The sequence below is a fragment of the Pelecanus crispus genome, chromosome 5 (genome assembly GCF_030463565.1).
Source record: "Pelecanus crispus isolate bPelCri1 chromosome 5, bPelCri1.pri, whole genome shotgun sequence".
NCBI classification, from domain to species: domain Eukaryota; kingdom Metazoa; phylum Chordata; class Aves; order Pelecaniformes; family Pelecanidae; genus Pelecanus; species Pelecanus crispus.
In genome coordinates, this window is record NC_134647.1 from 76,999,878 (window position 1) to 77,127,181 (window position 127,304).

Consider the following 127,304-nt stretch of genomic DNA (forward strand, 5'->3'; position numbering starts at 1 on the left):
ACGCATGTTTTCCCTATACACTGCTCTTGAATGCAGTGCTGCAGGCGCAGGCGTTTCACATTAAGTCAGTCTTTCCACCAAAGACAAACCTCTCGACCAAGACAATGAGAACAAGAGCCTCCCGCACACACAAAACCAAAACCACAGATCCAGATACTGGCATGAACTGCTCTTACAACCTGCACATTTTAATAATGAGAGAGGCAGACCGGAAAACAGGCAATTATACAAAAGAATTTATTCCAAAAGTTGTGATAAAAATATTTCACATCCAAAAAAAGGCATGTTATAAACATTTGGTAAGATAATACATTCATTTAAAGTCTCAGGTTGATAGGTTCCACTGCACAGGTAGGCTTCCATGCAGGCCGGGGGGCACGCAGCACGCCTCGCGTGTTCGGATTTAAGATCTGCAAGGCTGTCTTCACCCGGAGCCGATGCTCTTTTTCAGTTGAGGCCAAGCTTGCTCACTCTCCTCCATTTACAAGAATCCAAGAAGGGACCCAAACCTAAGCACAGCTCTGTAAGAGGTTACAGCGGGCATTTAGACAAATCAATTTTTAGACATCCCGAGTATGTGCAACTACAGTTCAAGTTAATGGAAGAGAGGGATTTAAAGCTACCCTTAATTTCACGTTAGAGAGCAAAATTTTGCTTGCATATTTAGGCACTTAACTTCCAGAGTGCCTTCTGCACCAAGCAGTTTTGTTGAAAAGCATTTTCACCGTCCTGACAGTCTATGACCTTAGATGTATACAAGTGGAACGAGGATTTTTTACAAACACTAAACAGAAGCCCACATCTTTATCGAACGTAAGCTATTCAAATACTAAGTACGGAGTGTAGTTGAACATTGCCGTTCATTTTAACCTACTTCCAAAACCAGAGTAAACTTGAAAAAAAGAAATTTAGAGACTACAGAGACTATGTTGAGGTCCTACAGATGGCCTGTCTCCAGTTTAGGAATATTACCTGGGTTGGAATTTGAATGGAATTACATGGCTATAGCGCTGTATGAGAGCCCAAATAATTTAAAGCCTTAAATACAAACCCACCCTTTGATACACGGAAAACATCCCATCATTTTAAAGTGTAGTACTGCAGAACACAACTGTACACGTCTCCAAGTAAGAGTTTGCCTTTGCCTAGTCATTTGAAAGTGATTATAGGCCAACTTCATAAAAAGTAGATTACAACTCAAGAGTAGAGTATGAGAGCAATACAGCATGTTACACTGTGTCAAGAAATGAGAACCTTCCCATGTTGAAATAGTTTTAAATGCATTTGACTCCAAACAATTTGAAATGTAAACCTGTCTATCTGCTTTGAAGAGTAGGTATCTGAAGTGCAACATTTCCAAGAGTCCTTCAGTTATGGATACTTTCTTGCTACAGGACTCCTCCTCTATTTACCTACCGGGACAAAACACAAGCTTCGCTCCTTAATAGCATTACACAGTACCACTTTCTTACAGCCCACATGATGCTGTTACAGCAGTTTACATTCCTTTTCCAGTACTAATGAGAATTTATATTTAAAGTGCATCTCAAATCAGAAGACTCTAACTACTATACAAGAATAATATGCTAAGACTTGTGGAAATATATGTGCTAACTCAAATCACTGCGATACCCAGCGCCTTCAGATTTACTGGTAGGACAGAGAACAAAGTTCAGACAATTAAGACAACTTCTTGCAAATAAGTATAGCTACAGATTTGGCCACATTGGGGTTTTTTTGCATTTGTTTTTGGTTTTTTTTGCAAATGGACCTGCACACACATACACAGAAGGCAGAATTTATCCTACAGAGAAACATTTCATTTGGTAAATGAGTTCAAGCTTTTTGGTAAGTGAGCTTAAGCTTTTAGTTCAGAAAGTTATTTTTCAATACCCCGTACTTTTCCTAGTCATCTTTCCCAATTCACCCATCACAGAAACTTGAAGAAAAACAGATTTGTTAGTTTCTGTAGAAGAAAAAAAAAATTTTTCTATTACTGCAGCTAAAATACCTGCAACTAAATGTGAAATCTTAAATACATTGGTTTAAAAAACAAACCTTTGCTGGTGTAATACCATGATCTTTTGAAAAAAGCTCCCTAAAGAACATAAAATCAAGCAGCTTCAGTCACCCAATTAAAAAAAAAATTACTCCTTAAAACCAGTAAATAGCATAGATTGATTCCTCTGATTTTGCTAGTTAGCAGTTTGAAAACTTTTTTTTAACTTTTGTAAGATATCGCACAGTTTCAGTACCATTTGGATGAACAGACAAAAGTCACTATGTTCACTGGGGTTGAAGAGAACGTGATCTTAAAGGCAAAAAGCAATTGTCACTTGAACTAGTACATGGTTCTTGCTGCTCTGACTGGAGCTCTGGGGGGAGAGGGGGTGCACCGGGGTCTCCGGGCCCTGGAAGGGTGGCTGAGAAAACAGCACTCTCGGCATTTCCCATCTCCGCAATTGGTAAATTCATGGAATGAAGAGAGACAGCAGACACAAATGCAGCGGTGCTATAATCTTCTTCTGGATGATGTATCTGGGTAGATTCTTTGTCTTTTGTTTTATCAAAAAAATTAGATTCATCAGAATATGATCTAGAAAGATTATTTGTTCCTCCATACAGTGAGGTCATACAGGTGCTGCAGCTTAGACCTAAGACAAAGAACAGAGACTGGATTTAATTACAATATGGTGCACTCCTAAGACTGTGCTCTGGTTTAGTATCAGTAAGACTGTCAAAGATCAATTGTCTGTATTTTTAACAGACTAACCTCTTCATCTCACCCGTGACATCCCAAGATTCATGACAAATTAAAAAATACATGCAGGTTTTCTAGGCTGATGTGAATGATTTCTCTATATCCCTGTATCAGCTACTATTTGACAAAGATGCACTGTAATTTTAAAGCTTCATTTTAGGAAGTCGCTTTAGCCCTTTGACCTATCTTTTGATAGATCTTTCTCACTTTGTTCTTCAAACTTTCAAAAGCTTCAGCTACGTGGTTCTACGCTAAAGTGGACTGCATTTGAAGGCTGAAGCCAGAGAAAACTTGAGGCCTTTCACCTCTACGGTTAAAATGTACTTCTTCCTCCTTTATTTCTCTTTTGATGGGTGTGGAAGGGGAAGTAAGGTTTTTGGTTTAGGTGGCTTGTAATTTCTTTATCTGCCATAAAATATGACTACATATAGTCACTTCAAGCTTTGTGTGTGTCAACAAAAACCTATCTGTTTGATGCAACACATGCATACATTTACAGCGCCTAATTTTAAGTTTTGGCATTGAAGGCATACAGGAGAATTCCCCTCAAGTTGCATTTGCTGGCTTATCTTCTGCTGAGGTGCAAAGTTTAACAAAACCAGAGCATCCTGCCACTGCAGTAAATAGCTTCAAGAGAAATGCAAGATGGAAGATAACCACCTATTTTGAGTTGTGAATTAGAACCTCAGAGAAAGCAAAACCGAAATGTGAAGACAGACTTACCCATCGTAGCAACATATGACACGGGTTTTTTGCAATTTATTATATATGATGTGTTCAGATAGCAAAAAGGCAAAGCCAGGATACATGCAGTAGGATCTTAAACCCAAACCGGTGCTATTTCCAAGAATGATGGCCCAAACACTAGAGGAAGGAAAAAAACCCAAACCCAAAAAACCCCCCAAACTGAGAAGAAACATGATTTAAAGAATTGTTGGAGTTTAATTTCACAGACCCTCAAAATAAAACTTATGTCTTACAAAATATTATTATAAATGTCTCACCTTTGAGAGCTTCAAGTTTTTCATTTTTTACTTTCAACACTACGTCAGTTATCTTTTGTAACAGGAAGTTTTGTGTTCTTTCTCGTCTGATAGATTCAATTAAAGCATCTAGTCCTTTTGGGTTTTCTGCTAAGTAGTCCAGTAACTTCCCAGTTTTTTTCCTACTGGAAGATCGAGAAGAAATTTCTTCTGTGTCCTCTCTAGTGAGTATTTTCTTTGAACGCAGGTAATCAAAGTGTCTCTCAGCTATGATTTTATCACACAGGTAAGGACGCATCCTTTCTAAAGCCTGAAAAACAAAACAAACTAGTATTAGCCAACCTTTTAATTTATTTAGAAGCCTGTATTTGAAACCTATTTGATTTCAATACAGGTTAATGAAACAATTTTTAAAGCTGCCACTGTGCTACCTAGCAGAGATTTTTTTAAAACAAACCCAACCTTACACTGAGAAAAAACGTGATCTAATTTACTTACCCCTTTCATTAGTTTTCTTTGAGTGGACTCAGGAGTTTTAATGCATACTAAGTAATAAGGTGAATACTTACTGAAAATGTTAGTTACATCAAGTCTGTGGTTATCGCATTTCAGAAAATTCACCAAGTAAAAATGAAATTATACCAACACAACAGCACCTACTCACTTTGTCTACAGACACACTCATTCCCACTGACTACCTGATTGCCACATTTCCATACTTTTTGTATCCACGAGGCACAACTCCAAAATATTGCAATTACTGATGTTTTCTGTACATTGAGTAAAAGCAGTCTCAGAGTAACAGCGTGAATATACTCGCTGTTTAAAAGGTTTGTTAAACACCACTATTTACAAGTTCAACAGATTACCAGCATCCAAAATACATGCACTTTCATCCACAGATGTACCTACTCTCACAAACTTTACTGGCTGCTTTTTGTCTTCATCAAGCTGCCTTCTTTCAGTTTAAGATTTTATATTAAACACCTGAAGCAACTTGCAGACCTCTAACATGCCGCACAGACCACTGAGAGTTAGCGCAATTCTGCTGACTCTGGCAAAAGCAAAGTGACTCTACCCTCTGCAGCATCGCTTCAGCTTACAGGAGTTAACTGGTTGCTTAAATCCTCTCCATAACCAACAAAAAGAAAAGGGTGGAACAATCTGCTCATGGGAGAGGATTCCATCCATGGCCTAAAGACTCTAACATGCAGTCGATTAACATTGGGTACGATGAAGCAGAAACATCCGTCTTGAGCACTTCAGCAGCAGTGCCACTTTGCATCTTCAGGAACCGTAACACCTAGTATCAGATCACATTCCCCCAGAGACCTTCCTCCGGAGGAAACACACTGTCTTTTGTAACCATACTCAATTCTAACCTGACTGCCAGTTTATTTTGGAGGTAATTTTATAGCAGCAATGTCAGAACTAAAGACTGCCATGTCACCACTTTGATTTCCTCCTTGGAAGATTAAGCGTCCTCTCCTATAGCGACCGGTTTATTTTTACAGTTATCAAAACAAAAAACCCCAATCTTCCTCCACCTTGTTCAGAGAGTACATACAAGCACCGCCGAAACGTAAATGATATTCATTTTATTTCAATCCGTACATTAACTAGCCTGCTTGATATCAAAACAGAATTAATGCATGTGTTCACAATTTTCTGGTTTCAGTATCTACTACTCTATGAAGATGAGAGTCACAAATGACATCTCTGTGCTTGAAAATAATACTACAAAATTGGCAGTTTCTCCCGCCAACATTTTTCACTGGGCAGAATTACACGAGAAGTCAGATACCCACTAGCTGAATATTACTGATGTGAAAAAATTAACGCCCCCCCCCCGCCAAGTCTCATTTGATTCAAAAAAAGAAAAAAAAAAAAGACTGAGAGCCAGAAGGAAAGCACCTAGACATACAAGACATGTGAAGAGATGGAAAGAAAAAAAACCTCTTTCCTGAAGAATATTTTCAAATATCCTTCTGCTTTTTGAGATTAGATTCCAAACCAGCAGCATTTAAAAATTAAAATTTGAAAATTACTGTTTGCCTTATAGCCACTTACTAGCTCAGTAAACAGAAATGGAGGAAAAGCTAGATATAAAGACGCACTTTAAGACAGATTATTTCAAACAGCAAAATACTGTCTGGCATACTGGTGCTAGGGAAAGCACCCATAACTTAAAGACAAAAATTCCTAGACTGCTCCGCTAAGTATAACAGAGGATAAATGTGTTCTTCTAGTTGCTCTTTAGGATCCAAAAAATACTAAGCTAGCAATAAACAGCCTGTGTTTACCCAGTTGTTAAAGAAAACATCAGATGAGCATGCATGGAAGATAAAGGAAGGCTTTTGGCAGTAGCCTATCACCACTAGATTGAATACAACGTAAAATCAAAAACATAAGGGTGCAGTTCTGTGCTGGCCAATTTAAGTGCAAGGAACACTCCCTGCTGCGTGGCAGCTGCATGTTCCTACCTTTTCCCTTGTACTGGTGGATGAGAAGATTCAGTCAAGAAACTGTATTGGTGCTTTTTTTTCCCCCTCTCACAACCAGATTAATTACCGGACCCAGTTTAATGTGCAGTCACATTGGCACTAGTGGTGGCATAACAATTATGGTAAGAACAGAAAAGTGCAACAGTACAGCTTATATCAATTTAGGTAGCTCTGGAATACACCTCCAGTGTCCAACTGCAACAAGCCCATGCCTGAATGGTTACGAATGTAGTAGGCAATACAGATTTCTTCAGTTCTCACGGAAATCTCTTCCCACCACCAGAAGGATCGATCAACAAACTCTGAAACATAAGTCAGTCAACGTTTCAACATTAAAAGAATAGAGTTGTTATTGAATAGAAAGACTACTGCATTTTGACTAACATCTTCCTGTAATGAGTCTTTCACTGTACGAAGTGTATCAGCTCTGAATTCCCCTCCACACTGTCCCTGTAGGTTAACAGCTTATGATGGACAGAAAGAGCAAACATATTAGAACAGAAGCTTTAAATATACTTTGCTCTATACCTATTATTTTGTATGGCTCACTGCCTCCTTTCCAGCTCTCAAATGTAAGACTCCAACTTTTATAATTCCTCTTCAACACCAAGTTACCCTTGCAAGTTAGCTTTCTGAAGTACACCATCACATAACATACACAGAACTTCTGGTAATGCAGCACTTCTATTTGAAGTGATCTTATCAAAGTGACTTGAACAGCTTTGAAATAGCTAAGTGAGTTTACACGGAACCAGCACTTTGTATCGTGAAGCTGCAACACTTAAAATCTGAGAGAAGCAGCTCTAAAGTCAGATTTATTGGATTGTATCTTGATGATAAAACTCATGTTATTTCTTCCTACATATTAGGTTTCCATCAAGTCCTCCAATTACTGCGGGAGACCCTATAAGATTAAGGGTTAAAGCAACATACATGCATTTCTGTGAGATGCAGCTGTGAATTCAGTCACTGACAGAGATTAACATACATATCATGTTATATATATAGTCTAAGTCTTATCTTTTTTTGGTATAACTACCGGATGCAGTATTACTTCTGTGGAACCACAGAAGCAAGTAATAACTTGAAAAATATGCCTCACAAAACTATGACAAAGCATTTAAAGAAACTTATGTACGCCTAAAGCTAGTAAGAAGCCAAAACCGAACTCCAAACATTCTTCACATAAAAAACCCCAAATAAGTCAAACATAAGACACTGTAAATTACAAACAGAAGCACGGATGGTCAATAAATAATTGATACACTGTGATGTTTTTTAGTTTTTTTTTTTAAATTAACCAATCGCTTGCTGAGGTTGATTAGCACATTGCTTGCTTCCCAGTCTAGCAAAGGGATAAGCAAAGCCAGACTGAATCAGGATGAAGTCTTCCCTCAGATTCCAGACATCAGTGAATGAATATGGGGGGGGATCAGGAAAAGATAGAACAAAAAGCCTCAAAAAAATTATCGGTATTTAATCCAAATATTCATGTTCTCTAAGAAAGAATCTTATTAACGGCAAGAGAAGCACATACACTTGCAGCTAACCTTTGGATGCCGTATTAGTTACTCATCATTCTACTCTGTCTCCGTTGCCCCATGGTACACAGGCACCATGAAAGCAAACCCTTGCTGCTCTGCCCCTAAAGCGCGGCAAAGGAGCAGACCGCTGAGAGGAAAACAAAACAAAATTGAACCTTCAGGAGAATGCCTGGCCCCAGTATTAATTTTCTGCGAGCCGCTACCCGCCTTTCAGCGGGAAGCCCCCGGGGGCCCGGGCCCAGGGCCGCGCCCGCCGCCCCCGCCCTGCCGCGCCGCACATGACCTGCCCGCCTCCGCCGCCGCCCTCCGGGAAGGCTGTGGGGAATTCCGGGCGGCGCGGCAGGGGCCCGGCCCGGCCCAGCCCGCCTCGGCGCCGGCCTCCCCCCTCAGACGCCCGCTCTGACAGAGCCTGGGCTTCCGCTTCCCCCGCCCGGGCCCTGGCCCCACCCCGCCGCTCCCGCGCCCCGGCGCTCCGGCCTCTCGGCCCAGCCTCACCACTTACATCCTTCTTCACCTCGGCCATCTCGTCCTCCGTTAGCAGCCGCCCCGCAGGCCCCGAGCCCGACTCCGGGCCCGGGCCCTCCATAGCGGAAACCCCTCCGCCGCCACCACCGCCGCCGCCGCTGGGGAAACCCGCTCAGGGCAGCGCTTCCGGCCCGGGCCCCGCCCACGCACGCCCGGCCCCGCCCCTCTTCCCGCCTACCCACCAATGGGCTTTCAGGGAACGCAGTCCGCCCCGCCCACACGGCGGCGCCTGGCCCCGCCCGGCGGCGCATGCGCGGAGCGGCCTCACCCCAGCCCCCCCCCCCCCCCTCACCCGCCCCCCCCCCCGCCTCCCGCCGGGAGGCGGGAGGCGGGGGGGGGGGAGGGGGGAGGGGGAGGGGGGAGCCCCCCTGGGCTGGGCAGAGCTTAGAGTCATAGACTCACAGACTCGTTTAGGCTGGAAAAGAGCTGTAACATCATCAAGCCCAACCATTAACCTAACACTACCAAGTCCACCACTAAACCCATTAAGGGGAGAGCAGCAATTTCGTGTTTCCTGGCTGGGTGGCTGGAACGTTTATAATGAAATTAAAAACTAGGAATCATGAAGGTTGGAAAGGATCTCTAAGATCATCGGTCCAACCATGAACCTTGCCTGCTAAACCATGTCCCAAAGTGCCACATCTACCCATTTTTTTAAACACCTCCAGGGATGGTGACTCCACCACCTCTCTGGGCAGCCTGATCCAATGCTTGACCACTCTTTCTGTGAAGAAATTTTTCCTAATATCCAATCTAAACCTCCTCTGATGGAGCTTGAGGCCATTTCCTCTCATCCTATCGCTAACTACATGGGAGAAGAGACCAACCCCCACCTCACTACACCCTCCTTTCAGGTAGTTGTAGAGAGCCATCATGTCTCCCCTCAGCTTCCTCTTCTCCAGACTAAACAACCCCAGTTCCCTCAGCCGCTCCCCATCAGCCCTGTGCTCCAGACCCTTCACCAGCTTCGTTGCCCTTCTCTGGACACGCTCCAGCACCTCAATGTCCTTCTTGTAGTGAGGGGCCCAAAACTGGACACAGTATTCCAGGTGCGGCCTCACCAGCGCCGAGTACAGCGGGCCGATCACTTCCCTGCTCCTGCTGGCCACGCTATTCCCGATACCAGCTCCCTTCCCTCCTTCCCACCGGGCGGGAAGGGGCTGTCTCCGGGGCTGTCTCCGGACGGTGGCGGGCGGCTGTGTCGGCAGCCAGCATCGGCCTCCCCAGGACATTTTAACACCCCCTGCGTTAAAATGGGCGTTTGGAAATGAGGAGCCTTAAAGAAAAGGACAGAAGGCAAAACTTAATTAATCGGCATTTTTTCAGCTGTCAAAGGTAAAACTCAGGCTACCGCTGCAGTCCTGAAAACTTCGTTTCCAGCAGTTAAGCGTGGAAGCGTATAAAAGTGTATATACTCCTGAGGAATAAAATGGGAGCTACGGACTGCTGCTCTTGGCCTTCCTAGCGTTCAGCGAGGCTGTGTTGAAAGGCTGCGGTTTGGCTGGGTGATGCCATACTCATCACAGCGTTTTTTAAGTTAATAAATACGGAGGACATGGGGATTTACAATGGATGTTAGGGACTGAGAGTTTCCAAAACCCCACAGCTGCAAAGGGCTATCTCCCGAGGCTGCTGCAGGTCTGGGGACAAGGCCAGCTGTACGCAGTGCAGTGCAGCAGTCCGTAGCTCCCATTTTACTCCTCGGGAGGCCGGAGAGCCCCATGCTCTCAGGTTTGGTACCGGAGGGTGCCACGGCCCCACGGGACACGCTGCCGGTGCCGCCGGTGCCACTGGTGCCGACGCAGCTCCTCCCAGCCCTGCCCTGCACAGCAGCAAACTCTTAAAGAAAAGGACAGAAGGCAAAACTTAATTAATTCATATTCTTTCAGCTGTCCAAGGTAAAACTCAGGCTACTGCTCCAGTCTTGAAAGCTTTGTTTCCAGCAGTTAAGCGTGAAAGTGTACAGAAGTAGAAGCAATCAGTACTGGGTTTTGCTGTCAGTAAGGCAAAACTACCAGTTTTACAATATTTTGCAAAGTCCTTTTGCTTGATATGCCTCGTTAATGCAATTGTATTTCAAATATTAACTGCAAGGATATCTATTTTACAGTGCTAGCATTCGCAGCTTTTCAATAAACACACTGGATAGCAAAGGTCCTGCCCAGAACGTGTGAAAAATAAAGGCCTAGTCACTGCTCTTACCTGGTGTCGGGGCTGATTTCTGTAAAGCTGGGTGTTAAAATCACAGCCAGTCCCCAGACTAGTTGCCAGAAAACACCCAACCAGCTCTGCTCCCTGCCACCGCTGTGAAGGACGCTGCTGCCCCGTGAGACTCGCCCTCACCATCCAGCCCTGCAGACCTGATCGCTGGCAATTTGGCAGCACACCTCTGCTCACAACCCAAATCCTTCTGCTGTGTTATTCCCACCCCGAGAAGCCTTTGCTCGCTGTAGTGCATCTGAATTTCTCAAGCTGCGTGTGTCTATCTCTGGATTAAACATCTGAAATACAAAGGAAGTAACTATTTATCTCCTGTTTTCCTGCTCGGAGGGCTGCAGGGCAGGCCATTTTTTTGCAGTCCAAGTGCCTACGTTGATCCTCCCTAATCCATGCTAGGCACCCAAATACGTGGAAAGGTTTCGGATTCTCTGATGCCTCCCGCGAGCTGATTGTGGCACTTCTGAGACAGAGCCAGGCGTCTTCCCAGCCCCTGACTCCCATCCTTGTTCATTAAACCAAATGCCTCCCAGCTCCTCCTCTTCAAGGTGAATTATGTTGTAGACTTTGCTGGCTCTGTACAATACTGCTGATAAAAATAGCTATCGTGCATTCTGGATTTAGAGTATTTGTTAATAACCTTGCTCAGCGAGAGGCGCAGTTCAAAGCCATGCGATGTCTGGAGGGTTAAGCTTCTGGATTCCTGAGCCGTGTATGAGACAAACTGAAATGAATTAACTTCAGCAATCAGGAAAAGAGCATGTGGTTAGCGAATACAAGAATAGAATATATTTTAGCAGACTTAATGCCGATAAACCCTAACAGGATTTAACGGTCTGGGCAGCTGGAAGAAGACTACTCTCAGCATGAAACTCGTTTCAGGAGGTTAACATCAGTTCAGTGTTACAAAGTGAGCCTCAATGAAGAGCGAGCTAGAGATAATTTTGGACACTGCATTGGTTTTATGAGTATGTACATAGGTAATGTCCATCTGAAATGAATTTCTAGAGTAAATTTCCAAGTAAGTTTTGGAAACTGCTTACAACCCAGAGCTGTTCGAATCTTTCACAATATTGGTCCTAGAAAATGTTGTAACACTGTCACAGTTTGTGAGAAGAGGTCGGTAGGCTTTTCAGATCAGCCCCTCTCTGGGGAGCCTGTCCTTACCGCAGAGCCGGGGCCTCTCCCTGGGAGCTTCACGTGCTCCCGTCCCGTTCTCCCTCCTGGTCCTTACTCAAGGGTCTGGGTCCTGCCTCAGGACAACCCCTTTTTGGAGCTGGCAGGACCCCGCCAGCCCCTGTGAGAGCGGCGGGGCTATGCCTGCAATTCCCTAGGGAGGAAGAGGAAAGCTGCCAGGCAGAGAGAAAGGAAAGAGAGCTTGGTTCAGTTACAGATCCAGGTCGAGATCGAGGGCCTTGCCCAAGCTGAATGGGTATCTGCACCTACCAACAGCAAGTTTTCAACTACAAACCCACAGCAATCAACCTACAGCTCGTGAATTTTGGGGGGTGAGGTTGTTGAGAGCATCAGAATGTCTGGACTTTATGATGCAGGAGACCGTGACCGATGCTTTTTCGGCAGGATGTACTTACAGTGGAGGGTGAATTCGTTCAGCCAAGTGCAGAAGTCTCTACTTGCTGAAGTAATATTCTACAACTAACTTTTGCAAAGGATGCTCCTTTGTAAATGACTATTACACTTTTGCTTTTGCAGGTTTTGATATTCTATGAGGAACACAATGTGGCAAGTGGGAGCAGCTTGTATAGCTTTCGTTACTTTTAATTATTGCCATTTGGAAACAAATTCAAGTAAATTGGTACCAACTCTCTCCTGTAGATACGGGTACACAAAGATGTGTGTAAATGCAGTAGTTTACTATATTAATTGCGCCAGGATAAATGTATCCACATTAGATGTAGCACTGATTTAAATATATTAGTATAAAAATGATACTTTTAACCAGCGTAGTTAAATTAGTACAAAGGCTGTATTTAGATCAGCCCTTATGAAAACTTTCCTCGTCCCCGCTTCTCCAGCAAGAAGAGTATTAGGTTATGGTTTGTTTAAAGTCCTATTACTAGCAAAGCTGTACAGTTTGGAAGGGATGCAATTCTTTTGCTACAGTCCTGTTAATTTTTGTTGGGTTTCTTAAAAGTTGAACGCTCTCGAGGCCTTGAACAATTGACTTTTGGGTTGCCACAAGGTGGCACTGAAGGCCCACGAGCACTTACACACATGGCCATGAAGCTTGGAGCAACTGCAGTCTCCCGAGATCGTTAACCTTAATATCATAACCTAATGATATTAGAGCACAAGGGTACAAGCAGACATTAGCCCCACATGCGCTATTTGTAGCACACAGCAAGTAATATTTGATATAAAACATGAGACCCATCTGTCATGTTACCACAAAGCAATGGCTGAACTGTAGTCACCTCTCTTAACATCCCCGGGGGAGAAAAGACACAAGAGCTACGTGAATAATTTAACCATAGCGGTTGTGCCACAAAACCTTTGTAGTTTCACCTTTTGTAACTTACAGCAAATACAGGAACTATGGAGAAAATACGATACTACAGTAACATCTGTTTAGTTATCTTGGACATAATAAAGTTTAGTCACAACCATTGTATCTAGAACACACAGGCAATATCCCCTCTCCACACATTACTCTTAAATGTAGACTCTCAAATCATCATTTGTTTTTAAAGAGTCAAGACTTCTTCTAACAGGTTTAAAGGTTTTAGCACTAGTGTCTGTAAGTGGCTTTATTTCTAGGCATGTAACAAGCTTCCAAATAAAAAGATGGCATGAAACGGTATTAAATGAAATGCGTATGCTTTCAGTTTCAAAACAAGAGGCAAAAACTACACAGTGCACGGTACAACTGACACTTTATTCCTTCATGATGGGCATATATAGTATTGAAACTGCAAGAGTCACCAAAAAAAAAAAAAAAAAAAAAAAATCAAAGTGCAAACCTCTATTAGAACAGATTATGGAATGTATCGATGTTTTTGGCACAAAAAGTGGGAAACTATATACTGCAACAAGATTTTAAGTTTAATGAAATGTAACACTTCTGTGTTCAGTAGTCATATTTGTGCACTGCAGAACAATACAATGTAAAACAGTGACTAACACGATTCACATGCAACTCTATACAAGTTACATCATACGTCCAGTTAAAACTTTTCTGAAAACACATGTGAGGTCCAACGATACTTTGTTCACAATCACTTAACAAATACCATTCTTTAAGCAGTCTTATCTTTTCAGCTTCCTTACTGATAAAAGCAAAAATAGAGAATCTTAAACAGTAAATTATTTTCCCCAAATGGTTCCATGTGCATGTTGATGTTTTCTATCAAAGTAATTTGGCTCTGACTTCATTGATATAATGTATAAGAAGCTGAATGAAATCAAAAGCTCTTTTTTTTCCCATATTTCACCCCCAATTTGCTGTGAACAAACAGCACTCTGTGCACTGACTTTTTGTTTTTAAAACTGGACAATGTTGCCTATGAGCTCTGTACCTATCACATGGAAAGCACCAAAAAAATCAGAGCATAGCTTCATACAGTGGCATCTATTGAAGACCGAAAAGCAGGATACTAGCATGGAAAAGACAAAAAATGCAGAAATGGAAGAATTCAAGTTTATCTTATAAGGTACAGTATGCATTCACATTTTCAATGCAGAGACAGACACTGTATTCACATTCTGGTGAAGAAAGAAACCCACATATCACAGCTCTCCCTAAACTCTTACCAAAGATAACATTCGTGAAAGATCTGTAATGCACATTGTAGCTCTTTCATTTGAACTGAGCTAAACTGATTGCCCAAAGGAAAAAAAAAAAAAAACAACTTTGATGAGTAATTCAAGCCCCATTGCTGAGCTATTAACCACAAGAACTTCTGCACTGGCCTGCGATGTCATATAGCCTGACAGTTGTTACCAAGTGTTTTATGTGGGCAGTTATCAGTGTGCAGTGTCTCATCTCCTTTTTTGGTTTGGGATTTTACTTTATTATTTATATTAATCAACGATGATGATTTATGTCAGGCATCTGAGAAATGTTCTGGTAACAAGATGTACAGGATGCCCATTAGATGCATATGTATCACAGCAGAAATGTCCTCACAACTGAATTCTTCATTTGGGCAACAGAAAAGAATAGCAAACGGCAAGAACAAGCAGCATTTGCCATGGTTTTAGTTCTTCGTACCATATTGTAAATGCACAAACTGAAGTGCTCCTAATGTTTTTGCTTTATAATGCCACAATAAAGAATAACGCTAAAAGCGGAGAGGTGAGGGCAATCCCACTAACCAGCTTAGGTAACTTTTGGCATCAGGCTAAGATGTAATTTAGAGCGACTACATAAGGAGGCTATGATACCTACCAAGACCAACAGAGAGAAAGCAGGTGTGATTTAGAGCACCTAAATTCTGTGCCTGAAGTTAGACAGTTTGAATACAACTTGAAATCTTCACCTGAGGAAACTCAGGTCCCTCAGCCACTCACTTGCTCTTTCTGTAGACCAAAATGCAGCCTTGAAGGCAAGGAAATCTAAACAGCAATAGGTGAAAGACCAACCTCTCTGTCAACGCAGATGTCTCTCAGCTCTGAGATCCCAACTCCCCCTCTCCCTCCCTCGGGGAGCCAGTGGAATTCATTGTCACCTATTTACTGCTTTCAGGGACACCAGATACTAAAGTGACCACCACAAATGTTGCTCTTTTCTGGAGTAATCCTAAAGAAGAGGAGTCACCCCTGGCACTCTCCAGATCTATAGCTCCTGTTGACAGTCATCCTTCCAGCTCAAAAGAAGTTGCTCAGAGCCAAAGTAGACCCCTCCGTTTCTCCTCCCTCCTGGCACCTACTCAAGGAGGGAGTGAGTTTAGGATAGTCCACCGTGGGTTGGGATACTTTGGGGTGAACTGCAAAGAGGGAGGAGTACAGAAAAAGAAGACTCAAGTAGGAGAACTGAGGCAAAGAAGGCAAAACCACTTGGGGTTAAAAGAGAAAAGTGCTCATCATGCCATAAACTAGAAATGAGAGTCTGAGGAAGAGAGAGACAGGTGAAAGGTGAGAGAGGGTGGAAGGAGAAAAAAAACCCAAACGAACCCCACAACAGAAAGCTTGAGAGAGAAATTGAATAGAAATCCCACAGCCTAACGCTGTCCAGTGCAGCTGGATGCTCTGGCTCCCTAGCCAGAGGAGGGACGAGGGACTGAAGGACATGGATGGGGGCCAGGCCCCAGGAGGTGCAGGGACAGGTCGGGGGGATTCTGTTCCAGCTTTGTACGACAGCTCCCATGGCTGCACAGGTTTTTAACAGAGTACAGCTTGCCTCTAGAGGGTCACAGTTAAATACTGCAGGGTCACTTTGGCACAAAATCTTTGTTTGATGTCATTTTCAAATACAAGATGCTTTATCAGATGTTTAAAAAGCACCAGGGGAAGGTAGAAAAAGAGATTCCCCACTACAATGTTTACATCCTTAGAGCCTGATCACCTGGGTCAGGCTTAAATGATGGCGCATGGGAATGGAGGAGGCAAAGGGGAAACATTAGGAGAACCCTTCGGGACAGCACACAGCCATAAAAACAGCACTTGCTGTTTGGCTGGCTAAAGGCTTCCTTTGGGACATGCTCTCTTTTCACATACGTTATATTTGCTCATCACTGCTCTCTCCCTCGTGATACCCCATGTCATCACAACATACAGCGTACCCACAAAGCATGAGATGCATTCTGGTAGCTGCCAGGAGGTTTCCTCCTCATTAGCCATTGAGATGAAGCAAGAGATATGCTGAGGGGAGTACCTACGGATATGAGTACTTGTGTTTCCTCCGTTATGACTGCAGAAAAAAGCACGCAGGTTTCCAAAGGATATCCAAGTGTGCGTTCGGTTAATACTGTTTGCTTTCCTGCAGACCACATTGCCTGAGCACCCCCTGCTCGCTTCCTACTGTACCTTAACAACACACAACAAGTGGTTCAGGAAAGGTGGAGGAGATGTCTAGGAAGTTGATAACATGTTCAGACTATTTGTCAGTCTCTGGAGAGTTCCCACTGCTGCCTCTGTTTGGAAATTTCTCCATCCTTAGTTTACAAATGATTTAACAAGAAGCATGTGAATACAATGGGGTATGCTTCACTTTACTGTGGTGAAAAAAAGTATGACTCAGTAGGTAAACACGTTGTGGAATTTGCTACAAAAATTGTACTTGTTTTAACTGAATACCACAGTAAATATTCATGCAATTAAAAAATTTAAGATTGTTATTGTTCCAAGGAAAACTGTCCCAAGGGCAGATAAAGTACAAATGCCAATCCTTCAGGAAAAAATAGCTTCCCTTATTCATGAGCATAATCCAGGAATAGCTGTCCTTCAACTCCTTCTATCACCCTTTTCTTTTGAATTTTGCTAGTAAGTGGCCTCCAAAAGAGGAGAAAAACAGAAAGGACAGAAATTAAAAAAAAGGTAAAGAAAGAGAATTAAAACCCCCCATATTTTAGATTACTTTTGTAGGTTTAACTTTTCCAAAAGCATCTCAGTCTTTCATTTTTGTGGTCCGCATGCTCCCTGGGATCTGGCCTTTTTTAAATACTCCTCTTCCATTCTCACCAAATTGAAAGTCACGGCATTAGCAGCAAACCGGGACCTGAACTTGCAGGATGTATCTTGTGTGGCTGCACTACTCTCTCCTTCTCTGTCATTCAAGTTTCCCAGGCAGACATTGCCCTTGAATGCTCCCGTCGGAGGAAGCTTTTTCTGAAGTTGCTACCTGGCGTCTAAAACCAATTCCAGCCGCAACTCTGCCCAGCAGCAGCAACGTGATGTGGCCGAGACTGTGAGCACAGTCCATTGCCCACTGTTCCAACTAGTGTACGGAAAGCTTCCCTACCACACAAGATACCAAGTTCACGAGCCCACTGAGTTTTCTTCAGTCCCCCCGATACCGTGCATCACTGAAAGTAAAGAGGACCGAGGAAGGAAACAAAGATGCAGAGCAAGAAAGCAAGAGAAGAAAGACAGGAGAAAGGAACAGTGTAAAGACAACAGAGGTGCTTGAAATGTTGAGAATTAGTTGGTTTTCATAAAATTTTCACACAGATATGTTAAATCACTAAAGCTAGGGGTTAGCCATTATAATTGTCTTCTACTAGCCCATGGGACTAGCATACTTCAGAGTTATGTGCCCCCCTACAAACCGTACATCCACCTTAAATACCATCTGCAAGGACATAATAAAAATACACAAAGCAAAAAATTTGTAAACAAGGGTTAGTAGCACAGTGGTACAGTAGATTGTCAATAAAAACAATAAAAGTGTGGATACAGATTCGTCTACCTTGTGTGTAACATTATTGCCAGTTACAAGGGAGGGACTCTGTAAACTCATAATTCTGAAGTTTTGTTAATAAGCACAGAGCAACAGGTGAGTGCCCCGTCTACTTTCTCCAGTTCTGTGTTGGCTATTGGGATCAGCATGTGGTCCTTCAGTTTTTCAAATACCTGTTTAGGAAAGAAAATGGAACAGAAATCATTACACTTTACGCCTCTCTATGTTCCCTTTTCTCTAAGCGTTTACAGAATGAACAGGCATGGATTTATCAGCGGGTGCTAAGCTGTCTCATCATTTGTAATCAACACTAACATTTACAGCGTTCGTGGCGTTCTGGCTGTGGGATTCACGCACATCAATACTGCAGCGAGGGGAACTGTTGCTACGTCCGGTTATGCAGAAGAAGCACCAGGGGCACAAGAGACGAAGTAATTAAATCAGTAGCGCAGATGAGAACAGAGCCCAGGCCTCCCGCCTTTTGCCATCTGGTATTTCCACGACAGGATACAACAGCCCATTCTGGAAAGCACCCGATTTCAATTCCCACTGACTTCCCGGCGAGGCCAGGATGCTGGGGGTCTCCCAGGCAATCCTCAGCACAGCTCTCACCTTTGCGCTCTCTGGGTACTCCTCGGGGGCTCGGTGCAGCAGGACGTGGCCTTTGCTGGGAATGTTTAAGTAGATGCAGTTTGCCGCGGCATCGTCGGGCACCGTCAGCTTGTCGTAGCGGTGGTCGCTCATCTGTTGCATGGTCTGCCGGGAGACACAAAGCGCAGCTACTTAGACCAAACACATTCGCAGCCCCAAACAGATCGGGGAACAGAGCCTTCAAAAAGTAGCTAATTGCGACTGCCAAGTCAGCCCACAGCCGTTTTGCTATGCAGCAAGTAAGGAGATCTCTTTTCATCTCTGCCCTTCGAGGAAGAATCTGCTAACCCTAACTGAAATGAGCAGTAGAAAACCTTTGTGAAATGGTTCCTGCACGCTGCAGGATTAAGCAGGGCACTCAATAAGTATCGTCCGTGAGGTCTTTTCCTTAAGGAATGCGCATTGAGTATGCAAAACTCCTGCTTGCACTGATGGAAACTACAGGTGCTCAGCACCTTCAAAAAAAGCAGCCATCATTCAATATTTATAAAATGAGCGTGAATCAACACAAACAGCACAGGAACAGTTCCCTGCTTGGATCTTAATTCTTTTCAAGGACCTCCTTTCTGCTTACCAAGCAGTTACTCTTTCACTAAGCACCTGTGCTGGGGAGTGAGGAGGCACGTCTGCGCTAATCCTGGTTCCCAAGGGGACAACACAATAACCTCCTCAGAACACTTGAGCTGGTGGGTTTCAGAGGTTTGGTTTATAAATATAGGGCTCATACACAAATTTGGATCCTGGCTGGAATTTCAGAGGCAGAGACTCTCAGCACACGAGAAGCCTGAGATCCCATGTTTTGGATCAGGCTCAACTTTTTAATAAAGATGGGAAAAGCCTGGAGACAAGAGGCCTGACTCCCCATTGTACGGTTCCAGCTTTACCTCAGCTTCACCCTGACAGAGACCTAGAATAATGCAGAACTGAACAAAGCTCAAAGTAAAAAACTTTGGTCCTACTGAAAGCCTAAGCAAATTCAAGTGTTCCCATTTCTCTCCCAGGCCCCCCCTGTTCCCATGTACATTGCATAGATGCAAACAGAAAAAAAATGCTTTTTTTTCAGCTTAAAAATACTTACACTAATATTAAATAAACTGGTATTTTGATAACAAAATTTTTCAACTAAATTCCGTTCTCAGGGAAACCTCACAGATTTACATCACATAGCAGAGAGCAGACTTTGATTTTAGGCACAGTTAAATTCATCTTTAAATTATTTGCAAGCTCATTTGTACTACTTCACATTCATTAAAAAATATTATACGGAACTGAATTATAACGAGGATCCACAACATACTGGGAAGCAACAAAGCAACTCACGCTTGTGCACACCTAGAGTAAGTAATTCCTTTATAGGTCTGGATAGATTTTTAATGTTGCAGCCTGAGTCATCCATATCCTGCAGACTACATGAAACTCACAACAACAAATGCCGTGCATTCCTGAGGAAGCGCTATCAGATTCTCATTTCTTGTTTCTTCTGAAGTTAGGAACCTTTCCCGAGTTCCCAAGGTCACATCTACATCCATAAAAGGTTAATGCGTTTTTCTGAGGAAAAATCCTTGCACCTTTACTTCACCGGATGTATTTTTATTACTGTGCTTATCATGGTTGACTTTCCTGCTTATCATTTTGTTTCTGTTATGCTGCCGAGATGTGTTTTATTACGCTTTCCTTGATGCTGCAGACGCCTAGCAGCAGCTGACATGCTTGCACCCAGTGCAACTCTTCTCCCTAGTAACCAGAGCCAGCAGACTCGTCCTCTACCTGCAGCTTCTCTTTTCTTCCCTACGTAATCTTTTTAAGTGTGGATTAAGGAAACATATTTATTAAATCTGCGCTGAAATACACGCATCAGTAGAGGAAAATCCACCCCGCCTGGATTTCGCTCCGCTCCCAAACAGTTGTGCTTTCTCCAGTCCTTATTGGCAACAGAATGCCGGTGTTGTAGGTTTTCTGTAGGAACAGCTCATCCATCAGAAATACATTGTGAATCACTGTGTAATGTTTCCATATGAAAAATCACGAATGAATTCTTAGCAGAAGGCTACGGACACATCTCCCATTCATTCGCTTCTGCAAAATGCTGAAGTGAGAACACTAGCAGCAGGCAGAAATGAAGAACAAGTGGCAGGGCTCTAGCTGTGCCAGCACGAGGTACGAACCAGCTTCGGGAAGCCTGGGACATGACGGGAGGGCACGTTAGGAGGACTGGTTTTGAGATTAAAAAGCACGGAAGTGGTGGCCGAATTAATTCAGAAACAAATGAGGCGAAAAAATGAGTGGCAAAGTGAGATCAAGCAGCCTGGGAGTTTGAGTACACAGCTGCGACAGTGGGACTGGGATCTCAGCTAGCTCAAACTCTGCTGCAAGAAAGCATTTATTAGTAACTGGAGGTTACTGGAGGTCTGGCAATACAGGATTACGCTCTTCCGCAGCTTTTAAGGTAAGAAGGAAATTGTATTTGCAACCTTTCATCCCTGTTATAACTATGCTTGCACGTTGAAGCAAAATCTCAAAACCCACTTTCTTGAGAAAGCACCCCAGCAATAACACCCCAAAGCTGCCCGACAGGGGGGCTCTGGATGCAGCAGAAATGCACTGATAGGCTGCCATCAGGCTAAAGACCCGTGGGGTTTTCCATATTTCTATTATGTAAAGTCATCGAGCACATGTGCCTGGCCAGATAGGACTCCAGCACAGAGGAGGAGATAAAAGCAAGGTCCTTTGATTGTACTTTCTATCAGATACACCCCAAAACCATGGATTTTTTGGAAATGAAAAGTTTACAAAGACCATAGCGCTTGCACAATGCATTTGCGGAGGGCTGGCTTTCTGCCCACAAACATTGTACGACCAGCTACGTTAAGAGCCAGGCATTTCCCGCATGCCTAGTTTTTCTGGGAATTTTCTTTAGCCTGAAGAGGGTGATTTTCATTGCACATTCTCGCAGCCCTTAGTCATGCTTTCCTTATGTTGAAGTCATTCGCATAGCCTAAAATGCCTCTTCTATAGTTTTTTACAGTGTGTCCTCCGACAACTGAGGTAATGGATAAGCTAAATAATCCTAAATATGAAGCAGCATTATGCATGAAGGAAAAATGCGTATATATTTAGGGCCTATTATCACTGACAGAGTTAAGATGACCACACGCACTTTTAAACCAGGCCAAACCCAGTGACAAATTTTTCCCCTCCATGAGGACAGCACTAGTCTGAGCCCTGCTGCTGCCATCCGGGAGCTACTCACATCCAGATTGCTGCGGGACAGACAGCGACCAAACCCACCACCCTGCAAGCAAAACCAAACATAGAGCGAGTGTTCCTCTTGCTAACGTGGCAATGAACACTGCACTTAAAAATGCCTGTGTCATGTTGAGGAAGCAGCAGAAGTGCAGATTTTCAGGGTCTGATTTTTTGTTTTGGTGAGCTCCTGCTCCCCTAGCCCCCAACATTTAGAAGAAAAAACAAACCTAAGCCCAAGTCAAATGCACGTAACCCTACGCCCACAGGATCATTCCCTCACCAGATTTCAGCTACCTTGTCCTACATCCTTCAAGTCACAGTATTCTTAACAGAAAACTATTCACTTCAAACTATTGCAGATATTTTTTCCATCCCATCTCTTCCTTCTTTCCAAGCACATTAAAGTTTGGCCTGGTTTATGCTGATGCTTAAGCAACATTTGGCCTGGGGTACAATGCAAGTTGGAAGATTTTAATCCAAGAGATTGAAAGTTGTGAGAAAAGATTAAGCTACATCAAGACTTTGCCTGCAATGATGAAAATTAAGTCTTTTGTAGTGCAGGGCAACTAACGCTGATGAGAAGAATAACTCAGCAATATGCAAGTCACATCCCCATAGGTTGGCTGGGAGTTTGGAGGACAGCATGCTTCTCTTGGAGGAAAGACCACTTGTCTGGGAATGACAGCAGACTTATGCCCTTCCACACTTAATGCAAAAGATGAGGACGGGCATTTGGCCAGCACATTGCCGTCTGGAGGGAGGACTGAGAAAGGTAAATTATTGATCACTACCTGGAAAATACCTCTGATTATCTAACCTGCCATTTTTTAAGGCTCGTAGAACCTGGAAGTGCTTTTTTAGTGCTGCATGATGTGTGTCTCCAGCCCCACGTCAGAGGTGATGATATCCCATTTCTGGATCCTAAGACAGGAATCAGAAGAAACATTTCTTTTCTTTTTTGAACTTGCCCTTTGCCATCAGCGCTCCCCTGGTTCTTGCACTGGGAGAGACAGCGAACAATTGATCCCCAGTCACCTTTTCCACATCAGTCCTGATTTCATAAGCATCTATCATCACCTCTTAGTTGTCTCTTTTTTAGATTATAGTCATAGCTTGCTTAGTTTGTCTCCTCAGGCAAGCTGTTCCAGCTATCTGTCCAACCTTATTACACTTTTCTGAATCTTTCCAGTTCTACTCTGTCTTTTTTGGAATGCAGGGTTCATGCATGCCAAGTGCACACAACAGCCAACATGCAGACGCACCACAGCTTTAATCAGTGGTGTAATGATGTTCTTCATCAGGCTTTCAGCTGAGCTGGCAATTTCAACAAGCCCAGGATCTTATTTCTGTGGTAATGATCAGTCAGCGCACATTATTTCATATGTGATGTTCACATCATCATTCTCCCTGTCCCTTGCTGCACATCGCTTTACACTTATCTACACTGAATTTCCTTCATTGTTTTGTTGCCCTGTCTCTGTCTATTAAGTTCCTTCCTCACTTTTTCATATTTGGAGAAACAATTAGCACTGGAGAGGGAAAGCAGCAGCCTTAGGGCTCAACACAAGAAAATGCAGGACAGAGTGGGGCTGGAGAGCTATGCCACGGTGCTACGCACCTGGGCGCAGGGACTCAGCCTGCCATACAAACCACGCTACTCAACAGCTTCTCAGAGTTTCCTTGAAATGCAGCAGTGACAACAATGACCGTAAACAGTTGGCCGGGCTGACCAGAGGGGACAGAAAAGCAGAGCTGGAAAAGCCAGCGACCTTCTTGAATGTCAAGATCTATGAGAAGTGTCACCCCTGAAATGCAGACAGGCGGGAGAGACAACAGCCTAGTAGACTCAGCAGGAAGGGGGCAAGGCAGCCACTTCGAGCAGCATGCATCACAGTAGAATGATCTAAGGCTTCTTGTCAGATATTGAAAAGATTGCTAGAGATGTAGGATAGAATAGGATACGCCCTATGGATGCAAACTGCATTCTAGATCTATTTGAAACCAGCAATACCCCAGTCTGCCACGGTCAATACACCAAATTTCTTAGCCCATACAGAGCCAGAGTGTTACTTTAATTTCCACCCACCACCCACGCTCTCAGCAGCTGGGCCTTCTGCTTTTCCTCCCTGCTGCACCCTCTCAGTCATGTTTTCCAGAAGGCAGAGTTTTTTAAGCAACCTCTCCCACCCTGCTCCTCAGCTTTTCCTGGTGCAGGACACCTTTGCATCACCGCAGACGAGACGGGGACCACGTGCCGTTCACAGGCACCTGTGCTGCTCTGCCCCTCCGAGCCACCTTGCGCCACGGCCACGCTGTCACCTGCCTGCCAGCTCTGCCCAAGGACTGCAAGGGGAAACCACGACCTGAGGAGGGGAAAAGGAAGCGGCTTACGTGTGTTGCTTTCAGTCAAGAAGGCGAGAAGACGAACATCCTGTCTTTTGGAACAGGAACCCAGGGAGAGAATAGTCGAAGAAAAAACAAAGCAGCAAAGGAATGGAAACATGAGCCCCCATTTACGCAAGTCGAATGACATCTTCTCAGTCAGCCTCTGACCCAGCTCCTGTGGCTGACAGCCTTACTGGTGACGACAAATATATATTGAATGGGACACTCTCCTCGCCCTTTAAAAAAAAAAATTAAAAAATAGACTAGTACAACAGTCTCTATTCTATAAATACATACTTTTGAGTCTGTATCTTCCAAAAGACTAGCTGCTTCTGTGTATATGCAAACTGAACAGCACTGACACTCAGTTAAGTCCAGTATGTTTATTACAAGATCTAACTTTTAATTAAAAGAAAACCACAACTAGCTGCATTTTGAAGTAGCAGGTCATCTGGTACTCAGTGAAGCCCCACGTCCTCCGAGATGCCGTACACCCCTAATCCATAAAGTAGTGGAAAATCAGAAGGAGCTAAGAGAAAGTGCACAGAATTTTATAAATTAACTGATTTTCCCATCTATGAGGCTGAGAGCAAAGTCTCATTTTTCAATTTTTATTTTTAGGGGCAAGTTGTCAATTGTTCTCTGGATTTCACTAACCTTTCTTTGTTGCTGCATTACAGAAAATTCAGCATTCATCTGCACTTTCTGCTAATTCCCTAACTGATGTCATCCTCTTTGGGTTATTAATATTAGTAATCATTTCCACAGCAACCCATTGTGATATCGTAAATAGAGGATTATGACTTCATGTGGGGAATAAGCAGAGGTACAAATGATGAATTCTTAAGGAAGAAGAGATAATGTTTTCACGCAAACTTGTGCATTACTAGAAAAGACAGACGCTACGCAGACAATAGGAAGAGCAGATTTAGCTGAGCCTTTTCACGCTGCCCAGGGGTACGGGCCGCTTTCTAAGAACACCGGATAGATGAGTTTTTCCCTTAGGTGCCCATTCTGGAGGCGCTTCTGTGGCAGAGCTGGGAACCCCTTAGCTTTTATGCAGGCACTATAACCCCGCTCTCACGCAGGGAAACAGTACCCAGCTTTTTAAAGCTGGCACACTGCAGAGACTTTGGTTATACAAGACAGAATAAGAACAAAAGGCATTTAATTACAGGAACGGGGGCAACTGCCAATGCTAGAACAAGTCCTTGAGCCCAAGTCTTTAAAAGCACTGCTCTGATCATAGCTTTGGATACAGACCAAGGGCCTGGTTGCCCAGAAGACACTCCTTGCTATTTTATCCTTAAGATGTGGTTTTGATAAGCCTCCCTTGACCTCTGTCAAAACAGCATATAGGGCTGCATTTGCAATAGCGTCCTTCAGGGAATAATTTTGGGGATGAATGAGCAGCTCCACTCCCAATAGAAGATATTGAATGGGAGAGTCAAGAACAAGGCAGAGCAATCATGTCCAACCTTTTATCCAAAGCGGGGATTAAAAAAAAAAAGGCATTTGCTGAAGTCATGGTATTGCACTACTGTACATAGTCTGATACATTCCTGATTATAATGAAATCCCATCGACTAACGAGGTTGGAGCCCAGGATACCGAGGACGAGCTCAGAAGTGCAGATGTCACCACTGCTCCAGGTCCTGCTGGGGCAGATCTGTCCGGAGGACACGAGGGGTTACAACTCAGCTGCGTTACCTGCTCTGCCTCGCACCCCTCCCGGCAACGCCACTCAGCCCTGACATCTGCCACGGCCACCCTGCCTCTGCAGCTAGCACCCCTTTCTCTGAAACGACCAGGTAAAATCCCAGGTGCTTCCCACGGAACTGGGCAGTACTCCATTTTCCCAGATCTTGGAGGGGATACCCCAGATACAGCAGCCACGGGGATTAAGCTCATAAGAAAGGCTGAGAGAGCTGGGCTTGCTCAGCCTGGAGAAGGCGGCTCCAGGGAGAGCTTATTGCAGCCTTTCAATACTTATAGGGGGCTTATAAGAAAGATGGGGACAAATTTTTTAGTAGGGCCTGTTGCGGTAGGACAAGGGGTAATCGTTTTAAACTAAAAGAGGGTAGATTTAGACTAGATGTAAGGAAGAAATTTTTTACGATGACGGTGGTGAAACACTGGAACAGGTTGCTGTTACAAATGAACGGAATGCACCTCACTGAAAAGAGAGCAGCAGCAATATGTTTTATTGAGATAATAATTTGATGGAGTTAAATGAATTTGATGGAATTTAACAGTTTAACAGGGGTTTGCCAAGGTTCAGTAAGTTTGATGGCAAGGATCACCTTACTAATTACTGCATGGAGGAAACATACAAAGGCAAACTGAGTTAGAATTGAGTTAGAATGATTCATACAGAGACCAGAGACGCAAAGGGTAAGGAAGACCCTCCCATTGGGTCATGAGGTTCAGAATGGACCCCCTTGCTTTCTGAACTCCTGCAGGAGCTTAGGTGCGGCTAGGTCCAATCTTAGTCTCAGACTCGGACAACGGTTTATGTCTAATGGAACTATCTATACAAAATTGATAGTAATTAATATTTAATAGCTACATGGATTAGTAATGTTTCATTAATATTAATTCAGCATGCTATCAGTCACTTACCAAGGATCTGTCACGAGTAAGGGATCTCTCCGCCTTGGGCAAGGATCTCAGTCTCAGGTAAGGAATCTCAAGCCTTGAGAGGCCTCCCTGCTCAAGGGAAGAGTCAGCCGGAGAGCTCTCTAGCTGCAATTCAGGAAGAGCTCAAACTGGACTTATCCAAAGATTTGCCATTGGTAAAAGGTCTCTCTGCCCTAAGGAGTAACCTTGAGAGGCATCCCAGCTCAAGGGGAGATCACTGCCATGCAGCCACACTGCCTAGCAGGGAGAGCTCAAAGAAGGCTCACTGAGGCTGTCATATTTATGGAATAAAGTGGTTGGCTCGTAGTCGAATCACATGCGATGGAACGGTAGGCATGAGACTCCTTGTACCCACAACTTAACTTTGTCCTTGATAAATGAGTCTTGGAAAAGCCACCTGCTATTCATGTGTTAATCGCACGATCGGTGTTCCAAGCTCATACGCATCGATGCTCACTGTGTCACTCTGCTCCTTTGTGGGTTTTCAGAGAACAGATTGGAACTAGAGGAGTTCTTGGCCTGGCTATGGCTCAGGCCTTTGCTTCCTTTGGACCCTGTACCAAACTACTGCTAGTTTGGTTAAGGGGTTGAGTGCACCCATCACAGTTGCCCAGAGAGACAATAGATGCCCATCCCTGGAAACATTCAAGGTCAGGTTGGACAGGGCTCTGAGCAACCTGATCTAGTTGAAGATGTCCCTGCTCACTGCAGGGGGTTTAGACTAGATGACCTTTAAAGGTCCCTTCCAACCCAAACTATTCTATGATTCTATAATGGTCGGATGAATGCTCTCTATGTTGCAGCCCTCACCCCTAGGCACTATGATGGGTTTCCCACCTTCCAAGTGCTCTGCTCCCTTCTGAGATCCATCAGCAACCACCATGCACCTGGCATTAGCCTCCAGCTGATCCTGCTGCTCCGGGGTTTCTCTGCCAGTCTCGTGGGGAGACCCTGGGGTTAGTCCTTTGGAGAGTGCCCAACATCAGAGCCTACCCAAAGGGCAACCCTCATTTCCCAAAGGGCGAGAGAACAACTTCATTAGCAAGCACTTGCTACAAATACAACATGTGCTGCTTGCAAGGGAATAGCTGAGCTTGCCAAAGCTGGGAAAAGCACGTGTAATCCTCAGATCCTTTGGGATTGCTACCGAGTTATCCAAAGGGTAACAGAGAATGGTTTGACTATAGACAAAGCTGCTTAAACCAAGGACTCTGTCCACCATCATCTGCTGCTGTTCAAGTCTTCACTCATCACTGAAAGTGGAGGGGATTTGTGCTCTGTACCAACCAACACGAACAGCCAACGGACAGAAACATGGCCTTTCAGGATTTAGTATAGAGCAAGAGAGTACAGAAAGGATTGTGTAACAGATGCTGTGTCATGGTTCCCATTGCCATCTTGCCTAGCATTTGCCTTTGCTGCTGGAACCTGAACTGGATTACGTCCCAGTTCCTGCTCATCTGCTGTCCCAGCAAGACCCCAGGGCTGCGTCCCTTGTTGCGGAAAAAGCAGTGCAGAGCGTTCGCCCACAGTGCTACCATGTCACCTCCCTACGCTGGGGTCGGCACCATCACAGCCTGAATTTGTCCTCATTCATGCTCACGGTAAAGGTCTGCAACTCCAACAGTGCAGGATCAGAGTCCAAAGGTGACATGTTTGGAGGAAATCCTGGCTTCATTCAGGAAACAGAAAAATAGTGCCAGGCTTTACTGGCTCAACAGCCATGGCCAATATTCAACTATGGAGTTATGTGTATGGAATTATGAACAGGTTTAACTACAAGGAGGAATTAAATGCATGCTGAAAACAGCAGAGGGAAGTTAAAGTTTCAGATGTGATAGCCACTACAGGCCCCGGTAGCTTCTGCAGTTAATTTGTCTCTCTCTTTCACCCAGTTTCCTTGAGTGCCACTTTTCAGCTGCAGCCCAAATACTCTATACTTGCCAGAGCCTGAAGAGGATTTCATGGTTAAAATGTCACTTCTGATTTATTAGCTGCTTCTAGCATGTACTCTATAAACTCTGTGCACTCATTTCCTAGCTCACTCGCAGCGCTTTACATTGCACACAGAGCACTAAACTCATGATCAATGGCACTCTGCTGTATGCGAGCACCAGATGCAATTTCTTTTTCTATTTTTAAAGCATTGTAAGGATACACGAGTCGCACCAGTAAGAACAATCAAGAAAAATTTCTCTTTCAAGCAAGACTGTTAGTAGGAAGGTAAATCCTATTTTAAATATAGAATGTTAGCATAGCGTGACATAGCAGTTCACTTGTTGCCTAACAAGACACGCTACAGAACGAAAACAACTCAACCACCAGAGACAGTTAAAGACAGCTTAATCATCTTGCTTGTATGATTGCATTTCCAGAGCAGACATGAAAAATGGCCACAACAAAGGAGAGGTTTAAAATAACAAGCCATCACAATAAAGGAGTAGCATGCTGGGCTGTGCCAGGCAAATGACTCAGTAGAAGCTCAGAGGACCGTGCTGTCACACAGACTGCAATGGGGAACGAGAGGAGCGGCTCACAGCACTGCTCGGTCATTCTGCTGAAATCCAGGGAGCAGCTTTTAATTCCGAGTATCAGTGCCTCACAGAGATCCTATTGCAATTGCATTTCCACAAGACTGCAAGAAGCTGATTACCAACTGATTTTTTTTTTTTTTTTTCTTTCTTCTTTGGAGGCAAATGAACAAATACCAAGAAATCACTGAGGTCAAAAAGCAAGAATTCAAATGCTAGAGGAAGCTAGTGACAAGTAACACTGCCAACTCTGTCATTTCCAAGACAGATGCTTTACCTATTTGTTTTCCAATAATTTCTCTGAAGAGATTTGGACTCCTGGAGGAACAGCTGGAAGTTCCCCAGGATGAGAGTGGAGTTGGATCCAGTACCGCTGAGCCAGAAACACACTCCAGGTAACTTCATATGTTGCTCTCACTGCGACATGGTTGCCTGATGTCACCTGTCAGTGAGAGGGCACGTGCCACAGCACAACCCCCCTGCTCCGGGCCAGAGTCCCTAACCTCAGCTGGCAGGGTGTGAGCAAACACGACTGTCACACACATGTAAACATGCTGCTAAATCTCCAGTGCAGAGAAACACGCTCAAAACTGACATAGTTGATTTATTGTTTTTAAAAGATATCCACCAACAATCAAAGACTGCTGGATTATTTTGTTAATTACCATTTTCTCTTGAACATGTACCTGCTTTTTACTGTACCTTGATTAATGCTGGTATTTACCTGACAGCTAGTTACCAGCAACATTTAATCAGCTTATCCAAAAAATTTTTTTGGCTACAATAGCTAAATTGATGCACTGCAACGTGATTAGCCGAGCTGTGCAAAAGGCTTTAATCAAACTGATGAGTTCTCAGATTAGCCCTGGCTCAAGTTCAAATTGCAGCTCTGAGCAACCAGTATTGCACTTGAATTTTGCTCATGTTTATAAACACTCTATACAAGTGTAGGGCTGTCTGGATATCTGCAAACTTCATCAGGCTGCTGCTCACGATACATTTCGAGTTTGAGCCTGAATATTTGGGACAGTGCATATTTCACAGGGAAAGATGCAGGGCACTTTCCATCCCAGACTAAATCAATCTCACAGCATCAGGAACATCAGACCTTTACAACCAAAACCCTTTGTCATAAGTTTCTCAGGGAAGAAGACACGGGTGATAAGCTGGGAATGTGCTCCCAGAGCTTCACGTAGTGATTTCTAATGAGAGATTAACTTCAACAGCTTGTTCAAATGAATGAGCAAACTTAAAGCCACTCCAAACTATATGGGAAGCCACGGGACCATCCTCTTGTTTAAGAGCTCCCCTAAGCTCATGTGGAGCAGTCAGGCTGCTCTCCTATTCCCTTAATTGCTGCAGGTCTAAGCCAGCCAGGACTGCACTTTCCTGGCTTCCATAATTCAACCCATGTCCAGCAGGGAAGATTCTGAGATTTGAAACGTTGGTTTTATCTTAGCTAGGGACTGAGACATTTTAAATCTTGAACTGTCACAAGATAAAAAAGAAAAAAGAAAAAAAAAAAACCAAACCAAAAAAACACCAAATCTCTGCCAAGCTCTGATAGTAAAAATGATGCTGCTGGGAAATGAAGAGTCCTAGGATTATGCCCACGAGGAAAATGTGTGAGATCTGAAAAGCAAATGTGCAATGAAATATCGCAGCATGGCAGTAAGGACAAGAAGTCTCTCAGGCCTCCATCTCGCAAATACTTAAGGATGTTTTAAAGTAATAAATATCACTAGCTTACTGAAGCCGAGGAGGCGTACGAGACGTGCAGGATGGGCTCCTAAGCTCTTTGTGGGGCAGAGATGTTGATTTCAGAGTTACATACTATTTCTGTTGTAAATGTTCTGCCTGGCACAGATTCAGATCAGTAGCCTTGGGCACCGCTAGCAGGGCTGTTCTTTAAAATCATTCATGCTTTAGAATCAGGGCAAGATACAAGTCGGGTTGCATAAGTTGCATTTAAACTGAGCGGATTTCAGAGAGCTTTCTCACTAGTTAAGCAGAGCTATCTCCACCCCTTCTCATTTAATGTAAGGGACACACAGCTGGCTTCCTCCATGCGTCAGTGACCATGTTGCATCAAGGAGGCTTCTGCAAAGCCAAAGAGCAAAGCCTGAACTTAGGTTCTTATTTACTGAAATAAGAATCAGTACAGTCATAAGCTGAAAATTTGGGACTTGCTGCCATCACTGAAAAGTAGATTTTGGTTTAACCTTTGAAGGCAAGTCCTGATAAAAACACATAATACGCTTCGCTGTAATGCTTTCAGACATGCTCTGGCTTACCTGCGTCTCAAACCAAACCATGAAGGATGGGAGGTCCTAATTTATCAAGAGGAACAAACTCCCTCAAGCTTCACTTCAGGTAAAGTCTCAGTTGCACTTTGCTGTTTTGGTGCCTCAGTCAAAGTTTCTGCTGCAAAGCATCAGTGCCCAGTGCCCGCAGCTGTGCTACCGTGCAGGAGCAGAGATGCTCGTGTCTCAGGTGAGCTCCCTGGTTGCCTATGTGTGTAATGAGATCATGGCCTCACGTGTCTCTGGGCCCACATCTCCAAAAAAGCTTAATTTGGTAGATTTGCTCTGAACACACCCAGTGGGCAGGAAAGCCACTGAGCCCAGTGCAAGCCACAGGAGCAACAAACGTTTCCCACTGAGGATGATGGTGGTAGCACAGCGCTGACCTGCTACACAACAGATTACTGGTTTGCAAGTCTGACAGCGAAGAGAGACCCAGACTCATGAGGGTTCAAACCCACACCTCCCACTGTAAAGGAAAATGTTCAGAGACTCAAATTATCGGCAAGGCTGGGGGGAGACTACTCTCCCTCCTTTCTGCTGAAGCCACGCTGTTATGAGACCCTCATGGGACCAGAGAGGAGAAAGCGTGACCAGGAAGGAGCTTGACTTTGCAGCCAGGTGATGGAGGAAGGAGGGATGGGGAGTCCTGGGCTCTGGTCCCCGAGGATGGAGTTACTTACCAATCTCACCCAGAAAGTCTACACTACAAAATGTGCATACAGGTCGTCTCTGCGACAGGGATCAGACCCTTCTCCCTCCTCCTTCATGCCAGAACTTTTACTTCCCCTCCGGCGATTTTAAAAGATGGCAACATCTGAAGCAAACATCTCCTACTGCTCTGATGGTATCTCCTTCCTCCCTCCTATCACCAAGTTATCACCTTTTTAGTCAACAAAGCTGTAAGTAACAACCTGCATAATCCATTTTAATCTGTATAATCCATTTATTTCCTGAAGACAGCAAAAGCTAAATGAACATCACTGTTCTCTTGCCTGATATAAACATTCTTTATGATTTGCACACACAGGAGACCCTGAGGTGTACTAATTTCCTCTTTCATTGATCTATATCTATTTTAAATAATTCCAGCATCCTTGAGCAGAGATTAAAAACAAAAAACCCAAGTTTGTTGTTTAGAAAATTTTCTTATGTGCTTTACCTTGAGGGCTTTCTGTGCAGCTTCACTTGATCCAATAGCAATCAAGTTTGGTCCAGCCATGCTGCAAAAGCTCTTCAGATGCAAGGAATCATGAACAGGGACCGTGGAGACAGCATAATCCTGTATGGGAGCAAAGAATGGCTGCTATAAATGTTTTTAAATTGTCCTAGTTCCGTAATTATGTCAAGACATTCCATAATTAATATTACTCTCTGCAAATTAACAATAGCAACATATCCCAGGGCACAGTGTCAACTGTTTACGTATGACATACCCCTCTGGACCAGTTTGTCTTGTCTGGTGCACTGGAGTAAAATCCAGAACATGTTTCAAATATTGCTATTGTTGCAACTGTAAAGAAATACATTAAAATGTGTAATGAAACAATACGTACGTAAAAACTCTCCAGGGACCAGCAATAAGAACACGTTGCCGATACATGAGAACATTAAGAGTGTGAGTATTGATGCTCTCAAATAATAACAGCCTCCCACTAGCCAAGTTAGTTTTATGCAGTGATCTCACATTTCAGATCCAACTTCAGCATCTGTCATTTTACAGGATGCTCAAACCTTTTCAGGAACTTAAATAAGTCCTAAATAAAGGAGTTGAGCAAGAAAAACATCTTGGCCAGTATAATTTTTAAATTCATTCACTGGATGATAGCTTATATTTCCTGTGGCATGAATAAATCTACAAACCTTAAATGTGTCAGCCAGAATTTCTGCACCACGTTGATTTGTCCGCCTGGAAAGACCCACAAAAAATTCTCTGCCTGGAATGAAAAAATGAAGGGCAAAACAGTTACAGCTTTTTTTTTTTTTTTTTTTTTAAAGCCATCCAAAAAAAAATCACCACATCAGCTCCTTCATCGGAACATACACATTTTAAAAACAGGCCAGCTTTAGAGATACTCTGAAGCAATCTTTCATGGGTATCATTTTCTATCTTTCTTTTCTCAAGTTGATTAGTAAAACTGAAAATTCAGCTTAGAAGAATGCAACCTGCAATTGTGAGCTGATAATTTAAAGCAATTATCTTTTTCCAGAAGACACATTTCACCAGAAGCATAAATAGCTTCCTCTAAAGCTCTGCAATGGCCATTGAGTCAGGAAAGAGAACAGCTGGGCTGGATTAGTACAGCACTGATTGACCATTTCCCCCTCCCTCTGAGATTTCCTCTGGTCTGGAAGGCAGCTCTGCAGCCACCGGCATCCTCCAGCTCCAGAGGAAATCAGTGCTGGATCTGCACTGCATTAGAAAGGCCTCCCTTCCCGGTCTGCCTCTTTTGAGACCCTTCTTTCCCCTTGGTGAACTAAGGCAAGCAGCCAGTCTACTGTGATGCTGATCAAAACAAACAGGCTCATTCAACACAGGCGGGGAGCAAGCATGTGCGCAGCCAATGTGAGAAAATGGCTAATGGGTTTAATGACATAAAAAACACAGTCAGTATCTTCATCTTTGAAGTCAACCATGCATATAAGTTGTCTAGCAGATGACATCTGGCAGGCAACTCGACCACTTTCTCCATAAACTAAAAATGCATTTTTTGCATTTGATTCATTGAACTAGCGACAATTGTCTGCATCAAGCTTTTACAAGTCCTGAAAATGAGTCTGGTGAACGTAGCTACTTGTAATAAGAAATACGAAACAACTGCAGGCAGTTGACTACTGAAAGCATTTTTCTTATTGGCACTTTACAAGCTAAAATAAAATTTGTATGCACAGTGCTGCTCTTTGTACTGTGTGTACTGCTACTTCATTTATTCAGGCATTAGGCAGGACATCGAGGGTTGCACTGAAAATTCGTATCTCAGCTACCTTTGTGACATTTGGTAAACAACTGATCTAACAAACCGCGCGAACGACATTTTATTACGCAGATGACAGGTAACATGCGGTCTTCGAGGCAGTCGAAGGCAGAATATGTAAACAGCAAATTCACTACCACTATACCTGTAAATAAGACATCTCCACCATCCAAGGTTGCATTTTCGTCTACCATCTCTACTATATTGAGGTTGAGGCTTTCTAGTACTTTCTTCATGGCTTCAACCTGTTTAAAAGAAAGTTGTTTAGAATATATTGTATCATTGAAAAACTGAAAAAACATACCAGAAATACCTATCATTAATAAGAATTAAAGTCCTTTAACACACCTTTAGCAAGACGGATGGCAGGGTCCTTTGTGACCCTGCCCATCGCAGTTCCCTAACTCTCTCCAGAGGCCTTTGTGGTCTGGAGGGGATGGGGTGTCTAGTGGCAGCGATAGGGCTCTTGCCTTTGCACAGGAACCACGCGGCATCCAGAGGAGACAGATGAGGGTTGCAAAACACGTGTTAAGTCTGGTCCCTCTGCACAGTAATATCCTCTCTTGCAAATCCTGTTCCTTGGATTTGAGCAGGAAAAAGGACCAGCAGAAGTGACGTTCTCTCCTTCCACGGTGCTCAAACACAAGACATGGCTCTACCAGCCATGGAGGTGCCAGGACCACCCCAGGTCCCTCTTCAGGCAGGGGGGAAGGAAAAAAAAAAATCCCCAACTCAGTAAATGTTCATTTTCTTTATAGTTCTGCAACTTTACTGAGCACTAGTACTCCTTGCATTTTTGAGCTACCTTGCTACAGAATTATAAGACCCTTCATGTCTACATGTTGTGTGGCTGGCTGCTCACCATGGAGAGCTGCATGCGTCCTGGGGAGCCTGGGGCTGCCGAGCCCATTTCCTGCTAAAGGAGCTCATAACAGGAGCAGGGAATGCAGCTTCAGTAGGTTTCCCCTTTCCCAGCGAGGGCTGCTGAGGATGCCTAGAGCAGAACCTGTTCCTACAGAGGCTCAAGTCACTGGCCATCCATAAGAGGGGTTAACGCTCGCTATGTTCAAGCACCATCATCCTGGTGCCTTGTAAGCCAAAAGAAGCACCTACAAGCAACCAGCTGCTCACCAAAAGCTTATGACAACAGCTTGCAGAATGTCAATATAAATATGAGCTCATCCACAGAAACCCATGAACTTGATCCCACACAGCAGCATCTTCACGTTCGGTGAAACCTCCTCACAGTGGTTAACCAGAGGTGCCCAGCAAGCGTTAATGAACACAGAAGATGCAGTGACATGTTAGACAGCTCTGATTTTTGCATGTCCCACAAGTCATTTATCTATTTAATGTGATAAATTAAGTGTTTCTATAAGAAACACAGGAAGCTAAAGCAGGAGACATGGTACTTGTCTTCCAGCACCATATACCAACAGAAGCAACTCCAGCAGCCCCACTCTTGGGCTCTGCCAAACTATACCTGTCACAGCAGAGAAAGGAGATGTGATGGTGATCAGTCCTTCACCCTGGCTGCAGCAGCCTCAGAGCAATAGCAGCATATGCTTTGGTTGTCATACCTTCCTAAGAGCCGTGCTGGCTTGAGGGAATAAGGGAGGGGGCAGACGTGATCCACCTAAGCCCACTTTTTCTGCTCAATTTCCATGACTCAGCTGTGTGGCATTTGTGAGTCATCCCATTAACCCTGAAGCCCAGGCCTAAAAGGCAAGAGCAGGTCTCCATGGGCTGCCAGGACAGCTGATGCAGGTCTGTAACGAATACACTGAAGGCATCATCTTATCCAAGATCGTTCTGCTCTCTAGAGGTGCCTCTTTCCCTCTAGCACATCCTTGCTCTCCAGTCACTTTACAGGAAAAACCCTGGACAAGCACAGTGCCAAAGTAGGTGCCTCAGTTTAAAGTTGAACAGGGTGAAAGCAGGTCTTTGTGCCATCTGGAGAATGCTAATGGATTACACTGCAACGCGGTACTGTACCCGGGAGCCTCCCGAGGCCAAGGGACTCATCCTCTCCATGCGAAATCCCATCTAAGGCTTTGGCACACAGGCTGGAGCGAGCCTGCAGCATGCCCTTCACAATTATTAACACTTCGCTCCTCCATCTTTCACTTGATTCTAAATTGACTTCAGGCTAAAACTTGGCACTCAAAGAGTCTCCAGGGTTAGTAGTAAGGCTTCATCTTTCTTAGTCTTGTTGCTCTATCTCCAGTGATCTTTAAAATTAGGTTTATTAGGAGGACTGGACCCATGCACTATTTTAAAAATAAATGGGAAACAGGTGAGTTAATATTGGAAAACTGAGTGTTGTACAAACACAGCAACATTTTGTAACATCCGTGTGCTGATAGCAGAATGATTTCTTTTGCCTGTGAAGCCCAGTGGTTTTTACTGTGCAGGTGCTACGTGCTTAAGAGCCATCAGACCCCAAAGAAGAAAACAATTGCTTAATATGGAGTAATACAGCTGCAGCATTATATAAGAAGGTTCCCAATCCAACAGCACGTAGACTCACTGTTTTCCACTGGTGTGAAGCAGACAAGCAAACCCATGGCTGGGAGTAAGGACACCCTGACACACAAGAACACCAGTCACAGGCAGTTTGAATAAATAAATATACCCATCAGATGGGGTTATTTCAGGCAGAATGCCAAACCACAGGAAAAAACAGGATTATCCAGCCTGTTGTGTGGTCACCTATCTCCAGTTAGTATCCACTCGCTCCAGCGGCTTGCAAAACCAAAACAACAAGATGACAAAGCCCTTTCAGGAGACGTGTTGCTGATGGGGTGCTCCAGGGGAAGCTGTCTGGGCTTGCAGAAGAAGCCAAGCCAGCAGCTGCCCATGCCAAGCATCCGCTCCGCTCCTGTCCTCCTCCCTGACACTGAGTCCCCACCGGTCTGGAGCATCTGCAGCGCTGCAGATGTTACGGTGGCATTGGACCACCCTACCTGCTTTCTACGGGGAGAGCCAGAAGCAAAAGCTTCTCTGGACCACAGAAGACCAGCTGAGAGGGGTACCACGTAAAACTGGGGCAGCCTACAGAGAAGACACGAAGGTCCCTTCGCGTGTTGCCAGGCTGCCTGCAGACCTAACGGGGCCGGGAACTGTGCAACGACTATTGCAAGCAAGCTAGGCATACCGGCTAGAAAATTTGTGTCTGTTAATGGTTTAATAAACTTAATTAATTAGCAGGAGGCATGTTATTGAAGGGAAAAGAAAAGCAGCATGCACCTTGGCTATGTGAGGAAGGTTGAGTGGGTACGAAAGCCTGAAGGTGGTTCTGCCTGCAAGAAGACCTATGACCAGAGCAAACAAACACCGGTCACGGAGGCGCATGTGGGCTCCCTCGGGCAGGTGGGAAACCTACTTTTTACCTGAGCGTTGCAACCATGCAAAATGCTTGCACTGTCCTGAGAAGCGACCCCAATGCAGTCGGCAAAGGACTGCAGAGCTTCCCAGGGAGAGGCTGGCAGGGCGGCAGCGCCACTTCACATCCCTGGGCCAGAACGGCCAATTAATCACACTTGCACTACAGTACCAATTAAGTGCCTAGCTAATGAGAATAGTGGAAGGTAAATGCTGAGTCATATGTATGTTTTAATCACCAGCTGCTGATAATCCATTTAACCACCAGCCTACGTCAGAAATGCCTTGAATTGTTTCTTTCTTTAATTTATAAGGGTTGATGAAGCTGTAGCACAGACATTGAGGAAAGTTATCAGAACTAAAAGTTGTCCAAAATTGCAGAAACCTAGTTTAATTTGCTTTGTGATTGTTCCAGGCTTTGAAGATATTTATAAGATGCTCAAGATGTTTTTCCCCAACAGCTGAGCTCATTTTAGCTTAGGAAACCAAATTTAAACAAATAAAATGACTGCCATATAAATAGCTGGATCTTTTTTCCATGATGGGTGTTAATGGATTCAACTCTATGGTTCAATGTTTTGCAGGGTTTTTAAGCAACCAGTAGAAATTCCTAGAGTTTTAATTGGAAAGTGCTGTTCACATGTCTGGTGACATATGCTAGGAATATCTTTCAATATCCGTTGCTTGTGCAAAATAGAAGTCTCAAGTTACTGTTTGTTTTCTATGCACAACACCAGGAACTTCATTCAATAAAAGCAGCAATGAAAAAAGGAGCACCAACCGAGATGGAGAAGATTGGAGGGAAGACTTGACATTATGAAAAAGGCAACTGGAAAAAAAGAACTTACAAATACAGGATTCTGGAAAAGACAAACCCAAAAATGTACAGCCCATGTGCTTTCACATACAGCTGAGTTTCCTGCATGGAGGATTATCCTCACATTATCCCCACCACATCACCTTTAAAGCCATCCTGCAGCAGTTCTGAGTAGGGTCTCCAACACAGCATGTCCACGGTACGTGTTTGACACACGACCATCTTGGAAACAAGGTACTGCATCATTCAGAGTTTGTTCTAGTATGTGGTAGAGTCCACACAAGTAGCTTGAGTATGTATCTCATCACTGCAAAAGGGAATTGAGAGCTTGGCTCCATCCTTAAGCCTTCCCACATCGGGAAGGATGGTGCCACTTCCAAACAGAGCTCCTACCCTGGAGAGAAAACTAGGTACAATCTCTAGCTAAGGAGGGACAAGCGACTGTTACCCTCTAGTAAGAAGTTAAAAATAGCGATGCAGCAAAGGGGTTTGATTTTACAAAGCCCTCTATCCTCCTCACATTTTATCCTCCCCAACCAACTGATAACCATTTTTCTGAAGTGTGGAGTCTTAACACATACTGGCAAGATTTTATAATGAATGAAAGACTAATTCACAGAGCTAGCTTTGATGTATGAGCAAATAACCACCTCTTGCTTTTTCTTCCCCAGGAGAGAACTGAAAAAAGACGGCTGGAGAAAGTCCTCTGTGAAGCCACAGTTACCCAGGAGACACCAGTGAAATACCCAAAGTATTTGGAAATTACCTGATTACAAGCATATTCGCTATGAAGACGACTTACTGCTTGCCTTTTTCATAAGTAGCCAAGAGGAAAAGTCACCTTTCCTCACTTTATCTCCTTTATTTGAAAACCAAAACCCCAGGTAGTCAGAATTGTAGCACACGAAGAAAACACTCAGCCATATCCTTTGAGATTTCTGTATCATATTATCTCGGGTCAGCTTCAGGTTTGTAACACGATATTGGGGTTTACTGTAAAAGTACCCATTAGTACATCGGTTGAGTGTTAAAGCTTGTATGCTTTGTGTAGTGATTTTTTTTTTTTCTAATAAGCACATTCCTGGTGTGAGACGGGATGTGTCTAATCCATAGCAAAGCTGATTGAGAGACAATGGGCTCCAGCCAGCTCAGCTCTGTTTCAAGGAAAAAGGACAATAACTGCATTTGACGTTTATAAGAATCTAACTTCCTCGTGCTTTAAAAATGGAGCTCATTACCCTCGGGGCTGGTGCCTTCTACCAATTACTGTAACTGATGTGGGGGGATTTTTCCTCCTCTAATATTAGTATTTGATGCACTCTAAACAGAGGCTGCTACCTAAATTACTTACTGGTCTTCTGTGCACTAACCATGTTATAGGATTTATGTTATTGACAGTAAGAAGCAAATGATCTTTTCAAAAGACAGTGGAGACGGGGAAATGATTTCACAAGCCACGGGCTCACCCCTGCCAAGAGCAGGGCAGCTTCTCCCCTGGGGTGCCAGGGCTGGGGGGCCGCAGGCAAGGTGCCACCGAGGTTCCCAAATGCCCCGTACGCAGGGACACAGCTGGGGCTCAGCAGAAGTTGTGGATGGTACCAAATCAGGCATCCCCTAATGGCTGCAATTACCCATCTGCCTTCGCCTCCGAGCTCCCTGCGAAAGGGGGAAGATGTCTTCAGACCTGTTTTGAATGAAAGGACGCAGAGAGATTTGGAGAGCTGAAGACCATCCAATGAGCCAGAGCTTCAGTGAGGTTTCTAAACCAGCAGAGCTCAGCTCTAAGCGCTAACAGCTCGGTTCTCCGGAGACCGACCGCAGCCCTAACAAAAAGGGCGCTCAGCCCAAGACATGCTACCGCACTGGCTCCTCAAATTTTACATCCACCACCAACTTCTCCGGCATGGTAAGTCACAATTATCGTGTTTCAGTCTCCACTTCATTGTGTTTTAACCCGTCATTTATAGCTGTGCAAAGCAAATGTCAAACTTAATATATGCAGAAGTTAGACTATGATATCTCCGAGGTGACTATTTCTGGAGCCATTAGCTCCGAGTTCACAAAGTGCCACTGTCAATATATAATGCATTTTTCAGCAAGGCTCCGAGTGAAGGCTATAAATAGAGATGGACAAATCCGGGGCCAGGAAAGGGTAGACTTCAGTTCTGCAAAACCAGATACCAGTGTTGGTCACGATCCAGTTTCTTGCCTGTCTGAATCTACTCCCTTTGGAGATGAGGAAAATCTGTCTCCTCTTGATGATAAGCATTGCCCTTCTGGGCTTGCAGAGGCTTCAAAGAAAATAAAGCAGCGCTGTAATAGTTTTGAGGCTTTTGAGAAGAAAAACCACTACTGCTTGTTTTCTTGCTTTAAGTAGGTCAGATACACACCCTCACATATATTGATCTCGGAAATTCGTGGGATGTGGGTTGTGGCAGAGTTTCTGACTCCTGCTCCTAGTGTTGATACCAGAAAGGGCCCTGGCTCTTGAGAGGTTGGCAGGGAAGAACAAGATGCTCCAGCACCGCTATTCGATGCAGATCATGCTGTAAGAGTGTGTTAAGTGCAAGACAAGTAAGGTCAGCTCTGTCCCACAAATAGCTGCCAGCACAGTCTGGTCAGGACGCCCTGTACCTGCCATTCCTGCCCCGCCGGCTGGCAGACCATGGTCTGCTTTGGCAATCGATCCCTCTTTCAGCCCACACAGGGCCTTTGTGTCCATCCCACTGCCTCTTTTGGGAAGGGGAGAAAAGGCGAATACCGGCAGCAGCCTGGCCTCGAAGCGAATCGCCAGCTGCTCAGCAGCACGCTCCTGGATGGCGTGCGTGGATATGCTGCTCCCAAGGCACCTGGACAAATCACATCCGAGTTCAGAGTGATGCAAGCATGACTTCAAACTAGGCTGTGCATCATGACACGTGGAAAACACAGTGTTACATGAGAACACCCAGAAAACCCTTTCTGGGAGTTTCAGCTGATCCTACCCTGCCGCTCTCTGCCGACCTGGAGCTCCAGGCCCAGGTCCTTACCCAACTGTGGGGCAGTTGCACCGTAGCATCACTCAGATTTGCAGTGCCTCAGTGGCTGTGCCGGAGTACCCACCAGCACACCGCCAGCACTGCTTTCTGCTGGCACGCTGCTCCTTCCTCCCCGCTCAGCCAGACGTGCGTCCAGCACGCACGCAGCACGGCATGTTCTCAGCCATTTTTCATCAAACAAGGCCACGGGAGGGCCAGGAGTCAACGCCGAGGTACACCCAAGCCACATCCTCGAGCAGAAAATAACTTTTTAGTTGCTCCTGATACACAGATCCCACACCAGCACTTTTAGGTTGCAACTATGAGACAGTTTCACCCTTACCCAAAGCTTGCACCAAGCAGGAGCAGCTTTTGGCAGAGTTTGGGTAATTCGTAAACCATGGAGTTCAAAAAGGGCCACATGGATAATTACCCCATTCGTTATTGCCCACACACTGCTAATTATGGATCCAAACCCACTTACTGCCCTACTACTGAAATAGTCACAAACCGTGTGCCTAGAGCTGCTGCACCTGGTGCCGAATGCCCATTGCCCCTGGAGAGCGATCCAAGGTTGGGGTGAGGACAGCACCACTGGGGACTAATGGGGAAGGGGAAACACGGACAGAGCTGGACCAGGGGCAGCACAGAGAGGGACTGGCACACGGAGGAGGAGCAGAAAGTGGCAGGTGGCCTCCGGGGCTGCTTGTCCCAGAAAAGCTTCTCAGCCGCACAGGAGGGTAGCTCCAGCCTGGCAGGTCTCGGGAGGTCAAGCGGCAACCTCCTCTTCCAGGTACACGCCGTTGAAACCGCAATTAATCTGGATGTCCTTAGAGCATGTTGTGTTTTAATAGCTAAGCAGAACCAAAGCGCATGAGAACAACTCTACGCAGCCCACGAGCAGTAAACCATGCCTGGGTTTCCCCTTCCTCTCTTCCACCACTTAGCATTTAAAATGCAGGGACACCATTTCCCACAAAACAGGAGCCAGCAACCTGCTTACTTGCTACAAAAAATTGGGCTGAAATTTCAACCCACAGCAAGTGGAAATAATTTCAATCAGGTATAAAAAACTCACAGAGAAAAAAAAAAAAAAAGAAAGGATGCTTAAAAAGATGGAGATTTAAAGTCGCTAGAAGAAAAGGCTCACTAAGATCCACTAAGCATAAAATCAGGTTAGTGGAAAAGTTTAAGCAGCATGAATGCATTGTTACAGAAAAACAGTGAAGATTTTGCTGGATAAAGATGATGACATGAAATTTAAGTCGTATGCAGGCATGCTGAGAAAGTAACGTTCTAAATACTTTCTGCTTACAATTACAGAATGATCAATTGTTAAGTGTTGGACAGAGAAATATATTCCATTCTGCCTGGACATGCACAGCAGGCCAAGAATGCACCTGGATAAGCCAAGCATTCATTATCTCCCAGACACTCAATATCCCATAATACCCCCAGCTGCTGCCAGCTCCTTGTCCACCCTTGACCACACGCCATGTGCCCCATTTCACAGCTGAAAAGTATTTAAAATTCATGAAGTCTGTTGAAAGCTCAACTGTCACATTCTGCTCATTCCACAGGCTATGGGAAAACCACACAGAAGGGACATTTCAACCGGGGCTATTATTGCTCTTGAATAACCAATATTCCATTAAATTGCTAATAAACCCACTTGAAGATAAGTTGATCACAATCGAACCATACAGTAGCATTCCTTTCCTTTAACACCAAGTTGTCAGGTTTCACTCTGTACTGTACTACTGTTTCTGTCGTGTTTGTTCATGCCTTGACACAGAGCATTCAAGATACTCACTTTGTCCCCAGTAATCTAAATGCCCTATTCTAAAGAGGCTGAAAGATCTTTGGCAAGGATAATACTCCGCTCATTTTAAGGTAGGGAACTCTTTTCAAAGGAAAAATCTACACTAAAGAAGCGAAAAATAATTATACCTCAACCAGGATATTTGGGGATTTGTAACTTCTTCAACGGGGTGCTCACAATGTGAACGTAGTGGCAAATGGTACAAGCACCTCCTGGCTTCCCTAGCGCCCAGTCAAGCTTGGTCTGGTCTGAATTTTCAGCTGAGTGTGTGGTTCAGAAACTCATTTCCTCCTCCCTCCACTGTAGTTTTATCAACCAAAATAAATATAAAAAAAACCCCTTTGAACAAACCCTTCAAGAGTGTTGATTTTGCATTAAAATGGGTTTTGCTTAGATTCCTCGCAGTTAATTGTCAAGCTGCTGGCATGCCTGCTGTTGCCTTCTGATCTTGCTGCGTGCACATGTCATTGTGCCCAGAGGACTCCAAATTTTGTAATTTCAAACACTGAAAAGCATGTCAATCTCCTTCTTGGAAGGGGATTTAGAAGCTTTAATTTTATATTAACCAACCCGATACTGCAGAAAAGCAGCTCCCACCCAGCTCTGTCCCAGCAGGACCCCAGAAGCTATCATCAGCACCCAACTCTTAACTCTTCCCATCGCCTCTCCGAGGCATGTGGGAACCAACCTGCAGATTTCAGCTGCACAAATGGCCGAGGACCATCGCTGGGAAGATTTGGCCCCATCCAGTCTGTCTGGTGGGGAGCCATGGACAAGACCCAGTGGTTGCCACCAGGTCCTCATTGCCCGGTGCTGAAGATGGGCTGGGAGGAGAAGCGATTGCTCCTGTGGGCACCTGCCCAGAGGCCCCCCGGAGCCAGCCCAGCTCAAGGAGCAATGACCATCATCACAGGCAAAGAGAATATTTTCCTTCACATTGAATTCACTCAATAACTGGCCTTTCACTGAGGAGCATCCGGTTGCTCCCATGTTATTTTATAACAAGGGCCCCACGGGCAGAGGTTATACTAACCCAGCATTTTTTCCCCTCTAATAATAGGTTTCATTCATGCTTTCAGAGAAGTTGACTTGTCTGTCTTATTTTAGCTAAGCTAACACATCCTGCAAGAGTGCCCTGAAGTGTCTAGACATATATAATAACAATAATGGCAGAAAATGTAAATTCTGACCATTTTCCATCTCCCAACTAGTTCCAGTAAGGTTTCCACTGCTGGGTAAGGAAAGTGTCATCCCAGTAGGATTACAGAAGCTTGCTGGTATACAGGAAACGGGATTAAATCTTCGAAGACACACATCTCAAATATATCTCAAAATACATCTCAAAACAAACAAGCAAACTGGGAGTCATCTATTGAACAAATTGGCCATCACAGTGCTAGGTGGGACATTTCAACCTGAAAATAACCTATGGCAGTCTAATACTATAATGACAAGTTTTAATAAATTCTTAAGCTTTAAAGAAAGACATGCAGTAAGCATAAGCAATTATCCATCTCTGGTTACTGTTTCTTGAACTCAAACTGACAAAGGCAAAAAAATAGCCAGCTTTGCAAGTCCTGCTTCTGCACCCACTTCCCATTTGAGGCTTACAGGCGGGAGGAGGAAACGAGAATAAAGCAGCAAGCACTAAAACATGAAGAGCGCATGAAAGATACAGCAGTTGGTGCAGCCTCTCTATAACCACATGTTTTTAAGAGGTAGAAACTTTTGTAGAGGCGGTGCCCTGCCTTCCCTTGCAAGCTCACCAAGTGTGCAGGCAGCTGCCTGCAGCGCTGGGCAGAGAAGAGCCTCTATCCCTGCCAGATGCTTGCTGCACACCCTGCAAACGCAGAGAGGGACGATGCCACCTCTCGGGCCGCTTTGCTGGAACATCCCTCACCCTCCCGTGATTGCAGGAGGATTGCAGTACAAGCTCTTGCCTCGCCTTTTGCATTTTTAAGCCATAAAACTCACAGGCAGTATTTCATTGAAAAACATCAACTGCAGGCAGACTACCTTCATTGTAATGTACACTACATTAACATGATACTAATAAAACACAGTTCCTACTTTTAAACCAGCCTGCTCACACCCTGCCTCCCCTCCTTCCCTCACTAATGTCTCAGGGGACTGAGGACACTGTTGCTCAGTAAAATGACAAGACCAGAGAGTTACAGAACGGGAAGTTTATGGTGATTAAACCTCCTACGTGACAGCAGTGAGTCCTACTGCCCAAGAGGGGACAATGACCCACCAGACGCAGAACCATGCCCTTGGCCCCGAGGAGGGAGCACGGGAGCCTTCCCAAAGCCGCTCCAAAACCTCACCATCAGAACTGCTGTGAAAGGCACCCACCCGAGCACCAGCTTTGGATACAGGTGATACATCCTGAAAAATTGTGAATTTCTTGTTTATGACAGACATCTAAATGCTTGGAAAAAGGAAACAGCCACCTGCCTTTCATGCAGTGGTATTTCACCCAGACAAGAAGGGCACACATACAAACTCTGATCTACAAAGCCTTGATCTGTGCAACAAATATTAACACAGTACAAGCCAAAGGAACTCCTTTAAGGCCTCCCTGCATTTAATTACCTTGAAGTCTACATGAGTTTCAGTGCATTGACATTTACTCACACACCCCCCCAACCCATTTCTGCAATATAGGCACAAGGATAGAGAATTTAAAACATTTTGTAAAGATGCAGCACAGCAACACACATTCTTTTAATACCCAATGACAGATGAGTACTGATAAGTTTAAAACCAAAACCTAGGTTAGATCGCATGCACTAGGCACCACTTTGGGGGACATGGCAATGCCACGATCCTCCCAACAGGTCCCCTGTTTGGAGCGATACCTGCCTTGCAGGAGCCTGTCCCTTTTTTTTTTTTTTTTAAACAAATTTGCCCAGGTGCAATTAAGTTCAAGTCATAGTCATTTCAAATCTCAGAGGACACAGCTGCTCTGACCACCTGCAAGCATCATCAGCAGAACTCCACAGACTTGCCAGGAGAGCACGTAGTTGCAGGTGGGAATTAGGAGGGTCAAACCTGACCACAGGACCTGAGCTCTAGGCAGGCGGCGGAGGATGAAATCCTGGCCCCACCAAAGCCAGAATCCCCCCCACCCAAGATATCCCTTGACATTTTATACAATAAATGCAGAAATGCAAATGTCAGCATGCCTGTAAGGAAAGCACTTTAAAAGCATTAACAGTTGCAATGTGGTCCACTGTTTTGCTCCTTTCCCTGCCAAACAAGCTGCTACGGACTTTTACATATCCTGAGACCATATCCTTTCAATAGAGCTAAATACTGTGTTCAGCTAAAAAGTGCAGTGAAATTGGGGGTTGTAGTGCTACATTTTCAACAGAAATACATTTCCTTGACATGTCTGCAACACAGTTACTACTGCACTTTGATACTCTATAAACATTTTCCACTGTACATGCATCAAATACAAATGGATTTAAACAAAGGGAAAGCAACTGCTTACTTGTAATGCACAGGGACAGAGGGGAAAAATTAAGAAAAGCAAAATAACAGCTAAGTAAAAAGTAAGTGTTCAAAGATTCTACTTAATTAAAGAAACTACAAAGATTCTACTAGTAGAAAGACACTTTAGATGCAAGACTCCTAACCCAATTGTGCTCCTTTAGCAAGATGTGCTTTTGCAAACGGAGCCATCTCCCCTTCACTCGCTCACCAATCCCGCTCATCGGGCACGGTGCCAGAAACACAGCTTCTTTGGTATCTTACTACTTTGTCTTGCAAACAGTTACTTTGGGAAGGGAAATATCTCTCTGCAGGCTTTTAAATGCACCTTAGAAATTAGGGTTTCACTTAAGGTATTATTAAATAAGAGCTACTCTGAAGGAGGACGAAATCTAGTAAGAACCCTCCCAGCTGCGCTGGGCTAATTGAATTTGATGACTTACATTTCCTAATTACGCCTCCTGTACCTGAGGCAGCACATGCCCATGTTTCACCGCATCCAAGCCAGCGCCTTTTGCAGACCAGCAGCGATGCTCCCGAGGGGTTACGCACCAGAGCATCTGAGCTCTGCCCTCCTGCCTGCACTAGGCACCACTTTGGGGGATGTGGCAATGCCACGATCCTCCCAACAGGTCCCCTGTTTGGAGTGATACCTGCCTTGCAGGAGCCTGTCCCAAACCCGGTGCCGCACAGAGCAAAGAGCAGCAGCACGACTGACGGACACAAGGCAACAGCAGCCCGTTTCCAGACTCGTGTGGGAATAGGGAGCACGTCTGCTGGAATAACAGCCAAGAGTCGATGATACAGCAGACTCCAGTATTACTTTATAGTCAGCCTAATGGCTTTTCCTTTCTCTGCACAGTACTACATAACTTCACTGCCATACAGAAATAAAGGGAAATACTGAAATTTATAAAATAACTAAATGGAAACTATTACCTCACCAGATGCTATCAACACCATCAGAGGTGTGGAAGTAACCTGACAGCTTGTAACTGCAGCGCTCCCAGACAAAGGCGATGCCAGAGCCCACGGGTACCTGCAGGACCTGCTGCAAACAAAAGGCGAGCCTTGGGCTGGAGCAGGGGTCATTCGTGGAAAAGTTAAATGAAAACGACTTAATGCACTCCTGCCACTGAGGAGCTGAACTTTGTATTTCCTTGGCAGCTGGTTCTGGTTTTGGCTGCTGGGGCTGCTGCCCCACCGGGGAGGACATCGCTGCTGCACAGGGTGGCTGAGCCTCCCCAAGGACCACAATCCCAGCCTCACCAAGAGGGCTCAGCTGTAGGCATGCCATGCCATCCAGCCTGGGAGGAGGGAAATGATGCCTGCACCATGTGGCAAGCATGGGGGAAACTGCCAGGAGCGCCTCACCTAAGAGCAACTGCCCCTGACTGCAGCATCGAGCCCTTGGTGCATCTCCTGCAAGCATCCTGGAGAAAAAGAAGACGCCCTAAAACTTGCTAGTTATGTACCCCCATGTAAGGAAGACAGCTCAAGAGCTCCTTGTTCATTCCTCATGATCACTTGGTTACACTTAGGAAGACCAGAGACAAGCATATATTGTACAGCAAGTTTTTTAGCTTCTTCAGTAGGAAGGGTCTTCTGCTGGCTGCTGTTAACTCCACACTGCACACGCTTACAGATCTGTGGGTCAAGCTATAGAGTGGAAACCTGGCAAAATAAAGACTGCTATATTCTTTGTAGATGTTAGCGTCATTTTTAAAACTTGTCTCTATCTACTGCTGAATATTTTTGGTGTCCTAAAAGCGGTAAGTGCTCAAGTGGAAAGGTAGAAAGTCTTTTTTCCTACCTGTTCCGGCTAGTGACAGAAAATTGTAACTGTAGTTACACAACAGTAAAGAGAAGCTGCAGAAATGAATACAGCCTGCAAGGTCAGAGCAGAAGGAATATGATATTTTGTTTGGCCTGTTTCACATCCATCTTCCACTTCAGCAGAGTAACAGGTTGAAAAGAGGACAAAGGTAGGAAGCGTGTCTCCAACGCACTGGAATACACCAAGTCTTTTCAATACTCACTTTGCTCTAAAGGAAGAAATACAGCTTCGCCTTCAGAGACTGCTCGTTACACTGACCAGAAAGATGATGCTCCTGAAAAACCTAACGCAGTTAGCAGACATTAATTTATAAAGGCATGATCATTTGTTCAGAATACAGATAACACTCCATGCTCTTTCAGTTACAGATAAAGTGGTGATGCTAAAATGCACCAAACAAGTGACAGATTTCATAGACAAAATGGATGTCCCTAATAAGTAAAAGCAGTTACATAATGAACACACAGAATTAATAATTTTCAAAAGCCTTATTTTCACAAAGCTGAAACAGTTGAGCCAAATCATTAAGCAGCTCATTTGCACGCTAAAAATAAGTGATGCCCAGGAGCAATTTTAAGAAAGTGTCACTAAATGTCCCGAAAGCCTGCTCTCACATGTGAGAAAGAACACTACATTAGATTAAGGATCAAAGATAACAGATTAAGTTAATTGGTGTAGAGGGGAAATTAAATCAGATATAAAAGCCAAAACAATTATAAAAAGTAAGTTTTAGTGCAATATATCAGAAGTTAAGAGAACTTACAAAAGCAAAGGGACCTTGTGAAAAATCTCTGGATAGCAGAATGAAGATTTACAAGGGCCTTCTTATTTCTACTTTGCTTCCCTACCTTAGGAACAATGGGAATAACAACCGTGGTGCTGATTTATTACTACCTGGAAAGGGTGAAGTTTTCAATATTCACACCAAAAAGGTAGAAGTACTGAATAAATACTTCTGCTCCACATGGGAAAAAAGCCAATTAAATATTCAGATTGTATTATGGAGAGTAATTTTCATCCCAGCCGTAACACAGGAAGACATTAAACAGCAGTTATCAAAAAGCGCTTTTAAAACAGCAGGTCAGGACAATTTCCACCTAAGGAAGAGTTCTGTAGTGTTCATAATCCTTCACAGCCTAACGGGGATGCCAGAAAAACTTGCTAAATGACCGGGGAGTAATAAGGAATTGCAGGATAAAACAATTAATACCAATCAGCGTGTGTTTACCGAAAGTCAATCTTGTCTAGTTTGATACAGCTTTGGATGAAGGGGTAACTCCAGTCAATAGCAGCGATAGCACGGATGCACCAGGTTAAGGTGTATACAAGCGGATACTGCTGCTGGTATGCAAATAAAACGTTTTCACACACCTCAAGACCTGATAAGAATGGAAATCACTGCCCAACGGGCGTGCTTCAAACAGAAACCCACCGGTGCGAGGTCACAAGTTTCACGCCCACAGCCCGAGAGCACGCAATTAATTATCCCTGGTCAGTGACCGGGGCGTGAAACCGTGAGCAAACCCGGTCACGGGCAGGGGGACGGCGCAAGAGGTGCAAGCGCCCAGCGCACACGGCCATATGGCCACCGCAAAGGCCGTGCGGCTGGCACAAGGACCCCGGGCCACGGCCAGAGGACGGGCCATCTGTTTAGTTTTGTAAACCGAGCCACCATGAAGGATCACCGTCTGCACGTGGGCTCTAACCGCACTCCTGCGGCCAAAGGGGGACCTTTGGATGGACAAGCCGGGGAGCTCCGTGTAGGGGCAGAGAGATCCACCATCCCGGCACGCGCCGCTGCCGCGGCTGCTCTCCAGTACCACATCCGCGGCACGGAGAACGTCCAGTGGTCGCAAAGCGCTCGGAGAGGACCCACTAGGACGAAGGCGTAATTTCCAAAACCTCAATCAAAGCAGCATTCACGGAGCTCGGTCTGTTTCGCTGATCAAAGAGAAGATTTGAAAGGCCTTCAATCATGTCTGCAAAGACCTACACAAGGAATAGAAATTCGGTAACAAGCTCTGACAAAATACAGCGTACAGAAGCTGAATCCAAACCAGGAGCCGTGGTTGGTGTAGGGATAGTGGTTTTATTTTTAAAAGGAAGATAACTTATCATTTAGATAACTTAGCAAGGATTGTGTTAAACTCTTTCCCTTCTTTGCAGCCCGAGCGGAGGGCACCCGTGGCTCGGCAGCGAGCAGCCCACCCCCAGTGCAGACAGCATGGGTCTGGGAGAAGGCGATGGGCAAAAGGCTGAACCCGGGAGCCTACTGCTAGTCCGGGCACCGGAAAACACTGACAGACAAACCGCGACTTCACAACTTTTCCTCCTTGTTCAGTGAAGGGGAAGAAGATACAGAGCTTGGTGAGAAACTACGGCACTTTTCAGACAGTGGCTAATGCCAGTGCAAATGATGTAATTTTAGGAACAGATGAGTCTGAAAATCTTGACTAAAGAGCTTTTGTCTTTAACTTTTTTTTTTAATTGCTGCCACACATCCCCACGCAGGCAGGAGTACGCTCACAGAAACAGATGACGTACTTGGTTTACTACTGACAAATGGATCAATTTTCTCTTTGCGGGTAGTAAAAGGCCTCCCTGGAAAAGCTTGTGGCTATTTAGGACAGACAAGGTGGTTAAAGATATCTTACAGTACCACTTACTCGCCACTTCTGCTGGTGTACTTAGCAAACAGGAACGATCTTGAATGAAAGCACACAGCATCTGCAATAGGTATTTTAGCACGTCCGAGGGATGGGGTAACTGGGGAGGAGCAGTGTGAATGGTAGAGTTCACTTGGGAGGGGGCGGGGGGCAAGGCGGCTTGGGAAACACTGACGTATTGTCTTTCCATTACTAAAAATTACACTTTGTGAAATAGCATTAGATCATTTTAAGAGGTTTATATAAGGACACTGAAAAACAAGTCCTTTTGCAAATTCTATTTTTTTTTTTAATGTCTCCCTCCCCTTTCTATTTCCACTATGCATCAGGTTGTGAAAATCCAACATGCAATAAGTCTAATGTTCCCAGACAGAGGAGACCAACCCCGACTCAAGTTAAATCTTCCAGCTGTTCCCAGCTCCTTCTCTTCTCTCCATCTGACAGGCTCATAGCAGCGCCTTAATTACTTGTTTAGGAAGGATGTGACATGTTCCAATTTAATACATTTAGCCCTTCTTAGAGCAAATGTAGAATTAAGCCTCAGTATGCACTTGACAGATCTCTTAGCAACTAGAGTGCAATCAGCCAACAATGGATGATTCACAGTTTTAGCAAGAGTGTGCAGAACAGCCTGCCAAAAGTCTGAATAAACTCACATTGCTAGACAATATGGTAAAATGTACCCTGATCTCTTTTAAACTATTATATCATAGAGGAAAGTTAAACTGCACGCATTCCAGCAGGTCGCCCGAGTCTGGAAATACAATTGAACTGCAACATCTCTATTTTATGATAACCGAGACTTTTTGGTGGTTATTTCCACTTAATTAGGATAATTGTACCTTTCAGAGGAAACTGCTAAAATCCATCAGTTTGTGTAAATAAGGGATGACTTACTCCATTTCCATTCCTCTGAAATGGGAAAAGGAAGAGTCTGGAGGACGCTAATGGGGGTATAGTTTATCCAGAGTCACACTGACTAGAAGACAGGCTTAATCTCACACCCACTGCTGCAGGGCCCATTGGCATTTAAAATATTTAGAGATCTCTGCGCAATCCATGAGTCAGAGGGGAATAGCAGGAAGCAGCACGAGAGAGTGCACATATCCATCCTGATGCATTGCTATACTCCCTTCATCACCCTCTGAAGCCTAGCTAGGGACCAGGCTGCCACAACAGACAAGCTTGTTTGTATTTCTACAGCCAAATTTCTGCCTTCATTGACCAGTTTCAGTCCAAGCTTCAGATTTTGCTTTGGAAGAGTTTTCTCTCTGCTCTCCATGTGGGTATCTTCATACACAAAAGCAGACTCAAGCAAATCCCTTACGAAATACTGCTGAAAAAATAAACAAAACCGGAAGAGCACTGCTGGGATTAGTCCCACGCAGCAAGAGCACCGAGTAGCAGTGGGTAAGTCACAGACCCTTCCCTTTCAGCTGCAACCATGAATCACGACTAGAGCTTTTCCTGGACACCAGAGTGAAACCTCTTGTGAGCAACAGGGTCTGGTCCCAGGAGAGGGGGACAGCCCTTCCCCAGCATCATCTGAACGTTTTTACAGTGAAGAATGCCTTTGGATCTCTGGCACAAACTTCAGCTCCAGGGGTCTGAAAAGCTGTTCACTCTATTTTATGGCGATTTATCCATTGCATCTGCTCCTATCTCACATTTTTTACTCTGTTTTTCATCATCCCTTGCCCGAGACATCAACATTCACAGCAGAAGAGAGCTGACACTGTTGTCCTTTCTACTTTAACTGCCTCAAGCCACTGCTCACTTGGTACCCAATTAAACAAAACCCTATTTAAAAATACAGACATCTTAGCCACCTTTCTCTGCCCTCTTTTCAGCGGGCCTTCTCCTCCAGCTCTCCCTCGAGGTGGGAGACCCACCCTTAGCTCCATCCAGGCACCATGCAAGTGCTCTGACCCCGCATCGCTCCCAGGGAAGAACAGCATCGTCCTTACAGACCAGGCGCAGACCCACAACGATGAAAAGCTGCAGTATGCTAAATCTGTTTACCATTTCAGCAACGTGCCATGGCACGTCCACGCTGCCTCAGCCACCAGCAGCCTGGGGATGCCTCCCATTGCAGGCAGGAGCCTCCTCGCTCCGGCAGCCTCGAGCAGCCCTCTTGCAGGTAAAGCAGATACGCTCAGCTAAATAAGTAGCTTGCTTTGGCACGGAAGAGCGGGGCGCCCAAGTCGGTTGGCAGACTTCGTCTCTGAAAAGGGGGTTGTAGTCAGGGAAAGGAATTTGAACACATTAAGCTCCACGCTGTCTTTAGTACTAGGGTAGTCACAGGTTTCCACTCATACGGGCTGACGACCCGTCAAAGCAAAACAAAGGCAGCAGGGGAGGTACAGCAAGTGTTGGGAAGATGCATGAAGTGCAAAAATACCATAGCTGAGAGTTTCTGTAAATGCACAAAGACAAAAATTAGGCAGGTAAAGAGAGGAGCAGGTACAAAGTAGAAGGTGCTTATACATTTATTGCTTTTGTAAAGAGAAGCTTCCTATTGACAACACTCTCAATAGACAAACCAGAGCCTAGGAGATTTTTCCATCTATTTCCATAAGGATTAGATCAAAGGGCTGAAAAGAATGTGAGCAGTGGGGCCGCAGGGAGCTGGGGCACAAGCGCCTTGGTCGGGCAGGGAGCCATGGGCGGGAGGGGGATCCGGCGCTCGACTTCAATCAAGCAGCAACGTGTGATCTGTGCCATGTACTACCAGCATCATCACATACCGCCAGCTAAAAAAAGCACCATTACATCTAGAAACAAAATACACCGGGGACTGGTTTTGCCTCTGCTCTGAGCAGGCTATCCTTTGCCTGGCGGGAGGCGGATGGGGTGTCATTTCTTCCATCCCCGAGTTGCTCTGCTGCGGCTCTTTTGGGAGCTCTAGTACCGCCTCGGCTGCAGAGAGCGTGCGGTGGTATTTCTGCTTTGGGGAACTCAGTGTTACTCAATGGCTGACGTGAATCCCCGCATCGTACAAGGCAGCGGAGCAGAATTCCCTCACTCCCTGTTTTACCCTATAAGGGCATTCGATGATGGCGCTACGAACCTGTGCCTTCGCACAGATTTTCTGCAGCTGCTGCAAGCCCAGCAAAGCCAAGCCCAAGTTTGGATTCTTGCATGTTGTGATAATCAGCTGGGGTTCGGAAAATCCTTCAAAAAATCTAATGTTCTGGCAACTTAACAAGGCTTCTGAAAAAATAACAGTTTAACATCTGGAACAAAAATACTCTGAGGAAGTCCAAGACCAACACAGCACAGAACATTTTCCCCCTGTAACTGTTACTGTACAGCACTTCCTTGTCCCCAGCTCAGTGAAACTGGAACGTTTGCATCAAGATGCTGAAACATTTTATTGGAAGTCATGCAGGAAGGTAGGAAGATAAAGGGCTATTCATACACTTGAACATTTTTTTTAATTTTCTGGGGTTTGTTTATTTTTATTCCTGTCCCATGAATTTCCTCAGTCATTTAATACATCTTAATCTTCATCAATATTTAACTCTGCAGCAGAAATACTGCATACTTTGTTTTCCCATTTAACTTGAAAGTAGAGGGGGGAAAAAAAACCATCTATGGGAAGAAGAAAAACAGCCGGTTCTAAAGGAAACAACTTTTCCTTTTCCACAAGATGTCCTGGAATAGAGTCAGGGAGAAGGATGAAACAGAAAGGTAGGCAGCAAGCACACCATGCTATTTCAGCGAGTTAGCTGGGGTCATCATTTAGGACACTTCTTCCTACCTCTGGGTCCCAGGTTTAACACCCGCCTAAGATCAAGGCCAAAGATATTTCTCAACGATGGACTAAACTCTCAGCAGACATTAGCATGTAAGAGCAGTTCCCTGCAGTAATAAAAAACCTGCAGTATCATTCAAAATGAGCAAGTAACCATATACATATCTCATTACATACATTATGTATATATATGCACATCTACACATATATATATATATGTATAAGAGCGTTTCAGCTGGGGATGGGAATGCTTAGTGAACTTTTGCAAGCTAAGGGAGATCTCTCATCACTTTCAATCTTTCCTGGAATAGCAATTTCCCATCATACAGACAGGTTTGTAAGAAACTGCCCAGCACAGAGCAGAACCGATGTAACCCCGTGCTAACAGAGATGCTCCACAGGACACTGCCTGGCTCACTGTACCACACTAGAGCCTCCAACAGAAAAACAACTACTTTTGCGTTTCCTTTGTCTCTTACTGAAATCTGAAAGTTCAGATCATGTCCTGCAACATCTGATACCTAATCTTCCACCCCCCTGCTCTGCCAGGGAGCAGCACCTGGAGCAGTGCTTGTGCCTGGGACACCAGCAGTCTCCATGCATATGGTTAAAAATAAAATTAAGGAAGTATCAGTTAAAATGTATGGAGGGTTAAACTTTTCAATCAGTGTTGGCTATGAAATGCTACATGGTTTTTTCCTTGAAAAAAAAAAGAGAGTTGCTGTGTTTGGACAAGCTCATGCTCTGGCCTCTATCAAAGTTACTGGGGTTCATGCTAAGGCGAATCAGACCCCATATCCCACTACTGCAGCATTACAAACAGCGGGGAGCTCCCTGCACACTGTCACCCACCAGTGTCCAAAAGAAGTTCCTGAAGAACCTGTGCACACCCTCAGCTCAGCCAGAGAAACCAGGTACAACAGAGCTGCTCTAGACCTTGGATCCAAGAGGAAGCAAATGCAAACCCAGAATACATTTTTATTTCCATGTATTGCACAGATGATTTATACACTTTAATCCTGGTGCATGAAGCTGTCCTGCAAAGGGGACTTGGACCTAGCAGAGCGCAGGAGCTCAGCACTTGTATCATCCCTCCGCATGACTATTTTGAAGGAATTCCGCTAACGCAACAGGACAGCAGAGACAGGCCCTGTAGTATTCAGGTTTGTGAATGTGTTTGGACGTGGTCTGGCTCAGCGGGGGGGGACGATGCCACGCAAAGCTGTGTTGTGCAGGAAGCCACGCGGACTACAGCGCCTCGGGACCCCTCTGGATTAACTGCAAAAACAGACAAAACCTAGTAAATCTCACGTGCGGGTACACCTCCCGAAAACATAGAAATACTGAGAAGAGCCCTGACAGAGCCACCTGCGGAAGGCTCAGATTACAGAACCAAGATGTAATTGCATCTCTCCATTCCCACTTGCAGCTGAAATCCAGAGTCACATCAACAAACACTTGGCACATAAAACAACAGCTTTCAAGTGCTCTTACAGAAATTAATGGCTCCATCCCACACCTCTGCAGCTCAGGGGGGTCATTATCTGCTGTGGATGGACAGAAAATGGCGCGTCTCTGCCAGGCAGCTTGGCCAAGGGAAGCTACGGGTGCTCCTGGGAGCCCCTTTGGGAGCAGGGGAGCTCCCGGCTCCCCACCGGTGCTTTGCCACTGCCTGGGGCCCCGGCACACGGCACGGCAGTGCCAGGGCATGGCTCTCTGGTGACACAGCTCTGCTTGAGCAGAGCCGGCGAGCGGGAGCCCGGCCACCAACCGGTGGCTGCAGCGGGTAGAGAACCAAAATGCCTTCAAACGCTAAGGAACCGAGCGACTGAGAGCCACAAAACTCATGCTAGAAAAGAACCTGCACCCACCGTTTTGTTGCTCTGAACACGGAAAACCCTACCCAATTAAGCAAAAAGCAAACTTGAACAGACAGGAAGAACTGAGACCAGAAGAAATAAGCGCTGGTTTTCAGTAGGCTCCTCACAGAATGGGAGGTCTGACCAGCTATGCTAGCCTTTCTGATGGTTTATTTGTTCATTTAAGATTTTCCCTCTCAATCAGAGCAAACAAGATCAACAGGTACTTCAGAAAGAGTGCAAACAAGCTTTTTAAATGTAGCCTGGAATTTTTTCCAGGCTCATGAGATTTATACCGAAATGCCCCTCTCCATCTAAGTTATTCCTCTTTTCAAATACAAATAAGACCCATCAAATCTTCTCTCACTTAAAAGCAAAAAAAACCCTAGACCCTGCAAAACCCAATACACAACTCTTCATCCCTGCCTTGAAGCAGAAGTTGGATCAACAACTTAATGGCCTGTGTGGACACACCGCCGCACCCCTTGGGGGAATCGCAGAAGCATTTCTCCAGCGCAGAGCCGACTGCCACCAAGGACCCTGGCACAAAAGGTTTCCAGTGGGTCTTTGGAAGTGTTTGTGGCTGAACACCTACTTGAGAAACCACTCCTCTCCCCCTACACACATAGAGTTGTGATCCAGGGACAAAAACTCAGCCAAGCAGCTGGGGCTCCTGTCTCAAACCTGCTGCATCATTCTATGGGCTTCCATTCTCCATCTTCTGGGTTGCCATTTCCTCATTCCCTAATGAGACCCATACAGCTACAAACCATACAGGCTTTGCAAAAGGTTGCAAGAGTCCATCCTCTATCTTTCATGCTGTCTACACTAAACCTTTTTAGAGGGCAGCAGAGGACAGCAAGAGGTCTACCCTCCTACCCACAGGCAGGATGAGTGCATCCCACAGATGCACACCTACCCTGCTCTCCAGGACTGGAAAGCCCCCAGACTTCCACACAACATATTCTAACGCTGCACTATCCCTCCCATTTTCCCCTAGTATCAAACCTGTATCTTGCTCACTGCAGTTTAACCCCACAACTTCTTACCCAATCTGCCACAGCTAATGCCTCCTTTTCAGCAGCTGGCTGCCCACGGGACACTTCTGCATTTTCACCGTTACACTATGCAGAATGTAATGAATCTTTAATTAAATGGGCTTGATGAGGAAAGTCATTCAAATTAGGCTTCATCAGCAAGACAAAACCCCAGCTGTCTTTCATAAAGGATATAATGAAGCACAGTTTAAAATACCTGGAATCCAATTTTAGCACTGCAGAACACCAGTTCGCAAACCCAGCATTTGTTAGGTAAGCAGGGAATGGCTGAAAGAGAAAAATCTCCAAGATTTTAAAACAATCAGGCACGTTTTAAGCCATACAGCTTTTATGGCAACTCCTTCATAACCCAGGAGCTTCTAACAATCTAGCAGACTTAATGCAACCAGTAGCAAGAACGCAACTGGTTTCACAGGGGTTGTCATTTGCACGTCCAACGTATTACAGAAAAATGGTGCAAGCGCCCTGGGAAAGGCACCTCTGGGAAGCGTACTGTAGCTTCACGGAAACGGAGTAAATAAAGCACACATCGTCAGCACATCCTCAACGTGCTTCTCATCCCTTTAGGATGAGCGCAACACTGGGAGCTTCTCTTGTTTAATCCGCACGAGAGGATTCCTGCGCTCGGTCCTGAATGACTCTTCGCATCGACTTCAGTGGGAATAAGCTACCCTGGATTTCGGAAGAAAAAAAAAAGCACTAACAGAAAGTTAATGAGGTACAAACCAGGTTATGAATGGACCAAAGAAAAAATTCTCCTAAAGCTATTTCCTGCCCTGCTGTGATCGAATACATGCCTTTTAAGGCCTCACCTTAGCCCCCCTCCTTTCTTTAGGCAATGCTTTATTGTACCCCAAGACTTTCTCCACTTTTCTAATCAGTTTCCATTATGTCCTTTTCCTTTAAAGTTTCCCACTGTTACAGCTCCGCCAGGAGCAATAATGCTGAAAACGGCAGCATAGACTGGCTACGGCCTTTTAAATAGTCTTGAAACGGAGCCAAGGTGGAATAAGTCTGCTGGACGGGGGGTTAAAGCACCAGGGCTCTCACTGCAGCGCTTGCATCCCCACTCCTGCCAAGGCAGCTCTGCACACGACAACATGGAAAGTTTTAGAGCGGAGTCTAGCCTAGGCTAAGAAAAAATTCCTGACCTACAAGTTTTAAAAAAGATGTTATGAACCAGGGGGCTGGATTTGGCCCCCTTCAAACCAGAGGGAGACCCAAAGCACAGCACAGAGGCAGACCGGTGCTCAACCCATGCAGTGAGTTTTCCCTACTTCCTCCTCCACTGGCAGAAGCAGGGCAATGCAAGTTTGCTTCGTGTATTCACTTGCTTTTATGTTCAAAACAGAAAACCACCACCCTCATGCACACATACTCTATCACTTCCAATGAACCATTTTACCCACCTTCACACAGTGCTCTCTCAACCACATTCCCACCTCACACTCGCAACAAGCAACCGGCAAGGCTCAGAGCTGGCTGGCAATCTCATGAGACAGGCTTTCACAAGAATTTCCTGCTTCTGGTTCGGCCAGACATACTGCAACAACAGACGCTCTCGCAGTATTTTGGCACCTCCACTCCTTGGTTCAGGCCAAGACCCAGGAATGCAAGAGAAAAAAACCTACTTTTTAATTTTCAGAATTTTAAAATAACTCAGCTCTTCCCTCTGCTGCCGTGGGTGTCTGGTTGGCTTCCACGCTAAAAGACCACCTCCACTGAGATTAACTGAATTTGGAAACTACAGTGCTGAAGGTTATCACCAAAAAAGTTTGCTTCCCAGAAAACAGCTTAGTAAGACACCACCACAGTAGGGCATCGGAGCAGTTTACTCCAGAGAAGCAAGTGTTATGGAAAGAACAAGCGACTGACCTTCCAAGTACGCCGAATTAGGTTTTCCACGAGTCCTGAGGTACTTCCAGCAAGTGTTTCTATCAAGATGACCTAGCTAGTGAAAACTCGTGTGTAGGAGCCTCAGGCAAGACCTACAGATCTTTCATGCATGTTCCTAAAAGTGCAACTCATGATGGACTGAGGAAGCCAAAGTTTCCACATTTGCTGGTCTCTTCTATTGACTTACCATGCAAGCCTGCACTACAGCTGGACAAGGCCATTTCTCAAGCGTGACTAATGCCTCACAGTAAGTACTTCAGATACTTGTAGGCTGCTACAACTCACACCCGTACTTCAGAGAGCATCTTTCTAGGCATCACTGCTGGGTCAATACAGTTCCCACTGACAAATCAGCTTGGGAAAAAGTCTGGAAATTCGGAGTTTGGGCCACATAAAGGTGCACCCAGACAAAGCCCCTCTCCTCATGCCGGGTCTCACCTCGTAGGAGAGCCTGAATGCATGCCCATGCCGCTGGCATGTAATGACCACGCTGGATGCTCTGGAGGGTCCTGGCACCTTTCAAGAGGTGTGACCCTCAGATGTTCTTCTAGTTGTTCACTGGAAATGCAGCTTCCTACAGCCTGTGCCGATACAGGCAGCAGTCACAGCTTAAGACACTTTCAAACACACCTCTCCTACCTCCTGCGTGCGATGGCATGCTCCTCTGCCTCATGCTTAGCTTTCTTACAGCAGCAAAAGCAGGGGAAGTGGGGGCAAGAATACCTCTTGTGAAAAACAAAAACCCCACTCCTAGCGTATAGGCAGCTCAAGTTTTAAGGATGAGTTTAGAAACAGAAGCCCAAATTTCTCAGTGTGAGTGCCTATAGCTGGATTGGGCTCCTCAATCACGCGTAGGCTCAGGAGGAAAGAGCCTGCCTTTCAGAGACGCTGAGCCTGTACTTCCCATTCAGGGCTTTGGCCAGGGGTCAGAGGACACATACCATGGTGTGAGCAGTTATTCAGGCATGTTAAAATACTTTAAGAAGATTCTGCTGCTGATCTCATCTACAGGAGTTATCACCTACACCGGTGCCTGTGCAGGGTTGGGGTTAATGCCTTGCATCAGACAGGGGACGTGTGACAAGGAAAGCTGGCATCAACGGCAACCACCTCATCCTCAGCTCCTCTGGAGTACCTTCCCAAAAAGCTACATGAGCACATCTATTTTCTACTAGGTATAAAGGGGCAAACCTACAGGAAATCTCATTACTCGAGCAGTCACCACATACAGGAGGCATGTCAGATGCTTTATGCATCAACAACGAAGAGAGAGGAGCTTTCCCAGCCCTGAAGAAACATGCAGAAAGCAAGGCACAAAGATTAAGCGTTCTTTAGAGATCCACACTCTACATGGATTTAGTTTGTCCTTAAAACTCATTGCAGGATATATTTAATATTGCTACATGCTGTATTTAATATTACTATGCATGCAAGTTCTATTGTGCTATTAACCACACACTTTTGTGGTACCACACTACAATCTAAAATCTCCCAGTCAATATTTAAGGCTAAGAAACACTTTAAAGCTAAAGCCATATCATCTTGACAAATGTTACATTATGTCAGACTTTCCACTATTGACAAACATGATCACGAGATCAGCTCAGAGATAGTAAGCAAGCAGGCACAGGGCAGGAAAGAGTTTAAGTGCTTTAAACTAAGACTGATTACAGGCTCTGTGTTAAGCACTGTCCCCTTACAGGATTGAGCCCCAGCTACTTATATACTTACATCACAGGCACAAGCCTTGAAGTTAAAAGGAAGTCCCTCTCCTTGAATCCTAACATAACACATAGAATGCACAGCAATTGCCGGTCTTTATCCTTTCACTCCTTCCTGGACTGAAACCATCGGCTAGATCTACACCCAGCTCCCCCACACTCCTCCCTGCTCCAGATCCCACCAGCTTCAGAGCCGGCAGCCAACACTTGCACTTCTCCGATGGACACCTCTAGGCTGTTTCCCACACTGGATGCCTCCCGCTAGTACCAAGGTGGCGGTCCATTCCATGCATTCAAATATTTAACATGACCATCGAGATGTATTTTGCAAGGCTAATAAAATTAAAATGGGTTCTCAGTACCTTCCATACCACTCCCGAAAAGTCCAGTTTGTTACCAGCGTAGTACTTCATGGCAGATGTCGGTATGTGGTGAATCTGCTTTCAGGAATGTAAAACAGAGCACTATTTTTAGATGTGGTCTCAGGATTTATATAAATCTGAATAAGACCTTACACGCTGTTTTATTAGCAGCCTTTTGTTTACATTCCATCCTGGAGAAATACAAAGCCGTTTCTTAAAGTCTTGGGAATACTGCTGCATGTTGGAGTGCTGGCAGACCTTTAGGAGCTCCCATTCAGCTTCTGGTTGTATGCAGCAATCTTGTGAAGAGGGTAAGGAAACTAAGCAAAGTGGAAACTAGGTTAAAATCAGAGAAGCCTGGTGCAGAATTACAAGCAGTGCCTTTAGTCCTTAAGATGAAGCGCAGACAGAGCACATTTCAACTGCACAAAAGCTTTTGGCGGTTTCTAGTGGCTGCTGACATCTGTGCCAAGGTTCCCCTAAGGATGGAGAAATGACAAAGATAAAGCCATGCTTGGGAAATATCAAAGCCAGGACATGAAACAGCAAGCCCCAGGAGGGACAGGACATGCCCACAGCTAGCAGAGGGGACAGTCACAGGAGTATTTTCCCACCAGTACCACAAACCCAGCTGCCTTTGTCAGAGCCTAGATAGGAGTCACCCTTCTTTGTATTCATTTCACCTTCCCTGGCATTTACTTTTGCTACTCGCCAGTCATCCTGCATGGCCAGGACATGGTGCCACAGGAATCCGGGCTGCAGGGGAGCCACAGCTCCAGCTACTGGGTCAGGCAAACCCATTGGGAGTGACTGGCAGCCAAGTGACCAGCACCAAAGCAAACAGAGATGCAGCACAAGAGCCCTTCTTCCCTGCCCGGCAGGCTGTAACACCTACGGGTCCCAGGCTCTCACAGTCCCTCTTTGATCAGGGCATCACCGACACCATGGGTCCACACCAGGCTTCCATGCACAGGGCTGACAGCTGGGATGACTTTTGGAAACACGGCCACAGAAGGGTGCTTACCATCCAACCCTGGCCACAGCAGTTCTAGTCCTGCTCCTGTAAAAGCTCTCCAGTCAGCCCCGCACGATGCACGGCCGGTTCGATGCTCTGCTGTCCGAAATGGCTTTCAGGCTGCTCGTGGCGTTATCTCAGATCACAAGATGGATGCCACTCCTGGCAGCCTGCCATTCATCAAACCCACCTAGAAATGGCTTCTGCTGTCTGCAGGCATAAAAAGACCAGCAGTTCCGCTTGGCAAATTTTTCGTGATTCAATTAGCTGTGAAGCAGGGGTATAAGGGCAGAGTAGAGCAGCACCTTTTCCAAAAGGCTCCTTGCGCTCTGAAAATGAACTACTTCCTACCACCGATGCTGGTATTTTCAGGCTCACTCAATCTATATTAGGCTACTCAGGAAAAGCCTGTCCATCATCTCCACAGCAAACCGGCAGGTTATCAGCTGCCATCAACTGCCCCACGACAACACAGACCCCTGGGCCCACGGGAGACCGTCCTCCCTCCGGCACCTTTCTGCAAAGGCTCTTCTAGGACACTCTCTTCCATAACATTAAGCGTGGCTCTCAATGTATCAAACCTCTCTATGCCAAGTATTCATTGCTAGGCCTTTCTAAGAATCATTTTGCAAAGCTTGGATGGCAATATGTTTTCACAGCTGATGTGGAAAAGCTAGAAACAACATTTCCCAATGAGAAATCTCTGCTTTACAAAGTGTGCACTGTTTCTTAGGGTTAATCTGACTTGCTAAGGGGGGGAAAAATCCTTTTATACTGTTGACAGAAAATATTTCTAACTGTCTTAATGGTGGAATTGTTCCATTTTCTACTATCTGTTCTAGGATGGATATACTGAGGCAAGGAAGAAAACATAAATCAACATCTGACCTCAGAGCACCCATTTCGGGTGCTAGTGATGGCCCATCTTATGCCATCGAACACACTGATTAAGCCTGAAGACAGGCTCCCCTTGCCCAGTGAGATGGAAACACTGGCAAGATCTCCGCGAGGCTAAGGCAGGGCAGCTGCCTCCCAAACAGCAGTCCTTGGACAACTCATGACCTTCAGGATCACGGCAAATGACTTATTATGAGTCTGCTAAACAGCTATCGGTATTACAGCTTATTCATAATACATGAACAGTTTAAGTGGGTCACAGAGACCTGTATATCCAAGTAGCCTGACTCCAACAGCGGTCGGTACTGGCAGCTTAAGGAAAGAATAACAGAAAGAGGACAAGTATAGAGTGCTGCTGCCTCCAGTATATTTTCCCCAGCTTATTGTAACAGGCAGCATACATATTTCCAAAGCCAGATATTGCATCTGGATCAGTATTAAACAGCTATTGATGGATCTCTCTTTCATTACTTGACACCCAGCTGTACTTTTGGCCCCCACCCGCAACATCCTGGCAATGCATTTGACAGTTCAGTTGTGCGTTGCATGACAAAATACTTGCCTCTGCTTGAATTTGCTGCCTGGGTATTTCTCTGGATGTCATCAAGTTTCATACTATCATTCCCAGTTCATTTTCTCTGTACCATTTGAGATATTGTAGAGCTCTCCTGTTTCTCCCCTCCCCTGCCCAAAATAACTTCGAGCTGAAGGCATTTGTCTAATTAGCATCACTTCACGCAGAAGCAGTCCTATACTGCAGCAAGGTCTTCTCGTCCACCCCTACCTTTTCTGCTTACGCTGCGTTTCCAGAATGGGTAACCAGAACCTCACATGGCATTTCAGGTCCAGAGGAATAATCAATTTAAGCCCAGTCAAAAAAAATAGCCTTTCAGCAATCCCGGAGCTATATAGCATTTAAAAGAGTTTTGGAAACACTCATCTAGAAGGGACTGTCCTAACCCAGAGCCCTGTGGTCAAGGCACACTGGTTGTTTTACTGTGTGACAACAAGGTCGCATCCCAGAACAAGAGGAGGATTACAGAAACACTTGCTTTAAGGGTCATAAGAGATTGCTGTATTGCACTGCTGAAGCTCCATTTCACATGGACTGGAGTTTCGCAGTTAGACCTGCCAGCGTCAGTGAACACATGGCACCCAGCACAATGCATGAAGCGCTGGCAAGGGCTCTCACCTACCTACTGTCAGGTCACACAGCCCCCCTTTTCTTCATACCAGCTTTGACAGCATGTCTCTTCTGCCCCAACTGCTTCTCCTCCATTGGTGGGGCTTTACCTTTCAGACAGTTTCCTTCCTTAAACACAGTTGAGATCAAAGGGATCAAGATCAGTGGACAAAGATCAGTAAGGCCAACAGCAGAGTAGTATCTGCTTGACTTCTAGAAACTACACTAAAACCAGTTGTTCTCTGCACACATCTTGAGCTGCTGCAGCCAGGACAAACGTGGAAAAGAGTCTATCGGAACCCTGTGCCACCTCCTCCTCTAACACCCTCTACTCCAGGAAAGCACTACCTTTGGAAGTCTCTGAATACATGTGGCTACAGGAGTCACCCCATATCACCTTGCAAAAAAACCAGGCAAACTTGTAAAAGACTTCAGTGCTTACTGGAAAAATACAGTATCCAATCCATATCATCCTCCATCAGCATCTATTGTTTCTATCAGTTTCTATATGCCTCTCAACAGCACTGCTCACTTCAGTTTTAGCTACCACACTTCGCTAGCACAGGCACTAGTATTCCCATCACAGGCTTGTAACAGATACCAAGCCATGAACTAGTACATTAAACTTCAGTGAATACCTAGTGACTAGCAATAGCCACACCATCTCTCCTCTGTACAGTGTTGGAAGAACATGAGGTACTGGAGATTCATCACTTTTACTGTTTTAAGCACAGTGATGACAGGCACACTGAGCTATCTGGGCAGATGAAACTCTCCAAAGCACTTGTACTGTTTGCAAAATTAACTCCTGTAGGACTGGTAGATGTCTCTCACCATTACAGAGAAGCACAGTCTGGAGTTTACTGCTAAACATGTAAAGTATTTTTAAAAACATAGGTTGCTATTTCTGGACAGCAGGCCAAAAACTAGCTCCACCTCTAAAACACTTGCCTTTCTAGCTTGTGTTTACATGGAGATGACCATCTGCATGGCTGCTGGTCTGTGACTCAAAGGACATCGACCATACTGAAGTGCAGACACGTATGCACAAGCAGGATTCTTGTCCTGTAAGATCACCCTTTCTATGAGATGGGATTCAGCTTCCCTGACAGCTCTTATATTAAGCTTCAGAAAAAGAAACGAGAAATCCAAAATCAATCACAACGCTGCCAATACTGTCCAATTCTGTGGCAGTCTTGTTTCAGTTTGCTTCAGCGGCCAGCTGGGACTGAGCTGAGACAGACAATTTAATCTTGCCAGAGAACTTCAGTTGGCACCCAGAGGCAGACACGGATAGCCAGTTCCTTTACTATTAACATTCATAAACCTTCCAGAAACAAATTGTCACAATTATTTTTTTAAGATAGTGCCAAATACCGAATGTCTACTGAAATGAAAATGAGTTCCGCAAGTCTTGAACAAGCTATTTTTGAAATACTTGCTTGGTTTTGCAATTGACTCAAAATGACAGAAAAATGGCACATTACAGTGTGGTCAGCTGGCTTGTATGTGATCGGTGGCCTTGGATGAATGCAAGACCTGACTCAGGCACATCTCAGCCATAAAATATTTCACTTAATTTTTCCTGAAATAAAAATTCCTCGTACTGCTACGAAAGAGGCAGTAGGAAAAGATATTGTCACCTGATGCTGTGGGCGCATCATTTATCTTCATGCTAGAACTGTGACTGCCCAGCTCTGATACCAAGAGTGAAGCTCTTACACCATAAACTTGATTCATTAGACATATGCTCCTGTAAAAAAAAAAACAGTGTTTTTAAAAAGCAATTAATGATCAGTAATTACTGACAGTAATTTCCTTCTTGGTAGGAACACATTCTCTACAGCCACCAACCTCTGCAAGCCTGACAAACAATGACTTCTACACAGATGTCTGTATTTACTGGGATAACTTCTGGGCAACGAAGACTCTGCTTTGTATAGGTGACTTGTGTTTCAGGTCAGACATTTAATAGTCAGGTCTACATTTTTGATCCAGAAGACTTTTGACAAAGACAGACAAGAAATTCTCTGAAAACTGAACACAGAAGCACAGACACTGTTTGCATGGGCTAATCTGAGCTGCTAAGCTCACCAAATACTCCGTGCGAGTGGAGAATTGCAAGTTAAAGCTTGCTATATGGTCGCTTCCCACAGCATCCTCAGTGGAGTCACGCTGTCTGCAGCAGAGGCTGGGTACCTCTGGATAAACCAGCAAGGGAAGAATAAACAATAATATAGGTAGAAATGAAAGTCTGTATGTCTTTATTTTAATAAAAAAAGTCAGTGTTTAGACCAGTCATGCTTGCTGAAGAGCTGCATGACCTGGTCACCTCACCAAGAGGGACAATTGGAGGCAGTGAGTTTAAGGACACAACTGGCCTTGTTGATCAAATGTGGTTTTGGGAGAAATAGTAACAAACCAGAGGTTCTTGCCTCTGCCACATTTATGTTTCTGCATGAGAAGTAACTATGTTTTACATTGAGCCAGCCTGTCCACTGCCAGAGCTGAGACTCATGTTCTTGAATTAGCATCAAGGGAATCACACTGCAGCATTAGGAGTTTTGTATAAAATAATCAGGACCCTAGAATTGTAGGAAGCTTGGCAAGACGCAGCACTGGGGCAATAAGTAAGCACAATGAACTTGGCACCAGAATGTGGAAAGTACTGTTCTTATAAAGCCAACTGCCAGAAGGGCCTGCAAAGAAACACAAACATCTAAAAGATAATGGGAATAAAAGATTAAGGAATATCTGTTCCACTGACTTATATACGTAGCTAGACAAATAACACTGTGTAAAAGCATGAGACATGTCTCTTCCTAGAAAGTGGAGTAAAGGACCTTGAAACAAGCATTGCACATCTTGTCTCAAGACAGAGTGCTTTACAACAAAAGCTCCGTATCAGCTAAAAGACCCGGCATCACACTGCTCAGAGGAAATGCTAGATTGCTATATAAGCCTGTAAAGCATTAGTTACTGAAGAGTTTAGTGGAAAGAGAAATTACTCAAGTTTTGAGAACTTCAGTGAAGTGACAGACAGGCACCTCCACACACTATTACCAGCAAAGAGCTGCAGTTACCCTGGACCACAGCACAGCCCTGCAGAGGTGCTGTCAGAGGTGTGCCCTGCCAGTGGAGATGCCATCCCAGCTCCCGTTCTTCCCATGGGAAGTACAGTACAGGCCCACAACGCTGCAGCCCAGGAGCACGGTGGGCAGGGCACCTCGGGATGCTGGCTCAGGGGACGAGTACACAGGGGCTTTGGGAGGCCAATTTGGAGGCATGGAGGGCAAGAGAGGGACCTAGGTGGAGAGACATGGAACTGGAGGTGAGCTCGCAGGTGGAAGCATGTGGGAAGCAGAGGAGGGAAAATGAAGATATATGCTTCTTCTGTGCATGTGTGTGTCCTGGCATGGTGCTGGGAGCAGCTGCTGCTTGTGCCATTGGTACAGCATGGGAAACCTCAGCTGGGGACTTCGCTCTCCACACCGGAGCATCTCAGAGGCCAACAGGCAGAAGCAGAGCACGCAGGAGCTCTTCTGCATCACACGCTCTCTGCTCCACCACTCTCAGGAGACGCTGTCAGATCCCACGATGGGCGAGACAGCCCTGCAGTGTGCAACCCTCTCTTTTGCAGAGAGTGTAGGGTGTTGCAGGCTTGTAGGGAGCACAGGATAAAAAAACCCAAACCAAACCTATCGGGCAACCTACACTGGGTGTTACAAACCCACCTTTGAATCTCAAAACCAAAATTCCAGCAGTGACTGTGGTAAACTAGTTTTTACAATGCTTTTAAGTGAGGCGGTTAGCAAAGAAAGATTTAGGTTCAATTGGAAAGTCTGGGCAGAAATCTCTTGGGGAAGGAGCAGGGTAGCTGCAAGCCATGTGTCTAAGTCAGAGCAGCAGAAAAGGCTCTTTTCACATTTTTGAGGAAATGCTTACAGTTATTTGAAACCTTTAACACTTAGCATTTGCACTGAACCATAAGCTCACCAAGGGCTATTTATCACAGCTAAAGGAACAGTGATTAACAAGGTACAAAAGCTGACATCGGGCTCGCACAATAATAGTGTCCACAGGAGGTTAAAAAACAGGCTTTTAATTTGGGTTCTGCCTTTTTTTAATTTTCTGGTCAGCAACTTGGATATTCCTGAGAAACTGGACATAGCAGTTTAATAACAAGGTCTAAATATTGCCTCTGCTAGACAAGCATGAAACCCAAGTTGCTCCTACACTGTCCTTAAAAATTGCTTTACAGTTCTATAGATAGAACCCAATTACAATGAATACAGTCCGCTTATATTGATCTGACCAGAAGCTACTGCCTAACATTTTCATTAAATCTGTGATCACAGAAGCAAAATTAAAAATGAAAAAATACAGTTCTTGGCCTAGCCAATTCACCCAAAGTGTCAGTCCTATTAATGTAGGGTCAGAGCTACATCAGCAATGAACTTTGAGACCAAAGAACCACCTACCCGAACCATGAGGCAGCACTCAAACTGCAAAGCAGATGGAAGGGGCAGAGCCATACCAACATATCAAACTGCTTTTGAAATAGTCTGCTTTAGGATGCTAAAACATCCTTTCTCATGTCTACTGATACTACCATTACGTAGGCTCCTGATACAGGTCTACCTGATGCTGTCCAAAGGATTGTTTTTCAAACTTCTCAATACTGTTTAAGAGCAAACTTAAGTACTGTTTAAGAAACTTGTCTCCTCTACAGGGTGCTTTTCAGTTAATTTATATGTTAATACCAAAACACTGGAAATGAAAGCTAATGCAATATATTAAAGAAAACATTGATGCAGATTCTGATGAGAATTACTTCCTTGCCTTCTGCACCCCATGATGGACATCACCTGTTCGCTCCTGGAGAAAGCCTCCAAGTGAGACACACTTTGTGGAAGATCATTACATTGGGTTCTGCCAATTATATGCTCTGCAAAAGACAACCAAAACACACGTTAAAACTCAGGTATACATCTTACCTGAAGTCTGACTGGTACTTCTCAACTTGTTTTCAGTATAACTGAAAGCAACACATTGACAATGTCTTGCACACTTCCCCTCTAATTTTGAGGTTAGACTGAGAAGATGGTGAAAATGACAGGCTAAAGGAGCATGTATATGGCTCAGTGTAGAATGGGAAAGGTATTCAGGAAAAAACAATCTGACAAGAGGATGGAAAGGTACCTAGTGCCATTCCTATTTTTTGTCAACCTTCATGTAAAGCTTTTGCCCATGTTCACCCACCTGCTGTTTTAAGCACTAAGCAATGACACAGCGGTAACCTCTGTGCTTTCTGTCATAAGCTTTCTAGGCAGAACACCAAAGCTAATCAACATCAAGGGTAAAACACAATAAGGATGTGCAAAGGGGTCAGTGCAAATGTATAAGACCTCCACAATTTATTATGACAGTTTAAAGAACTATGAATTATTTAAAGTGATACTAAAATGTTTAATCTCTTGCCTCTCTAGCAATCAGCAAGTGCTCAGCCTCCATGGAAATTAAACTGATCTTTGCCAGTTGTGCAGGGAGATGCTGGTTTAAGTGATTAGTCAGCAAATACATGTTCTTCTGTACTAATGTGCTATAAAATAAAAACCCCATAACCTGATTAAGCTCAGGAGCTAGCAGAGGCCTTGAATCTGTTTCTCCTGAGCCTAGCTTTTCTATTACTTTGCAACAGACATCATTATCCTACAGAACTGTGTAGGTCTACGGAGGGAGTGGAGGAAGCATCTAGCATTTAGCAGTAGCTACGTAGTATGACCTGAGCCTATGCAATACATGCATAACTTACTAAGCTCTTTTTTCCTTCTATTTTCTCAGAGGCCTCCACCAACTGGCCCAAGAATCATTCCTGTGAGCGGTAAGCTGCAGCTGGGACTGGGCAGCCCAGCACGGGGTGTAAGCTCTAGCTCATATACAGCTGCGCAGCCCTGCAGAAGCTGCAGAAGGTGGGAGGGGGGTGGCAGCTGCGCAGGTGAGGGTGCTCAGCACTGAGGAGCAGGTTACCTGGCCCAGCACAGCTGGAAGCTCTGCAGAAGCACCCCTGTGGACAAAGCCCTGCCACCCAGCGAGCAGATTCAGGAAGAAGTACCCAGAGATGCTCAAAAGGCAATTAAGAGGCTTCTCCAATGCTTGTTGGGAGGATGGGATTTGACAAACATACTCCTTTGCTGCTCATCCCCTGTCCTCGCTGCCAAAGGACTGCCTATCCTCCTACACCACAGGAATGCAGCCCCACAAGTTGTCCCCAGTGGGTCTTGGGGTGAGGAATAACAATACTCTTGGGTGGAACCAAGGAAGGAACCACAGTGATCTCTTCTGCAGCAGCTCCTGAAGCTTTCCCAGCACCAGCTATCCTCCCTTTCCTACGCAGCAGCTGAGAAGCCAGGTCACTGTGGGTGCATTTTGCTGAGCTTTTGGGTTTCCATCTGTCTGCATAAGCACAGAAATGGTGGAAATGCGGTTTTGTGCTATCTCGAGCACATTAAGACAACTTAGGCAGCAAGAGCAATGTGCTGATGAGAGCTCTTCTCAGCAACTAAGCCTGTTGTGTTCAGAAGGTGACGTGAAGAGTTTATACTAGAGGAATAAACAAGTGAGAACATAGTGCTGGAACAAAAGGTGCTGGAACTGGCAATCTGATCAGCGATCACAACATTTCCACCGGAGTTACTCAACCTGAACATCAAGCGCACTGGTGACTGCACACAGCTAAACAAAACACCAGCTTATCCGCATTAGCTATCTACCTCTGGCTTACTTCAAAAGCCTTTACCTTTCTGCCAAATCCAAAATTCCCCAGAAACCATGAATTTTAAAGTAAGTTCAGAAGTTGATAACACAGAAACATAATGCCTTGAAATAAGTCTGACTCTTGCAAACAAATCATTAAATGCATGACTAATTTTTCTACTTTACTAAACAAATACCGGGCTCTTTCCCAGTACTGACTGAACATGACCAAATTTAATTCAACTCTTTCTCCCTACAATAACTTGGAGCTAGAACAGACATAACCCCAGATTTTATTTTGTTTTGTTCCAGACAGACAACCAGTAAAGAATCCAGTGGTGCTGGAGGGGTAAGCAATAGTATCTATAAAGCCTGAAAGCTCAATCAATGCTATTACAAACTACTGCAGAAATTTGCCTGCTGCATACAGCATTACAGTAATTGATGACAAGCCTTCTTAATAAGGAGTCTAGTCAGTGAAAGAACACACTGCATCACTTCTTAAATATTGCATTATGGGTTTTCAGTAGCATGAAACAGGGGAGATGGAGACAGTGCTGCTCAGTTCACACATCTGGCAGACAGTTTATCAGGAGGCACAACACACCTGAAAGCACTGCTCCAGCTGCGTATTCAACCAGGCTGTTGTCTTCGGGATGCACCTCGGCAGTCCCCTCTGCCCTTCAACTTTCACCAGTCTGATCAGGCTTCAGAGCCTGACCTATTGCATGCCTCTTGGCAGGTTTCCTGGACACAAGCTCTCCCTCTATTAATTCTTTGCAGAAATGGTACCCTACAACCCTGTGTCCCTCATCCCCTCCTTCCTCCACTGCTCCTGCCTGCTCTGCACAGAAGTCCATTAAACAGTTAAGAGATCAGCAAGACAAGCCTGGCTGAGTCCTGCCTCACAGGAGTCAGGAGTGCATGCTCAGGGGTTGGGCTTTACATTAACTGGGTTAAGCCAAGCGTACACCAACTGTACTGCTAAAATATTCATGGGTTTGTGCTTGCACCACATAAAAAGAGATTGCATTTTGAGAAACTGGTGCTGTGCATAGACTGCATCCACCCTCTTTCCTTCTCTGTCACCCACTTGACCATATGAGTGACAAGGCACTACAACAGCCTTGGTTCACTTTCATACCAGGCTGACCAAGCCAGCTGAGGTAGGAGTACAGTCTTTCAGAGGTGGCATGAAGAAACCGGTTTCACGGGGCTTCATCCTCCTGATTTTCTAACAGTGGATCCATCAGGCTAGAAGCCATCCAGATTTAATGACTGTCCACTGCCTCAACAGTGAAGATTTCATTCACAGCAGTTCAACTGATAAATGCCTGACTCCACGTATCCTAACATACAACAGGTTTCATGCTCCCAGAATAATTCAGGTTGGAAGGGACCTCAGGGGATTTCTAGGCCAACCTCCCACTCAAGACAAGGCCAGCTATGAGAACAGACCAGGTCACTCAGGGCTTTATCCAGCTGGGTCTTGAAAACCTCCAAGGATGACGACTGCACAGCTTCTCCAGGCCCTTGTTCCACTGCTTGGCTGTCCCCACTGAAAAGCCTTCTCCTTATACCCCATTAAAAGCCTCATGCTTCAATCTATGTCTGTTGTCTCTTGCCCTCCTGCCACACAACTGAACAGCCCGGCTTCATGTTCTTGGTAAGATGAAGTCTGCAAGTGCCAAGTAGAGAGGGTAATCACTTCCATGAGTCTGCTGGTTCTGCTCTTCTTAATACAGCCCAGGATCCTGTTGACTGCCGGCTCACAGCCACTGTGATGCCCACCAGAAGCCCCTCTCCAGGGGTTCTTCTGCAGAGGTGTCCCCCACCCACTCAGTCCCACCTAGGGATCCTTCATTCCCTGGGGCAGGACTTTGCATTTGTCCCTGTTCAACGCCATAAGGTCCCCATGGGTCAGCCCCTTCCATCAGCCTGGCGAGGTCCCTCTGAATAGCAGCCCAGACCTCATGGGTATTGCCTCTCACCCTTGCCCCCCTCGCCCCAGTTTGGTGCTGTTCACAGCTCGATACAGATGCCCCCACCTCCTCCAGGTTGCCGATAAAGACATTTAACAGATGCTAGGGCAGATGCTAGGACAGACCCTGCAACAACTTCACCTGCCACCAGCCTCCAGGAATTACCTCAATGGGGAATTCAGAGACTGCACATAAACTTGAGAAAAGACCTTGGGAGGCTGCCGACAGCCACCCACCAGGATGAACAGGAGGGTCAGGAGCAGGCGCTGGGCTCCCTCAGCTCAGGGTGGCCACAGCCCTCAGCGCCTGGACTGCCTGAGCACCTGCAGCCGGCACCTCCAGAACCAGGGCTGGAGGCAGCAAGAGCAGAGAAGCTCTGGCTACAATAGGAAACACCCTCCCAGGAAGCTACAAGAAACTCTGCTGCTTCTTGGGGGGCTCTTTATGAAGGCTAGGTTATCACAGATGCTTGCCAAGATGTCCAAGGCATAGGCCAAGCCCTCCACCACAGCATGCAGAGCTCTGGGCGAAGTACTCATGTACACATTTCTGCTTTCTAAAGCCTTGACCATCTTACTGCTTTCAAGATGACATCCTGGTCACTAACTACTCACACAAAGCAGACTCGCTAGCTAAACACAACCAACTCACAGTCACCATGCTGGGGAGGGGAGGATGCCCCAGGGGATGCCTCGGAGGGGAGAGGGACCAGGAGCAGCCAGGCATCATCCTGCAGAAATGAGCATCTTCTCCCCATCGCCACAAAGCGCTGCTGTAATGATGTTCCCAGGAGGAATTGTTGTAAACGATTAAGAGTTACACATTCAGACAAGCACTACACTGCAGTGTCATGGATTGTTATAGCTTTAAGAGGATGTTTGTTCAATTATTTTTTTCTTTTATTTCGCAGAAGACTCAGGGGCAGGATCACTCTATCATTCAAGAAAACTAATAAGGTTCAAATTATGCTTCACAGCTTTTTCTCTCTTGATTCATGACACTGCCTGGACAAGTCACCCATGGAAAGAAGTAAATCTGTTCTGCTGTTTCTAGTAAAAATTTGCCACATTCAGCTTTACTTCCAATAATCCAGAACTACTACTACATGCAAAATAGGGAGTGCTGATCAGTAAGAAACCTGGTCTCAGGGCCAGCAGGCACAGGTCAAGCAGAAAAAACCCAGAATATAAAAAGAACAGATTTTGTATTATTCTCAAAATTACAATAAGCTGTGTATTTCAATGACAAATTGTTACCATATGCACACCCCGCAGCACAATTTTTTTAATTTTTGTGGCTGCTGGGAAATAACATCTAATTATGGTTTTAAAAAATTTAATGTATTTAGTATTACAAAAGTAAATGTGACACCTTGTGGTTTTTTGTTAAAGAAAAAAAAAACCTTTGCTTTACCTGACCGGTACTTATAACAGACAGGATACAACTAATTTGGTGCTTAATTTGCTGTTTTTAACCCCAGGAGAGGGCTAACGTTGTCAGGTACTCACACCCAATGCTGGTTTGCTCAAGGGTCCAGCAAGCGCCTTCTCTCTGCCTCACACATCACCGACTCTCCTCCATTACTCCTGCAACCTTGGGTTATGTGTCTTTGTCCACTACCTTTGCCAAGCTGGAACAATCAGAGACACTGAAGGGAGGAGGCGACATTAACCTGCTTCTTTGTAGAGAGTAAAAAAATACCTCACAGCCTTTGCTTCCTTATTTCATGCTTTTTAATTTCCTTGTGGCACCTCAAATGATACAGCAAATAGTTACAGCCACTCTCATATTCAGCTCCGCTGTCATATCTTGTCTCTTGTAATTCACTGTGCATTGGCACAATTTGAGACCTTAAAATGGAAAACCATATATTGAGCCAGAGGCGATTCCCCCACACACACTTGTGAATTTGCACAATCTCCCCTTTAGGAGAAATATCTCGGTTATTGAATTTGCACGAAGTGCAATAACTGAGATGTTTCTCCTAAAGGGGAAATTGTGCAAATGGCAGTGGGAGTCACATAGCTACATACCAGCGAGTCATGGGAAGGACCAGTGAAAACTCACTTGGACTCTGGCTGAGCAGCTCTGAGAGCAGCATGTGGCAAACACACTTTACCCTGATGCTCTCACCTTTAAGAGCATTCAGTCGTGCTTCAAAGAGTAAACATACATGGGTAGGCACAAGGAAGTGCGCACGTACGAGATCTGCGCGGTACCTCAGACTGTTACACTGTTGGCCAAAATTCAAGTCAACTTCGTTCCTGCTAAAAGAAGGGCACTGTATCAAAAAATACAAAGCAGAGACGGTCATCCATTGCACTCAATGGCCAAGAGCAGCTACTGGCGTACTACGGCCAGCGGCCCAGCCCTGTCCCACAGGCACAGCCCTACGTGCTTGCGGATCGCAAGACGAGCTGCGGTGCCACAGAGAAGATGGGAACTGGAAGAGATAGGAAGAGGGTTATGTTAAGACATGCTTACAGGAATGCAGGTTGCCAGTGTAGTAGCTTTGCAGCTTCAACCAGAGTAAGGTTCGTTTAATTTGCTACTCACAACTCATCGAGGAGGTAACTGGGCGGCACTTCAACGCACGCACTGCCTGATGAACTAGTTTATGAATGGGCTGAGCGTATTAAAAGAAGAGTATCTAAGGCAAGGCTCCGGCAGCTGCGCATCCTTCACACCTCTCCCCAGCGAGACGGCCTGCGTGCCCCGTACGCCCACGGAGCCCGCGGCGGCTGCACGGGGAAGGCGACACCAGGTTCAAGGGCATTCAGGCTAACGCCGAGTACACCAAAACAAACGCCTGGGCCAGCGGGTACAGTAACCACAGGTATCCGTAATGCACCGCCTGGAACAGAGCTCAAGCTGACGATGTGCCCAGAAGGGGGTCTGGAGCGAGCGGTGCTGCGGCAGGGACACGGACCTGCACGACCACCGGCCGCCCACCCCGCAGGGCCGAGCGGGGCAAGTCGGCAGGGAGCGGGAGCCCGCCCGCCCCGAGGGGACGAGCCCGAGCTGGCACCGTGCGCTCGGTTTCGGGAGCGGGGGGACCCCGCTCCCCCGCCACCCCCCAGCGCGGGCGGGCTCCGCGGCAGCGGGAGGCCGGGCAAGAGCCGCTGCCCGGGGCCCGCCGCGCCGGTCCCAGCGAGCGGGGCCGCCGCTCCCTGAGCCGCCCCGCCCGCCCCGCTGCCGGCGGGGCTCCCGGGGACACGCCCGACGGCGCCGCCGCCCCGAGCCCACCTGCCCCGCCGCCCACGGCCCCTCCCGCTCCGCTCCGCACCTCCTTCCTGCGGCTGGGCGCGCCCGGGCGGGTGAGGAGCGCCGTCTCCTCGCAGACCACGGCCGCGTCCTCCACGAAGACGCAGTCGGGGAGGCTCTCGTCGGCCGGCAGCTCCAGCACCTGCAGCCCCAGCTTGCCCCGCAGCACGCCCACGTACAGCTGGTGCTCCCGCTCCGCCCGGGCGAAGTCCACCTCGGGGCCCGCCGCGCTGCGCAGCGCCTGCCGGCACAGCGACTCGGGCAGCGCCCGTACCACGGCGTGCGTGCAGCGCCCGAAGGCGGCGGGGCCGCCGCCCAGCCCGGCCATGCTGCGCGGCGGGGCGCGGGGAAGGGCGGGCGGGCGGAGGAGGCGGAGGGACGGGCGGCCGCCGCCGGCCCTGGCAGCTGATAAAGCGCCGCCCGCGGCCCGGCCGCGCCCCATTGGCTCCCCACCAGGCACATTTCCATGGGGCCGCCGCCAAGCGCGCTCCCATTGGCTGGCGGCGGCGGCCGGGCCGCGCCATTGGCCGCCCCCCGCAGGGCGCCGCTTACCTGCGCGGCGGGGCGGGAGCGGGGGCGCCGCCCGCTCAGCCCTGAGGGGCCGGGCCCGGCCCTGAGGCAGCGCGGCCCGGCCGGGGAGAGGCCCCGGGGCCTCCCCCCCCCCTGCGGCCTCGCCCCTCCGTGCGGCGGCCCCGGCGCTTGCCCCAGGCCTTGCCCCTGGGCAGGGCGTTAGGGCTGCCCGTGCCTGCCGTGGGGGCTCTGGTACCACGACGTGGCTCGAGGGACCAAGCGGTTTCACCTGGTGATTTCGCGTAGTTATGAGTAAATGCGCAACTGCGCTGGCGGAATTCGAGCACCTGCGTCTCCCTGCGTTTCTGCGCTCGTTCAAGCTCAGCATGGGCGGGGAGGAAGGCCGCTCACCCCTCCTGCTCGGGGTCGCATCGGGCTGGCTGCCTGCGTGGCTTGTGCGGCCGCCGGAGCGAGAGGCCGGGCGGTTTATCTGTGCGGCCAAAGGAAGAATATCCCATGATGAAGGTAGTGCCAAATACAAATCCAAAGGAAATAAGCCTAGCCACTTCCTAAACCCTCATCGTGGCTTTCTGCAGGACCACTGGCGAGCAGAGCGTGTCTACCTTCTTCCACTCCTCTGCACTGTCAAAGCTTCCACCTCTGCGGGGTAGGGGCACACCAGCATTCTGCTCCACCTCTGCCTCAGGGACTGAAACAATGAGCATTTTCCACCCTTTCCCCTACAAGAAACCCTTACTTCCCCCCTGTTTGACTTTCCCGGGGTTTTATCCTGATTTGAGGTTATCCTGGAGGAGGGCCAGCCCTTTCCAGCGCGCACCTCTGGCTTCCAGGCAGGAGGCGAATGGGGCTTTGGGCCAGACCTCGCGCCATGGGCGACATCCTCAGCACCAGCCCCAGGCTGCGCTGCTCCTGCTGCCGCCCTCCCGGCTACCTCCGAGGTCTTTCCTTACCGGAGCAGATGGGAAGAGAGGAGGAATATGAATTTTCCTTCCAGCTCTTCTTTTACTGGCAAGGCTCTTTCAAGTGCCCCTCTGCTCATGGAGAGGACTCCGCTGGCACACAGCTCCGTGTTCCCCCTTCGGTGCTCAGACAAAACCCGGGCAGCTGCCTTGGCCATGCTGTCATGGACATCGGCACGTATTCAGCATTTGGGAGTATGGTTAATGAATAGCACAAGGGAAATATCAGTGTTTCCAAACCAGCAGCTGACTAGTTTTTCACCTGCATTTTCCACACATTCTCCAAATATCTGGTAAAGGCTGCCTTCACTTAGTGTGCATAGGCGCAGTTATTTCAATAATTGTTACTCACTGAATAATGTGCAAATATTATTCTCCTTAAAACAAATGGACAAGTAATTGAGTTGCTATAATTTCAAATTCTTGAGAAACCACTACAAATGGTATTATACCATCTCTGGTATAATGTGTGATCCTTCCACAGTTGTTAAAGCCCATTTTTACTTATTACAGATTTGGGATATGGCCATTGGCATGCTTTGGTTTGCTTTTTGTTAACGTGACTTTTAGCCAGAAGAAAAAATGCTACTATCCTTCTGTAATTTAAAAAATTGCCAGGGTTCCTATCTGAAAAGGTATTGAAAATAGTTGTTCTTGCAGCCAGCGGATCAGAAAGTTCTAGTCAATACAGGTTTTTTTCGACATCAATAAATACCTTACAAATTTATAAGCGATGACCATTTTTAGATGTCAGTGAGATTACAGGAATATGAGATATGAGGTGACGCCACACAGTCATCTTGTACGCACATGATGTGCCAGGACAGTGAGGTTTGCCCCGGAGGCATTGTCACCGGCCCAGGCTGACCTCAGGTGGCCACGGCTTCTCCCTGGGAGCTGGCCAGGTATCACTTCTGACAGCTTCCCAATACCCTTCCGCATTATGGGAGACAAGGTTGGAGGAAGGAGGATCTCTTTGTGAGATGCAGTGGTATGAGATAGTGGTACGCTACGAATACAGTATGTTTTGGAAATACAAAACATTAGCTATTTAGACAAGGTTACAGAAGTAACGACTACAGTAAAGAAAAAAGCCATCTGTATTTCCATACATGTATAAAATGGAGCAGCTTAAATACAAATGAAGATCTGTTTGCTGATTGTGATTGTTCTATTATTTATGTTGAACAGAAAGGCATCATTAACAATCTAGGAACAGATGCAGCCAGAGCAAAATTGTGCATATTTATAATAAGATTAACAAAATACCAGTTTACTCACAAATTAACATTACATAATAGAATGTGTTCACAATGTCTTACGGGAGTAATGTTAAAATTCATCATATGCAGTAATACAAAATGGGTCAGTTACAGTCAGCGACATAGTGTTTATTGTCTGCCTTGCTCTATATCCAGTATTTTCCTGTAATATTGTCCTGCTGGAGCAAAGCTACCCCCCAGCAAAGAAAAAAGCTGTGTCACCCTACGGAATTCATGCAGAATGATGAAAACCATGCTTGCAACAGAAGATGGACTGCAGACCACTTAGGCACTGTCATAGAAAGCTGTATTTAGAAAGGAGAAAATGCTTCATACAGAAAATACAGAAAAGGATGCAAATCCAGGTGTTTTGTGACTGACACTACACAGAGTCATCTGCTGGCAGTGACAGTGAGAAGAAAATTGCTTTGCAAAATGTACTTGAGGCAGCATATGTGAATAGCGCATTCACTTTCAGGAGAAAGGAATAGATATTGAAAAAGGAGATATGGTTTAAAAGTTATGACAGAAAAGTCATCAATACACAGAGTGAAATTTCATCCATTTGACAAAATCACCAGCAGCATATTGATAAGTTGTTTTGTTTTTTTGTTTTTTTTTACAGCTGTGACCTGAGAACAGTCTGCAGTTATGTAAAAAGCTGCCACAAAGACGAAGGGAATCATTTCCACAAGGTAGAAGGCAAGCAAGGGACTTAAATTATTGCAAGGAAAACTTTCTAAGAATAAGGAGCAGAGAAAAAGATTGCCTGGGAAGAATGTTGCAGCCTCCATAACAGGTGTTTTTAAGAAGTAGTTAAAGAAATATCTGCCAGTGCAGAAAGCCAGAGCTGGGGAAGAAGGATGGATGAGAAGAGGTCCCTTCCAGTCCTATGATTCTATTTTCATTTTTACACTGAAAATGATCGATGATTTTAGTGAAAACAGCTACATAATGATGAGCCTGATGTCCCCAATAACAAACGCGCAACCTTTAAGTGCACCCCCAGGTGACAGGAGGTCGCGGCTGGTCACTGCTGTTGAACAGCTCGTGTGACCATGACAAAGGAGAATTTGGATCATCACCAGATACAAACGCGTACCACATGGGCTGATTGCTCGGGCGTGCTAGACAGCTGCAAAGTTTGAACACACCGTCGCTTGCAGATGCTGGAACAACACTGTTGGCTCTAAAGCCTTAATGGACATCTCACACTATTAATGAAATGCTACTTGAAATTGGAGACAGTGAAAAGCCAGGACAAGACGGCAACCGAGCCATTCAGACACCAGCACGTCCCGCTATGGCAATGAGAATCTGTCCCAGAAGGATGGAGAGACACCGAGTTTCACTTTTTAAAAGGAATACAGATTTGAATGATTTCTTCACCTCAATAGAAAACCCTGCAACTACTGCACAGCCAAATACCATTATTAATAGAAGCAACCACTGCTCTGCAGGACAAGCTCCCATCAATGGGTCTTTCTCTTAGGAAAGGTACAGGATCAGGTCTTACTCGCAGCCATAGAAGAGAAAATGTTACTTTAATCATTGTCCTGGTTTCGGCTGGGATAGAGTTAATTTTCTTCCTAGCAGCAGGCATAGTGCTGTGTTTTGGATTTAGTAGGAGAAGAATGTTGATAACACACTGATGTTTTTAGTTGTTGCTGAGTACTGCTTATGCTAGTCAAGGACTTTTTCAGCTTCCCATGCTCTGCCAGGCGCACAAGAAACTGGGAGGGGGCACAGCCAGAATAGTTGATCCAAACTGCCCAAAGGGCTATTCCATACCATATGACGTCATGCTCAGTATATAAGCTGGGGGGGGGGGGGTGGCCAGGGAGCAGCGATCGCTGCTCGGGAACTGTCTGGGTATCGGTCGTCGGGTGGTGAGCAATTGCATTGTGCATCACTTGCTTCGTATATCATTATTATTATTATCATTATTATACTGTTACTATTAGCATTACTATTTTACTTTATTTCAATTATTAAACCGTTCTTATCTCAACCCAGGAGTGTTTCTCACTCTTACTCCTCCGATTCTCTCCCCCATCCCATCGGGGTAGGGGGAGTGAGCGAGCGGCTGCGTGGTGCTTAGTTGCTGGCTGGGGCTAAACCACGACAATCATGCTAGATATACAAAAAGTGACTCAAAGGGGTTTTCACCCAGATAGTTGACAGAAGTTTTCAATTTCTGCTCTAGCACTGTAATACAAAAAAACCCACAGTGATCACTGAAGCAGTATATTTACTAAATAATTATGTGTCTGGCTCCTCATTTAGAGGAGATAAAGATACTAGGCAACAAGTCACTTTACTGCATGGACAAGCTCCTGAGCGGTTTTGCGTTCTCCAAATGCTGAACAGATTTAGCCCACCATCTATCTAGCCCGCCAGATCACTCCTGGAAGAGAGGTCCAACCTCTTCTGGATGGCATAAATCAACAGTGCATCTGCCAGCTTGTAGAGAAATCCTTTTGGGGAGCAGCATTTTCCCTTGCCTGAGTTGAACCTGAGCTATCTCACAGAGTCTTACCAGGGTCAGATTAATTCTATATATAGCTGGTTCAGGGGAAACACAATATTTGTTTTGTCTGCTACGGGATAATGAACTAGGCGTTTTCTCAGCTGGCATTTTGCATCCTCCGGAGAAGGAGGAATTCCCATGAGCTGACAGCTACGCAGTTGGTGGGAAACAAAGCTGTCAAAGGGTGATTCTTTAAAAGTCAGCTTTGGCAGCATTGTTGCCAAGACACATGGCACCAAGGAGCCTGGACAACACGCAGAGGCGCAGGGCATTCCTCACATTTATAGTCTTCCCACGTATTTTGTTACAATAGGTCGCACCTATTGTACAACAGTACAACGAGAATCAACTTTTGGATTCACTTGGCTGAGCAAACAGATCATTGGGGAGAGAGAGCTGCAGGACTGTGACTATTTACCTCCTGTGCCCCTATCTCCTCACCTTCACCATGCCTTACATCCACTTCTGCCCTTCTTTCTCTGCAGGAGAAAAGTCACTTGTTGAATTTTTAAAAAAGCGTGGGTTAGGTACTGCAGGTTCACATGCGCACGACTAAAAAATGAGATTAGTATTCTGTTGGAATCTATGCTGAATTACAGTAGTTGACATCTCTCTTACAGAAAAGAATAGAAAGACACCATTTGTTTCCCTGATGGACACACTTCCCAGAAATACTATGTCACCCAGGAGAGAAGGAGGAGACAGGGCTAGGATAAGTGCTTTGTAAATCGTTTTTCTTGTGGCTGCCCTGGGAAAATTAGACAACAAAACTTTTCCTGCTATCAGACAGCATTTTTAATAAAGTATGCTATTTTATCAGCTTGGCAAGAAAGCATCAGCTCCAGCAGTAGAAGCGGGGGATGGCTCACGCCATTTGCACTTACACAGCTATCGTTCAGTGGGTCTCACGAATGCAAAGCCAGCTGCTGTGAGGTGCTGCCAGTGCCCCCGTGGGCAGCACAAAAAGGCTGCCCGAGGGAAGTGGGGGATAAAGGCTTTGGAAAATCATGGCTGCTAAACTGGGCTGCACAGATACAAGAGGAATAATGCACATGGTGGGTTTTTTTCTCCCCTTCGAGTCTTCCACCAAAACTGTATCTTTATAACGTAAAAAAGCAAAAGCTTAAAAATGCTCATTGATGCTGGTTAATACTTTCTAAAGGACCCAAGCCCTTTGCCATGTAACTTGAGTTGCTTTTTAATGTTTATCCTAACTCTCCATTTCCCTTTTCTATGGAGCCAGCTGATCAGTTGGCAGCACCCCACAGGCGCGGCAGGCTGTCCTTCCCTTTCGTTACCTGAAAAGCCCTTGCAAGTCAGCAGTAATGACATTTGGCTGTAGCTTTTCTTACTTTTCTTAGTTTGCATTTCCCATTCCTTCCAGGGGCCAGATGCCTGAGAATGAGTTCCCAGCCTTTCTTATCACTTAGGCATCTTTTGCCTTGATTTGTAAACACTTCATGCATTTTTGGTGTTGACTTGGTCAATACCTTGCAAATGCAACTATGAAACTGTATATTTACATGAAACTTGTTAAAGTGATTTAGCTTTGTATCCAGAAGGAAGAGAATATGCAGGGGGGCGGGGAGAGAGAGAGACACACACAGACATATATATATATGTATGCACGCGAGTCAACAACTTTGTGGTTTTCCTTGTGTGCCTGCCAAGGGCAAGCAGTTCTTTTGCCAGCTTCTTTGGCACTAAGATTAGTGCTAGAGACAAACAGACAGATTAATACATCACAAATTAAGCTAAGAAAGGGAAAGATTTCCAATAGGCTTTTTTACTGTGTTTATTAATGTGCTGTCCTAAGTGTCAGAGTTAAGAAGCTATAAAACATGAAAAGATGCACAGATTAGCTTCAGTATTAATGTATCCAGGCTGGTGGCAGTAACTCATGCTGTAATTCATTACAGAATAGACATGAAATGATCTTTACTTCTTCAAAGGGAAATGTTCAGCAGCTGTTTGCCCCTCTATAGGGGGACAACGTGTAGGTGCTTCCATAGGAAGCAGGTAGTATGGAGGGAGTGACACTGGTTGGAAGGCTTGAGGAAGCAGCAGGTGATCAGTTTGTTCTGTTTGAACTTGTGCTGTTCCTTATCACTTAACCAAGAGGTTTCTGGATGCCTCTAACTCACCAGCTGACAAAGATGGGAGCAATGGAGCAGTTAAGGTACAGTTCAGAAGGGGACAGAACTCCTACTCCCCACAATGTCCCTGACGAGTAGTGCCACTGCACACGGCAGGGACCGGAGGCAGCACAGGGGGTACTGCCTTCGGCAGATAAACCAGCAGGAGATGAGGCACCCTTGATACCACATAACATTTGATTCTGAGGGAATGCAGAGCTGAAACATCTATGGGACTTCAAGGTCTGTTTTCCGAACGTCAGGAAGAGGATCAGAGCCTATCTCGGTATATTTGGTGTTAGGATCATGTACCCTTGTAGTACAAAAGCTTTTCCTAATGTCCAATTCACACCTCTCAAGGCACAACTTCTGCCTGATTTATCCTCTGCATCTACTGAGAAGAATTTGTCTCCTTTGTGTCTGTAACTGCCTTTCAAGTACCCATAGGTTGCTATTGGTTCCTTCTTAAACATCTCTTTTCCAAACCAAACGAGCCTACCTCCCTAAATCTCTCCTTCCACGCCACGTGCTTCAGACCCCTAATTACCTTGGCAGTCCTCTGCAGGGCAATCTCCAGTTTCTCAAATTCTCTCTTGACTGGGGACCCCCAGACTGGATACAGCATTCCAGTATGGCCTCACCAGTATCAAGTAGAATCATTCATAGAATCTTTTAGGTTGGCAAAGACCTTTAAGATCATCCAGTCCAACCATTAACCTAACATTACCAAGTCCACCACTGAAACAATTAAGGGTAGAGGGGGGATAATAATTTCTCCCGGTTTGCTGGCCATGATCCTCCTAGTGCAGCCCAGTATACTGTTTGCATAGTTGCAGACTGTGAACCTGGAGCCAACAGTAACCCTCAGATCCTTTTTCAGCAGGGCTCCTGGTTGGCTGGTTCCTATTTTGTACAGATCCAGCCATTTGCAAATCTCTGCGGTTCTCCTTGTTGACCTTCATGAAGTTGCTGTTAGCCCTGTGCTCAGGTTTCACAGGGTCCATCGGAATTCTCCCACAGATCGGCACAATTCAAAATGAAGATTTCCACCTCAGCAAATTCCAAACACAAAGAGCAAAAAGGTAGACCAAACTGAATCACTGCTGTTAAAAACAACAGGAACCTTCTATATATAATACAAACCCTCCTATCCGTTTGCTTGATTAGCAGGATTTCTACCAAAAATCAGCTCGCCCCATTTAGTTCTAGGGAAACCACACACCTGTATTCAGCTCCAGGGAACTATGCCTAGTTACGCCAGGAAAAGATCTCATTCACATTTTCTTGTGTTGTCTTGAAACTGATGGTTACAACTCTTTTTTCCCCGAAATCCAGAGGACTTATGATAACCAGTAAATTACTATTCTGCACTGATGCTCACTCTTCTGTCTGATCTGTTGATATTTTAAAATCTCTATCTTTCTACATTTGATAGCAACTTAATATTTTATGGAAATCTGACCGCTTTAATTTTAGGTAGACATACAAACACTGCCGGCCACATTATCTGAAAGGAATGAATGTTGTCTTAATAAACTGCTAGGAGAAGTCAGTTCACATGGTGAATATGCTTGCCAATAGCTTTGCTGACCACATAAATTCAGTTGTGTTTGAAATGTGTTTGTGAAATCAAGTGAAGAGGACCAGTTACGCCTTTCACAATTTAACTGCACAGACAAAATCAGCACTGAAAGCAGATAGCTCTCATATTGATTTTTCTGAAAGCAGTAACAGAGAAGTATATTTCATGCATTTTGGCAGTTCTACTTCTTACTGCTATAAATACATATAGACTAGTGCCTCAAAATGCTCATATTCTTATTCCATTCAGGATCAGAGGAGAAATACCATATGGTAATGAGCACAGTAAGTGGGGATGGAAGAAATTTTATTGTGCATCTAGATAAAATATAATTATTTAATGATTATGGTCATAGTTTTACAGGATAGATAGATCTAAAGTATAATTATCTGCTCACTTTAACACATGCATTAATGGCAGGAATGGAACTATATACTTATGTATTCCTTTCAGTTACAAGTAATTTAAAACAATTTTTTTAGTAGCAGAGGGAAAAGCATTCTTTTATTTATTTTTCACAAGAGAAGGACATATTTTTTAAAGATAACTAATGGTTTCAGGCACTTGCACTTATGGGTACTCCTCTTTCAAGACCTGAAAGTCAAAGGCTTGGGGAAGCACCTCGGAAAAAGCAAAGTCTGAAGTATCCGAAGTAGGGCACACCATGCCATGAGTCATGTCTCAAAAATCTCTCCAGAAACAGTGAAGATGACAAGACAGTGTCATGTGGGAAGTATTTTGTTACAAACAGTAGAACTGCTCTGTGTATAAAATGAGACTATAACCCAACACTGAATAACAAAGGGGACATACCAATAACTGTTGTATTTTAACAGCTGTCTCAGGTACCAGATGACTTTTGCTGGGTATATTGTCATTGCCTGATTAGAAAGGGAGATATATATATACACACACACAAAAGTAACACAGCAGTGACATCATGATTTAAAAATACTCTAATAGCACAAGATGGAATTCAAGATCTAACAAACCAACAGAAAATGCATCATTTTCCTATTTTAAATTTGGAAAGTATGAACCTAAAACTTGCCTTTTTATCTCTACTATCTTGTCCACATAGAAGGTTTACTTTCCACTACAGGCTATTTTAATGGTATTAGTTATTAAAGTCAACGGGAAATAAATCACTGTTTCCAAGAGGGCCTGTTTGAATTTGGATTTTTTTTTTTCCTACTGCATCAAGTTAAATCTTTCTTAAACAAAGACAAACAAAAAACAGAGATATGACTAGTCAATGACCATATTAATCCGTTAGGCATTTCTTTCCTGGTAAGTCAGAAAAAGCCACTTCTAAAATATCAAACCTATTAGATAATATTACTTTTAGATGATTACTTTTTAGATATTAGTCAAGTACTGCTTTCATTTTAATTTATAAGCCATCACTCAACTTTACCACACTTACTCAATATTTATGTATCTGGAGGCCAATTCTGCCCTATCATTGCTGTCAGTGCAGAGTCATTCCAGTAAAGTCACTCCAGATCAAAACACGAGCAAAAGAAAAACCAGCCCTGTATGCAGTTATGTTTCTTCCCATTTGGTGTACAAATAATTTTGCCAGAATTGGGCACATCTAACAATTTTTACTCTTGACCATGATTATTTTTACTGTAGGGTGTCCAATGCCCCTGGGGCACTATCTGATGGAATTTCCTACATGAATAAGTTGCATGTGCTGAATATCACCATTTGACTAATTATCTATTCCTCAACAGAAGGGAATTCATCATTCTAACCTTTAGTTTTTTAATTTCAGAAAACCATACACACGTCTACCCTGCACGGGCACACCAATCTCCCATTACATGCACAATGGTAGATCGATTAGTTGTATAAAAATCTGTTTCTGCCTAATGACGCTATTTGCATATTGTAAATTGCAGCAAGTCTGGGTTTTTGATAGCTTTGCGAAGGTAATTCTACCTCCTCTTTCTCTCTTCTCAACCTTTTCCCCCAAAATACCACTTAGGGTTTTTGTTTTCCAATTAAATTGCTACACTTTGTGTCTGCATATGAGTTTTCTCATTGTGTCTCCGTTTCAAGATCATGACCTGCACCAGTTATGTGCCCCTGGAACAATGAGACTGTCAACGACAGGGCAAAAATGTGGCATTTAGCCCATGAAATTTGGAAGCCGCCCCCAAAAGAGATCATGTTGACTGTGGACATCTGTGTCTTCAAAGAGAAATGCAAAATCCACTTCTTTGATCTAGTCCTCTACTCAGTAACACCACATTTATAAGCAAACATGGATCATATAAAATAAACATTGCCTTGCTCCTGTTGAGCAGAGCGAGAAGAAGGCTCCTTCTGTGCCCATTTTATTTTTGGGAGGCAACTGGACACTACAGCAAAGAGAAGCTTTATATAAGGACCTAGAGATGTGGAGATTTTCCAAAACTAACAGCACATTGTGCACTGACAGTGTGGTAAGGCCGTTTTTACCATTAACGCCTTGCAATTCTAGCCACATATTCAACTGAACCCCCACCTGAAATCTGCCAATGAAAGCAGCTTTAGCTTGCACGCAGCAGTGACAGGGAATGAAGATACACATCAGGCTGATGAGCACTAAGAAGTAAATTGTTCGCCCAGACGGAAATCAATAGCTCTCTTCACTCTCTTCATTCTTTGGCAAGATCAGGAGCTTTAGATGGCAATTAAAGCTTACCCAGCTGCCAAGTGTCCTAATTACACACACAAGAAATCCCACATTTCTCCTTCTACCTGAAACATCCCTTGCGCCACATTCATTCAGCTCATTACAGTCAAGCCTGCTGCTGTTGCTAGCACTGACGTTTCTTTTTTACAAGCCCCCGCCCGCCAAATCCTTGCTTGCACCTGGCTCCACCAGTGAGCGATCCTCCCAAAGCCCGACGGATGCTCCGCGATGGCCACCAGCCCCTGTGCCATACAGGGATTTTCACAAGACCCCTCCAGGCAGCGTCTTCCCTCCTCCACTCCATTTTCCATGTTTTTCACCTCCCATTTAATTTTGCAGCCCACCCTCCCCTGCCCGGGGCAATTTTCCATTCAGAATTGCCCTCCTGCCTACTCGTTCATCGGCCGCTTGTTTCTTCTACTTGCACCGAATTTCCCCGCATCCTCTCCAGCCGTCGCTCTCGCCGCTCAGGCTCTGCATTGCCGGCCGCGTTCGGAGCAGCGTTTACAGGCAGCGAGAAGCAGACGGGCCGTGGCCGAGGTGCAGCGCTAACTAACTGCGTGTGGGATCGTGCCCGCAGACCACCCACCGGCGCTCGGTGCCTTCGAAGGCTCTCCTGCACGAGCAGGTAACTGGCTTCCTAGGCAGGCACCTCATGAGCTGCGTGCACCGCTGAGAGCATTCAAAACGGAGCGGAGAGTTTCATTTTGACATCCATGGATTTGCCTGATTCTCCTGGAAATGAAGCCCTATCTTTTATGTATTTTGTCATTACAGCGTTCATCCACCCTTTGTGACCGGAGGCAGGTCTGGATTCTAAGAGGAAAGAACAGGTTTTACTTCCCTTGTAAGGAACAATATAGCAAAAATGTCTCCTAGAACTTTACAATCCCTTTAATTTTCCTGGCACATTTTTGGTGCTGTATAAATAAAAGTAACTAATGGACAGCTGAGCTTGAGCAGCGCAAACAGTTTCCAGGAACTCCTCCTAATTGTCCTTGACCAAAATACATGTTTTTTCAGAAGCCTTCAATAATTCAGGTCTGAATCTAATGCAATTAGTGAAGCTGTGCAAAACATACTGAAGAGAAAAGCCACTAAAAGCTCAGGCCTCTTATTTTATCATAATGACTATCACTTTATTATGAATTAAAGCAGGAAAACCCATTAAGTACCCATGCATCCAAGAGCAAGGGCTCTAAAAAGCTCTAAAAAGACAAAGGTAAAATAGCATCCCACTTAGCCCAGCAGCTCAAGACCACAATGCTCAACACATTGTGCTGTATAAATCACCTTGCACTTGCACGAAACGGTTAGATTATTTTAATTAAGCCACAAGATTAGCTGAACAGGGTTCAACTATATTCACCAAAGAACAAATAAGCTATGGGATATATCAAGGGAGAAAAGAAAGGGTAAGAGGGAATCTGGCATTCCCCTTGAGCCATCCGTAACCTTCCAATTTACATGTGAACTTCTAAGGAGGAGGAAGGTCATAACGAGTATTATGAACGTTAAAGAGCATTAACTTGTGTTATGCTTTTTTTTGGTCCCTTTAATAGCACTTTGATTCTCATTTATCCTCGGCCTCTGCTGCACTGCTTAGGAAGGGCAGAGAGGCCTTAAAGGCAGGTATAAATGAATTTACACTGCCAGAGAAGCACAAGGGTGCCTTAGAACTAATGAAAATGATTTCCATTATTAGAGAAACAAAATATATTGAACAGATGGTATATTGCTGATGCAAGAAATAGTTAAAAATTTCACTTCATCTCGAAGCGTTATGGTTCGCCAATAAATGCCATATTAATTCTCTTTTAATACAAATAATTCATATGCACATAAAACATTGCAAATAAAGCCTGATGGGATTTCTCCTTGAAGAAGAAAAAGACCATCTGTCCTTCATCAGCCAGGCACAAAAGGGATGCCTCGCTGTTTTATAAAAGCTGCCAGTCAATTCTAGGTGTGGGATCATCTATCACAATAGGCAACGTGCCATCTCCCACACTGGTGAAGGGCTGTGTAATTTGCAGTGCTGTGAACATGGTTTGTAATTATATTTGATAGGGCCACAGGATGTAAATTACATAGTTTCTACGTTTAGCTGCTACCGCAAATTCTTGCCTGGCATTAACTACTAGGGGTTTTCAGTAGGGGTAAGGAGGAAGAGGGGAAAAAGACATCTTCTGAACTTTTTAGGAGACTTTATTTTAAAAAAACAGTTTTAGGGGGAAAAAGAAGACTAATATCTATGTGGGAATGTTGTATTATTATTATTGTTGTTTTGTTGTCAGTTCAATTGGACAACATCCCAATAGGACTAGCAAGAGAAGAAAAAAGGCACAATTTTTTTTTTCTTTTTTTTTTTTTTTTTTTTTTTTTTTTGAAGTCCAGGGCTGGCAGTATCTGTCGAGGTATGTCACAGCAAGACCAGTTTTCTTCTCCTATTTGCAGTGATTTGTAAGCACAGCTATCAGGCAATATTCTGGTCTGGAAACCAGCTCCATAAAACTGATAGCTTATAACCTACATGTACCTGTCGGGTGCAATACTTGGTCATGCTTGCTGACTATCATGACACACACTTTCCAGGATGCAAAGGAAGAAGGCCCCTCTTGCAGAGACCTTTACAATGGAATTTGAAGAGGCAGATCCTAATCATAGCACAAGAGTACATACTCTGTGATTCCCCGAGGTTTACTGTCATTAAGGAACCGGAGGCCGAAACGGCGGCACAGCGAGGCCATCCTCGAACACTGATCCCAGGGAAACGCTGGGTGATTGAAGATTAGCAGCTATTTAATCCATTTTGGCCTGGAAAGAATTTAAGAAGAATGAGAAGCTTGAATCAAAACTTCAGTAAGCCTGAAGCTATCCTGAGATGTTTGTGAACCAAATTCCCTCCCAACACTTTTCTATTATTTCAGTTCTTGGATCATCATTCTTTGCATGCTGGGACCAACAATGCCTTTTATTGTAGCCTGCCCCATTTTCCTCTTGCACACAAAGGGAAAGCTCCCTCAGTGAATGCCAGAGGCAAATACTGCTTTCTCAAAAAGTTACATGGGAGAAGTATGCTTCGGCTTTTGTTTGCGTACTGTAATCTTCAGCCACACTGAGAGCAGGCTGAGTCATTCATAAATACGGCCTTGGGACTTTAAAGGTCAGCTATGCTTTTCATGATAAAAACCTGTTAACACAAAATCATTCTGGCAAACCCTAACATTGGTTTTAAGTAACATATCACAAATGACCCACCATGATAAACACTCCACCCATGAACTGCTACTCTGCTGCCTACAACAAGCAGTACCAAAACAGGAAAAAGTGATGGAGGTAAGAAGGTCTTGGAAGGGTCTAGGAAAATCTGTGATGTTTTTCACATAGCATAGCTCAGTGAAGGAGTTTACAGAAATGCCTGACACAGCTGAATATGAGAATATGTAGACTTCTGAAACAGGAGGCCAGCTTAGGAAAGAAGCAGTGACATGCAAAGGATCAGCTCATGAATGAGAAGCCTTGCAGTGAAATGACAAGGGCCAGCTGTAAATAAGAGAATAACATTTGAGACGTAGAAAAGAAGCACAAGGTATTTTCCAAACATAATGAAAAATCCAAACTCTTTCAGGGGCTTAAGGGTATTTAAATGTAAATGAGCTTCCTTCACCCAACCCAGAATCAAGAGCTGCTTAGAAATTGTTGCATTATTTTCTGTTGAGTAATCATAACTTTTGAGCACCCAGCATGCTCTGACAAAGAGCTGTGAGTGTGGTGTCTGGGTGTGCATGGGATTGTCTCCTATTAAATAGAGTGGATGTCTATTCTAAATGATGTAGCACCTTCACAGCTGGGTTTTTGTGCATCCATTTACATGAGACCAGTTCCCTTACACATGTGCCTGAACCCCAGCGCTCACTGTAAACTTGTTATTTTTATGAAAATAAGTTAGAAATATGTAGAAAGATTGGCATGGGGTTGCTTCCTTATGAGACCCACAATGTATTTTAAAATTTATGACTGGATTTGGAGCTGATGCAAGGTTATAGGTTGACAGACAGACACCAAAGCCCACTAAGCTCATGTGAGCGGTAGCGGGAAGCAGCTGTCCCCAGCCCCTTGCCCCAGCCCTTGGGCCCACATCCCTAATGGCCTTGTCCCTCCACGGCCAGTGCCAGCAAGGATGCAGCTCAGTGCCAATTGTCATGGAGATGTTTGTGTCCTGGAGGGTTTCCCAGTGAGATGGCAGGAGCGAGAGCAGGTAGGCAATGCTGAGCTGCACATAGCGCTCATGTACGATGGACTAAATCCTCACGTTCCTCCTAACCCCCTTTCTCCCACCCCATTCATGCCAGTGGTCTCACCACCTCTCCTTCCACTCAAGCACTTGGAGTCGGATAACTTTTGACTCCTCCATTTCCTTACCCATTCTGTCCTCCCAAAGTGTGTCTAGGCTCCAAAATTTCTTTCTCTAGCCCTCTAGTGAGAAGTCCGGACTGACCCGGTCACTCCACTGCAGTGGAGCATCCCTTCTGCCATCCTGGCACTTGGCCACCCCAACTCGCAGGCTTTTAATGCTGCTTTTGAAGTTGCCCAACTCTGAGATCCCTCAAAACCATAGCTCCTCATGCTCCTTCATCAGGTTTGGGCTTTTCAGAGCAAGCCCAAAGCCGGTGGGAGCCGCCCTAGGTCCCTCTGGCCTTAGTATAAATGTTTTTACCATCTGCAGATCTACTCCTTGCTCCTCCTTTCAAAATCCAGCCCTGGTCTCATCAGACTCTAATACCATCTCTTATATACGCATCCCTGGTGCTCCTTTCAGGCTCACTCAGACTGATGTTTTCTTCTCTTTCTTCTGCACCAGCTCTCCATAAGGAAATGTTTTGCTAAGTCTGCTCAGCTTACCACGTCTTTTCTTTTAAATCCCTCCTCAAATTCACTCTCGCCAGCCTGCTCACAATGCAAACAAAGTAATGCCCAGTTATTTGCATTAGCTTCTCAAGAAGTTTCATCACATTGCGATATAACTTAACCCTTCTCCCAGGTGTTTGCAGGTAGGGCTGCCGAAGGAGCTGGCTGGGGGGACGGGACGGGTCCCCACACACGTGGGAAGGCTGAGGAGGAACCAAACCCTTCCCCCAGCTGCCCTGCTCAGATGGCGGCCACCACAATCCCCATCCAGAGCTGGTGACAAAACCCCAAAACTGCTGTCTGTGGCTCTGGTGCCTGCTCTCCATCCCCATTTCTGTTGGAAACACTCAGCTCCTGGTCTTGCTTAAATTTGGATTATTAAGCTCTCTGGCCAGGAAACTTGTGCCATCTCCAATAAGATGATTTTCCTTAAAGCACCTAGCAAATTTCTGGACACTGCCAATTTACCAAAGGGAAGGCCATTTCTATTTCCAGACAGTAGGAAAATGAATGGATTTGGCAATATTCGTTTCTAGTATTTGATAAATGTTTACTCACGCTGATTAGGAATGACACTATTCCTGTCCCCGGTTAATTCTGCAGAGCGTGATTAGCGGTATGTATCATTTCAGCTGACTGACTCTTGAACCAACTAAAAAAAGCCCAAGCTGGAAGCCTTCAAGTGAGTATGTGAAGATGGAAAATGAAACTAGAAATTATACACATATTTTAAAATATTTGGGCTACTGGATTTCTATTGCAGATATCTAAATACTGAAATTCCTCACACCATACTGGTACCCTGTTTCTACATCCAAAAAGGCACCAGAGCTATTGTCACGGTTTCTACATTTGAGAGCTTGTTAAAGTTTGCTCTCTTAACCTCTGCAGGGTATAAAAAGGCCTATCCTGAGTGAAATATGTATTTAATTTGTATTTAAAGTCATTTTTGGAAACTAGACCCAGACTTATTTTATACAGAAGAGTGCAAAGGCTTACGGCTGACATTTTCCTAAGCTTCAAATTGTACTCCAATGAGCTAAGATCTTATTTTAACTTGCTTGTAAGGATTTCTATTGGTAAGCGGCTGTAATGTCTTATTTTATTTGCAGTTAATGTCTTGAAAAACGGAAGGTACGGAAGATAGCAATTACAGAGCCTGTTTTCTCCTCTGGTATCAGAGCAGCAGTGAGGAGCTGTGCCAGTGATGCCTGAGTGCATTTATGAGACAAACTGTCATGAAGATGGAAAATGGGGGAAGAAATAGCAGCGGTAGAAAAGCGAGCGAGGCAGCGCGGGAAGGGTGCTCAGCGTCCACGCAAGCCACACCATCGGGTAGCTGTGGCTGGAGTACTGTAAGTTTTGTATTGCCTCAGTAATGCGGAACAAGACAGGCATCCCAACCAGAAAAAAAATGAGCTGAAAATGGGCAACAACAATGGGATGCAAATAAAATTTATAAAAGCATGCTGTAAAGCCAAGCAGAGAGGTACTGATACCATTTGGACACCCAGTCTAGTAAATCTGACCCAGACTAGCAGCTCCTCTGAAAACATAGGTGTGTCTGTACTTTAACACATTAAAGAAAAATTCTGATTTAGGGCATCACCTAAGTGCATATGCTTGTATCTTCAAGCAATTTTTTTCACTTGCAAAGCAAAGGCGATAGCCCAAGGATATATCATTCCCCGCAGAGAAAAACTGAGGTTAGGGAGAGCGGATCACCTTTCTGCCTCGAGCCTACGCAGCCTGGTGCATGCAGGCTCCAGGGAGTGAACGAAGGGAGATCTTCCTAGGAAGAACTGAGAAGGAAGGCGAGGATAAAGTAACAGGCAGAAGAAAAACTGCGGGGACAGGGTGGGTATGCTTTGGATGCCAGTAGGAGAAGTGGGTTAGGGACGGGTACCTTCTCAAGTGTTACTGTCTCTGCAAGAATCTGACCTGAAACGCAGAGTTCAGCATTGCGCTAATGCATTTTCTGTGTGTCTGGGTCTAGGGAGGAAAGAAGTCAAATCCATTTCTGCAAGAGAGCCAGGGTCTTCAGCTGGGCCAGCCTGCCCACCCCTCCCGCCCGGTGCCCAGGCAGTCACCTCACAGCTCAGCACACGCAGGTACAGGATGGAACTTGTTTTTAAAAGTCAGATGTCAAAAGGACACCTTTTTTTTTTTTTTTCCCCAAAAATGGAAAACAACTTGTGCTGGAATCAAATAATTGAAAAGTTGCTGAAACAAGAGAGTAACAGTTAATCCTGCCCAAAGGGTAGATCTAAATTCTCCCTGGAAAGGCTACTGCATGTGGGATTATATATAGTGGTTAACCAAATATTCAAGGGACATTAGTAATTACCATAACATCCCACCACTTACTCTGTCAAATGCACAATTTATGCAACAAGCCCACAACTTCAAAAGGAATTTATTTACTTTAAAAATAGTTGGAAATACTTTTCCAACCCACAGTTTTTTCCCCAATACCTTCCTGTCCCCACCTCAAAAAATGCCTGAAAGGCTTCTAGGTGTTTTCTGCAAACACCTTTCCCAGTGAATTTTCCCCCGGTGCCGTTCATTTCTAATGCATGGCGTGCCAGGGCGCACAGCTCCTTCATTTCCCCGCTGTCCCAGCGGAGGTGCGTGCCGGCCGCCAGCGTGAGATGGCCGCTCCCGACGTCGGGTCCAGAGCCCTCCTGCTGCCCCATGCACCCACCTCGGGGGATCCCGTCAGCGTTCCCACTCATCGGAGCATGGAAGAAGGTCACAAAGAAGGTGGCTTGCGCAGAGATCAACGTTTACACTGCAATTTCTTAAAAATCTAAGATTTATGAAAAATACACCGCTGGAAAGCAGAAGTACACGGGGAGTTGTAGGTGGGTGTCAGAGGCCAGCAGCTCCCACCGCTCTGCAGCACCAGCAGCAGCCCGGGCACCGGAGGTGCACCAGGACGCGGCAGGGTTCAGGCTCCTCTGAGCTGCTTTGCTCCTGACTCGAAACAAGCCACGGCCCCCGGGAGCAGCCGGCCCTTCCGCCGGGAGCCGGCAGCTGTCAGTGGGAAACCTCCCAGCCATTACCGTTCCAGGCTGCGCTGAGTCAGGACCCTAAAAAGAAGAGCAGCCTGGTTCCAGCCCCTGTGCGCTTTGATCTCCCGGCCCCAACACTGTGCTGACCCGCGGCTTCTGGGGAGCACTTTGCCAGCCGGGTCGGTGGCCTGCCTAGGCGTGTTGTAACCTGTAGCCCCATCATTTCAGTGATGCGTCAATTGAAAGCTTACTCTTTAAATCCGATACATGTTTTGGTAACTTGCTTCTTTCTCACACTCAGGGAGCACCAAATGCTTTTAGGGACAAGGGATCAGGATGTGCCCCTGATAACGCCATGTTTTTATAGCAGCACTTCAGTTTCTGATGGGATTTATTTAAGACTGTGGAATATTTATAGTTAAATGGAACCGAGCAACGGAATAAAAATAGACTTTATAAGTTAAGCTTATGCTACTCACTGACTCAGTACCGGTGACCAAGAAAGAAGCACTGCTTGGTAGTATAATTTTGCCTGATCAGTCTAGCTCAATAAACACGTTGAGCTGAACTTAACTGGTCTTCTGAGCTTGCGCTCGCCGCCTTCACCTGGGTTTTGAATGCAGTTCACAATCCCTGCCTTTCCCCAGCGCAGGCATGGAGCTGGCTGCTCCTCGCCGCGTGGCACGCTGGCAGGAGAGGAGCTCGGCAGCACGGGAGGCAGCTCCTGCGCCCGCGTCTGTCCCTCTGTCCCGTCCCTGGGCATGCTGTCACCTGCAGAGCTCTCCCGGCCACCCCTCTTCTGCCCTGCTTTCCGCTTAGTTTCGCCTCTGGCCGCGACGGCTTTGCAGCTGAGCCTGCGTCGGCAGAAGCTCATTACTAAGCCTTGCAAGGCTATTTAAAAAAAAACCCGATCTTGCAAAGATATGGGAACTGAAAGCCCCACTTTGTTCATATTTGTCTTCCCTTGGCTGTGTGCATGCCAAAGGGCTATCATCTTGCTTCCCGGCTGAAATAGAAACTCAGTAATGCATACTTGGGGAGTTCTGTCACTGCAGTAGTCATTTACTAGTGACAAATAAGCCAGGGAATAAAACAAACAGATGGAAAATGGTCATCCCCATCCATGGACACCTGCTCTGGGATGCAGTCTGTAATGATCTATATGCACTTCAGAGACAAAATTACTTTACCACATGCTGGAGAGTATCTGTTCGGATCTGAGAATGAGTTACAGGAAAGACATAATGGGTACCAAAAATGGCATCAAATCAACAGTCCAAAAAGTACCTAGTTGTAGTTTTGAAAATAACAGATTATCTCATTCACAAAAAAGCTCTTGAATTGGGAAACAAAACAAGGGTAAAAATATCCCTGAAAGAAAACCAATACAAGCTGCAGCACTATTCAGCCCCAGGACGAGTCACCGACGCCATATGCTTCCAGAGTTTTTTCAAGTGTGGGTTACTGAACCTGATTTTGTTCAAAAGAGGCATTCCTCTGACTAGGAGCAAGGCGGAGCCTTCCATGTATTTAATTTCCAGGCTCAAGCCTTAAGACATTTAAGCAGAAGTTAAGAATTAAAGATTTTTAAGGCTTCTGAAGCCCATATTGAATTTGGAAAACCTACACGATCAGTACTTCCAAAAGGCAAGGCCAACCTGATTGTATGCCTAAACAAGATTTTAGGAGCGTAATAATACTGGCAAGCATCCCAGTCTGAGAATCATTTACAGTAAAAAAGAACCTTTGCAAGAAGACCTTGTATCTGTTCCCTCAGCAAAATTAGCTTTATTAGATTTTTCTTCAAGAACTAGAGAAATGATGCAAAGAAAACATGCCTCTCTTCGACAGCACCCTCCCAGCAAAAGTTTCCAGTCTCCATCCTTCTGCCAGAATGTATTTTCGTTCCTGCGCTTTGAAAGTATCTCAAAATGAAGATAGCCAGAGTACTCTTACGTAATAACGATGTGGCCTCATGCTATGAAGTCACTATCTGGTAAAATTGCAGCTGTTTCAGTACGTGAGTATTTTAAGACTGGGATTGCTGGTCTTTAATTGTAGGAAGGCCAGATTTAGGTTTCCACAAACTGAGTAGAAAGAATTCTCTTTCCCCGCTCTGCCCCTCCCCTCTTGGATTTAAGGGGAAGCAGAGTAGGTCCTAAATATACATTCATTCATTCCCTTGTCTTCCTGAGTGCATATAAATATGTTAAAATAGCTCACTCGCTTCCCCCCTCAGAAAAAAAAGCCTAAGTAGATGACATAATGTGACAACTGACTAGGACATCAGTACTTTTGCACGAACAGAATAGATATTATTGCAGCTCTGGACTTTGTATTGAATCCTTGATGTCCAACAATGCGTTGGGAAAACTTAATAACGGGAAGGAAACAAAAGCAGCTGTAAACACGGAAAGAAAATTAAAAGCAAATGGGCTGAATTTTGGTTGCCATCACATAAAGTAAGTGTGAGCACACAGAATACATATAAAAGCCTTATTACATGAAGATCAACTATAAACCATCATTCCAAAAATAACTTTCCCGGCAAAAAAAAAAAAAAACATATCCACAGGAGGAACAGAAGACTGTTATATAAAGGGAATCAGGGTCAAAAAAGAAGGTCCAGGAACAGCGATCTATTCACAAACCCTGAATTACTTCACCTCTTTCATGGAAAAATACAGGGCAAGCGTAGGCTTTCTCGCTTCATGTGGTTACAACTATAAATACATCTTCTGCTGACCTGCAGGTATTTACTGATGCCAGACAGATTAAAGGGAAATTCCTGCCAGCCTTTTGCTCCTTTTTTTGATAACAGGTACATGTCCACAGCCCTTAGCCACAGTATGGTTCGGAAAGGACTTGGGGACTCTTACCAGTGAGGGTGGCTATTTTTGTAATTCACTTGTCTAGATCTGTGGGATTTTCCCCATTAGATGATTGCTATTTTAAGATTAACTTGTCAGCCGACATGAGCCAGAAAGATGAGACCCAAACTTTGCACTGTTTGCATCACCATCTTGAGTCAGTAATCGGTAATGCTGTAAACCAACTCATTTTAGGCATCTGAGGCACGTAAGCAACCTTCGGCCAGACCAGCGCCGTAAGTAGGCTACCTGGCCCGAACAGAAAAGCATTCAACGTGTGTCAGATGCTGCCCACTGCTACTTGGCAGGGAAAACTAATTAACCCTGTATCAAGGTGCAGACGCTATTGCTTCTAACCCGCCGTCTCAGCCGCAGGGGCACCGAGAGCTTGGCAGCGTACCACTTGACTTACCTTTGCTTGCGAAGAGCATCCCGACAGATGAACGTCCCTGCTGCTGCGGGCCATTACTCCAGCTTTGAGCAATGCAGATTGTGAAAGAGTTCAGCTGTATGGGAAATAAATTGTTATTTTTCTTCCTGCACAGAAAGGAATGGATTCAGCGTGTGCCAGACTTGCTCTCTCTTTTTTTTTTTTTTTTTGACAACTTGCAGCCCATTGTTTATCAAATGGCGCCCTGAATCTTCTGCGTCATATTTTCTTTGACTTAAATACTTTTATTTAACTAACACAATGTGTATGATGGCAAACAAACAAATAAATTTTAAAAAGCAGGACTCCTGTGGAAACAAAGTTTACAATTTCCCACACAGATTAGATGCTGATTTTCCTAATGAAATAAAACACTTGCATATAATTCCGCTCCTCTAGATGTCCTCTAGATGAACTCAGAGCCTCACGCTGGATGTTTTCAGTGTGACAGCTGATTACAAACATGGTGTAATCACCTCACCTTCTTACCTTTGTTTTTTCCTTTTTTTTTTTTTTTTTTTGTTTTTGGAGAGATGCTGCATTTCCGTTTCCATGTGGCTTCTGACCTTTTTGTTTCCTCCAACTGCAACAAAACTGTTCCAAAAAATACCCATGTCACCCTCCCGACCGGGGAGTTTTGGGGCAAGCCGACACGGCCAAGGCAGACGACGCTGGCCCACGCTGGGGTGATGCTCTACTGCATCAGGTTCCTGCGCCATCGCTGGGCAGGGAACCTGCCAGCAAGTCACTGGACACGAGAAGGTTTTGGCTGGACCCCAGCGCACTCCAGGATGGCAACTCCTACAATTTGTTAATAGCTTGAATAATTTAGAGCAATCTTAGCACTGCTCCAAGTCACTGCGGGGCTGCCTAACCCTCCCTTGCTACACCGTTGTTGTGGCTATCGGAACCCATCTCCTCAGTCCTCTCCAGTGAAGCCGTTTTAATTTTTGCCTTCAAACAGTGGAAGTAAACCAGAAATTCTACGTGCGCTTTGTGAGAGCGGCAGGAGAGCCCTGCGAGGCCCTGCCAAGGACAGGCAGCTACGCAATGCCGCTGCCTTCTGCGCATCCCTCTCGTCCCCCTCCACTCGTCCGCATTTGCAAAAAATAATAATTAAAAAAAATAATCCACCCTAAAATCCCTGTACGTGAACTATCAGACCATCCCGTGGGGTTTCAGATGGCTGCAGCCCTTCGAGGCTAACAGCTTTGCTGTAAAGGATTAATGCACCAAAGGGTTCAAATATTTATGAGCACCATGGAATAAGGCCAGGGGGGACACAGAGGGTTCTAGGGCTGTTACACCCATTTAGCATTTTTAAATGGTGCCGCCTTCTCCAAAAGACAATATTCATGGTTTTGTTTTCTTTTAAAAAAAAAAAAAAAACAAAAAAACAAACCAATATTCCTTTGATCTTACTTACAATTTTCTTTGAAGAGTTTTTCTTCAGGCAGCCAGGTCATCTGTACTTACAGAAGGTCTACAGTGTTTTGCTTTCATTTTTTTTTAAGCAAGCTACAGTTGTAAATAAGACCTCTGATGACTAAAGTGGCATGGGATCAACGTGTAAAGCTTTTTCAGGCTGTTTATTAGAACATCTGAGAAAGCCTGGTTCACTTTTTCCTCTGCACAGGCAAGTTTCCTCTGCCTAGGCAAGTTTCCTCTGCCTCTGTGTACGGCAACAGAGAAGAGAAAAACACTGGGGAGATGTTGGAAAATATGATAGTAAAACTGCGAACACTGACAGGTAGGCTCAGAGAAGGTAAATCTTGATCACTTGGTTTTTAACGGACCAGATTTGCTATCGAAGCGCTGCCTGCCTCTCCCGTTTGAGAAGGAGCCTATTTGCAGAGGCAGGAGGGAAGGACGCGGGGCGGGAGCACCGAAGGATGCCGTGGCATTTCACTCCCGTTCCTCCGAGCTCTGCGGATTCGCTCGAGTCATCTTTGCTCGCCTGCCTCCCAAACCGCCCCATCCTCGGGGAGCGCGGGGACCCCTCCTGCCAAGCAGGGCTGTGCTGGCTCAGCCCTGGGACGCGTACGGGTTCATCCCCAGGAGCAGCTCAAATGCCCTTTCCAGATGTGACGTTTCCGAGCCACAGCTGGCCACTGAGCTGCCGGCTGCCTGTTTTAGCCAGGCACAGCACTCAAGCCAGCGGCGAGGTGGCCGGCCAGAGAGGATGGCTCGGGCAGTGCCAGGAAGGGTGTCCATGGTGCCTCCCCAGCAATCACCTGCTTTTGGGGGACGCTGTGTTTAGGGTGGCCGGCAGCTCCCCGACGGCCGAGCCCAGGGCTGTACCCGCAGCCTCGCCACGCTCACCCATGATGCCACCGGCCGTGCAGGGCCACGGGCAAAATGAGTCGTGCAGTTTCTTGCTAGGAACATTTGAAAGCAATTTTAGAGAAATGTATCACAGTTGGAAAACTCTGTGTCACAGGGCTGCTGCGTTTCTGGGGGGGGCGGAGATGGGAGGTGGAGGTGCAGCGTTACACAGGCAGGAGGAAAAGGCTTGGCAGTGCTTTCGGCTCCACAAAATCAGAGCTGCCATTAGCATGTACTGAACGGCGGCTGCCCAAGCATTCAGGTAGTTTTTCCCTAGCAATGCTCTCGACGGGCTATTTATTTTTTCTCTTAAACTGCGTGCTGTGCCGCACAGCGTCTCCCAGGCGCTGCATTACCACCTCCCATCGCTCCCCTCGGGACAGCGTGATGGAGCGGCGGCCAAACCCCCCGAGGGGAACCCAACCCCAAGAGGCAGCACCGACACTGGGCAGCACCCCCGGCCCTCTCCCCTGCCCAGCCCTGCTGCCTCTGCTCCGGTGCCACGCACACCCTCCCTCCAAAACATTAACACCCCCCCCCCCCCCCAATTTCTTTGCACTGCAAATAAGCTGCAAAGCTGCCAGCAAGGGACGAGGAAAGGACGTCCCTTCGGGCCCCCAGCCCCTCTTCTCCGGCAGCCAAAGGCAAGGCAGAGCCCGTCCCTCGCCCGCGGAGGCGAAGGCGGCAGCAAGAGCTCACCCAGGGGTGCTGGGAGGCATCGGGAGTGGATCCGGCCACGTCTCCATGCCCGGGCTGCACGGCCAAGCTAACCAGCTGGAGTGTGGAGGAACAAGGGCTGTTCAGTGGTTTTAAAAAGGGGAAATTATTTTTCTGCCAGACCATCCCAGGCTTCCAGCACTCCCTACACCATCTGACCATGGGCTACGTTTAAAACATGCTCTCTGGCTCCTTCTCACCGGGGAGAGGATATGAATAACGAGCCGGTACAGCCTTCTTATAATGCCACGTTTTTCTGGTTAGCAAAATCTCTGGCAAAACCACGAAGAAGATCCAGATGGATTTCAGCGCGCCAGCACGCCAGACGCAGGTTGGGTGCCTGTATGACGACGGACGGCTGGGCATCACCTCCTCTAGCAGCACCCCGGCCTGCGAAGCACCTCGACCTTGGGGAGGTGGAAAGGCAGGGTGACTCAGGGAAGACATCCGCCCAGTTTCCAGTAGCCCTTCTGCCCAGTTTCCAGTAGCCCTTCGACCAAACTGAACGCTTGGAAGCGCTGGTGGAGCCATCAGCACGCTGTGGGCAGTGGAACTAATGAGAACTCATTTCCTATGGATTTGTGTCTTGCGGTTGGACTTTCCGGTGTCTGAAGACCATAGGAGTGCCAAGGAGGCATTTTCTGTGGTCAGGGTGTTCGCGGCCTCGCCCTCTGCCTCCCCGCCATGGGTTCTTCCTCCAGCCTCCAACCGGAGCTGGGCTCAGGCCGCCGGCTCTCCCGGGGCATCGGCAGGGTATCCCTCCTCCCCCCGGCTGCTCCCCTTCCTGGGCTCGGCCTCCGGCTTAATCTCTCGGAAACAAATGGTTTCATGGTTGGCTGAAATTGATCCAATGGACGCAAAAATAGAGAGTGAACTAGCAGGCAAAAGCGGCTAAAAAAAAAAAAATACGCCTTTAATAAGAAAGCCAGCGTAACAGCATTACAAAACCATCGTACTATAAAGCAGGAGCAGCCCACAGTCCTGAGTCTAGCAGCCACAAATGAAAACTTTCTCAAGGGCCGGAGGCACTGGGCACGTAGCACACCCCTCCGGGAGCCGAGGACAGCGAGGGCGGGAGGGAGCCGTGACAGGGGCTCCCACTCACCTTCCTGGGCATCAGCACGGTTGCCTCCCCGGGCCCCCCGCTCTGTCCCCGGCAAGCCCAGCAGCGCGGTCCCTGCTCTCCCACCTCCCGCTCCGGGCGCAGGACCGGCGAGCATCCCGAGCGCCGCACAGCCCTGCCGCAGGTCACCCAGCACAGCGCAGGGGGGTGAGTGGAAAAAAAGCTGATAAACTTGGTACGCACGGCTGGGCAGGCACACGTTGCATTTCCCACACTAAAAGTGGATCTATTTTGCATATGTGTTTACTCTCAATGAGACTAATTATGTAGCACCGGCAAGGAAACACCTTTGAACTTTGCTGACCTGCATGTGGTTCAGTGCCAGACCTTGGCTGTTCCTGCCATCAACACCGCTTCACACCTATCTTCTACAGGAACAGTGAGAGCAGATGTTTCTCCATGAAGATACACGACAGAACAAATGGAACAAATCAAAGGCAAAAATAAGAGGCTACCCAGCTTGATTTACGACGCTGGTGGTGTCATATGCCCTAAAGCTATATGATTTTTAAAAAAAAGACCAAGAACGAAGGCAAGCACGTTCCAGCGACCATGGCGTTTGCTGCCGCAGGCAGCGCACCCACGGCGCGGCTTCGAGCGTGCCATCGCGGTGCCCATTAAAGGAACCGGCGATCCTCCCTCCCGCCCGCGGCGGCTGCGACAGGGGTGCGGCGCGACGAAGACGCAGGCTCCCTGCGTGCGCGCCGGGCACGAGTCGGCAGCGAAGACGGCCGTCGGCCTGCTGGGCTGAGGGAAGGTGGGGGCTTGGTCGCCCTGGAGAAGGGGAGGCTGCGGGGGGCCCAAGCGCAGCCCCCGGCACCTCCGGGGGGGTTGCGCAGAAGGCAGAGCCAGGCTGCTCACAGTGGTGCGCACAGCGGAGGCGCTGGGCGTAAACGGGACCGGGAGAGGTTCAGGCTGGGTTCTGAATTCCAGCCTGAATTATCCGGTGATCTTATATTTTCCCTGTGCCTTGGCTTCCCACGTGTAAAACGCAAAGGCGCACATAGATAGCATTTCCCGCTGACAGCAGTTTCATGAGAACACACGCACCAAGACTGTACGGCACCAGAGACCACAGAGGTTTAAAAATAAGTACCTTTTTAAGCCAATGAAGAATAAATACCCATCACATGAACAAGTGCAAAATTAGCTGGGAGCACGTTGTCTGTGGGACAGGAATTCACTTTCCTGTCAAGCTGGTTTGCGGCAGAGCCGACCGGTCGCAGGGTGCGATCCGACAGCACATCCCCGGCTGCAGGAGGCGAGCGGGACAGCCCGGCACAGCCTTGGTCTGTATTTACAGCTTAGCCCATGCATCCCACACCTTCTCTCTCTGCATGATAATCTGCTTCTCAAAATATTTTCCTTCCTAAAACTAACGTGAAAATGAGAGCAGAAGAAACGTAGCTTCAAACTGCTGTTTAAATAGCACTGAGTTACTAAAAAGCGAAAAAAAAAAAAAAAAAGAAAAAAGAAAAGAAAAAAAGGACGATGCTATCATCTGGAGTGGAAGAGAAGAGCCTGACAGGCAGCGAGAGGCTTCCAGATATGCTGAGGAAAAGACAGCTCCCATTCACATCAACAGCAAAATGCCACTCATCATCTGGATCAAGACCCCTCTGCACTGGAAATCGGCTTTCAGATGGGGGGCGGCCACTCTTTTGTGTTGACTTGTCTGTGCCACAGTGATACTGCTGCTAACACTTAATTTATTTTGTCCATTTAGGAGACATCTAGTTATCTCAATTATTTAACAATGTGTAAAATCACAAACATATTCAACTACAATATGTTCCTCTTGCGTAAACCTCTCCTCTTGGCCACATACATAATGAAAACCCTGTTGAGTCAGTAATAAAATCCAGAAAGCTTTCAAGTCTCAGAACTGAATGTTCAAATTTTGTAGCTCACTTCCTTTTCTAACCAGACAGCAGGGCTGCCAAGAGAATTTCTGGGCGTTCAGCCCCTTTTGATATACATATACATACATACACACACACACACAAAAATACATATAGCGCTCTACCAGGGCTGGCAGAGAGCAGGCACTGATTGTTTTTAACGCAGTTATGAACAAATGCATTTTAAAAAGAAATGAGAATACTTCTTGTTTTCATCTGACGGAACAGACAGCTCAGAGCTGGACAGGGAAAACGATCAGCTCCAGCTCTGTCAATAAATAAATATTTGCATTTCACTCCAGCAGAGGAAAAATGCAGCACTGATTTTAGGAACCAACCTCAAAAATTTGTGTGTGGCAATACCACGGTTCTTTATGCAAACAGGCCAGTTGCACATGCAAATGCCCGATTTTTGCGACTAACAGCGCCATATGCATGTACGGGTCGGGCATAGGATCTAGCACACCACAGTTTTGGAGGCTAAGCCTCATTCCCTTGAAGAACAGAGCATCCTCATCCTGCACCGAAGCCAAACAGTAATGAGTGAACTGGGCCAATCGCAACTGGGAAGACTTCTATAGCTAAATACGAGAGCCTTAAGGTTATATTACACAGAACGCTTGCGATTCCTGCCCAAAAGGCTAAATAGCTTCTAAATCCTTTGCACTATTTATAACAACAACCACCACCACAATTACATTTCTTTCTCTTCAGAAGCACTGTCTGTTTTTGTATTTATACTGTAAGCAGCATATTAAAACGGGGACCAAATAGATTTCACATATGTCAGTGCAATACAAGAGCAGGCAGCAGCCACGTGAAGGGAAGGACAAACATTCAACGAGTTTCATATGGCACGAAAATACAAAGCGAAGTTCAAGTCTGAGAGTTTTCCCACACTTCGGCTAAGTACATTACCAACAGCCGCTGAGGCACTCTCGGCCATCATACCGGAGCGGGGTGATACAGGGCATGATACCGCATCCCCCCAGCACGCACAGGTACCTACGCTGGTGCGGGAATGTAGAACGACTGAACGCGAGATAAATTGCCAAATAAACATCGGCTGAGGAATGAGACCGTGCGGCTCTTCGCTTGACGGGCGGAGCGAGGTCATCCTAACCTACCCCGCACTCTAAACTGGGAGATCTTTGCATCGCTTTCATGATGAAATCTTTCCACTGTCAGTGCGCAATGAGTCAGAATAGCAGAGGGATGCTGTTTACTGAAAAGCTCTTGGAACTAGAGGGAGGAAAAGGGAAATACACAGGAGAGGCTAAGATGGGTTCCAGAAACAAGATAAGAAAAATAAAACACGGACAAAATGTGGGAGTGAGGATGGAGGTGGAGGCAGAAATACCGAAGCGATTGCAGAAGGGGAGACACGTGCTAGAAGAACCTGGACAGAAAGCTGAATACAGGTAAGGAATAGCATAAGGAACAGCAGAAGGGTGCGAAAGGGAATGAGGGAGACGAAAAGTGGGGCAGATAAAAGGTGGCGGGTTGCCAGGTTGTGTGCAGTTGATGTGCCCGTGCCCCTTTTTTAAGGCAAGGCAAGGCATAGCCAAGATGACCCTAATATCACCAGCATGCCGGTGACCCCATCAGGACAGGCAGCTTGCACTGGCAAGGGTACAGAAGAAAGGTGTCCGAGTAGGGAGAATCACGGCAGGGACTTAAATGACTGGGGTCAAAGGGAAGACCCATCGTCCCCCACCGAAATGCCATTCCTCCCTCTGCGAGGGGTCAACTTGTGCATTGTAGCTGCTCCATACAGGCTGCTCTTGTCATTCGAGAAGCACCCATAGTACTCACTCCTACTTCAGGTATCCGAATGCCTCCTAGTCTTTAGCACACCCTCCTGACATCCCCCTGAGTCAGGAAATAATGTTTATCTCCTCTCTACAGAGCGGCATTGAAGCACAGGGAGATGAGTGACTTGTCCAAGACCACACTGGCAGGCTGTGGAAACCCAGAGCTTGAACCCAGCTCTCCCAAGTCCCAGGACAAAACTGCAGCTGCTAATGAGAACCAAGAAAATTCAAAAAATGCAAATGAACCATCTTGAAAGTTTTATAAGTGAAACTCCTGCTGCAGGCATGAATGGAGGAAGTGCAGACTCCAACAGGCAAATTCTTTGCCACCCCATCTCCCGAGTCCCAGAAATCCTGTTGATCTGCACTAATAAATTTCCCCAAGCCCTAGACATTCTCTTGGCCCTCATCCCAAGCTCACATAAGAAGCTATTTCATAGGCAAGGTTCTTATTTACAGTTACTCAACTCCCATAATATTTTATCTGAGGTGGCATTTTTAACACTCCCCTCCCCAATAGTGGATGAACTGTCTCTTTCTTTGCTTTATAGGTTTGTAACTAATCTAGCTAAAATCCCATAAACATCGGGATGTTTCTGTGCTCCCCATTCAGACAGGAGGCTGGCTGAGGAAAGAGTCCATTAGCCTTAAGATGATGGTGACATCCAGACTGAAGCTGACAATTCGTGCATTTTTTAAGCCCGCTGTCACCATGCCAGCTGCCCTTCAGGAGCTGACTGTGCATCAACGGTGTAGCCTCCTAAATGGGCGCTACTCAGGCAAGGGCATCCTGCCGTAAAAATCCAGAGTCACGAGTCCTTGCCGGGTCGCACAGTGGGTTAATGTGCTGGCTTGCTACCCCTGGGAGACGCGGGCTGGAGTCTTTGTTCTACCGCAGACCCGCGTGCCGCTCTAATGGCAAAGAGGAGGTCATAAACGCAGGGGAACGGGGCGCCGGGCAGCGGCCACGGCAGAGCAGGGCGCCTCAGGCCAGCGTTGCTGCTGCTGCTGGAATCAATGAATCTCAGTTTGGGTCTAGAGATGGCTGGGTTTGCTTGAATCGGTGCTCACAACTCACGCACGGTAAAGAGGCACGAGCAGGCCATATTGAAACACGGCCTGTAATTCAGCTTGCAAAGAAAGAGTTGCATTATTCTGCCACTTCTCCTTCTGGATGTGCAACGGGCCCGAGTGCTGTTGCTCACTATATTCCCTCTCCTGGAACCCTCGTTTTGTGATGCCCCCAGGTGCAACAGGGTGGTCTATGGCCAGGCAATTCCAGGAGCAGGTTATGGCCAAGCTGCCAGGCAAACTGCCCAGAGAGGTGGTGGAGTCCCCATCCCTGGAAGTGTTCAAAAAACGGGTAGATGTGGCACTTGGGGACATGGTTTAGTCTAGTCTACCCTTGATTGGCTTAGAGTGGACTTGGTAGTGTAGGTTAATGGTTGGACTGGATGATCCTAAAGGTCTTTTCCAACCTAAACGATTCTATGATTCTATAATGGTAGTGTTAGGTTAGTGGTTGGACTGGATGATCTTAAAGGTCTTTTCCAACCTAAATGATTCTATGATTCTATAAGCAGAATTCAACTGAAACAATCCTTCACCGTGCCTTAGTAGCCCCTAGCCTGTCCTTCTCTGGAGGAAAGCTGGTTAGCTCCTCAGGCAGCAGGAGCAACGAGGCCAAGGCAGCACTTGGCAGACAAGGAGCTTGCAGACGAGGAAGGTGCAGCCAGGGCTTGAGGGCAAAGGCAGCCCAGCACCCCTGTGCCCCGAGGCCCCAGGACGGAGAGGTGTCGAGCTGCTCTTACCCGGACGATGCTGTCCTGCGCTGAGCAGGTACCCGTGGGACGGCCCCGTCCCCTCGGGTCACCGGGACGGCAGGTCGCCTGCAGCTGGGGAAAGATGTCCCGCTGCAGGTGAAGGTGGTGGGAAAGCAAAACAACCTCGCCGGGGCTCCGAGCTTTACTCACACACTGAGATGACTATTACATTTTTTATATGTATATATGGCTGTATTTAATCATAGAGTGCTTAGCCAGCCCTAATACAGGCTTCTACTTCCTGACTCGACTTTTCTTCAGCAGCAAATTTTCCTGAGAGGTTAGTCAGCCCAAGAACCCCTTTTTAAAGGTTAATCCTTTTTCTTCGAGAGTTAAAAAGCTGCCAGCCATTTAATCAGATTACCGAAATAAACTCACTTCTCAGCCGAGGATAACTTTGGAGGAAATCGGAGGGAGGCAGATGCAAGCCACCCGTTCCTTGGGAGCTCTCCAGAAACTCAAATGTCAGTTGTTTCAGTTAATTAATGTGTGCTAATTAATTAATGCCATCAATTTTGACCAGATAAATGGGCTTTAACATCAGTATAATTGAGATCAGAAGCTAGCGCTCAGCTAAGACCTCAGCCAAGACCAAAGCTAACGTGTCAAAACAAATCCCCCTGAACGTGGAAGTGGCTTTGCGCCATCCCTGTCGGCATCTGGCAGGCGTGGGATGTGCGCGCATCCTATGGCGCGGGGAGGGCTCTGCACATTTTGCTTTCCCCACAGCACCCGCTCCCTCTCGCCTTTTAGGAACGTGCACACTGAAAACATCCAGGCTCTCAGCCGCGGTCCTGAGCCCCAGCTCCTCGTCTGCGGAAAACCCCGGGCATGGCACGCTGGCCTGTGCCCCCCTGCACCCGCTTGCCCGTGCACAGGGTTTGCTGCCCCGCTCTGCTCGCTCCTCAACTCTTCGCTTCACACCCGACCTTCACCAGGGGCATTTCGGCCACAGCCCGCTTCTCCTGCAAGAGCTGCCACCGCCACCGTCCCTTTCACGGGCTACGTAAGCGAGGAAACGTCTCGTACCCCACATCCTCACCAACCACCATCCAGTCCTCTATTTTTGAAATATGTAAGGCCTGAAATGTAGAATTTGGGGTTTTACACCAGCTAATATTAATAGAAACATTCTCAGGATTTTTTCCCCCAATGTAAATGGAACACTTTTTATTTTTTCCAAGCGTGCCCCTGCGGTGCTCGCAGGCCAAACACTGCAGCATTGTACCCTCGCCATAAACACATCTGCCTCGCTGCTCTGTCAGGCCCACTGAGCTCTCTATAAACCAGGAAAAGTAAACCTGTACATTAAATATTTACTGTTTTCAGCCTGTATAATCCAGAAGTGTTTTTAGCAGCGCAAGTGAGGCGCGCTTTTAATCAATGATTTTTGTTTTGACACGGCCCCGTTAAGCACTGGATGGGCGCATCCTGAGAAAGCCCGCTCCTTGAAGCCAGAGGCTCTCCTCTCTCAACCGGTTACAAACACTACCGCGCTATCACACGCTGCTCACCTGAAAGACCCACCCTATCTCCCATTTTTCTGCTCGGATCCCAAATTATCCCCTAAAAGTTGAGCTCGTGGGGCGTTTCAGAAGCAGACGCCAGGGTAGGCAGTAAGAGGACGGTGACAGGCACGTGGTTGGCCATGCACAAAAGGATACAGGTGAGCGCGAGAGTTGAAAGAGTAACAACGCAAAAGCAAACTTCTCCGAAAGTAAATAGCCGCCAGCCGGCACGGATTTTCTTTTATGATTAACATAACAGCTAGCTTTTAATGCTTGCTCCACGCAAAAGACGTCCTGCTTTCATCTCAACGCTGACGCTAGGAGTCATAGTCTCTGTACAACAACAGGAAAAGATACGTTAACGCAGTCGTAAAAAAGTCTCCGCGCCAAAGCAGTCTGCCGATAGCCCCTGCTAACCTTTTGCTTCCTGAGGACAGGGGTCCCTGGGAAAACAGCGGGCCGGCGTCCTGGCCGGCTCAGGGATGCCCTTCTCCCCGCGGGGCTGCGCAGGCTGCCGGGCTCCTCGCTCCTGGACGGAGCCCACGCGAGGACCCTTCCGCAGAGCAGCCCACCAGCTCTCCCAGCCGGCTCCCTCCAGTTTTATTTTAGCCGCCAGCTGAGGTAAGGCGAGGAAGAGATTCCATTCACATAGCTTCTTCTTCACTCCCCGAGAAAAATCACCCCGACCAGCTCCACGGCGCAAGGCGCATCTTTCAGATTTGGATGCTAATCAAGTCTAGAGATGGTTTAGCACTTCTCCCTAATCGCAGGCACGTTAAGGCTGGGATGGGCAGCTATTTGCGCATTCTTGGATCGTAACTCCGTCTCCACAAACATTCTTAAAGCACATACATGATCTATTGGCTGCCTGCAAGTCCTCCCTATCTGCAAGGATGACATCGTGTCTACTTATTTGTCTGCTATTGATTTTTTCACTACAATCACGGACCAGAAGCAAGGGGCACAAGCCAGAGAACGGCGCAAGTCTCCAGCAGCAGAGTAGCCCTGGAAGAGGTTGTGGTTGGCTTGCTTGCATGGGTTAGCTCGCGCATGCCGTAAGATAAGCGCGCACAACTGAAGAACACAGCTAGCTGCCGCTGCAAGGTGCTCGTGTAACATAGCAGTAGGCAAAGGGTAAGAGCCCAGATGGCACAGAATGGAAATAAACAGTAACGCAGCAAACACAACTAAGGTCTCACCGTGTTTTAATAAGCTTGTGTACGTAGCAGAGAATGAGTAATGATTCTGAACAAAGCCAACAGGCACCTCGGGGGATTCTAAAATTAATCCTGTGACATTTCCAGCCGCTAGCCTGGAAAGCCCAGTAAGTGGCAGAATTCACTGTATGGCAGAGCACGTTCAGCATCCTGCCAGATCAGGCCTCCCCTTCTATTTGCATGCAAAGGAAAAAAAAAATATATTGATCAATTCTCATTTTTTTCAAGAAAATAGTTACAAAAATGCGTTCTCAAAACCAAAGGCTAGGCAGGTCCTTTGAATATCCACATATCAGCGATAAGAAACTCTTCCATCAGGTCATGAACAGCAGGGAGGGAGGGAAGACATCAGAAGGCAAGCAGAGGTTCCCCTGGCTTTGACACAGACTAACCTTCAGGAAACGTAGCTGTGATTATTAACTGCAAGGAAACAAAACACCTTTGGGGAAAGAAGAGTTTGCCATGTATTCCAATCGTAGAAAAAGAAAACAAACAAACCTGAAGGTATGGAAGAGAGCATATTCTGGGGCACACAGTCCCACAACACAGATACAAGCAGGAGCCTGTTGTCTCAGAGGTGCAGTTAAGCTGTAGACTGGGGCAGACAGCAGCTGACAACCATTATGGACCACAGCCTGAAGTGTGCTTTGATCAAGGATTTCTCGGGCACAACCCAACTGATTGCAATCAGGTTCAGCTAGCTCCAGTAACTCCTTGCAATCATGAGCAACTGTCCTGGTTTCGGCTGGGATAGAGTTAATTTTCTTCCTAGTATCAGGCATACTGCTGTATTTTGGATTTAGTAGGAGAAGAATGTTGATAACACGCTGATGTTTTCAGTTGTTGCTGAGTACTGCTTATGCTAGTCAAGGACTTTTCAGCTTCCCATGCTCTGCCAGGTAAACAAGAAGCTGGGAGGGGGCACAGCCAGGACAGCTGCCCCAAACTGGCCAAAGGGCTATTCCATACCATATGGCGTCATGCTCAGTATAGAAACTGGGGGGGGTTGGCCGGGAGCAGCGATCGCTGCTCAGGAACTGTCTGGGTATCAGTTGGCGGGTGGTGAGCAATCGCATTGTGCATCACTTGCTTCGTATATCATTATTATTATTATCATTATTATACTGTTACTATTAGCATTACTATTTTACTTTATTTCAATTATTAAACCGTTCTTATCTCACCCCAGGAGTGTTTCTCACTCTTACTCCTCCAATTCTCTCCCCCATCCCATCGGGGCAGGGGGAGTGAGCGAGCGGCTGCGTGGTGCTTAGTTGCTGGCTGGGGCTGAACCACGACAGCAACTTTCTTTTGAGCTTGCTCATTTCGTCTTAACAGCCATTGGTTCGCATGCATTGCTCTGCTGGGACGTGCTGCAGTCTGAGGACCAAAGTCTAAAGTTAAGGAGAAATTTCTTCTGAGGTCGTTTGGGATGATTAACTCTCTGGGGTTGGATCCCTGTCAGGGACCTTCATCTCAGCTGACGCTGAGAAAGAACCTGTGTCTGCTCCTGATGCCTCAGCCTCCTTCATGAAACTCAGGAGACACAGCTGTGAAAATCTTTTTTCTAGAATATATAAAGAGATTTCAGGCTATATTGCTATCATTTGCAAGCTACAGCACTGCACAGGATGAAAACAATAGGCATGACTAAGAAATCCATCTGCAGACAGGTGTTAGCTAGGACCACCTGATTTTTATTTTTTTTTTTGTGGCATGGAGAGCCAAAGCCTGTAACAGTCTTCTCATTGCAAACTTCAGCTATAGGGATGTGCCTGATGCAAATTGCTTCTTCTGAATGTAGCCTAGCGTTGAAGTACATGTGCCTGGGATTAGGTGAATATATATTAAGTAATCCACCCACCTCACTGAGAAAACAGTAGTGGCTGGTACTAAAATAAAGCTAATGCCAGATCCTTGAATGACAGTGACAAAGGTATTTTGAGTCTCTGACTGGGCAGGAGGAGCCAAGGAGGAGCTGGCTGTAACTGCTTTGCGTTTCTGCATCCAGCTTGGGGCGGGAAAGCCATGCAGCACGCACTGCCGGGCAGCGGTTCGACGGGAACACGCTGACCGCCAGCAAGGGATGCTTCTCGCCTCTTGTCACGCTGCTACGTCCCTTACTTGTGTCTGTGTACGCATCTGTACGGCAGCGCAGTTCACACACCGAAGCAGCCATGAGCACAACTGAATATTACTGCAAATTTCCCTTCCCTGTTCCCCTGCAGAGTCAGGAGGCTCACAAGTCCCCCTTTCGCTTTCACGCAACGGGAACCTCTGCGACACCTCGACAGCAGCCAGAGGAGAACGCAGCGCACCTACAAAGCAACGTGCCTCTCAGCGCACCAATACTGCAAAGCAAAAACCCCCCTAAATATTAGAAACCACAGGCAGGGCGCAGGCTATATAAAAACCGTCAGGCATGAGCACAGCTAAAAGGAGGGTAGTAGGGAAGAGGAAGAAAACAAATAGGAAATGCCATACTCAAAAGAATCCAGCATAAACTCCGAGCAAATCAAAGCAAGGAGGAAAAAAAAAAAAAATCTGAACCCACTTCAATTTTAGCTGCTGAAGCGTTCTGGCTACTCGGCCGCTCTGCCCGCGCGTCGCTATGCTTAATTTGCCCCACTGGGTTTGCACCTCCTGCGAGTGGGTGAGAGGAGCCATTGACTCTGGGAGGACTGATTTAGGGCAGCAGGAACCGGCGGCCTGGCAGGGGCTGCCGGAGAGGCCCAGCCCAAGGTAGGTAAACATTAGAAGAAGAAAGGCCACAGGGAAAAAGACTGGAACAGGGAAAAGGAGAAGAAGGAGGAGGAGAGACGGAAGAGAAAGAGACGGAAGAAACGCATGGGAAAGGACGGCCAGAGGAAAAAGAGAATGAGAAAGAGGAAGCTAAACACGGTACGAGAAAGGGCTGGGCGCTGGGTTTAGCGAGGTCTTTCCCCGGAATTCACGTGGCTGTAAACCTCTGGTGTGCTCCGGTTTGGTGCCGGATACTTACTGTCAGCGGGAGCACCGGCTCCCGGAGGAGCCTCCGCCCTACGCAGCACTTGACGCTGCTCGGCGGTCCCTACGCACGGCCACGAAAAGCTGATGCTGGGCGGAAGGAAGAGAGACCATTCAGTTTGGGGGTTTTTTTCTTGATTTGTTTTGCTGAAAAGTCCTTTCCCTGGAGAGACACAGGCCTGTGAAAATGACAGGATATACTCAGTAAATCTGTAATACCTGCTGCATAAGCCAACTGTTTCGAATTCCTGCTTCGCATTAGCCAAGCTCCCAGCAGACTTTACCTGACAAACAGCGGTTGCCTACGGCATAAAAAGTGAGCAGCCAGTAAAATACTCTTCATGACGTGAAGCAGGGAGTATTTCCCAGTTCACTTAGGACAACAAAGGTCTGGCACAATCCGTTACGCCGAACAAAAATCTAAAAAGGAAGATAGTCCAAACTTTTTCCTGTTTTCCTGATGTACATCCAGGAGACGTAGGCGCAGCCTGGAAGGTAAACGCTGGGTCACAGCTTGCGACAGGGAATCGTGTGCGGGGAAAGCCTATGAAAGGGTCACAGTCTAACCTGAACTCCGAAGAAACTCAACCCATCTCAAGTGTTGTCAACTACTTGAAATTCAGGACAGGTTTGTTAAAAGGCGCTTCAAAGCTTTCGAAGTGACCTTTTTTTCAGCAAATGGAGGTTCAGTTACAGTTTCCCATCGAAGTTGTGTGAATGCGTGGTAAGACACGAAAGCGAGTGAGAAAAGGCGCTATTCATCGACTTTTCCTGTGGCATTTGCTGAATGTTGTGAAAGTCATAGATCAAAGCAAAACGCTTGGTGCGCGTCCTTAAATTAGATGTAATTAAATAAACAAGTGTTTGCATAAATCCCTGAAAAGCAAAACTGGCCAATTTAACCACGCATTGGTGTGCCGGGTCCTTCAGCTTCTTCAAAATTTTTGAAAAATTTTCAAAATTTTTCAAAATTTTACTTAATCAAATTGCATTGAATCACAGACTTGTCCCTCCTGATCACAACGCTGCTGCATAAAGAGTCAGCCCGGGGGAAAAAGTACCGCTCAGATTCTCCATTTAAAAAAACACCGTTAAAAGTTTTAAAACTCAAGTGCCACAGAAAAAAAAAAAAAACCAAAAACCATGCATGCCTCTCCAAAACCAAGGGAAGCCCGGCGTACTGGATAGCTTGGAGTCTGGCAACGGGACCGAGCCTTGCTCCTCCTCGTCACCAGCTGGGGCTCAGCCAAATCAGTAGGGATGGAAAGTCATTACTGCCATTACTGGCAACCTTCTGAGTTCGCCGGTGGTCTCTGTCCAATTCTTAACGGACACATAAAATAACTCCTGTCATCAGAAATGGCACTAAATGGTATATACTGGCAGTCTCGGGAGATAGCTGCGTGTAGCGAAAGACTGAATTTCCCTTTCAGCTATTGTCCTTTCTGGTCAAATTTTGAGGCGTGCGAGTGATGAAGAAAACCACTGCCGCCTTCGGTAGAGCAAGTTCTGGGCAAAGAGGGGCCGGAGCTTTCATCCCGTCACCTTCCCCGAACCACAAAACCACCACAACGTAAAACATGGATCTAATTTACTTGAATGAAAAGAAAAACACGAAGAAAATAAATTGGGTGGTGGTGTGTGGGGGGGTAAACCCCTGCAACGGGAGCCCTCCATCAGGCCTGGCCTGGGCACGGGCGCACCGCCGGGAGGAGGGATGGCAGCGCTGGGGACGCCGGCCCTCCTGCCCGGTGGGGACATCCCTGCAGGAGAAGGGGGCCCGGAGCGGCACCCGTGTCCCTCCGACGGGGACACCCATCGCACTGCCCCCGCCTCCGTCCCCGGGGCCGCGGCGTGCCCGGCGGGGAGAGGCTTCCCCATCCCACGGCTCCCCATCCCGTCCCCATCCCCATCCCCATCCCCACCGTGCCGGTGCCGGTCCCCCCGTGCTGCTGGACCGCGGGCAATGGGCTGTCTCCATCAGCCCCGCTCCGTCCCCGGGGCTGGAGCCGCTCGGAGGAAGATGCACGCTGGAGAAGTGAAACAAAACGGTGTGTATGTTTTTGGAAAGCCCGCCGTAAGGCTTCAGGCTGCTGCCCGAACAGGGGCCCTATTGTGTGCACCCCTTCTTGCGTCGCCTGCGCCTCCCTGGCAGCCAGCGTCCCCCCGCCGCGCTCCTCCGGCCAACGCCACGTCCAGGAGCGGCGCTCCCAAGACAACAACAAACCCCCTTTTCTGCAGCTCCGGCAAGGTCCGACAAGGCTGCCTTATTATTCCCGCTGGTATCGAAATACAACACAACGCACGCAGAGGGGCACGCACGCACACGCGCCCCCCGGCCCCCGCGCGGAGGGCACGGCGCGGGGAGCAGCGCTTACCCGCAGCCATGCGCACGGTCCCCACGAATCGGTCCTTTCCGTAACCCTTTCGGCCGTGGCACCGGCCAGGTGACGAGACGTCGGGGCTTCGCTCCTCCGAGCAGCGGGGCTGCTGCCGCGTCCCCGCCGTGGGTGCCCATCCTTGAAGCGCGGCGCGCAGACACTTACTGTATGGAAACGCTACGCAGACAGGTTAATCGCATCCCCCTCCTCTTCGCATCCCCTCCCTCTCCACTGTCTCCCTCGCCCCCTCCCCCCATCCGCTTTTCGTGGGCTTTGGAGGTTTTGGGTTGGTTTTTTTTTTGGTTTGGTCTTTTTTTTTTTTTTTTTTTTTTGGCAAAGTTTCGCCTTTCCTCTGAATCTGCTCCTCCACCTCCCAGCCTTGAAGGCGACCGAAAGAAACCCCAAACTTGTGTTAGGAACAATAATCTCATTTGCAGAGAAAAAAAATCCCTGGAATGGGGACTTATTGTAACGCCGTTGGGTAGCAGACCCAACTGCTGGGCTTTTTTCAATAAAGGAGCAAACTGCAGTGTAACGCCAGTTGGCTCCTCCAGCACAGTTCTCCTAAATCATGATAGACGGATTGCGTGAAAAACAGGAATTCCAAAGAATTTCCTGCCCTGGGAACAGAAGTTAAGGCTATATTTAACAACATCTGAAGCTGTCAAGAATGCTTTGTGGTTGGATAACAGAGCAGAAAAATGTGAAAAACGCAGGCTACTGCTATACCAAATATGGAAATATTGTTACGTCTGGTGTCTAAATCCCCATCTGGAAATACTTACAGCCATGAAAAGAAAAGACGCCACAACAGAAGCTTAAACTCTCCTCCCCAACCCCAAACCTTAAACTTCAACGGGGAAATACTGTTCGAGGGTGCCCAGCTCGAGCGAGGGACAGCGGAACGGGCGCTACGCGGGTGAGCCAGGGTGCTCACTGCGGGGCCCAGCACTGCCCGCCGCTTCGCTCCGGGCCCCAAAACTGGGCATCGCCGGGCTCTGCGGCGATGTGGAACCTCCCCTTTCTCCCCAAAACAGCAGCAGGAAGGGCAAAATCCCGGGTACGGCCAGGCTGCCGTGTGGGAAGTGTAATGCACGTGAAGCAGCCCGGTGCAAAGGCACTGTACAGCCCGGTACAGCCCGGTACAGCCCAGTACAGCCCAGTAAGGCACTGTACAGCCCAGTGCAGCCCTGTACAGCCCGGTAAGGAACTGTACAGCCCGGTGCAGCCCGGTAAAGCACTGTACAGCCCGGTACAGCCTGGTAAGGCACTGTACAGCCCGGTACAGCCCAGTACAGCCCGGTACAGCCCAGTACAGCCCGGTAAGGAACTGTACAGCCTGGTGCAGCCCAGTAAAGCACTGTACAGCCCGGTGCAGCCCTGTACCGCCCAGTAAAGCACTGTACAGCCCGGTAAAGCACTGTACAGCCCGGTGCAGCCCTGTACCGCCCGGTAAAGCACTGTACAGTCCGGTAAAGCACTGTACAGTCCGGTAAAGCACTGTACAGCCCGGTGCAGCAGTCCGGCGGTCGGTCCCGCAGCACCCAGGGAGGGAGGGGGGGCGAGTGGGGGGGGTGTCGGGCAGATGCGAGTCCCCTCCGGTGCCGGGGCCGGCTGTCCTGCAGGGCACCCACCGGCACAGCCTCCAACGCCCCTTGTTTTAACACCCTGGTGTTTATGTGCATCTGTAAGGATAACGGGGGAAGTAAAAAAAAAAACAGACAGACAAACAAAAAATACACGCGTAGCAGGGAGAAGCCTCCGTGGCCTCGGGGCGCGCCGTGCCGCGGCGGGGCAGCCCCCAGGCGTGCGGGGCCCCGGCAGCGGCGGGCGGGCGGGCGGGGGGACCCCGCGGTGCCGGGGGGACGGGGCGGGGCGGGGCGGCCGCGCCGCGCGCCAGCCGCATTCCTGGGATGCCGCGAGCGCTGGACGCGGCCGCGGCCCGGAACGCGCGACGTCAGCGCCGCGGCGCACGCGGCGGCCCCGCGCCCTATATAAGGCGGTGGCGCCCGCCGCCGCCTCAGACCGCGCCGGCCCCGCTCCGCGCCCGCCGCCTCCGCCGCGCTCCCGCACCCCCGGCGCCAGACATGGGCTCCGCCGGCGCCCGCCCCGCTCTGGCGGCCGCTCTCCTCTGCCTGGCCCGCCTGGTAAGTGCCGCGGCGCTGCCCGGAGGCGGGGGGTGGTGGTGGTGGTGGTGGGGAGGCGCCGCGCCGCGCCGGGCCGCTCCCGGCACTCACCGGCCACCGCTCCCCTCCCGCAGGCTCTGGGCTCGCCCTGCCCCGCCGTCTGCCAGTGCCCGGCGGCCGTGCCGCAGTGCGCCCCGGGCGTGGGGCTGGTGCCGGACGGCTGCGGCTGCTGCAAGGTCTGCGCCAAGCAGCTGAACGAGGACTGCAGCCGGGTGCAGCCCTGCGACCACACCAAGGGGCTGGAGTGCAACTTCGGCGCCAGCCCCGCCGCGCTGAAGGGCATCTGCAGAGGTAAGCGGCTCGCCCTCCGCCTCCCCCGGGAGAAAATAACCCAAACCAAAACAAAATCCCCCCCCCGAGTCTCCGTAGTGCCGCAGTTTTAGTAATTTCGAGTCCATGTATGGTTATGCTTTGTTGTTGGTAGCTTGGCAGAAAGGCACATGACTTCAGCAGTCTGGAATGCGATTCAGTATGTCTGGGCTGCGCTAAACGCACATAAGGAAAAGTGATTCCTGACTAACTTATTGTTCTGGCCCCGCGTCCCCGGGGGATTGTAGGGAGCTCCACCGTAAATCGAATCTAACAGCCCAGCAAATACCTGCGCTTAAACGAGCGATCCCCGCCGCTGACTCCCTCCTTCCCCTCTCTGTTGATCCCTGCAGCGCAGTCCGAGGGGAGACCGTGTGAATATAACTCCAAAATCTACCAGAACGGTGAAAGCTTCCAGCCGAACTGTAAACACCAGTGTACGTGCATAGATGGAGCTGTGGGCTGCATCCCGCTCTGCCCGCAGGAGCTCTCTCTCCCTAACCTGGGCTGTCCCAGCCCCAGGCTGGTCAAAGTCCCCGGGCAGTGCTGCGAAGAGTGGGTCTGCGATGAGAGCAAGGATGCGCTGGATGAGCTGGAAGGCTTCTTCAGCAAAGAGTTTGGTCTGGATGATTCCGAAGGCGAACTAACCAGGAACAATGAGCTAATTGCCATTGTGAAAGGAGGCCTGAAAATGCTACCTGGTGAGTATGGGTTAAGCCGAGTGACAGTGACGGTGACAGTTAAGGGGAGGAGGCGGGAGGGTGGCTCTGCGACCCCTTAGACCCCGGTGGAAAGCAAAGAGAACTGCTGAGAGGATGTATTTAGGCTAAGCCCTCCTCTCTTCCAGTTTTTGGATCCGAGCCACAAAGCCGAGCTTTTGAGAATCCCAAATGCATCGTGCAAACGACCTCCTGGTCCCAGTGCTCGAAGACGTGCGGAACTGGCATCTCCACGAGGGTTACCAACGACAACCCCGACTGCAAGCTCATCAAAGAGACCAGGATATGTGAAGTGAGGCCGTGTGGCGAGCCTAGCTATGCCTCCCTGAAGGTAAATACAGACTCTTCTGGCGCTCCTCTTCTTTCCAGACTGCTTTGGGTAGAGGGTAGAGGGTAGAGGCTGGAGAAGTGTCTCCCACTAACAGGTGTGGCGAGCCTAGCTATGCCTCCCTGAAGGTAAATACAGACTCTTCTGGCGCTCCTCTTCTTTCCAGACTGCTTTGGGTAGAGGGTAGAGGCTGGAGAAGTGTCTCCCACTAACAGTGTTGTTGCCTCTCCTTTACAGAAGGGAAAAAAATGTACCAAGACTAAGAAGTCCCCATCCCCAGTGAAGTTTACTTACGCCGGCTGTTCCAGCGTGAAGAAGTACCGCCCCAAGTACTGCGGCTCCTGCGTGGACGGCAGGTGCTGTACCCCTCAGCAGACCAGGACTGTCAAGATCAGGTTCCGCTGCGACGACGGGGAAACCTTCACCAAGAGCGTCATGATGATCCAGTCCTGCCGATGCAACTACAACTGTCCGCACGCAAATGAAGCTTACCCCTACTACAGACTAGTCAACGACATTCACAAATTTAGGGACTAAGTCGCATTGGGGGTGGGATGCTAAACAGAATTTTGAAGTAACCAGCCATGGAGAAAGGACCTCTGGTGGAAGTGGTGCCCTGCCCATTTGAGGGCAACATTGAGATGTTACGAGAGTGCACTGTGCAACTGGACGCTAATGCAACAGAGATTTAAGCATACTTTAAAGCTTCATAGTACTGGAGCAAGTTTACTGCTTCTTTTTGGAGCACCTTACCTAATTATATACTGTTTTCTGTTTGTAAGTGATCAGATAAATGTTTTGTTCCGGTTATGAAAACTTTTTCTTTTTTCCCTATCCTGTTCAATTTAACACTATGCTTCTTCCCCTTCCCTCCATCTTCTCCCACCCATTCCCAACCAAGTTGGAAGTTACATTCCTTCCTGAGGTGGGCACTTGTGGGGTGTTCACAGTGGCAGCTATTATGTACCAACTGTAGTTTAATGGCAAACAGAAATCAGTTGTTTTAAAGCTGAGTATTTTATTTATCAAATTGTAGCTTTTTTGTTTTCCTCTGATGTTGTTTTGTTTTTTGGTTTATTTTGGTTTTTTTTTTACCCCTTCCAGCCCCTGTAATACTGGAATAAGTTGTAAATGATTTTAATTTTATATGCAATGAATTAAAAGAATTTATTTATGGAATTAATCATTTAATAAAGAAATATTTACCTAACTACTCTTAGTAGAGCATTCTGATAGGCAACAGACAATTGCAGCAAATGCAAGAGCTTTCTGTGAAAACTTTGAATTGTGAAAAGCTTAGATTCTCTGAAAAAACGAGCTCTACTACAGATGCAGCAAGGAACTAGAAAGCTGAATCTCATTCTTTGGGTAAATGACATTTTGAAGTGAGCCATGCAGCCTGCAACCCCATGCTCTAGAAAGCCTCTACAGAAAAAGCTGCTTAGCATTGAAAGCAAATGTTGGAGAGAGAGACTGCGCTGTTAATTAGACTGTCAGATTATTCAAACCGGCCTGGAATTTGCAACATAAGGTGCTTCATTAGAATGCAGCGCATGCACGGTGATGTTGAACGTTGGGGTGGAAGTGGTCGTCGGGTCTCACATTTTTTGGTGGCTGCTTTTTGCAAATTAATACATTTCTGTGGCAGAAGAATGTTTCCTACAGTCCGCGGGAGGTAGTTTGCTTTCACTAAATTCAAATTAAATGAGCTTGAAGCAATGACTTTTTGTTAATCCTAATAACCCAGTGATGAAAAGTAAACATACTGTTAACAGGAGAAGAATGTGAGGAATTTCAAGTACTTCTCCAATAGAGTAAGAGGCAAAGCAGCCACTCTTTTCTCTTCCTCACCTCCCCTTCCCACTTTTTAAATACGTAATTACGCTTGATACTGTGGGACACAGATGACATGTGGCTAACCAAGGGAGTCGTAAGATAGCTAGCTGGCACGCAGCAAGAAAATTACATTTTTAAAAAAAATGAGGATCTGAGAAAGCAGCATCAAACGTTTGTACTACGCTGGTTAGCGTAAAGCTGCGCTACAAGTGAGACTGAAAGGAAACCTGCAACAGGGTTTGGTGGTGGGTTTTTTTTTTTTTTTCCTTTTCCTGTCACTGGTTAGGTCTCTGGCAAAATACCCTCCCATAGTCTTTAGTAAGAAAGCTACTTCTCATCAAAAAACCCAGAGACTGATTTTTGAGGTTTTGTTTTAAAATTGTGACGGGGCGTCACCCAGTGTCAAAGCGTTAGATGCAGAACTGGTTGAGAGTCAACTTTTTATTAGATGAGACATAAATATTTCAATAAAATAAATGGCCAAATATCTCAGCAGCTCATCTCTGGCAGCTAATGCTTTGCCTGAGAAATTACAGCCGTCTCTCTTCTGCTCAGTCAAGTTCTCTCCCCGAAGGCATTCAAAACTGGAGCTGTTTTGGAATTCACCACCTGGCCACCAGCCTCAGCTGTAGCTAAACTTGTCTGTACAATATTTGTTGACAGCAAAAGTGTAAAAAAGCAGTGAAGTGCTTTTGTTTGCCTTCTCCTTGCATCTAGCACTGAAGACGTCACTACCTCAGCCGCTCCCCGAGAAAGGGCCGGGTTCACGCGCCGGGCTGCTGCGCGGAGAGAGGACCACAGAGCGCGTTCCTCGCCGTTACACCGGAATGGCACCCATCGTCAACGTTAGTAACAGGTCCCCGAACAATTACATACACGCGTGAGCGCACTGTACACGTAGACTGTATGGCTGTAACACGCGCACCATCTACAGACACAAGCGGCCCTTCCAACTCCGGCCTCCCGTGCGGCTCTCGCCAGGCCCCGGATTTTGCAACCTGCGCTTGGGGCTTCCCACGTCTGATCAAGTCGAGGGGTGCTTCTCTGGTCTGCTCGCTACAAAAATGCACCGCTGGGAGCATCAGGGCTGCAGGAGCAGATCACGCAAATGTCAAATACATGAAATTAAATCATCCTGCTATACAGAGAGGAACGAACCCCACTAAAATGAACTGCAAGTCTTCCAGAGCTGGGCTCTCACACCAACCCATCATCACCCATACAGTCCTCTCTTCGCTTTTTGCATTTCGCAACTACATGGCAAAACTGCTAAGACCCACAACTCGCAATACTGTAAGAGGAATGGGTGTCATATTTGGCGTATCATCTTTGCGCTTGCTTTGAAATCTTTATACCCTCTGTTGTTCCTGCAGAAAAAGCCCTAAATACTAGGCATGAAGATATAAATGATAAAAATACGGGTTCCTTGAAGTGTAATCATCAGGGCTTACAGGTAAGGTTAATGAACACAACTGTAATTTTATTTCTTGGTCAAAAACTAAAATACTGATACTCTTCAAGACGAATACTAACAGATGAGGAGTTGGGAACGTAATAAATACCACAGATGTCAAGCAGCAGCAAGTTTTCAGCGCATTTCAGTGCCAGGCCATCGAGCAGTTCAAGCCCTGACAATGAAGCCACCTGCAGCGCGTGGAGCTCCTCCAAGGCGGGCGGGCACCCGGAGACCCCGGCGCTTGTCCGGGGAGTCCCGGCACGCCAGCCGGCCGAGCGGCATTGCCGCAGCCCGCGGGCACAGGCTCCAGCGCTGTCCTCTCCCCTCTCCTGCCTGCCCCGTCCTTTGGCTCTCCATTTGGAAGCTGCTCCGGTTTGCCAGGCCGGCCGCCCAGGCACCGCAGCGGTGCAAGTGCTGGGGTCAGCCGAGGATGGAGCCTGGTGGCATGATTCTGGTGCTGCCGCCAAAAGGAGCGTTTCTCAAACTACGATTTTAGGACCGAAGGAACATGTAGTCTCGTATCCAACACACTTATTTACAAGGGTTTGGTGGTTGTGTGGTGGTACCCACGACAATATCAGGGTTACATATAAAATCTGCCCTGCTAATGAAGGCAACATAGCGAAGACAAAGTTTCTGCTTCCTTAAGTGCGGCATCACAGGAAACAAAATAAGAGCGGGAACGTGCAGAAAACAGACTTCCATGATTACATTAAATCCTCTCTTGCGGGATGCTGCTAGCTTGCTGTCCGGAATGAGCAGCAGATGGAGGAGAAGCTGACATCTTGCTGACAGTGGGACAGCCAAGCTATTAATTAACCCTCGCTGAGCCGAGCCAGGAGAACCTCTGTGCAATCTGCTCTGCCACAGATCTGGGTGCGCAGGAGAATTTCTGAGCTGCAGCTGCACAGGTCGAGGACCGAAACAAGAAAGTTGGCGGTGGGCAGCTGTTCAGGGTTGGAAGTCAAACCTACCCACCTACACAGGAGCAGTTAAATGGGTTACACCGGGGGCTTGCTCTTGCCAGATGCTGGCCCTTCTGAGCTGCTCCTGCAGAAAAGCGCTTTGACGCACGTGCACGTTTTAGTTTACTCCGGTTTAATCAGTAGAACTATTTCCAAGCAGCGCCCAGAGCGCTCAGCACGCAGCAAGGGAAGGCTGTGTACTTTTACTAGCTGCTCTGCCTCAAGCCTGTTTCTTCATGTAGACATGGCCCTGTTTTCACCTTCACAATTTTTTTTCTCCACGTTACACAGCCACATATAGAAACGTGGAGGTGCCATGGTGAAAGCAGTAACATACAACTTGCTTTGGAGAGACCTATAAATGCATTTCAACTCATGAACGACTGAACTGCATTGAATGGCAAGTGAGACGTGGTGTCCAGAAAATATAAATCCCGTAAAAGAAGACTTCAACCAACAAGATGATATGGTAAGCATCTGTGTCTATTACCCCGTAAAGACCAAACACCAAGAAACTGCATAGATGCTATCCAGTATGCTATGATTTTTTCCCCCCGAAAAACTACAGAGCTACGACTTCTGCATACACAATTTATATTGGAGAAGATCCTGAAAGACCCCAAGGCACCGTTCATATAAGCAACTTCATCTGTCTTGAAGTACACTCACGGGATGGAATGTAGCCACTGTCCAGAAGGAAAAGATTACACAAGATTTTGTAAAGGTTTTCGTTTACTAGACAGAAGAAATTTAAAGGTTTAAATTTAAAGATTTACCCAGATGGGAATCTAGCTAGGACACATACATTAACAACTTAACCTCATGATGAATGCAGTTTCAGTAAGAATGAAGGGACTCCATTATAGATACCAGTTAAACAGTCAGCAGTGTAAGTCCAGCAGTATTTTGAGAACACTGGTTGAACACCAGATCAAAAGGAGCCCAGCAGATCACCCAAGTCAAAGACACCAGTTTCTCAGAAGCTACTGATTTCCTTCAGCATCTCAAACCAAACAGGTTAGATCCTACTTAGCTCATGAATTTGACAAAATCAGACATCAAGCCATCACGGCTGTAAAACCAGCGAGTCTATTAATAAGAACTTAAACCAGAAAAATGTATTTTACTCTCCAGTAGCGGCTATTCGTGCTGTAGTGGAACAATCCCATTAAAACCAATACGGATGCCCAAGCACAGCTGGGAGCAGAGGTTGGGGAAAAAAGGTCAACGACGCGATACCGCTGAGAGTTTAGATACGACAGTGATGGGGGCTTCTCAGGCGAGCTTTTAACGCCACCTGTCTGCTCTTTTTCCTGCATGTCTGTATCTCATCCACCAAACAATTTTTACTGCACTTGGACTTACCT

The 127,304-nt window shown here is 46.5% G+C and overlaps 3 protein-coding genes across 7 annotated transcripts in view; 1 reads left to right on the forward strand and 2 right to left on the reverse strand.

The window, feature by feature from the left end:
- BCL10 (BCL10 immune signaling adaptor) overlaps positions 1 to 8,381 on the reverse strand; it is a 9,077-nt gene extending 696 nt beyond the window's left edge. The window contains exons 1-4 of one of the 5 annotated variants that reach the window (XM_075711259.1): positions 8,295 to 8,381; positions 3,766 to 4,054; positions 2,256 to 2,654; positions 230 to 521 (exon numbers count right to left, since the gene is read on the reverse strand). In XM_075711259.1, the coding sequence (XP_075567374.1) occupies positions 2,287 to 2,654; positions 3,766 to 4,054; positions 8,295 to 8,378 (741 nt within the window). In that variant the 5' untranslated portion in view covers positions 8,379 to 8,381 and the 3' untranslated portion in view covers positions 230 to 521; positions 2,256 to 2,286. Of the gene's footprint in view, positions 1 to 229; positions 2,655 to 3,765; positions 4,055 to 8,294 lie in introns of those variants that run through there. The other 4 variants (XM_075711260.1, XM_075711261.1, XM_075711262.1 and 1 more) reach the window with 4 other exon arrangements.
- A 9,487-nt stretch (positions 8,382 to 17,868) lies between these two features.
- Positions 17,869 to 77,741, reverse strand: DDAH1 (dimethylarginine dimethylaminohydrolase 1). Its single transcript, XM_075711127.1, has 6 exons — positions 77,436 to 77,741; positions 34,768 to 34,867; positions 33,511 to 33,584; positions 32,810 to 32,929; positions 18,504 to 18,647; positions 17,869 to 18,064 (listed from the first exon to the last, which is right to left on the reverse strand). The coding sequence occupies exons 1-6, from the start codon at positions 77,739 to 77,741 to the stop codon at positions 17,948 to 17,950; spliced, it is 861 nt and encodes a 286-aa protein (XP_075567242.1). The 3' UTR covers positions 17,869 to 17,947.
- Positions 77,742 to 120,051: 42,310 nt separating this feature from the next.
- On the forward strand, positions 120,052 to 122,724 carry CCN1 (cellular communication network factor 1). Its single transcript, XM_075710697.1, has 5 exons — positions 120,052 to 120,285; positions 120,399 to 120,615; positions 120,987 to 121,334; positions 121,481 to 121,683; positions 121,918 to 122,724. The coding sequence occupies exons 1-5, from the start codon at positions 120,052 to 120,054 to the stop codon at positions 122,215 to 122,217; spliced, it is 1,302 nt and encodes a 433-aa protein (XP_075566812.1). The 3' UTR covers positions 122,218 to 122,724.
- Positions 122,725 to 127,304: the final 4,580 nt, after the last annotated feature.

What these genes read in the sequence shown, in the direction of transcription:
- DDAH1 (XM_075711127.1), bottom strand. Translation starts at nt 77,741, where the DNA reads ATGGCCGGGCTGGGCGGCGGCCCCGCCGCCTTCGGGCGCTGCACGCAC. An exon ending in CGCCCAGCCGCAGGAAGGAG is followed by an intron (nt 34,868 to 77,435) that starts GTGCGGAGCGGA and finishes TCTTTTAAACAG; the next exon opens with GTTGAAGCCATGAAGAAAGT. An exon ending in CTGCACAGAAAGCCCTCAAG is followed by an intron (nt 18,648 to 32,809) that starts GTAAAGCACATA and finishes GTCTCCCGGCAG; the next exon opens with ACCATGCAACAGATGAGCGA.
- CCN1 (XM_075710697.1), top strand. Translation starts at nt 120,052, where the DNA reads ATGCCGCGAGCGCTGGACGCGGCCGCGGCCCGGAACGCGCGACGTCAG. An exon ending in TCCTCTGCCTGGCCCGCCTG is followed by an intron (nt 120,286 to 120,398) that starts GTAAGTGCCGCG and finishes CCCCTCCCGCAG; the next exon opens with GCTCTGGGCTCGCCCTGCCC. An exon ending in CTAGCTATGCCTCCCTGAAG is followed by an intron (nt 121,684 to 121,917) that starts GTAAATACAGAC and finishes TCTCCTTTACAG; the next exon opens with AAGGGAAAAAAATGTACCAA.